The following is a 107,771-nucleotide window of genomic DNA, read 5'->3' as shown; positions in this document are numbered from 1 at the left end:
CCATAATTACTTTCATATAGATGCTCGGATAGAGTCAAAGTAACTATGGGTCAGTAGCATTGAAAAACAAGACAAAGAAGCCAGGAAAGAACGAGGTCAGATGCAGTTCTTTTTAGTGGCCTCCCAGCCAATCCACCCAAAATACAGGAAATGACCCAGATGTCATATCACAGCCTACACTTCACGTCATCATGTAGAGCACCTGCATGGCTGGCTGTTTAGCAGAGGTTCAATAATGTACGGAACATATCATGGAGGACGGAATCATCAATAATGTAGGTTTCTCAAAGTTTGCAGGTTGAATAACTCAAGTTTAACCATTAACACCATGCAAATGGTGAAAAAAAGTGAAGGGGTTACATGTTTTTACGGTAAGGGTATTTAGTCATTTTGAGTAATACTATAACAGCAGGAGCCTGCATATGCTCTTTTTGGTGATAATACAGTTTTTTACAATCACTTTGGCACTAATTTCGAAACCTTGATGTCTTTTTTCAAAACTCTAGACACAAAACTCACAACCAATGATCAAAATGCAAATTTTTCAAAACTAACATTTTTTACAATTGCTTGGATACAATACACATAAAGCTAAGATCATTTGTTCATTGAATTAAAATCACGTGTTCAAAATGACACAACTTAACATCAAAGTATTACCATTTCAAAATGCAATTCACACATTACATCTGAAATGACTGTCTATTCATTTCATTACAATGATCTAACTATCAATTGATACAACTGCTCAAAATGATAAGTAACTGTTGCATTACTCTTAATGCATAGTTTTATGGAAACTGACAAACAATATTCCATGTTTAGACCATGAAAGATTCAGGACAACGAGATGCATTGACCCCAATTACCGTGGAACATGAACCAATTGGACTTCATTTATCTATGGATGTAATATTTCATCATCATTCTTTATCAGACACTGTTTCTATGGTCCCATGTACCACTTTTCCAGACCATGTTTTCTGATTTTGACATTACTGTATGCTCACCGGCCACTTCATTAGGTACACCTATCTAATACTGGGTAGGACCCCCTTTTTCCTCCACAACAGCCTGAGTTATTCACAGTGTTGTACGTTAAGAGATGCCCTTCTGCACACCACTGTTTTAAACAGCTGTTATTTGAGCATTTGTGGCCTTTCTGTTATCTTGAATGAGTCTGGACATTCTCCTCTGACCTCTCTCATTAACAAGGTGTTTTGCCCACAGAACTGCCGCTCACTGAATGTGTTTTGTTTATCGCACCATTCTCTGTAAACTCTAGAGACTGTAGTGCGTAAAAATCCCAGGAAGGCAGCTGATGCTGGAATCACCATATGTGGCATCAACAATCATACCACGGTCAAAGTTGCTTAGATTACTCATCTTGCCTGTTCTAATGTTTGGTCGAACAACATCTAAAGCTCTCTACTCTATATACTCTATATATTTAGTTGCAGGCAGCCACATGATTCGCTGTTCGAATGTAACCTTCCTTGATGAGCTATATTAGGTCTGTAGAGCAGATGGTATGACCTGTGTCATTGTGTGGGATAATGTTAGGTTCCACCATGCTCAGAATGGTGCAAGCATGGTTTCAGGCCCAACCACAATTTACCACCCTTTACTTACCCCCATACTCTCCTTTCCTTAACCTGATTGAGGAATTTTTCTCCACATGGCGGTGGAAGGTATATGATAGGCGCCCTCACGAACAAGCCGCCCTTCTCCAGGCCATGGATGAGGCATGCAGTGACATCACGGCAGACCAGTGTCAGGCCTGGATTGCCCAAAGATTCTTCCCAAGATATTTGGCTAATGAAAACATCCCTTGTGATGTGGATGAGAACCTGTGGCCAAATCCACAAGACAGTTTTGATGGAAATATAGAAGTACAGTAATCTATCCTTTGTTTTGCTTTTTACAGTAAGCCAGGTGAGGAACACTGCAGTGATGTTTTACAGTAAGCCAGGTGAGGAACACTGCAGTGATGTTTTACAGTAAGCCAGGTGAGGAACACTGCAGTGATGTTTTACAGTAAGCCAGGTGAGGAACACTGCAGTGATGTTTTACAGTAAGCCAGATGAGGAACACTGCAGTGATGTTTTACAGTAAGCCAGGTGAGGAACACTGCAGTGATGTTTTACAGTAAGCCAGGTGAGGAACACTGCAGTGATGTTTTACAGTAAGCCAGATGAGGAACACTGCAGTGATGTTTTACAGTAACCCAGGTGAGGAACACTGCAGTGATGTTTTACAGTAAGCCAGGTGAGGAACACTGCAGTGATGTTTTACAGTAAGCCAGGTGAGGAACACTTGACATTTTACTGTAGTTTTTGTATTTTTTTTTGTAGCTAATTATTTTTGCTTTGATTCAAAGAAACCTATGTTGTGATTTTATTGCATTTCATCAATACATTTCATATTTTGTTCAATGATTCAACTGTGTCTGTAGTATTCTCTCTACTAGTCCTTTTACATTGATGTATTTACGTGTAGTAGCAAATGAAACATGTATCACATATTTTGTACTACAATATTTAATGATTGTACGAACAACTACACAGTGAAACTATCGGGATCTTGTGTGTGGGTGATCTAAATGAATGTTCCTATGGTATTTCATGATAAATGAGTTATTTGAACCAATGATTCTGCAAGTGCAAGGTTTCTTTGAAGATATGAATGCACAATGCAGTGTTTTGAACATTGGACAGCCTGTGTTACAAGTGATGACCGTTTTGAGTTTTGTGTCTAGAGTTTTGAAAAATGATCATAAGGTTCTGAAAATAGTGCCAAAGTGATTGTAAAAAAACTGTAATGCTTTCTAGGAGTATAATTGTGACAACGCTGACTTGTGGTTGGCTTTTCTTTTGAAGGCGCAGCCTAGAGGACAGGCCTACAGCCAGACACTTTTCAATGAGTGCTGCCATAGCAACGGCAACGAGAGCAACTAGACCCAATGGTAATGTACTGTGACAAACAGACAGGATGGCTGTGTGTGTGTGTGTGTGTGTGTGTGTGTGTGTGTGTGTGTGTGTGTGTGTGTGTGTGTGTGTGTGTGTGTGTGTGTGTGTGTGTGTGTGTGTGTGTGTGTGTGTGTGTGTGTGTGTGTGTGTGTGTATGCCGGCATGTGATGCTCATTAACTACTCAACACCACTCATTTGTCTTTGCTGTTCAGAAGGAGAGACTTTGGAGCAGGGATATACTATAGCTAGTCCTGAAGTAGTCCTACAGGGTGTGTGTGTGTGTGTGTGTGTGTGTGTGTGTGTGTGTGTGTGTGTGTGTGTGTGTGTGTGTGTGTGTGTGTGTGTGTGTGTGTGTGTGTGTGTGTGTGTGTGTGTGTGTGTGTGTGTGTGTGTGTGTGTGTGTGTGTGTGTGTGTGTGTGTGTGTGTGTGTGTGTGTGTGTGTGTGTGTGTGTGTGTGTGTGTGTGCACGCGTGTGCGTGCATGTGTACGTGGCGTGTGGCGCAAGAAGGCACGGCCAAGGTTCTGCCCCCACAAGCATCACATTGGGCCCCTGGGGGACTACTTAGAGTCCAAACAGAGAGAGGTCCAGGTCAGGTTCACCAGGCATTACCATGACCTACAATCACACAGCCTGCTCTATTTCCATCTCCTGCCACTTCCTTATACTCTATTGGCCTCAAAACACGCCGCAATATGATCAATCACCCCCCCTCCACCCCCCCTCCCAGCCTACTAGTCAAAACATGGTATCTGCCTTGCACAGTTGTACATAACACAAAAAGAATCACCGAAATATATACTGTAACCTCAAAACTCTCATGATGCCCAACAACCTACTGGCTAGACCATCCACATTTGGCCGACGTCCTCCCCAATGCACCAGTCGGTTCCTCTCCTATACTCTCAATCCCAACAGGAAGCTAATGCTACAGTCTAGCAGCTGTGGTGAAACACAGATAGCGTGGCATGTTAATCCAACTGCTGGCCTGACGCTCCAACAAACGTGATTAATGTGCAGCCCTCCAGATTGACGGGCTAAGTAATTGACCTTGGACATGTTGGGACCAATATTACACCCTTCAGAATGGGGGAGGGGGTGGGGGGGGGTGGTAGGGGGGTCAAAATGGCAAGCAGGTGATCAACAGCAACAAACATCATCTCAGCAAATATTAATGCAAGTAATGTAGTATGTGTGTCAAAGGTCACCGTAACATGTAAACAAATACAGTTAAGTACAACAAAAACATATGATGGCAAGAGCATTTTTGGGGAAGGTTAATGTGTTAACTTAATGAGCCATGCTGAGCATCAAGCATTATCCGAAACCCCAATAGTCCAGGTGGAAAGTCTGCATTGGCCACGACCAAACCCTCTGAGAAATCACAGATCTAAAGAGTCATATTCTAGAAGAGAGCAAAGGAAACCAAATCAGGCCAGCACTACAAGGAGTGTCCCATTTCATTCATTCAAAGAAGGAGGGCAAGAAAAAGGAGGGCAGTAAATGAACCATTTAACCACACACTAAAAGCCTCATGCAAACCACATGCACCCAGACACTGTCATAAAATCTCTCCCCAGCTTTTCTCAATTTGGTCAGAATGTGATTGGGTGATCCTCTGTGGAAACAGATGTACTGTACTGTACATAACCAAGATCAATCTAGAGTTAGCTATGTCTGACAACAACCTCAACACACACTGTATTCTGAACAGTTTATACTATATAGGACACATTTCAATACAGAGTTAAACTGTTTCAATACTGTGGATCCCCTCAAGATGACCTGTCTCCTTGTAGTTGACTCCTTGATCCCTAAAACAACATTTTACATTCATAATCTACAATTCTGTAAGTGGTGTTGTAGTTACTTGAACCACAGTACAGAACTGTTCAGCAATAGCATTTTTGATTGAAACGCCAGTGAATATTCTCTGAGATTGTTGAGAGATGGGGTTGAAAAAAAGGCCAAAATGCCCCCAGGACTCATCTGAAAACTGTATGATTGCATGTTGAGTAATCACAGTTTATTATAATTATTAGGAGGATTCAACCAAGACGACTAATATTCATGCTTCCTGAATTTCCGAGGTCTCTGCATCTTGGAGGCTTTTGACTTTGCTTGCAATTACCAATTCATGTAAACTTGTTCTAACCAATCGCAGAGGGAATGGCCATGTTAATATTTCATTGCAGTTCGATATTGATAACTTACAGAGCAATTAAAAACAAGCACATGGCAATTCAAGTGAGGATATTGCTTCAGGGAAAATGTAGGAGTTCTGCCTCGTCCCTAACGTACCATCGCTAATACCAGTTTAAGCTTGACTATTCATTTTTAACCTCGGTGCGTAGTTTATAGAATTCTAACGGCTTATGGCTGGGATTGATAACGTCCAGACCTCTTAAGGCCAATTCCAGAAATGTAAAGAGAGAAAGCATGCTTGGTTATATACATGATTCAATTCCACATCCTTATTATGTGGTTGATCATTTCAATTAACATTGGTTGCCTAATGCCACGCTACTGATTTATGATTGACAGTTGAAATTGACAGGTGCAGATGAACTTAGCAGAAAATGGACTGAAGGTTACTGCAAAAAACAACCTTTGCAATATGGATTTCATCCGCACCCTCTGCACAGACGCTGATAGTTTGCTGACACTGGAAGAGGGCGGATGTGTCTACATGGCTCTCCCTAAGGTCTTATCAGAGACACACAGGCAGCCTCAGACTGTAGCCTGTCTGGAACTGCAGTGCCAGAAGACTCTTAACTCTCCACCTAAGACTGGAACTGAAGGGTTTTCCATACCCCTTATGGTAATCCAGAGTAAATTATGTACAAATATGATTGTGTTTGTAGTGGGAGCTGAGTGCTTAGGATGCTGTAGTCGTACGGTAACAGGAAACTCAGACTGAGTAAGAGGAAGCCACCTCTCTAATAAGAGGTGGAGGAAAGTAGGGCTTGCTCCCCTTACAAAAGAAAGACAGCAGTCAGAGTGTGGTATAACTGCAGTGTGCTGCAAATACTGCATCCAAAATGGCACCGTTTTTTTAATACAGCAATTTTGCAGTGTAATTGCGGTTTGGGTGCAGTATAACTGCATTTCAACTGCAGTACACTGCAGTTATTCTGCAATTACTGCGCCCAAAATACTACAGTTGACTGCTGTTACTGCACTTTTACTGCAGTTTCAAAACGGCATTCATTTTTTGTAAGGGTCTCTCTGGGCTTGTTAAATCTGTACATGTAAATATGTTTGAGCACCTCAAGACTCCTACATTGGTCTGCATTTTAGGAATATTTTGTACATTATACTCATTAGCATCGGCTAATTTCAGGAATATGTTGTACATTATAATCATTAGCATGGGCTGATTTCGTCATGCTTGGAGCTGTCTCTGTAATTTACTTAGTGTGGGCACAATGACGAAACTAGTGGCAATACCAAGTAGGCCACGACTAAAACACTGTCAGGGCAAACTATTTTGAAATGTTTCTACTTGACAGTTGTCCTAATTCACAATTTTTTCCACATTATTTAGAATAGCTCATGGGAATAAGTACAGAGATTGGAATAAAACTATTGTTCCAATGATCTGCTGAGGAACCATCCAGTCATCTGAAATACTTAACGGTATACTGCCCTCCTGTGGTTATCAAATTCCATACTCCTCCTCCTGCCAGGCAATTCTAGAAATGTAAAAAGTGTGTATTACCTCATGTGTCTTCTTATCTGAAGGAATAGTGAGTTCTCTATATGTCTATCATCATCCTCTAGTCTAACTAATACAAATATATGCACACTGCCTAAATTACTTGAGTCTCAGTTCATTTCCATACTTCATTTTTGAAGAGCGACTGCCCCTAAAAAGCAACTTCTCGTTTTGAAAACGGCCCATGAGGCATCGGTATTAGTCCGAAACATTTATTCAAGTGTCAAAATTGGATAAAAAGTTTAAATAGGAACATTTTTGTTATAAAGTCAGTCTCGTCCAAAAGTAAGTTTTGCGAGATGATAGAAAAAAATTGTATGTCACAGAATGAAGGGTATTTCAATCCTGCCTACATGCCCACAGCTGGCCGCACCCAAGTAATCATGCATTTACTGCAATTCTACACATTTTGCCATGGGGTGGAGAGATTTTTCTTTTACATTTTAAAGCTAATCTCTTGCAATTCTACACATTTTGCCATGTTAATGATGTCTGAGTGAGAGTGACTAACAAAATCAATGGGGGCCCCCTTGAAGTCAGATCCCCTGGGCCTGGTCGGTTTTGGCCATTAGAACTAAAATTTTAGATAGCTGGCTAGACTAATTTACCAATAAACTTTTTTCACTGATATGGCTAATTGAATGACTGTTAGTGACTGACATATCAATATAAAAATTGCTGATGCACAAACATGAACCTTGTATATTCTACCTCCCAACAGTAAGTGTTTTATTATTTAACCAAGGAGTGTCGGTTAGGAACAAATTCATAGTTACAATGACGTCCTACACCAGCCAAACATGAGCCGCCTTTTGGGACTCCCAATCATGTCTGGTTGTGATAGAGCCTGGATTCGAACCAGGGTGTCTGTAGTCATATCTCAAACACTGAGATGCAGTGCCTTAGACTACTGCGCCACTCAGGAGGCCTGAAACCATGACTGAGTTCCAAAAATATAAATACAAAATGTTGCAGTTTTAAAGCATGTTTTATGCAGTTCTGCACATTTTGCCATGAGGCAGAGGGAACATTTAGCAATTTTAAATGCACATTAAATGCAATTCTACTCATTTTGCTAAGGGGTAGAAATACATTTTTTCAGTTTTAATGTTGATTTTCCCTACAATTTTACACATTTTGCCAAGACTAATGCCATGGTAATGACATCTGACTGAAAGTGACTGACAATATCAATGGGGGCCACCTGGAGGTCAGGGCTCCTGGGCAAGTCGGTATTCAGCAATGATTACTACAAGTTTAGATAGCTGGCTAGACTAACTTACCAATCAATTTGTTTTCATTGATATGGGTTATTGATAGACTGTTAGTGACTGACATAACAAGAGACAAATTGCTGACACACAATCAAATTTCAAACTTGCTCCTTGCATATTCTACTATTATAACTCTCAACAGTAAGTTTTTTATTTGATATTTAACCAGGCAAGGCAGTTAAGAACAAATTATTATTTACAATATAAGCCTACACCGGCCAAACCCGGATGACGCTGAGCCTATTGTGTGCTGCCCTATGGGACTCCCAATGACAGCCACTTGTGATACAGCCTGGATTTGAACCAGGGTGTCTGTAGTGAGGCCTCTAGCAGCGAGATGCAGTGCCTTATACCACTGTGCCCCTCAGGAGCCCTGAGACTGAGACTGAGTTCCCCAAAAATAAAAAATAAAATAAATAAATATAAATGTTACAGTTTTAAAGCAAGTTTTCTGCAGTTCTACACATTTTGTCATGGGGCAGAGAGAACATTTTGCAATTGTATAACAAATTTCATGCAATTCTACTAAATTTGCCAAAATGTTACACATTTGCCAAAACTAATGCCGTGTTAATGACATCTGAGTGAAAATGACTAACGATATCAATGGGGGCCCCCTGGAGGTCAGGGCTCCTGGGCAAGTTACCGGTCGGTATTCAGCCATGATTACTACAAGTTTAGATAGCTGGCTAAACTAATTTACCAATCTAAACATTGTTAGCTGACATGGCTAATTGAGTGACTGTCAGTGACTGACATAACAAGAGAATTTAACCATCTAACCATCAGTAGGACATGGGCTCCTTCAAGGAATACACACACAGTAACCTTATTTCACTATTGGAATCATGTGACAAACTTGTAGTCCGGTTACAATGCTGGCATTTGTAGAACACTTGGAAAGCAAAGAATTACAGTAGGTTAATCTCTCCCATCAGGCGACACAAGCTACCAGGAATCTAACAGTAGAACTAGAACCTAAAGAATGCTAGAATACTAAGTATGCTCTAAATGTCCCACTCCCATCTGAATTGCCTGTTTGTTCTAGAAACATGCAGTATACAGACTACATAATCAATATGAGACACAGCAACCAACATATTTGAAATACAAAATCGATGTAAGATTATTTACATTATCACACTAGTATTGTAAACACATTTCATGTCAAATCTAGGCCTATAATTGTCACACAATTACATAACAACAAAGTTAGTCCAATGAAGATAATGAGGGGGCATGTACGAATATCGTTCTCCTAGCAGCAGGATATTTTTCTAGCAGCACGATTGCGGAATGTTTCTTTCAAAATAAGAGTCCCGTTGCAAAACGCGTACTAAACTTTGCGAATATATATATATTTTTAAACTCTAGTGCAGTTTTTCACAGCATTGCAACCACCTTAGATTTTTTTGAAATACACTTTGAATAAAATACAAATATATTTTATTGGAATTACTCAAAAGACTCAAAACTGAAATGGTTATTTTGCTGAGCAACCTATGTAGTGCAGAGTATTCCACTCCACTCCAAAACGTTTATACCTGACTCAGCTAAAGTGGGGTGGGACATACTCAGCAGGGTCTCTACTCAGTGGTGGAAAAAGTACCCAATTGTCATTCTTAATTAAAAGTAAAATACTAGAAAATTACTAAAGTAAAATTATTCAAGTAAAAGTCACCAAGTAAAAGAATACTTGAGTAAAAGTCTAAAAGTATTTGGTTTTAAATATACTTAAGTAACAACAATAAATGTAATTGCTAAAATATACTTAAGTATCAAATGTCTAACTCTTTATATTAAGCTAACCGCAGCACCATTTTCTTCTTTTTAAAATGTACAGATAGCCGGGGGTACACCAACATTCAGTCATAATTTACAAATGAAACATGTATGATTAGTGAGTACTCCAGACCAGAGGCAGTAGGGATGACCAGGTATGTTGATAATTGTGTGAATTGGAACATTTTCCTGTCCTGCTAAAGTATTCAAAATGTAACCAGTACTTTTGTGTGTAAAATGTATGAAGCAAAAAGTACATTATTTTCATTAGGAATGTAGTGAAGTAGTTGTCAAAAATATAAATAGTGAAGTACAGTACAGATACCCCCAAAAGTAGTACTTGAATGTGTTTTTACTTAAGTACTTTACACCACTGTCTCTAGTTACTTTTGGAAGGGGTCTGTGTTGCATGGCCTGCTGCTGGATTTTCACTCCGTCCCCTCTGTGGTCCCTAATGCAATACACTGTAATAAACTGTATATGGGAAACATATTGGCTTGTAGAGATAACCTTTCCAGTTTTCTCAGCTAAAGTGAAGTGGGAAATACTCAGTAGGGTCTCTACTAACCAAGCACAGCTTTAAATCACTTGCTACTATCCATGCTCTTGAAATCAATACACACTCAACAACAACAAAAATTAAACACAAAAGATCAACTTTTTTCAAAACTAAATGTAATTTATTTACAAGTTAAATGTAATGAATATTTACCAGGCTATTAGCACACAGTTTAATCACACTTTCTGAACAGCAATGGACAAAATTATTTACAAGTTGTAGGCCGATAAGTGCTTCTTATCTATTAAGGTTTGCAGCACACAGTAAAGACCTATTACCTAGTTTAAAAGCATTATAACAAAGACAAGATTATTTACATGATTATTGATCAAGGTCAGCAAAAGCACTTTTTGTAGAGAATAAATGTAGTACAAGAGACAACAAGGTTACAAGGCTAACAGTGCACAGTCTAATCAAGCTTTCAGAACAACAATGGAGAACATAATTTACAAGTTATAGTGTAGCGGAAGAACGAGAGTAGGTGATACCCACGACTAGCAACTGGCTGGCGTGGGAGCACAGCGTGAGCACAGTGTGATGACTCAATCCCAATTTATAGCATTGTTTGCATGACAGGTTTCATGCATGTTAACATAAGAAGCTTCCTCTCTAAGTTTGTTCTATTCACTGCTTTAGCACACTCCGCCAACCCAGATGTCCTAGCCGTGTCTGAATCATGGCTTAGGAAAATCCTGAAATTTCCATCCCTAACTATAACATCTTCCGACAAGATAGAACTGCCAAAGGGGGCGGAGTTGCAATCTACTGCAGAGACAGCCTGCAGAGTTCTGTCATACTATCCAGGTCTCTGCCCAAACAATTTGAGCTTCTACTTTTAAAAATCCACCTTTCCAGAAACAACTCTCTCACCGTTGCCGCTTGTTATAGACCGATAAATCTACGATAATCGAAAGTTTCAATAAGCATTTTTCTACGGCTTGCCATGCTTTCCACATGGCTAATCCTACCCCGGCCAACATCTCACCACTCCCTGCAGCAACTTGCCCAAAGCCCCTCTCGCTTCTCCTTCACCCAAATCCAGAAAGGGAATGCTCTGAAAGAGGTGCACAATCTGTATCTCTACAAATCTCCTGGGCTAGACAATCTGGACCCTCTCTTTCTATAATTATCCACCAAAATTGTTGCAACCCCTATTACTAGCCTATTCAACCTCTCTTTCGTATCGTCTGAGATCCTCAAAGATTGGAAAGCTGCCGTGGTTAACGACCTCTTCATAGGGGGAGACACTCTAGACCAAAACTGCTATAGACCTATATCCATCCTCCCCTGCCTTTCTAAAATCTTCAAAAGCCAAGTTAACCTCTCCAGCTTGCTGATTATAAAGAATTATTCATTTAAGTTTGACTTTGAGTTCCTGGTGGTAATTTCTACAACAAGGTGAAGAAGAATAATGAAACTTGAATCAAGGAAATGAATGTTACTGTGTGAATTAAATTGTCATGTTTGGATTGTTTCAAGAGCTTATAAAGAGCTATGCATTTTGACATGTTTCATTGTGCTGTAAGTGCTATGGATTCATAGTTAGAGAGACAGTGTGTTTTTCGATTCATCGGGTGGCTGATAGTTCAAGGAGGAGAGACACAGGGGTGCCCCCCGTATCATTTAGATAAGAGTTGTGATGATTACATCAAAGAATGTGTGTGTTGTTTCCATGCCTTTGTTTGAATGTTTTGGGCCATGCAAAGTGATGTTAATTAGAGAATAAGAGATACTCAGAGTTGGCACTCTTGGAAGAATAAAAGCCCGGTTTAAATTTATATCATGGAGTCACTGGTAAACCAATCTCCCGATGCACGTTAGTATGTCACAGTGGTGAATTGTCTATGCTGTTAAGACGAAGTATATTTTGTGTTCTTTTTATTGTTAGATATCTGGTATGTCGAATAAAAAAACATAAGCTGGCGCACAACAAGAGAACATTGTTTTGTGTAGAGGCGATGACTAACGGCAAATAAACTATAAGCTATTCAAATAAAGAAAGTCTCACACTCTATATATAAACTCCCAGTAAATTATTGGGCATATCACCAATGTTTCAGCATAACTGTGCCGTCTTCAGGGTAATGTCATGAATGCTTGAACCAGGATATGTAGACAAACAGTGCAATTAGTCCAACCAATGACAATAGTAAGGGGTGTGTCATAATTATTAAGTTAATTGGAATGAATTGAATGAAACTGTTTGACAACATTTGTTTATAGCATATTGAATATATTAGGCGATTTTATCTTATGAAAACATAATTAAATATTGTACATAATATTAGCATCAACATACATTATTGTTTAATAAAATTTTACATATATATTTAATTGTTTCCTATTTAATGTTTTAGCAACATGCTCAATGCCTGTGTATTTGAGGGAGGCGATAGAATGGTTAGCTTCAACAAAGTGAGCTGCTTCTGGATAACCAATGTTCTTACACCTGATTGAGCTGCGGTGTTCAGCTATGCGTTGTTTTAATTGTCTTTTCGTTTGTTCTACGTAGGCTTTCCCACCTAAACAGGTGATGAGATTATTCCCTTGGTCTTGCATAAGATGGCCATATACCACACCCCCTCGTAGTCGTATTGTTTAAATATAGAGACATGTTGATTATCGATCAAGGTCAGCAAAGGCCTTTTCTGTAGAGATTAAAATGTATTACGTAGTAATTTTCTCTCTGACAACTGATATAAAACATACTCTCACATGCCATTGTGACAAAGCATATTCACATTGCCCTCTAATAAGACTGCATTACAGAATAAGCACACACAAACACCAAAACTACTGTAATGAATTTCCTCCTCTTCTTCCGAAGAGGAGAGGCGAAACGGATCAGAGGACCAATACGCGGCGTGGTAATTGTCCATGGTACTTTTTAATACGTTAAGGTACACATGAACAAACTAACAAAAACAAGAAATGTGAAAACTCAAAACAGTCCTATCTGGTGCAAAGACAGAGACAGGAACAATCACCCACAAACACACAGTGAAACCCAGGCTACCTAAGTATGATTCTCAATCAGAGACAACCAATGACACCTGCCTCTGATTGAGAACCATACTAGGCCGAAACATAGAAATTCCCAAAACCTAGAAAAACAAACATAGACTGCCCACCCAACTCACGCCCTGACCATACTAACTAAATACAAAACACAGGAAATAAAGGTCAGAACGTGACAACTACTACCATCTGAGTGTCTTCTAAAATCCATGCATTGCCAGATACTGTAATGCCAGGTATTTCTGAAGTGGAAGTAGTGTATCCTTTAATTCTCTATCATCCTGGCTGGAATCCATAATTTTAATATGTAATGTAATACAATTACTGCTACTAACTGTATGTTGCATATCTATGGCTATAACGGTCCAAAGTGACATTAAGTTCACAGGCGTTATCACATAATCAAATCAAATCAAAGTTTATTTGTCACGTGCTCCGAATGCAACAGGTAGACCTTACAGTAAAATGCTTACTTACCAACAGTGTGATTTTTAAGTAACAAATAGGTATTTGGTGAACAATAGATAAGTAAAGAAACAGTGAAAAATAACAGTAGCGAGGCTATATATAGGCACCGGTTAGTTGGGCTAATTGAAGTAGTATGTACATGTAGGTATGGTTAAAGTGACTGCATATATGATGAACAGAGAGTAGCAGTAGCATAAAAGAGGGGTTGGTGGGTGGCGGGACACAATGCAGATAGTCCGGGAAGCCAATGTGCGGGAGCACCGGTTAGTCGGGCTAATTGAGGTAGTATGAACATGAATGTATATTTAAAGTGACTATGCATATGTATATAATAATATATGCCATTTAGCTGACGCTTTTATCCAAAGCGACTTACAGTCATGTGTGTATACATTGGGTGGTCCCGGGAATCGAACCCACTACCCTGGCGTTACCCTGGCGTTACAAGCGCCATGCTCTACCAACTGAGCCACAGAAGGACCACATATGATGATATATGATAAACAGAGAGTAGCAGCAGCGTAAAAGAGGGGTTGGGTGGGGCGGGGGCAATGCAAATAGTCCTGGTAGCCATTTGATTACTTTTTCAGGAGTCTTAAAGCTTGGGGGTAGAAACTGTTGAGAAGCCTTTTGGTCCTAGGCTTGGTGCTCCGGTACCGCTTGCCATGCGGTAGCAGAGAGAACATTCTATGACTGGGGTGGCTTGGGTCTTTGACCATTTTTAGGGTCTTCCTCTGATACCGCCTGGTGTAGAGGTCCTGGATGGCAGGCAGCTTAGCCCCAGTAATGTACTGGGCCGTACGCATTACTCTCTGTAGTACCTTACTGTCGGAGGCCGAGCAGTTGCCGTGCAAGGCAGGGATGCAACCAGTCATGCAAATTGGAGTGGGTCTAGGGATTCTGGGATAATAGTGTTAATGTGAGCCATTACCAGCCTTTCAAAGCACTTCATAGCTATGGACGTGAGTGCTACAGGTCTGTAGTCATTAAGTCAGGTTGTCTTAGTGTTCTAGTGCACAGGGACTATGGTGGTCTGCTTGAAACATGTTGGTATTACAGACTCAATCAGGGACATGTTGAAAATGTCAGTGAAGGCACATGTCAGTTGGTCAGCACATGCCCGGAGCACACGTCCTGGTAATCCTTGTGGATTTTGACCTGTTTAAAGGTCTTACTCACGTCGGCTGTGGAGAGCGTGATCACACAGTCGTCCTGAACAGCTGATGCTCTCATGCATGCCTGTGTTGCTTGCCTTGAAGCGAGCATAGAAGTGATTTAGCTCATCTGGTAGGCTTGTGTCACTGGGCAGCTCGCGGCTGTGATTCCCTTTGTAGTCTGTAATAGTTTGCAAGCCCTGCCACATCCGACGAGCGTCGGAGCCGGTGTAGTACGATTCAATCTTAGCCCTGTATTAGCACTTTGCCTGTTTGATGGTTCGTAGGAGGGCATAGCAGGATTTCTTATAAGCTTCCGGGTTAGAGTCCCGCACCTTGAAAGTGGCAGCTCTACCCTTTAGCTCTGTGCAAATGTTGCCTGTAATCCATGGCTTCTGGTTGGGGTATGTACGTACAGTCACTGTGGTGAACATGTTCCAGTCAAGTAATATATTGACGGTAACGGGAGCTTTCCCACTCGCCTTCTGTGGATCCTTGCGATGCACCCTACTCTGTGTCCTCTGTACCTGCGTCTCTTTCTCTTGCCAATGACGGGGATGTTGGCCTTGTCGGGTGTTCGAAGTACATCCTGTGCGTACCTTGCAGTCGGAGGCCGAGCAGTTGCCTTACCAGGCAGTGATGCAACCAGTCAGGATGCTCTCGATGTTGCAGCTGTATAACCTTTTGATGATCATAATTCATAAAAATATATATTATTACATTATTTTACAAGGAAAGTCAGTTAAGAACCAAATCTTATTTACAATGACAGCCTAGGAACAGTGGGTTAACTGCCTTGTTCAGGGGCAGAATGACAGATTTTTACCTTGTCACATCAGAGATTCAATCTATCAACCTTTCGGTTACTGGGCCAACGCTCTAACCACTGGACTACCTGCCTCTCCCCTAGATAACTCCTGCTCTATAGAGATAATCTTCATCTTAAAAGAGTCAAATAGTAGATGTGCCTTGTCGTGTCCTTTTTTGGCATTTATCCCTGAATGACAGATAACTGAGCTCAATATGTAGGTCAACCTCCCATTGCGAACTGCTGAAAGATCAATAAAGCGAGATAAGGACACAAGGTTTCACATCACTGTGGATGACTTTTGACCTTACACGAGAAACATAAAGTACAAGAAGTGCTGGAGAACGAAGTGCTGTATGACACACACATATGTATGACACAGTCCCCCTCCAAAACGAATCATATTTGGATAGTAGAGATCCTACTGTGTATTTTCTACCCCACTTTAGCTGAGACAGGTGGAAACGTTTTCTCTTTACAGCCCAATATTCTCAACATATTATAGTGTCAACATTGTATTTTCATTATTGGTCTTAAAAAAATTGTTTTCATAAATTACTTATTGCAATTTCTTGTTGGCACAATACAAGTGGCCATAGATTGAAATTCAATATAATTTGAATTAGTTATACACATTGACATATATTTTTTGAAATGCCGACTTTTATTTTGAAGGTTTCGACATTACCATACGAAAGTGACGTCTCGTCGGAGCTGCTGGCAGAATACTAGTGCGTGTATTTATGTCAGTACTATATTGATAATAACAGCGGCTATTCGTGACCAAGCATATGTAAAGCAATTCTGCGTGAATATATGCAAAGGTAAGCAGATGAATCGAATATCGAATGTTGCCATTTTGATCATATCTGTAGTGCGTGTGTAATACCGCACACTGATGCTTTGACATTGTCAGGGGAACCGGGCAACATTTTGCAATATGGAAACATTTTATCCATGCTAACAATGCCCTGTGCTCTGCAAGTATTCTACGCAATCATTCACATCAATAACTTGACACCAAATAAAAGTACAACAGAATATCGGAGCAAATACGCAACAATCTATTCGTGAGTTTCGGATTAAAATGGCAGACGGCGGCGAAGGAGTTTCTCTGGAAGGAACATGGTGTACTGTGTAGCATAATGGTCGTCTGCACGTCATCACAGTACCTCGACCATTGGCGCACAATGTATAGTAGGAGTAGAAGACACGATGCGATGTGTTTGACTAGGTTACATATATTTGGTTCATATGAAACTTTGGTCAGAACAAGTGTCTTTTGTTTGACAATAATTGTTTCAAGCACGCATGAATTGCATAGATGGTGCGCACTTGATAAGAGCTTTTGGGGAGTTGGTGTAAACTGGTCTAAACAAAACCAAATTAATCTATGCAAAAATGGAATAGGAGAATGGTAGCCTGTCTACAGTATAAATTGGCTTTTAAACCCGTATATACATGGTCATGACGTAGGCAGGTACCTTGTTATAGTACAAAAGTAGTATAAAACAATTTGTGTAAAATGACCATAACTACCATGTAAATATCAAATGAATATGTGGCATGAGTTTTCACTACCAACCACACCTACTTATTAGATCTTAAATGTTTTATTAGCAGAAAGTGATGGGGAAGTCACACTCCCTCTTGTCGAAGGGGAAAGACGACCGTAGCAGCCAGAGTGGCCTGGCGACTGGTCCAGAGTACATAGACACACAGAGTGAAGAGGATGGAAAGAATGGAGATGTGTCTCAGTTCCCCTATGTGGAATTTACTGGCAGAGACAGTGTCACATGCCCCACATGCCAGGGCACTGGCAGAATACCACGAGGTAAGGGGATAAACAAATACATTCCTACACAGTAATAAACATGGACTCTCACTCACTGACACAATACACCTACATCTGTTCTAAATCTCCACCTCATGAGCTGCTATTTTTTTTCTTCTAATTTGCATTTTGATTTGATAGGCCACCTAGAAACACTGATACTTCCAACATTCACTGAAAATGAAAAAGACATACGTTTGAACCAACATCAGTTTCCTGTGTAAATGGCTTTGTCATCACATCTCTAATGCAGGCCAAGAGAACCAGCTTGTGGCTCTGATTCCATACAGTGACCAGAGGCTCCAGCCAAGGAGAACGTAAGTCTCATCTCGCTCAGCCAGACGTCTCTTTTTTTTTTTTGAAAGCTGTGCAATTGAATGATTCAACTGTGGTTGACTGTGGTCTATATCCAACTTCTGTCTTTCTTTTAATGGCGCTTCCTCCCTTTCTCTTGCAGAAAGCTGTATGTCACTGTGTCTGTGTTTCTATGCCTCCTGCTGTCTGGCCTGGCTGTGTTTTTCATGTTCCCTCGTTCTATCGACGTCTCCTATGTGGGCGTGAAGTCTGCATTCGTCTCCTATGACCAGGACAAACGGATTGTCTATCTCAATATCACGGTAAGATCCTCTTAGTTGTTTCTTGTGTTTCCATCTAAGGGTTGACATGGATTCAAATCCAATTGTATTGGTCACATGTTTCGTAAAACAACGGGTGTAGACTAGCAGTGAAATGCGTATTTACCGACCGTTCCCAACAATGCTGAGAGAAAAATAGAAAGACAACAACACAAGGACTAAATACACCATGAGTAACAATAACATGGTTATATACACGGAGTACTAACGCCGAATCAATGTGCAGAGGCATGAGGTAATTGAGGTAGATATGTACAGTTGAAGTCAGAAGTTTACATACACTTAGGTTTTCAACCACTTCACAAATTTCTTGTTAACAAACTATTCGTTTTGGCAAGTCGGTTAGGACAAGTAATTTTTCCAACGATTGTTTCACAGATAGATTATTTAACTTATCAGTCACTGTATCACAATTCCAGTGGGTCAGAAATTTACATACACTAAATTAACTGTGCCTTGAAACAGCTTGGAAAATTTCAGAAAATGATGTCATGGCTTTAGAAGCTTCTGATAGGCTAATTGACATAATTTGAGTCAATTGGAGGTGTACCTGTGGATGTATTTAAAGACCTACCTTCAAACTTAGTGCCTCTTTGCTTGACATCATGGGAAAATCCAAATAAATCAGCCAAGACCTCAGAGAAAAAATTGTAGACCTCCACAAGTCTGGTTCATCCTTGGGAGCAATTTCTAAACGCCTGAAGGTACCATGTTCACCTGTGCAAACAATAGTACGCAAGTATAAACACAATGACACCACTCAGCCGTCACACCGCTCAGGATGGAGGTGCGTTCTGTCTCCTAGAGATGAACGTACTTTGGTGCAAAAAGTGCAAATCAATCCCAGAACAACAGCAAAGGACCTTGTGAAGATGCTGGAGGAAACAGGTACCAAAGTATCTATATCCACAGTAAAACGAGTCCTATATCGACAACCTGAAAGGCCGCTCAGCAAGAAAGAAACCACTTCTCCAAAACCGCCATAAACAAGCCAGACTACAGTTTGCAACTGCACATGGGGAAAAAGATCATACTTTTTGGAGAAATGTCCTCTGGTCTGATGAAACAAAAATAGAACTGTTTGGCCATAGTGACCATCGATATGTTTGGAGGAAAAAGGGGGAGGCTTGCAAGCCGGAGAACACAATCCCAACCGTGAAGCACAGGGGTGGCAGCATCATGTTGTGGTGGTGCCTTGCTGCAGGAGGGACTGGTGCTCTTCACAAAATAGATGGCATCATGCAGAAGGAACATGATGTTGATATATTGAAGCAACATCTCAAGACATCAGTCAGGAAGTTAAAGCTTGGTCGCAAATGGGTCTTCCAAATGTACAGACCCCAAGCATACTTCCAAAGTTGTGGCAAAATGGCTTAAGGACAATGAAGTCCGAATTTTGGAGTGGCCATCACAAAGCCCTGACCTCAATCCTTTGTGGGCAGAACTGAAAAAGCGTGTGCGAGCAAGGAGGCCTACAAACCCGACTCAGTTACACCAGCTCTGTCAGGAGGAATGGGCCAAAATTCACCCAACTTATTGTGGGAAGCTTGTGGAAGGCTACCAGGAATTGTGAAAAAGGGAGTTTAAATGTATTTGGCTAAGGTGTATGTAAACGTCCGACTTCAACTGTACATATAGTTAGGGGTAAAGTGAATAGGCAAACAGGATAGATAATAAACCGTGTCAGCAGTGTATGTGATGAGTAAAAAAAGTGCAAAAAGGGGCAATGCAAATAGTCCTGGTAGTTATTTGGTTAACAATTTAGTAGTCTTGAGGTTTGGGGGTAGAAGCTGTTCAGGGTCCTGTTGGTTCCAGACTTGGTGCATCGGTACCGCCTGCCATACATTAGCAGAGAGAACAGTCTATGTCTTGGGTGGTTGGAGTATTTTACAATTTGTAGGGCCTTCTGTTACACCAACTGGTTCTGGAATAGAGGGATAAGGATAAGATTTTTCAACACCGATACGATTATTGGAGGACCAAAAAAAGACGATGTGATTAATCGGCCTATTTATTTATTTGTAATAATGACAATTACAACAATATTGAATGAACACTTATTTTAACTTAATGTAATACATCAATGAAATCAATTTAGCCTCAAATAAATAATGAAACATGTTCAATTTGGTTTATATAATGCAAAAACAAAGTATTGGAGAAGAAAGTAAAAGTGCAATATGTGCCATGTAAGAAAGCTTAACGTTTAAGTTCCTTGCTCAGAACATGAGAACATATGAAGCTGGTGGTTCCTTTTAACATGAGTTTTCAATATTCTCAGGTAAGAAGTTTTAAGGTTGTAATTATTATAGGAATTATAGGACTATTTCTCTCTATACCATTTGTATTTCATTAACCTTTGACTATTGGATGTTCTTATAGGCACTTTAGTATTGCCAGTGTAACAGTATAGCTTCCGTCCCTCTCCTAGCTCCTACCTGGGCTCGAACCAGGAACACAACGACAATAGCCACCCTCGAAGCAGCGTTACCCATGCAGAGCAAGGGGAACAACCGCTCCAAGTGTCAGAGCAAGTGACGTTTGAAACGCTATTAGCGCGCACCCCGCAACTAACTAGCCATTTCACATCGGTTACACCAGCCTAATCTCGGGAGTTGATAGGCTTGAAGTCATAAACAGCTGCTGGCAAACGCACGAAAGTGCTATTTGAATGAATGCTTACGAGCCTGCTGCTGCCTACCATTGCTCAGACTCCTCTAGCAAATCATAGACTTGGTTATAACATGATAACACACAGAAATACGAGCCTTAGGTCATTAATATGGTCGAATCCGGAAACTATCATCTCGAAAACAAGACGTTTATTCTTTCAGTGAAATACGGAACCGTTCCGTATTTTATCTAACGGGTGACATCAATAAGTCTAAATCAAATCAAATTTTATTTGTCACATACACATGGTTAGCAGATGTTAATGCGAGTGTAGTGAAATGCTTGTGCTTCTACTTCCGACAATGCAGTAATAACCAACGAGTAATCTAACCTAGCAATTCCACAACTACTACCTTATACACACAAGTGTAAAGGGATAAATAATATGTACATAAAGATATATGAATGAGTGATGGTAGTGAACGGCATAGGCAAGATGCAGTAGATGGTATCGAGTACAGTATATACATATGAGATGAGTAATGTAGGGTATGTAAACATAAAAGTGGCATAGTTTAAAGTGGCTAGTGATACATGTATTACATAAAGATGGCAAGATGCAGTAGATGATATAGAGTACATTATATACATATACATATGAGATGAGTAGGGTATGTAAACATTATATTAAGTGGCATTGTTTAAATATTCCTGTTACATTGCACAACATTCAATGTTATGTCATAATTACGTAAAATTCTGGCAAACTAGGCGGCCCAAACTGTTGCAATATACACTGACTCTGCGTGCAATGAACGCAAGAGAAGTGACACAATTTCACCTGGTTAATATTGCCTGCTAACCTGTATTTCTTTTAGCTAAATATGCAGGTTTAAAAATATATACTTCTGATTATTGATTTTAAGAAAGGCATTGATGTTCATGGTTATGCACCGCATCGATTATATGCAACCCAGGACACGCTACATTAAACTAGTAATATCATCAACCATGTGTAGTTAACTAGTGATTATGATTGATTGATTGTTTTTTATAAGATACGTTTAATGCTAGCTAGCAACTTACCTTGGCTTACTGCATTTGCGTAACAGGCAGTCTCCTCGTGGAGTGTAATGTAATCAGGTGGTTAGAGCGTTGTAAGGTTGCAAGATTGAATCCCCCGAGCTGACAAGGTAAAAATCTGTTGTTCTGCCCCTGAACGAGGCAGTTAACACACTCACTGTTCCTAGACCATCATTGAAAATAAGAATGTGTTCTTATCTGACTTGCCTAGTTAAATAAAGATTAAATAAAGGTGTAAAAAAATATTTATATATATATTTTTTAATCGGGCCAATTCGGTGTCCAAAAATACTGATTTCCGATTGTAATGAAAACTTGAAATCGGCCCTAATTAATCGGCCATTCCGATTAATTGGTCGACCTCTATTCTGGATGGCAGGGAGCTTGGCCCCAGTGATGTACTGGGCCGTACGCACTACCCTCTGTAGCGACTTGCGGTCGGATGCCAAGCAGTTGCCATACCAAATGGTGATGCAGCCAGTCAAGATGCTTTCAATTTTGCAGCTGTAGAACTCTTTGAGGATCTGAGGGTCCGTGCCAAATCTTTTCAGCCTCCATTTGGGGGAGAGGTGTTGTCTTGCTTTCTTCACAACTGTGTTGGTGTGTGTGGACAATGTTAATTCCTTAGTGATGTGGACACAGAGGAACTTGAAGCTCTCAACCCGCTCCACTACAGCCCTGTCGATGTGAATGGGAGTGTTTCCTATAGTCCACGATCAGCTCCTTTTGTCTTGCTGACGTGGAGGGAGAGGTTGTTGTCCTGGCACCACACTGACCTCCTCCCTATAGGCTGTCTCATTGTTGTCGATGATCAGGACTACCACCATTGTGTTGTTAGCAAACTTAATGATGGTGTTGGGAGTCGTGTTCGGTCATTCAGTCATGGGTGAACAGGGAATACAGGAGGGAAATGAACACGCACCCCTGACGGGCCCTGTGTTGAGGGTCATAGTGGTAGATGTGTTGTTGCTCACCTTCACTGCCTGGGATATATATATATATATATATATACATTTGTTTTTAAACCTAGGGGCAGCCCGTAAGGAAGTCCAGGATCCAGTTACATAGGGAGGTGTGTTCAGTCCCAGGGTCCTGAGCTTAGTGATGAGCCTGGAGGGTACTCTGGTGTTGAACGTTGAGTTGTAGTCGATGAAGACTATTCTCGCATAGGTGTTCTTCGTGTCCAGGTGGGAAAGGGCAGTGTGAAGTGCAACAGAGATTGCACCATCTGTGGATCTGTTGGGGCGGTATGCAAATTGGAGTGGGTCCTACGTAATGACTCTCTTTCCAACAACTGTTGTGCCGTATGTCTTTTCTTCTAGAACACTCTGAACATCACCAATAACAACTACTACGCTGTATCCCTGACCAACATCACAGCCCAAGTGCAGTTCTCTAAGACTGTGATTGGGAAGGCCCGTATTAGCAATGTGACGACCATCATACCACTGGATAAGCAGCAGGTGGGTCTTTACCATATGAATATTAGAATAATATGCCTTGGTATAATTGCTTGTTATAAACATATTACAGTTTATAAAGTGAGCATAGCTTGACAAGTGAATCAAAGTTGTACTTTCAACTGTCCTGAAGTGCTTTTCTATCGCTCAACACAGCAGCTTATTGTTCCGCCCGCTTTGCTGCAAAATCTAGCAACGAAATGAGACCTCATTGATAGTGAACCTTGTTGTTGCTGACGAATCCACTAGAGCATCTGTCCCTGTTCTGAGGGCATCAGTAGCAGCAAGGATGGAATAAGGATGTCATTTTTGGACTGTTGCCCTCAAACGTTACTCATTACTTACTCAGTCAGCACTCAACCGCCCTGTTCAATATGGGAGATGGATAACGGCTGCATTACATCATATTGTTTATTTCAGATTGACTACATGGTTCCCACAGTCATTGCTGATGAGATGAGTTATATGTTGTAAGTATTTCACAAGTAATTGCATTTTATTGTGTGGTTGACAGTACAAATGGTGACATTTCTTTAATACATGTTTTGTGTTGCAGCGACTATTGCACCCTGCAGTCCATAAAGGTTCACAACATTGTGGTCATGATGCAGTAAGTATACAATGCATTCGGAAGGTATTCAGACACCTTCCCTTTTTCCATATTTTGTTACATTACAGCCTCATTCTAAAAATGTTTGCTCATAAATCTACACACAATACCCCATAATGACGAAGAAATGTATTAAAATAAAATAAAAAACAGAAAAGTCTTATTTACATTGGTATTCAGACCCTTTGCTATGAGACTCAAAATTGAGCTCAGGTGCATCCTGTTTCCATTGATCAGCCTTGAGATGTTTCTACAACTTGATTGGAGTCCACCTGTGGTAAATACAATTGATTGGACATGATTTGGAAAGGCACACACCTGTCTATATAAGGTCCCACAGTTGACAGTGCATGTCAGAGCAAAAACCAAGCCATGAGGTCGAAGGAATTGTCTGTAGAGCTCTAAGACACGATTGTGTCGAAGCACAGATCTGGGAAGGGTACCAAAAGATTTCTGCAGATTTAAAGTTCTCCAAGAACACAGTGGCCTCCATCATTCTTAAATGGAAGAAGTTTGGAACCACAAAGACTCTTCCTAGAGCTGGCCGCCCAGCCAAACTGAACACTCAGGGGAGAAGGGCCTAGGTATGGGAGGTGATCAAGGAAGAACCAGCTCCAGAGTTCCTCTGTGTGATGGGAGAACCTTCCAGAAGGACAACCATCTCTGCAGCACTCCACCAATCAGAGCTTTATGGTAGAGTGGCCAGACAGAAGCCACTCCTCAGTAAAAGGCACATGACAGCCCACTCTGAGTTTGCCAAAAGGCACCTAAAGGACTCTCAGACAATGAGAAACAAGATTCTCTGGTCTGAGGAAACCCAGATTGTTCTCTTTGGCCTAAATGCCAAAAATCACATCTGGAGGAAACCTGGCACTATCCCTACGGTGAAGCATGGTGGTGGCAGCATCATGCTGTTGGGATGTTTTTCAGAGGCAGGGACTGGGAGACTAGTCAGGATTGAGGGAAAGAGGGAGCAAAGTACACAGAGATCCTTGATAAAAACCTGCTTCAGAGTGCTCAGGATCTCAGACTGGGGCAAAGGTTCAACGTCCAACAGGACAACGACCCTAAGCACACAGCCAAGACAACGCAGGAGTGGCTTCGGGACAAGTCTCTGAATGTCCAGCCAGAGCCCGGACTTGAACCCGACCAAACATCTCTGGCGAGACCTGAAAATAGCTGTGCAGCAACGCAGAAACTCCCCAAATACAGGTGTGCCAAACTTGTAGCGTCATACCCAAGAAGACTCAAGTCTGTATTCGCTGACAAAGGTGGTTCAGCAAAGTACTGAGTAAAGGGTCTGAATACTTAAATGTAAAAAAACAAGTATTATTATTTTTTTGCAGAAATGTCAAAAAGCCCTTTTTGCTTTGTCATTACGGGGTATTGTTTTGTAGATTGATGAGGAAAAAACACGATTTAATCCATTTTAATATAAGGCTGTAACATAACAAAATGTGGAAAAAGTCAAGGGGTCTGAATACTTTCTGAATGCAGTGTACCTTTTCAAATATCTACTAATACGTTGAGTTTACACATGTTACTGTACCTACTCTATTTATTTTGTCAAACCACACACGCCCATGTGGGCAGCCATTTTGGGGAAACTGACTACTGTCTATTGACTGGTTTTCAGGGTGACAGTGACCACCTCCTACTTCGGGCACTCGGAGCAGGTCTCCCAGGAGATATACCAGTATGTGGACTGTGGGGGCAACACTACCTCGCTGCATGGACATGTGAAGATGTATCAGTAAGGCAGTATAAACACAGACATAATGGAAGCCCGTCCATCTAAAGGCAGACGAGAGGGTTTTTTACGGAGTTCCTTTGGGCACACGTCTACTGGAGAATAGGAGGAACCATGAAGTTAGCAAGGTGCCAATGTTCAGTTTAATGAGGGTTTGAGGATGTCGCAGGTAGAAAATCTCTTGTGCAAATTCTTCCTAATCGAATGGCCCAATCCAATGTGTACAGGCATTTGAGGTAAAGATGCACTTTAGCTTTGTATGGGAAACGCAATCATCAGAAAGTATTTATATGGCTTGTTGATGTAATGTAGTCTGTACCACTAACCTTCCCAGAACACTAGGTATGGGACGTGCAATACAAATGAAGTAATAGGACAGCATCCTCATTTGGATTACCAGCACCACTAATCACCCCAAACCACTTTTTTGATGGCATTTTATGCCATTCTTTTTTTTTTATACCAGCCATTTTGTTTTCTTCAAGGGTTTATTTTGTACAAAATAGTACTTCCTGATGATGTGTGTCGTTACTCTTACATTTTCATTGTAATGATAGAATGAGACGTAAATCTAACTGAGGTGGCAGATCATGTCGGGTTGGAGTCGGCATACTTGTGATGACTACGGACCATAATTAGATTGCGTCATTTAGGGATCTAATGAGAGGGATCTTGTATTTTTTTATATAATTCAAATACTGTACCTATAACTATTAGATGTGTTGTTTTATGATGTGAATTACTCTTTAATTGTTTGTTTTAATGGGAATGTTACAGGTTTTTTCTCTAACTTGGGTAGTAGACGACTACCCATTTCGAAATATGATATTACATAAATACCCTCAATGGTGTTGTAAAATGAGGTTTTTATTTTCTCTTTGGGAATCGATTTTAAGAGGTCATTTTGTCTTTACATTTTTTATTTGATGCCCTTTTCCCCTTTTTTAATTTGTCACGATTGATCACTGAAACTCGCAAGTAAGTTGTGCTTTTTGAGTTTGTGTTTCTTTCTGAGATGATTAAATGTCAGGATACAGTACGTATCCATTTAGTTATTTTCCTTAAACATTTGTTATTGCTTTTAACGTCTGTTGTGCATGCACAGAAAATGCCCAAGATAAAATATCAGATGTGTACATTGTTTACATTATCTGATATACTCTATGGAGGAACAATCACACCAATGTATCATTGTATATGTCAATGTGCCATATTATGTACCAAATCATCCAAGAAGGAACATTTTCATCAGTTTAAAGTCAGTTCTGAATCCTCACTGAGGTGCGTTGACTGTGTACTACTGTGTAAATGTGGATACTGTCCATGTAAGCCACTGCCAATCATACAGTACATGTAACGTTGTTTTTTCCTTGCATGAAACTGGGAATAAAAGTGGTTGATTTTGAGGTTTTTGTTTGGTGCATTTATTGATAGTTTGTAGTTGGGGGAGAATTCAAAGGTTGGAGAAATGTGCAATACCAATCACTAGCACAGGGTGGCGCCTAATTTAACTAAATTAACTTAGAAACAAGTAAGTGTTGGATGAAAATATAGTTTCTGTAATGACAAATGACCATCTGCGCAAGTTTGCATGAAAAGCTTACTTTACTCACTATTGAAGTCCAAGTAATTAACAACACAATGCATGCCATTCATGTGTAAAACACACCAAGTCCAATATTTAGCATCTTAAAAATAGCACAACGTTACATTTAAAGTCACTCAGAATAGACAGGCTTAGTTATGTTTGACAGGGTGCTCTAGTGAACATGTACTTTTATTCTAAATGGACAGTATACAGCATGTGTTTGCTGTCATACAGTATTGTGTCAATGTGGTACTCTGTTCTACAAGGATCCTAAACAGGTTTGTATGCTGTATTGTAATGTATGTGAATTGTAATGCATGCTGTATTGTAATGCATGCTGTATTGTAATGTATGCTGTAATGTATGTGTTGTAATGTATGCTGTATTGTAATGCATGCTGTATTGTAATGTATGTGTATTGTAATGTATGCTGTATTGTAATGCATGCTGTATTGTAATGCATGCTGTATTGTAATGCATGCTGTATTGTAATGCATGCTGTATTGTAATGTATGCTGTATTGTAATGTATGTGTATTGTAATGCATGCTGTATTGTAATGCATGCTGTATTGTAATGCATGCTGTATTGTAATGTATGCTGTATTGTAATGCATGCTGTATTGTAATGCATGCTGTATTGTAATGCATGCTGTATTGTAATGCATGCTGTATTGTAATGCATGCTGTATTGTAATGTATGTGTATTGTAATGTATGCTGTATTGTAATGTATGCTGTATTGTAATGTATGCTGTATTGTAATGCATGCTGTATTGTAATGTATGCTGTATTGTAATGCATGCTGTATTGTAATGCATGCTGTATTGTAATGCATGCTGTATTGTAATGTATGCTGTATTGTAATGCATGCTGTATTGTAATGCATGCTGTATTGTAATGTATGCTGTATTGTAATGCATGCTGTATTGTAATGCATGCTGTATTGTAATGCATGCTGTATTGTAATGCATGCTGTATTGTAATGTATGCTGTATTGTAATGCATGCTGTATTGTAATGCATGCTGTATTGTAATGCATGCTGTATTGTAATGTATGCTGTATTGTAATGCATGCTGTATTGTAATGCATGCTGTATTGTAATGCATGCTGTATTGTAATGCATGCTGTATTGTAATGTATGCTGTATTGTAATGCATGCTGTATTGTAATGTATGTGTATTGTAATGCATGCTGTATTGTAATGTATGTGTATTGTAATGCATGCTGTATTGTAACGCATGCTGTATTGTAATGTATGTGTATTGTAATGTATGCTGTATTGTAATGTATGTGTATTGTAATGCATGCTGTATTGTAATGTATGTGTATTGTAATGCATGCTGTATTGTAATGTATGCTGTATTGTAATGTATGTGTATTGTAATGCATGCTGTATTGTAATGTATGTGTATTGTAATGTATGCTGTATTGTAATGTATGTGTATTGTAATGCATGCTGTATTGTAATGCATGCTGTATTGTAATGTATGTGTATTGTAATGCATGCTGTATTGTAATGCTGTATTGTAATGTATGCTGTATTGTAATGTATGTGTATTGTAATGTATGCTGTATTGTAATGCATGCTGTATTGTAATGTATGCTGTATTGTAATGTATGCTGTATTGTAATGTATGTGTATTGTAATGCATGCTGTATTGTAATGTATGTGTATTGTAATGTATGCTGTATTGTAATGTATGTGTATTGTAATGTATGCTGTATTGTAATGCATGCTGTATTGTAATGCATGCTGTATTGTAATGTATGCTGTATTGTAATGTATGTGTATTGTAATGCATGCTGTATTGTAATGTATGCTGTATTGTAATGTATGTGTATTGTAATGCATGCTGTATTGTAATGTATGTGTATTGTAATGCATGCTGTATTGTAATGCATGCTGTATTGTAATGCATGCTGTATTGTAATGTATGTGTATTGTAATGCATGCTGTATTGTAATGCATGCTGTATTGTAATGTATGTGTATTGTAATGCATGCTGTATTGTAATGCATGCTGTATTGTAATATGCTGTATTGTAATGTATGTGTATTGTAATGCATGCTGTATTGTAATGTATTGTAATGCATGCTGTATTGTAATGCATGCTGTATTGTAATGCATGCTGTATTGTAATGTATGCTGTATTGTAATGTATGTGTATTGTAATGCATGCTGTATTGTAATGTATGTGTATTGTAATGCATGCTGTATTGTAATGCATGCTGTATTGTAATGCATGCTGTATTGTAATGTATGTGTATTGTAATGCATGCTGTATTGTAATGTATGTGTATGGTAATGCATGCTGTATTGTAATGCATCTGCTAGTCCTGTATGACCTTTGATTTTATTTGTAGACCGTTCTGGATGTGTGTCAGTGTGTTACTTTGTTTGCTTCTAGATGCTTCAGGTCTCCAGTGTGTAACGGTATGCTTACCTCACATCTGTTCCTGTCGTTTAAACAGCAGTTGACTTCCTCCCCAGGATTCAGGTCTGGGACTTGGAGCGGTTCCTAATTAACCAGGGCCCAGTTTCCCAAAAGCATCTTAAAGCGATAGTTCTCCCAAATTACAAAATGACACATGGGTTTCCTTGCCCTGTAAGCAGTCTATGGAAAAGGTATGACAGCAATCCGTGATTTGGTTTAGTTTCCCTGGTACTGTTTCCACATGCTAACGTTCTAGCATTTGTGGCACAAATCCCATTAAAGTCATGGTACCAATATTAGCATTTTTCACACACCATGTCCAAATCATCTGAAGGTATCTCAAATTGATTGTAAAAGCTCAACCAAGTCAGTTCTAGATGTTTTGAACATGATGCGCAAAAAAATGCTAATATCGGTCCCATGACTTGAATGGGATTCGTGCCTCAATAGTTTCCCAAAACCATTGTTACTAAAGTTTCACTTGAAAACACAGCTAAGTGCGTCGTTAAATGCTTTTTTTTGCCCTTCCGCGTCACTTTATACACAGAAGATCTCCACTAAACATACAATAAGGATGTTTATACACCTCTGTGACCACAAAGTTCAATAGAAATACAAAGTTGCCAATGGCTTTGCAATTGTTACAAACAAGCAAAGGATATAAAATATGCTTCAAATGAAAACCGAGATGACTGCATTAAAATGTAAATGCAGTATAGGCTACATAGGCCTATGTATTTCAATCATATTGTGTAACACGTTAAGCTTTAAGTTCCATCTATTGGGAAACCGGGTCCAGACACAGACACAATGCAGTCACATGCTGTGCTCACTGGCATCATTTATGACCACCAACTATGAGGGAGACTGAGTTTTCCTGTATTCAGAGTGTATTGAAACTAATGGTCAAAATTCGGGAACTATTTGTAATGGTGTGCAGTCTTACTGTGCTTCCTCAGCATGATACAAGACATCTGGAACATAAAGTAGACTGAGTGAGGATGTGAATCTGGTTTCAGACTTCTGGGTTAAGCAGTTCATGCAATGTTCACAAAATGGAGTTCTTGTGGAAATAGGGTTGTTCTTCAGGGAGAAAAGCTACAAATGGTGAACGTAGCATGATGTTTTTACAGCTATTGAGGAAGTACATTAACCCAGGGATGTATGGATGCCAGTGTATGGGTTCATGTTTCAGGGATGTAGCCTAGACAAACAACAGGTGTGTGAAATAATGATCTAAATCCAATTGTGTTTCTACAAACAACACTAAATTTCATAGCACTACGAAAAAATACATTTAGATATCAGTGTAAGGTAGACTAGGAAGTTAGAAATGGGAGCAGACTAGACTAGTTTGGTTGTGTAAATGTCATTTCTTTCCCCATAGATGATATATACTTTCCCTTTTCCAGATGTAAGGAAATTACTTTTCCAGGTGCACTGTTGATGGACTTCCATTACAGAGAAAACCAACTGAACATTTATGTTCTACCACTACCCTATTCTCCCTTCCATGATGGAGAAATAGAGTTGCCTAGTACAACCTCAAATGGTTCCCGAATAACCCTTTTTGGTTCCAGGTATAACCCTATTGTGTTCCATGTAGAACCCTTTTTTCCAGAGGGTTCTAAATGCAACCCAAAATAGTTCTACCTGGAACTAAAAAGGGTTCTACCTGGAACCAAATGGGTTCTCCTATGGGGAACCAATTTTTCTAAGAGTGTACCTATCATTGTGAATTAGGTCTACTTCAAACTCAGCAGGCTATACTTTACAGGCTATAGCCCACATTAGGCCTACATTCTGACTAATAACCATAACATCGCGCATAGAACGTTAATAATGAAGCCTTGATCATTTTTAAACTTCTATTGAAGTCTATCAGGTGGACACGTTAGCCAGGTTGCCTTCTCTGTTCAGCTATTACATTCCACTCATTGCCACTTGTCATTTGCCAAAGAGACTGGCCTTTCGGCAATCTTCAAATATGAACGTTCTATCATTAATGAGCTCGAGGAGATCAGAGGATTTGATCCTGATTCGAGAACCCTCACAGCTATCCAATCACAATGTTTATGCAAATTAGATAGCATTTATAAAAAATAAAAAAAAACTTCATTCATACATTTGATTGGAAGCATTCTAACATTGAGCATTCTGACATAAAAGATTTGAGTGTCAACATAAACATTGGGTGCAGGGAGAACAGAGCATTCCTGTTCATTGCTTTCTTACCACCAGCCAATGTGATCACATCACACCAGAGTTTCCCCGCTACTGTGAACACTGTAGCATATGTTATATCCAGCAAGCAAGAGCAAGCTGCTTCTTTGTCCAATATATGTTTTAATTGCTCAAAATAGGTGACCAAACTACATTAAGTGTCCAAAACATTAGGAACACCTGCTCTTTCCATGACATAGACTGACCAGGTGAATCCAGGTGAAAGCTATGATCCCTTATTGATGTCACTTGTTAAATCCACTTCAATCAGTGTAGATGGAGGGGCAGAGACAGGTTAAAGAATGATTTTGATGCTCAAAAAGAAAGGAGGACCAAGGCACTCTCATATAATGAATTAAAATGCCTTTATTTGTATGGCATGTTCAATGTAAACAACGTTTTAAATATCCGACGCCTTTCGGCTGCGCGGCTTTTGTCAGGGAGTACAAAGAAATGATAATACAATGCCCTCTTTTGAACAGCTTTTTCCAAACAGAGGATTTTTATGCCTTGAGACAATTGAGACATGTATTGTGTATGTGTGCCATTCGGAGGGTGAATGGGCGAGACAAAAGATTGAAGTGCCTTTGAAAGGGGTATGACAATAGAAAGGGGCAACTCAATATAAGGAAGGTGTTCCTAATGTTTTGTACACTCAGTGCATTGGGATACACATTGGGCTAGACTACTGGTTCAAGAGTTATATGAGGAATAGAGAGAGGACGGATGTAAGAGAGGCCAGTAGAGATGCCACCGGAGATGCATGAATTGCACAATAATATTTTTGGTCTGACGCACGTTTTGTGCCAATGAACTGAAATTGAACATCACCAAATTCGTCGGTTTAATTAAATATGAAATAAAAAAGTATAATGCCTAGGCCTATTTGAGGACTTGTTGACTTAGAGAATTGAGATCGGCCTGAACATTTACAACAGTTTTACCGTTGCACTAATCTTTCGTGGGTGGGCAGCTGACAAATTACCTGAGACTTTAGTTCTGGGTGAACAGAAATGACCATCTGTCGAGACTTTTCCAGCTAATGTGAAAGGTCAACAAGGGACTCCCTTAATGTTAGAGAAACCCAATTATGGTCCTTTTCCAGTTCACACAAACATTTGAATACTTATAGCTACTATGTCAGGTGTTCATAGTCTGTGTACCAGTCTTTTTAGCTTACATTCCACTCCTTGACACTCCTGTCAGTTACCTACATAAGCAGCCAGGGTTTATCACTTTGAATGGCAGGCATTGCTCTCTGCAGAACCACCAGAGAGGTCCCGAGAGGAAATTGAGACCACCTTCAAACTCCCCAATCCCACCCTGTCCACACCGATGTGAAGCTAGCCACAATAACTATTAGCCACAAAAATGGAATTTGCGAGTTGCCTTCAAAATAAAAGTCCCACGTTGAAAGTGATGCAAACGGATACAAATAGTGGAACTATGCCATATTTGGACTAGATAATGCTAAGCAAGCCTGGCTTGTGGTTATATAATTCTAAATAAATACAATAATTCTAAATAAATACAATAATTCGTTCAATTTGAAAATAAATAGTACAAAACATGTTTTAATCCCACTGTGGGTGTATTTGACCGCATAATTGCATTTTGGGGCATACATACAGTATGTGCACTGTACAGCCTTACCTATGGAGTGTGCACTGTCTGTGCACCCATGGAATGGCGTTTCAGCCTATTCAGTGACACCCACAGATTACAACTCGGTACAGTTTACACAAATATTAGCGTCAGAGCTCTTATTGTCATTGGTGATCAGTCCTGCTACTGTCATGTCGTCAGAAACCTTGATGATGGTGTTGGAGTAAAACATATTAGCGTCTTATTGCAGAACTTTGACTGTGGCAAATCACCTCCTCAGTCAAACCCTTGTGCGTATTGAATATTAATTCATATTGGACTGTACAGCCTTAACTATGGAGTGTGCGCCCATGAATTTGGGTATCAGCCTACTCAGTGACATCCACAGATTACAACTGTAGAGTTTACACATATATTAAAAATCGAATCAAATGTTATTTGTCACATGCTTCGTAAACAACAGGTGTAGACTAACAGTGAAATGCAGAGTTAAAGATAAAAGATCAAATAAAAAATAGAAATAGTGAGACGAGGAATAAATACAGAGTGAATAACAATGCAGAGTAAAAAATAACATGGCTATATAGAGGGAGTACAAGTACTGAGTCAGGGGTACGAGGTAATTGCAGGGGTACGAGGTAATTGAGGTAGCTATGTATATATACAGTAAGTAGGGTCACTGTAAAGTGACTAGGCAACAGTACAGATAACAGACAGTAGCAGCAGTGGGGAGCCATTTGATTAGCGACAGTGGCAAGAATAAGTATGTGAACCTTTTGGAATTACCTGCATTTCTGCATAAATTGGTTATAAAATCTGATCTGATCTTTGTCTAAATCACAACAATAGACAAACACAGTATGATTAAACTAATACCACACAAATTATTGTATTTTTCTTGTCTATATTGAATACATCATTTAAACTTACACAGTGTTGGCTGGAAAAAATGTGTGAACCCCTAGGCTAATGACTTCTCCAAATCCTAATTGGAGTCGGGAGTCATCTAATCGTGAGTCCAATCAATGAGACAAGATTGGAGATGTTGGTTAGAGCTGCCCTGCCCTATAAAAAACACTCACAAAATTTGAGTTTGCTATTCACAAGAAGCATTGTCTGATATGAATCATGCCTTGAACAAAATAGATATCAAAAGACTAAGATTAAGATTTGTTGACTTGCATAAAGCTGGAAACAGTTACAAATGTATCTCTAAAAGCCTTGATGTCCACGGTAAGACAAATTGTCTATAAATGTAGAAAGTTGCTACTCCCTCTAGGAGTGGCCATCCTGCAAAGATGACTGCAAGAGCACCAGCGCAAAATGCTCAATGAGGTTAAGAAGAATCCTAGTGTCAGCTAAAGACTTACAGAAATGTCTGGAACGTGCTACCATCTCTGTTGACGAGTCTACGATACGTAAAACGCTAAACAAGAAGGGTGTTCATGGGAGGAGACCACGGAAGAAGCCACTGCTGTCCAAAAAAACATTGCTGCACGTCTGAGGTTCGCAAAAGAGCAGCTGGATGTTCCACAGGGCTACTGGCAAAATAGTCTGTGGACAGATTAAACTACAGTTGAGTTGTTTGGAAGGAACACACAACACTATGTGTGGAGAAAAAAAGACAGCACACCAACATCGAAACCTCATCCCAACTGTAAAGCATGGTGGAGGGAGCATCATGGTTTGGGACTGCTTTGCTGCCTCAGGGCCTGGACAGCTTGCTATCATCAACAGAAAAATTAATTCCCAATTTAATCAAGACATTTTGCAGGAGAATGTTAGGCTATCTGTCCACCAAATGAAGCTCAACAGGAGTTGGGTGATGTAACAAGACAACGACAAAAAGCACAGAAGTAAATCAACAACAGAATGGCTTCAACAGAAGAAAATACATCTTCTGTAAATGGCCCAGTCAGAGTCCTGACCTCAACTCAATTGAGATGCTGTGGTATGACCTCAAGAGAGCGGTTCACACCAGACATCCCAAGAATATTGTTAAACTGACACAGTTTTGTAAAGAGGAATAGTCCAAAATTCCTCCTGACCATTGTGCAGGTCTGATCCGCAACCACAGAAAATGTTTGGTTGAGGTTATTGCTGCAAAAAGGAGGATCAACCAGTTGTTAAATCCAAGGGTTCACATACTTTTTACACCCTGCACTGTGAATGTTTACACTGTGTGTTCAATAAAGACATAGCAACGTATAATTGTTTGTGTCTTATTAGTTTAAGCAGACTGTGTTTGTCTATTGTTGTGACTTCAAATTTTATGAGAAATGTATGCAGAAATCCAGGTAATTCTAAAGGATTCACATGCTTTTTCTTGCCACTGTATTTAGTAGTATTATGGCTTGGGGGTAGAAGCTGTTCAGGGTCCTCCTCTCCACCCTCTCAGGGCTGGGCATCTCAGGCTCTGCACACTTTTTAATTGCAGGACTCTCCATTTGACTTGGAGGGGATCTGTGACTGCACCATGTAGTCTCACTACTGGTGTCCTCCAGGGCTCGGTTCTAGGCCCTATTCTCTTCTCTCTATACACCAAGTCACTCGACTCTGTCATATCCTCACATAGTCTCTCCTATCATTTCTATGCGGATGACACGACTATCTTTCTCCGTCCCACCTTCTGACATGTCACGAATGTCATGACTTCCGCCGAAGTCGGTCCCTCCCCTTGTTGGGGCGGCGTTCGGCAGTCGACGTCACCGGCCTTCTAGCCACCGCCGATCCACTTTTCATTTTCCATTTGTTTTCTCTATGTCTTACACACCTGGTTTCACTTCCCCAATTACCTGTTTATTATTTAACCCTCTGTTCCCCATGTTTGGTTGTGAGTGATTGTTTGTTGTATTGTGGTTCGTATTGTGGACTTGGATTTATCTTGTATTTTGATGACTTTGAGTAAAGTTACTTTTATTTACTCATCTCTGCTGTCCTGCGCCTGACTCCTCTGCACCAGCTACACATAGACCCTTACAGCAAAACTCATATCTGCTGTCCTGCGCCTGACTCCTCTGCACCAGCTACACATAGACCCTTACAGCGACACTCATATCTGCTGTCCTGCGCCTGACTCCTCTGCACCAGCTACACATAGACCCTTACAGCGACACTCATATCTGCTGTCCTGCGCCTGACTCCTCTGCACCAGCTACACATAGACCCTTACAGCGACACTCATCTCTGCTGTCCTGCACCTGACTCCTCTGCACCAGCTACACATAGACCCTTACAGCGACACTCATCTCTGCTGTCCTGCGCCTGACTCCTCTGCACCAGCTACACATAGACCCTTACAGCGACACTCATCTCTGCTGTCCTGCACCTGACTCCTCTGCACCAGCTACACATAGACCCTTACAGCGACACTCATCTCTGCTGTCCTGCGCCTGACTCCTCTGCACCAGCTACACATAGACCCTTACAGCGACACTAATCTCTGCTGTCCTGCGCCTGACTCCTCTGCACCAGCTACACATAGACCCTTACAGCGACACTCATCTCTGCGTGCCTGGCAGATATCTCAGCTTGGATGTCAACCCACCACCTCGAGCTCTGTCCTCCAGGGTAAGGCCTGCCCGCTCCAAGACTTCTCCATCATGGTTGACAACTCCACAGTGTCCCCCTCCTAGAGTTCAAAGATCCTTGGCGTGACCTAGGACAACACCCTGTCCTTCTCTGCAAACATCAAAGCAGTGATACACTCCTGCAGGATCATGCTCAACAACATCCGTTGACTACGATCCTACCTCACACAGGAAGCGGCGCAGGTCCTAATCCAGGTACTTGTCATCTCCCGTCTGGACTACTGCAACTTGCTGTTGGCTGGGCTCCCTGCTTTTACCACGAAACCCCTGAAATTTATTCAGAACGCTGCAGCCCAACTCGTATTCAACCTTCTCAAGTCCACCATGACACCTTGCTCCTCTGCACACCCCACTGGCTTCCACTTGAAGCTCGTATCCACTAAAAGACCATGGTACTTGCCTACGGAGCAGCCAAGAGGAACTGCCCCTCCCTACCTTCAGGCTATGCTCAACTCCTACACCCCAACCCGAGTACTCCATTCTTGCCACCTCTAGTCTCTTGGCCCTCCCACCCATACGGGTGGGCAGCTCCCGCTCACACCAGTCCAAGCTCTTCTCTGTGCTGGCACCAGAATGGTGGAACCAGCTTCACCTTGAAGATAGGATAGCCCATCTTCCGAAACATCTGAAACCCTACCTATTCGAAAGTTTCTTAAATAGTCCCACAGCACACCCCCTCCTCACCCCCCAACACAAAACTGCCTACTTTCCTTCTGTAGCACAGTTGATAGAGCATGGCGCTTGTAACGCCAGGGTAGTGGGTTCGATTCCCGGGACCACCCATACGTAGAATGTATGCACACATGACTGTAAGTCGCTTTGGATAAAAGCGTCTGCTAAATGGCATATATTATTATTATTATTATTATTATAAAAAGCCCTTTGTGAACTAACACTTGCACTTGACTTTCTTCCCCCTTACTAGCTCTGACTTCTCTGATAGGTACTTAATTGAGGAATGTGATATGTGGTTGTCCCACCTAGCTATCTTAAGATGAATGCACTAACTGTAAGTCGCTCTGGATATGAGCGTTGGCTAAATTATTAAAATGCAAATGTAAAATGTTCCAGACTTAACTGCTTGCCGTGCGGTGGCAGAGAGAACAGTATATGACTTTAGTGGCTGGAGTCTTTGACAATTCTTTGGGCCTTCTCCTGACACCGCCTGGTATAGAGGTCCTGGATGGCAGGGAGCTCAGCCCCAGTGACACACAGGGCTGTACTCACCACCCTCTATAGTGCCTTGCGGTCGGATGCATTGCAGTTGACGTATCAAGCGGTGATGCAGCCAATCAAGATTCTCTCAATGGTGCAGCTGTATAACTTTTTGAGGATCTGAGAGCCCATACCAAATCTTTTCAGCCTCTTGTAGTGCCCTCTTCACAAATGTGTGGCTGTGTGTGGATCATGTTAATTCCTTAGTGACGTGGACGCAGAGGAACTTGAAGCTCTTGACCCGCTCCACTACAGCCCCATCGATGTGGATGGGCGAGTGTAGGTGTCAACTGTAGGTGATGTTATTGTGAAGTGGTTCTGCCCTGCTAGAGCTGCCCCGGTCAACTGTAGGTGATGTTATTATGAAGTGGAAACGTCTAGGAGCAACAATGGCTCTGTCACAAAGTTGTAGGCCACACAAACTCACAGAATGGGGCCGCTGAGTGCTGAAGCGCATAGAACGTAAAAACCGTCTGGCCTCACTACCTACCGAGTTCCAAACTGTATCTGGAAGCAACGTCAGTCAGCACAAGAACTGTTCGTCGGGGGCTTCATGAAATGGGTTTCCATAGGCTGTTGTCGGCTGGAGTGGTGTAAAGCTTGCCACCACTGGACTCTGGAGCAGTGGAAATGCGTTCCCTGGAATGATGAATCATGCTTCACTATCTGTCAGTCCGAGGACGAATCTGGGTTTGGCTGATGCCCACTTTCATCCTTTGTAATTGTCCATCTGTAGCAGCAAAAGGGGGACCAACTCCATATTAATGCCCATGATCTTGGAATTAGATGTCGCAACGGACAGGTGTCCACATACTTTTGTATGTATGTGTGTGTATGTATGCCCCCAATGCAATACTTGTATAATCCAACCTTTTATTAGCATTAGCTAGTTCAAATATGTCACGAAAACCACTATTTGTATCCGTTTGCGTCACTTTCAATGAGGGACTTTTATTTGAAAGCCGAAACGCAAATTCCACTATTGTTGTTAATCGACATTGTGGCAAGCTTCACATAGGTCCCGTCTTCTCCGTATCCTTTCTCTCGACTGACTAACATCTGCTGTCGTATCTCTGTCCATCAGTGGGGGCGACGTGGAGAGAAACATTGAGGCGTCATTGTTCGAAGAACTTCGTTTCAACCCCAGTTCCCATTGTCCACTAAGTGAAGAGGATGGCGCTTGCTCGCTGCTGCTTTCCCGCGTCGGTAAAGATGAACGTCGCGCTGCTTGCCTGCTTGGTTGCGCTTGTGGGCATCTGCTTAGCGCGCTCGGACGCTCCGCGAGGGGTGGCGGTGCCCTTTGTTTTTGACCTCAAAGCGACTTGCGACCCTCCGTGCCAACATGCTGGCATCTGCATCCGAAACGACACCTGCTTCTGTTCTCGCGGCTATGATGGAGAGACCTGCCAGTATGGTGATGTTACCACTTTATATTTACCTACAAAGGAGACGGTAAACAAAATAGCCAAACTAGAAAAGAAAAGTGATGCATTGGAGAATATGAAATATGTATATCGTATATTTATTTCATCACAACATGTGATGCAAAAGTTGCATGACTTACTGGGTGAGTGCTGATGAATATACTGTCTGTTGTTTTGAACAGCTAACTGCTATCCCAAATGTAAGAATGGAGGAGAGTGCCTTCGCCCTGGAAAATGCAGATGTCCTTCTGGATTTGGAGGAAAATATTGTCATAAAGGTACTTATCTAATTCTGTTAACCTTTTAGATATACAGTATGTTGGTTCTTGGTTAATGTTAAAAATCTGATGAAATTTTGTAATCATATGTATTGGTAACTACAGTAGGCTAGTACAGGTAACCTATTATGTTTTATTTAGAGAGACTGTGGTTTGAAAAGGGTAGGGAGTTCAGACTTGAACATGGACATGGAGAGGTAAGTGGATGATTTGATTTTATGTCTGTCTTTTCCAGTGAAATGTGATAGTGGATGCTGGAACGGTGGCGACTGCATCGCTGTGAATGGAGTGGCCAAGTGCATCTGTCCCTCCAGCTGGACTGGCTCCAAATGCCAAGAGGGTTTGTTTACCTCCTAATTAGCCTAATCCACACAGAGGTGAAACCAGCAGTGAGACTGGTTGCTCAGCTGGCCTATTAATCAACAGTCGCATATTAATCCTCTCCGGAACCCTCTGACAACTCTATTGAAATGCTAAGATACCTTCACACCTACTAAAACAATAAAGAATAGTTGTTTCAATTACGATTGAATGGGACAAAGAAAATGCTTCACATGGCCAAAGGTATAATGATGATTTATTGGTTCCCAGAATGTTGAGAATGCGATGTTTCCCCAGCGATCTGTCCCCAGGGGTGCAGGAACGGGGGCAGCTGTGTGGCCCCAGGAATCTGCAGCTGTCCAGAGGGCTGGCTGGGTGGAGCCTGCCACACTGGTGAGTGAGATCTTAAGATGAATGCACTAACTGTAAGTCGCTCTGGATACGAACGTCTGCTAAATTACTAAATGTAATGTAAAACGTGAGAATCATACACACTTCACACTCATATTTGGCACACAACCAACTATACACATTTTCAGACATGCACTTCCTTACTCTGACCCCAACAGACACACAAACACGGTAATTATGCACACACTTGCAGACACACTTACACAGATACAGGCAACAGGCCAAATAAATGTATAACCCATAACTGGAGCCTAATCACTGATCTGTTCTGGATGTGTGTTAAGAGTGTTAATTTTTAACACACTTGGGTCAAACAATAGATAGCAGAGAAGTTAATCAGGCATGCTAAATAATAAAAATATAAATCCTTTATCCTGAAAGAATCTACTGAGTGAGAAACCTGTCAATATGAGATACCTGTTGAAAATGACTGTTTTGAGATATTCTGAGAGCTGTCATTCCCCAGATGTGAAGAGGCCACCAGAAAAAATAATGAGCCCTCCTTCCTCTCTTCATGTAACATCTCTTTTTCTCATTTCCCCCTCCCTCCGTCTCTCTTCCCTCTCTCTATCTTGCAGCTGTGTGTCACCGGCCATGTCTGAATGGAGGCAAGTGTTTGTCTCCCGATTCGTGCCGCTGTCGCCCTCCTTACTCTGGACCACACTGTGAGGAAAGGAAGGTGTTTTAACCCTTTAGGGGTCAGAGGTCAAAGAGGACTAGTCAGAGGCCATGTAGAACCGTATTCATTCCAAATCTGGTGCTTTAGATATCGTCTCTCTGCCTTTTGTAAAAATGTTTTTTTTTTTAAATAAAGAACCACAGATTTTTGTGTTAACAATAACATTTAACTGTTAACTCAATATCTACTATACAATTTTGGGTTTGAGCTATATTATGAATAAAATGTGGCTAAAAGGTTTATTGTTATTTTCTTTTGAAATAATTTCTTATCATGCAGTCAGATGATTTACAGTAAAACACTTAGCGAACTGCTTTTACTAACAATATACTATAGCCAATTAATAGTATAACTAAACTGTTACAAAAGTGTTCGTCCATCCCTTACTGAATTGCATTTCAAGCATTCAACGTGTTACTTAAAGCAAATGACACTAACTTTTTTATTTTGTTTCCATATGCGTGGTTTACAACGCGGTGTAAATGTTAAAATAACAAATGTTTTGACCTATGTACAGTATAATGTACAAAATTGATCAAGTATATCTGAATTGATACTTACAACAGATCTCGTCAACAGTTACAAAACAATTGCAGACCAGTGGCCCTAAAAATCAAACAAGCTAATAACATTTCCAAGGGCAGGTGTGATGTATAAAGAAGAATAGTGTTATTTCTCAATACATATTAAGTACTGTATGAAACAGTGCACAACAGCTTAGGCAACAAAAAACAAACACTTTCTGTACCACAATAAACCCGAGCTGAAAACTTTGGCCAAATCAATAACAAGGAACAACAAATCAAAAAGAAAAGTGGGTATAAATATCTTATAAAGCCAGATTGTTCTTCAATAAACCATCAACTCGTTTTTCATCTGATCCTCTTCTCTTACTCCAACATAATACTGTGTGCAGTAACACTTTTTAAAAATAAAAGCCTTGGATACAGACTATAAAACACATTTGTATGCATTAAAATACACAACTTAATGTCTCTGTTAGATTACATAGTTTGGCTGCGTTTACATAGGCAGCACATTTCTGATCTTTTGCCCAATTGTTAAACGAGCTGATCTGATTGGTCAAAAGACCTATTAGTGGAAAAAGATCAGACTTGGGCTGCCTGTGTAAATGTAGCTTTTGAGACATCAACACGATTGGCATAAACATTTCTGAATGGATATGCAGTGTTTAAGACAGTATTATGCATTGTTTATGAATATGTTATGCATTTCTTATGCAAGGGCTTTACATCAATGTGCTACCTTGAGCATTGAGGTAGTAACAAAACAGGGACAATTAGATACGTGCAATATATCCGGCCCCTCAGTTAATGTACAGAGATACACACACACACACACACACACACACACACACACACACACACACACACACACACACACACACACACACACACACACACACACACACACACACACTAATAAGGACTCTCCACTTGCGCTCTGTATTTTGTAAAACTTCAGCATCATCAGTCATTTCCCTTATGCAAGAGCGGCCTACAAAAGAGCAGAGATTTTACAGTACATAATCTCCCAACAATAAAAATAAAACTGTTAATAAACACCCAAACTGTGGACCAATACTCACCTTTAACCCACAGGTGACGCCAGTGTACCCTTTGCGGCAGTGGCAGAAGTTGGGCAGGACACACCTTCCCCCGTTGAGGCATCTTTGCTTACAGATGGCTGTCCGTCAGGCAGGAGGAGGAAGTAGTATAGAACCCAATATAAGTACAGGATAAAAGTACATAGCTATGTATTGAAACGTGGCAACAATATATCATATTGAATGAGAGAAGGACTCACCAGACTGACACTGTAGGCCTTCCCATCCTGTGGAACAGTGGCAGGTGTTGGGTCCCACACACTCACCACCGTTCTTACACTTCTGCAGGCACACAGCTAAATACACACACACACACACACACACACACACACACACACACACACACACACACACACACACAAACTTGCTTAGCATTGTAAAGGTATCTTTACATGGTGGCAGGTTCAGGTTAACAGTGGTTGTACATTATGTTGTCACTCACGAATGTTACACCTCTTCCCCCTCCACCCAGAGGCACAGGAACAGGAGTTGGGCCCCACACACTTCCCCTTGTTCATGCACATGGGGTCGCACACACCTGAAAGACACAATGCAACATGCATTGTTGGCTCAACTAACATAACTGCATGTACATACTAGCTTGCTACAGGGTTATTACATTTAGGTCCTTTCACATGTATTTACATTGGTATAGGGCCTATAACCATTTAATACTACATGGATAGACAGTGATGTGGGGTGTTTGGTCGTGTTGGGTGGCAGTGGCTCTTACTCTTCTGACACCGCTTCCCTGTGTAGCCCCCGGGGCAGGAGCACACGTTGTTCCTCATACACTGACCTCCATTCTTACAGGGAGGGCTGCAGACAGCTGGAGGGCACGGCGCACAGTGACACAGCTACAGTTAATCCTCACTAAACTACAGTACCACCATGCAATAGACTTCTGTGCAAAATGACGGATCAATCACTAATAGGGGAACAGTAGAATGTGTCATAATCAATTGAGGTTATTGATTGTCAGTGTGACACCTATTCTTACCAATCTGACATTGGGAGCCATAGAAGCCACCGGGACAGGCGCAGATGTTGAGTTTGATACAAGTCCCACCATTCAAACACACTGGATTGCAGACAGCTGGAGGTGAAGACAATGGAATATTTAGCCCATAGCTAAACACACTGTTGTCGAAAAGAGATATATTCGTCATGGGCTTCTAAGTAGAAACATATGGTGTTGATTGGAGTTACCTGAGTTACAGGTTGGTCCGTACCAGCCAGACTTGCACTCACACACATCGGGAGAAATACACTCCCCTCCGTTTTCACAGTGCCTGTTGCACACCACTGAACAGAGACACACATAGACACAGTTACACACGACAACTCCTAACCCCTATACATACATTCCATTTTTTTAGGAAGCAGACTGGTTTAGATAATTCTAGGGAAACATGATATATGCCAGAAAGGGTCAAATGGATCGAATTATCTCTCACTGATTTCACATCTTGGTCCCACGTAACCGTAAGGACAGGTGCAGAGATTCCTGACCAGACAGGTTCCTCCATGCTGGCAAGATGGCTCACAGTTAGCTACAAACACAGCAACCAAGGGGTGTACAGAGCATCCAGTAAGAAAAGGACAATATATACAATATTTAACATGGAGAACATATAGCCTGTACCCAGATCTGTTTGTGCTATCTTACCAACTCATATTACATCATTGTCAAGCCACACAATGAGTGACAATGAGTTGGCAAGTTAGCACAAACAGATTTGGGGCCAGGATATAGAGTACATAGTTAGAGTTCAAATATGTGTGGGATGATATGTTTACCTTCCTCACATGTTGGTCCGCTGTAGCCCACGGGACAGACACACACATCTGGGCTGACACACTTCCCCTGGTTCTTGCAGTCCGGTCGGCAGACAGCTGAGAAGGTAGAAGGTTAATAGAATTTACAACTTCTATGTGTAACTGAAAACAACTTGTTCTAATTTACAGACATTTTTGCAGAAGTTACTTTGTAACTCATAAAGAGCCATAAGAATAGAAACTCAGCTGTCTCGTCCAACCCTGACTGTTGTTCCCACCTATGTGGCAGTTATATCCGGTATAGCCTTCTTTACAAGTGCAGGTATTGGGTAGAGAGCACTCCATATTCCTTCCACATGGATACCGGCACACAGCTGGAAAACACCACAATCAGTTTCATGGGAACCTACAGTATACAGTGGCTTGCGAAAGTATTCACCCCCCTTGGAATTTTCCTATTTTGTTGCCTTATAACCTGGAGTTAAAATAGATTTTGGGGGGGGTTTGTATCATTTGATTTACACAACATGCCTACCACGTTGAAGATGTAAAATATATTTTATTGTGAAACAAACAAGAAATAAGACAGAAAAACTGAAAACTTGAGCGTCCATAACTATTCACCCCCCCAAAGTCAATACTTTGTAGAGCCACCTTTGGCAGCAATTACAGCTGCAAGTCTCTTGGGGTATGTCTCTATAAGCTTGGCACATCTAGCCACTGGGATTTTTGCCCATTCTTCAAGGCAAAACTCCTCCAGCTCCTTCAAGTTGGATTTGTTCTGCTGGTGTACAGAAATCTTTAAGTCATCCCACAGATTCTCAATTGGATTGAGGTCTGGGCTTTGACTAGGCCATTCCAAGACACTTAAATGTTTCCCCTTAAACTACTTGAGTGTTGCTTTAGCAGTATGCTTAGGGCCATTGTCCTGCTGGAAGGTGAACCTCCGTCCCAGTCTCAAATCTCTGGAAGACTGAAACAGGTTTCCCTCAATAATTTTCCTGTATTTAGCGCCATCCATCATTCCTTCAATTCTGACCAGTTTTCCAGTCCCTGCCGAAGAAAAACATCCCCACATCCTGATGCTACCACCACCATGCTTCACTGTGGGAATGGTGTTCTCAGGGTAATGAGAGGTGTTGGGTTTGCGCCAGACATAGTGTTTTCCTTGATGGCCAAAAAGCTAAATGTTAGTCTCATCTGAACAGAATACCCTTTTCCATATGTTTGGGGAGTCTCCCACATGCCTTTTGGTGAACACCAAATGTGTTTGCTTATTTGTTTCTTTAAGCAATGTTTTTTTTCTGGCCACTCTTCCATAAAGCCCAGCACTGTGGAGTGTATGGCAGATACGCCAATCTCCGCTGTGGAGGTTTGCAGCTGCTTCAGGGTTATCTTTGTTGCCTCTCTGATTAAAGCCCTCCTTGCCTGGTCTGTGAGCGGCCCTCTCTTGGCAGGTTTGTTGTGGTGCCATATTCTTTACATTTTTGAATAATGGATTTAATGGTGTTCCGTGGAATGTTCAAAGTTTCTGATATTTTTTTTATAACTCAACCCTGATCTATACTTCTCCTCAACTTTGTCCCTGACGTGTTTGGAGAGCTCCTTGGTCTTGGTGCCGCTTGCTTGGTGGTGCCCCTTGCTTAGTGGTGTTGCAGACTCTGGGGCCGTTCAGAACAGGTATACACAGTTTAAGTCGGACGTTTACATACACTTAGGTTGGAGTCATTAAAACTCGTTTTTCAACTACTCCACACATTTCTTGTTAACAAACTTTAGTTTTGGCAAGTCGGTTAGGACTTAGGATCTACTTTGTGCATGACACAAGTCATTTTTCCAACAATTGTTTACAGACAGATTATTTCACATAATTCACTGTATCACAATTCCAGTGGGTCAGAAGTTTACATACACTGTGCCTTTAAACAGCTTGGAAAATTCCTGAAAATTATGCCATGGCTTTAGAAGCTTCTGATAGGCTAATTGACATAATTTGAGTCAATTGGAGGTGTACCTGTGGATGTATTTCAAGGCCTACCTTCAAACTCAGTGCCTCTTTGCTTGACATCATGGGAAAATCAAAAGAAATCAGCCAAGACCTCAGAAAACAATTTGTAGACCTCAACAAATCTGGTTCATCCTTGGGAGCAATTTCCAAACGCCTGAAGGTACCACGTTCATCTGTACAAACAATAGTACACAAGTATAAACACCATGGGACCATGCAGCTGTCATACCGCTCAGGAAGGAGACGCGTTCTGTCTCCTAGAGACAAACGTACTTTGGTGTGAAAAGTGCAAATCAATCCGAGAACAACAGCAAAGGACCTTGTGAAGATGCTGGAAGAAACAGGTACAAAAGTATATATATCCACAGTAAAACGAGTCCTATATCGACATAACCTGAATCGGCCGCTCAGCAAGGAAGAAGCCACTGCTCCAAAACCGCCATAAAAAAGCCAGACTACGGTTTGCAACTGCACATGGGGACAAAGATTGTACTTTTTGGAGAAATGTCCTCTGTTCTGATGAAACGAAATAGAACTGTTTGGTCATAATGACCATTGTAATGTTTGTAGGAAAAAGGTGGAGGCTTGCAAGCTGAAGAACACCATCCCAACCATGAAGCACGGGGATGGCAGCATCATGTTGTGGGGGTGCTTTGCTGCAGGAGGGACTGGTGCACTTCACAAAATAGATGAAATCATGAGGTAGGAAAATGATGTGGATATATTGAAGCAACATCTCAAGACATCAGTCAGGAAGTTAAAGCTTGGTCACAAATGGGTCTTCCAAATGGATAATGACCACAAGCAAACTTCCAATGTTGTGGCAAAATGGACAACAAAGTCAAGGTATTGGAGTGGTCATCACAAAGCCCTGACATCAATCCTATAGAAAATTTGTGGAGAGAACGTAAAAAGCGTGTGCGAGCATGGAGGCCTACAAACCTGACTCATTTACACCAGCTCTGTCAGGAGGAATGGGCCAAAATTCACCCAACTTATTGTGGGAAGCTTGTGGAAGGCTACCCAAAACATTTGACCCAAGTTAAACAATTTAGAGGCAATGCAACAAAATACTAATTGACTGCATGTATACTTCTGACCCACTGGGAATGTGACGAAAGAAATAAAAGCTGAAATATATCATTCTCTTTACTATTATTCTGACATTTCACATTCTTAAAATACAGTGGTGATCCTGACTGACCTAAAACAGGTTTTTTTTAAAAACTTGGATTAAATGTCAGGAATATTGAAAAACTGACTTTAAATGTGTTTGGCTTAGGTGTATGTAAACTTCCGACATCAACTGTATATACTGAGATCATGTGACATATCATGTGACACTTAGATTACACACAAGTGGACTTTATTTAACTAATTATGTGACTTCTGAAGGTAATTGGTTGCACCAGACCTTATTTATGGGCTTCATAGCAAAGGGGGTGAATACATATGCACACACCACTTTTACGTTTTTTATTTTGTATAATTTTTTGAAACATGTTATTTTCTTAATTTCACTTCACCAATTTTGACTATTTTGTGTATGTCCACTACATGAAATCCAAATAAAAATCCATTTAAATTACAGGTTGTAATGCAACAAAATAGGAAAAACGCCAAGGAGGATTAATACATTTGCAAGGCACTGTACTTCCATGTAAGGATTTGAATGTTAAAACGATATGAAAAAAGAACAAAGACCATATGAATGAAAAACAGACATCAAGAGTGCTAACCGCTAACCTTTGCAGGTGACCCCATCTCCAGTGTAACCATACGGGCAGCGGCCACACTTGAAGGAGCCTGAGACAGTGGGCTCGCAGGGCACACCGGAGAAGCAGGGAGAGTCTGCACAGGTCACTATGGGAGACGATGACCCCCACCTCACCCTGTGGCTGAGGTCAGGAGTCAGTTCCACCTTGCTGCTCTGACCTCGGTTGTGATTGGTGGGGGTGGAGACTCTGGTGATAGTTTGGTCCTGGGGGCTAATAGATGTCTTTCTGTCCACGGAGAAGACTCTCTTGCTACCCAATGAGGGCCCCTCAGTATTTCTCCTGTTCTGGGAGAAGGAGGTAGAGGAAGAAGAGGAGGAGGTGGTGCCAGTGTTTTCCCTACTGGAGTCTTCCGTCACTTGAGGACGTCCATCTTCTCTGTTGGTGGTAACTGGCCCCTGTCCTGTAAAACACTGGAAGTTAGAAATTAAATAGGATTTGTATAAGAGCTATTGTAACTCAATCACCTATATCAACTAACCCTGAAGACCTAGCTAAATAATACTGGCATAACAGCTATGATCCAGCTATAAAACTATGAAAAAAGCCCATATAAGACCAGATATTTAATAACCTTATAATAAACACCCAAACCCTGTGAATCATCAGCTAAGTGATCAGGTGACCCTTCTCACCTGTTGTGGTGCTTCTACTGCAGGTGTGTCCGTTGCCATGGAGCCCAGGTGGACAGGGTCCACAGATGTACCCTACGGACACGTGTGTGCTCTCAAAGCACTGCACCCCTGGGTAGCATGGTTGTCTGGAGCAGGGGGCCTGGTTTGATGGTTTAACCGTGCCAGAACGCTGGTGACCTCCTGTGGGTACAGCGGGTATAGGCACGGTCACTCTATGAATAGGCTTAAAGTCATCATCATTACAGAGAAGAGGAGGTAGAATATAATTATTCACAGTCAATAGAAATATATTGATCAAATAATGAGGGCTGGGGGTGAGAGGATAGGGGTAGAGAAAGAGAGATACAGAGGGAGGGATAGAAACAGAGACAGGGAGAGGGGGAGAGTGGGACCCACTGCAATTCTTCATGTCCCCAGTGTAACCCTCTGGACAGAAGCCACAGGTGAATGAGCCTAGTGTGTTTTTGCAGCCCACCCCAGGGAAGCATGGCTCTGCGGCACATTCATCCACATCCTCTCTACAGGTATGACCTGGAACACAAAAGCAACATGAATGAAAACTCAGCCTTCCACACACACAGATTGTAATCTACTAACAAAACATCAAAATCTAAATTCACTGAACCAGATAAGGAAATCTGTCAATGCTTGTATCCAAACACTAAAAGAGTGGTCATAAGGAGTATGGTTCATAGGATGTCAAAGCACAGCTTCCTAACTGAATGATTCAAAGTAAGTTCTCAGAGTCATAAAAGCATCCGAGACCCACAAACGAGCTGCAGTATTAGCATGGAAAGCATGTACAATGTACAGTGTGTGTTGTAATTCTATTTCTGTCATGTACAGTACCGGTCATTCCGGGGGGACAGATGCAAGAGAAAGAGTTGGGTCCGTCTATACACTTGACCAGACGACAGGGGTTGGGTTTACAGTCGTCTATGTCCTCCTCACACCTGTCCCCTGTGAAGCCAGCGGGACAGACACATAGGTACTCCCCGCTGCCAGAGGGGAGGTTGATGTTTGTAACACAGGAAGCTCCGTTCAGACAGCCACAGGGCCGCAGAGAGATCTGCACGCACACAAAGGAGCGGGAAGTGTTAGTAGAGCTTGAGTTTAATTCACAAATACTTTGAAATGGACATATAAGCATGAGGAAGAATGATTGACAATCCGTGAGTAATTAGTGCATTTTAGTTTGGAATGTCCTGCTAACAGACATACCAAAGCAACAGGCGCAGAAAGACTAGTGCAGCGGCAGGCTGGACAATAAGGATTGTACATCTAGAGCTCCCTCTCGCGGTAGACAGAAGAGCTGACAATCAAGAGAAATCTCTAGGAATCCCCATTCACAGAGTTAACAGAATCAAGTCAAGGAATTCACATCCCAAGTTTCTTATTGAACATCCTTATTGAACAGTGTTCTCATCTTTTGAAACCGACCTGTACAGAGGCAAGCGTCTCAGCACTGCAATCGTCTTTGATAGTGAACTGAAAGGTCTGTGTGGAGGAGGAGGCAGCAGTGTCAGTAGCCTTCCAGGTGAGCAGGCCAGCGGGGGAGAGGGAGGTGTCACTGGGGCCTGACTCCAGAGTGAACAGCACCACAGAGCCTTCTGGGTCCTGAGCCTGCAGCTGGTACACAAAGTTCTCTCCCTGGAACGTCTGCAGACGCCCCTGGGCTGACTGAAACACTGGTGGCTCATTCTCTTCCAGGAGCAGAATAGTCATATTTAGTAATAACGTTAATCATTTCATCCTTAAAGTCCATGCCATTATCTGAGGTACAAAATATACAATCATTTTCCCTTTATTTCAACTTGTTTATGGTTATGTTTATCTATCTTTGTAAATGGTTCTATTCCTAATTTGAACCATTTGTATTAATTTCTATAATTTACTCAGATTGATCTGGAGTGATTTGGCCTCATTTTGTATAAACTCTCAAATCAAAACACAGCACAAAGAACACATTGAGTCAACCACAATTACAGTACCCAGATGTTACTATAATGAGTCTGACCCCAATAACAACTTGTTCTCTATAGCATGACCAACACTGAGCTGTAGACATATTGCAGAGACCATGCAGCCATATGTGTTATCTGTGACTGTGTGCTGTCGTCAGTAGTGGGTGGCAGCAAATACCTTTCAGTTTGCGTGGCATGACTGTGTATAGAGATGCTGTTGTATAATGTAAACAGCAGTTGTAGAGTAAAAGTACGTTATAGGTAAGAGGACATTGTACTTACTCTCAGCGATGGACCATGTGTATTTGGAGGAGTCTGGTCGGCATATCAGGCAAGGGCTGCTGGGATTGAGGTCTCCTTCTCCATAACACACACTGTCAATGTTGCATGCTTTCTCCTGGGGATTGATACACAGTAACAAAATTGGCATTTATCCATTTGCCTTTTAGAAAACATAAAAACATCTGTTCTTGCCATTGAAATAGGAACCAGGAACACTTTTCGGGCCAACAAGAGAACAAGGCCTGGCAATGTCTTACTGCATATACAAGCAAGTGAACCTTGACAATCACACTGTACATGTGGACTGGGCTAAAACACCTAATTGTTTCCTGTGTTAAGAGATGCCAGAGAGGTAATCAATCAGAGCATTGGCCACTTTTCGTTTGGGTGATAAATGTTCTGTTTGAGTTCTTCAGAAGAAACTGGTTGGCACGCATAACTAGGAGGAGTGGTGCTCATACAGCACATGGGGATGTGTGAAACGTACTCGTCAGCATGAAGTGTCTCCACTTGCGCCACATAGCTAGCTTTTTGTGTGGCGCCGACTGGTAAGACGTTTCGGGTGAAGGAGTACGTTTCACACATCCCCCATGTGCTACACTCACAGTTCGTTTTAAGAGGGTACGGGGCTCATGTGCTGGTTTTTCCTGGTGGGAAAGGGGCCTGAAATTTGAGCTAGCCTGAACATCTGTGGAATGTTCCACACCATAATGTACAGTATCTGTTGAATGTTAGTGCCTAAAAAAAGAACACAAACTACGAAAAGCGGATTCATATATCGTCAGGCTGAGAACATGTTCTCAATCAACTTGGAAAACACAATGAACAAGGACATGAAACAAAGGGGAAAAGTTACCTTGTTACAAGTATGGCATCATTTAAAGTCAGATTCTAATCATTAAACAACATATTCTGATCATGCTACCAGAAACGTTGATACCATTAAAACCCTGAGAAAAAAAAAACAAGAGAAACCCACCCTGGAGGTACAGAGAACGTCAGCGTTGAGCGTGCAGATCTGACAGGCTCCATCGAACAGGGTCAGGATCTTGGCGTTGCTGTAACCGTAGCCGTCGTTGGACACCTGCCAAGACAACGTTAATGACTTATTATCAGTGACTACTGGTAATACACATCTACAGAAGCTACTACTATAAGTAAGGGTATCATCTTGAAAACATCAGGTGGCACCATCTTGAAAACATCTGGTAGGTGTGCAAACAAACCATATTACAAAACTAGGCCAGAACCCTGCCCTGCTGCAAACCGTACTATTGTTTAGGGCTCTCTTACCCAGCTGTATTTTATGAGGGATTTGCCCATTGGTGGGTTGGGACCTTTTGGGTAACAGCTTAAGACTGGCTCCTGGTTAGAAACTGTAAAAACTTTACTGCGATGTGCTGCATAGTGTTGTTTCACTGACTTTGATCTGCCAGCGTGCGAGGGGTCTGTCGGTGGCCGTATCCATGTCCAGGCCTGCAGTGGCTTGTCTGCACTCCAGGGGGAGCTGACACTCCAGACGTGACACATCCAGGAAGGTAGCCAGGGTAAACTGAGGTTCGTCCAGGGTCCACTCACCATCTATAAACTGGACGCACGCAGACAGAGACAGGTGGGGACACTCGGCTCAGAAGTACTGTGCGACAGAAATTAATATCACAAATATGGAGGTGTGTGTGTGTGTACAGTGGGGCAAAAAAGTATTTAGTCAGCCACCAATTGTACAAGTTCTCCCACTTAAGATGAGAGAGGCCTGTCATTTTCAGCAACTATGACAGACAAAATTAGAAAAAAAAACAGAAAATCACATTGTAGGATTTTTAATTAATTAATTTGCAAATTATGGTGGAAAATAAGTATTTGGTCAATAACAAAAGTTTATCTCAATACTTTGTTATATACTCTTTATTGGCAATGACAGAGGTCAACGTTTTCTGTAAGTCTTCACAAGGTTTTCCCACACTGTTGCTGGTATTTTGGCCCATTCCTCCATGCAGATCTCCTCTAGAGCAGTGATGTTTTGGGGCTGTTACTGGGCAACACAGACTTTCAACACCCTCCAAAGATTTTCTATGGGGTCGAGATCTGGAGACTGGCTAGGCCACTCCAGGACCTTGAAATGCTTCTTACGAAGCCACTCTTTCGTTGCCCGGGCGGTGTGTTTGGTATCATTGTCATGCTGAAAGACCCAGCCATGTTTCATCTTCAATGCCCTTGCTGATGGAAGGAGGTTTTCACTCAAAATCTCACGATACATGGCCCCATTCATTCTTTCCTTTACACGGATCAGTCGTCCTGGTCCCTTTGCAGAAAAACAGCCCCAAAACATGATGTTTTCACCCCCATGCTTCACAGTAGGTTTGGTGTTATTTGGATGCAACTCAGCATTCTTTGTCCTCCAAACACGACGAGTTGAGTTTTTCCCAAAAACTTATATTTTGGTTTCATCTGACCATATGACATTCTCCCAATCTTCTTCTGGATCATCCAAATGCTCTCTAGTAAACTTCAGATGGGCCTGGACATGTACTGGCTTAAGCAGGGGGACACGTCTGGCACTGCAGGATTTGAGTCCCTGGCGGCGTAGTGTGTTATCAGTGGTCTTGTAGGTCTTCCATTTCCTAATAATTGCTCCCACAGTTGATTTCTTCAAACCAAGCTGCTTACCTACTGCAGATTCAGTCTTCCCAGCCTGGTGCAGGTCTACAATTTGGTTTCTGGTGTCCTTTGACACCTCTTTGGTCTTGGCCATAGTGGAGTTTGGAGTGTGACTGTTTGAGGTTGTGGACAGGTGTCTTTTATACTGATAACAAGTTCAAACAGGTGCTATTAATACAGGTAACGAGTGGAGGACAGAGGAGCCTCTTAAAGAAGAAGTTACAGGTATGTGAGAGCCAGAAATATTGCTTGTTTGTAGGTGACCAAATACTTATTTTCCTCCATAATTTGCAAATAAATTCATTAAAAATCCTACAATGTGATTTTCTGGATTTTTTCTCTCTCATTTTGTCTGTCATAGTTGAAGTGTACCTATGATGAAAATTACAGGACTCTCTCATCTTTTTAAGTGGGAGAACTTGCACAATTGGTGGCTGACTAAATACTTTTTTGCCCCACTGTATATGTGTGTGTTTCTGTGTGTGATGTAGTATGGTACCTTTTCCTTCAAAAATTCACACTTGAGTTCATAGGAGTCTTTGAAGCCTTGTCCAAAGACCTGTACAGTGGAGCAGTCACTCTGTCTGACATCACACAGTCCCTCGTTCTCCAGCTCTGTGATCTCTGGAGTCTGGTCTTCACCATCCCAAACGACACCAGAAACAGACAGAAATGAGAAGCAAAAAAAATGTCAGCAGGTTTTTAAAAAATAATTTCACTAGGATTAGTAAATCACTGTGATATGTCTTTGATGAACTATGAGCCAAACCCTGGTCTAGTGTTGACAATATGTATGATTGACTTAGAGTATAGATGTGTATTACAGATCTAACCCTCCCCTCTTCTTACCAGAGATAATGCTGCAGTCATAGGGCCCAAACCCGGGGAAGCACACACACCCCAACTTGGAGCACTGCCCATTCCCATTACATAGATTAGGACACTTGAGGAAGGACAGTATGTCCTGGTGCTCTTCCTCTCTCCCCCTCTCCTCCACTAGCCTCCTCTCACACTCGTTCTCAAGCAGAGGCAGAGTGGCGCCCACCCAGGCCCGGTCGTCCTTTAGCTGGAGGTCGCTGACGCACATAGCCACCGCCTGGCTCACTATGGCCGGGCCTAAGAGCCGGCTGCAGCCCAGGGCCATGCTGGAGTTAGCCACCGCCCGCTGGCACTGCACCCTGGCCTGGAGCTGTGTTAGCCCAGACAGGGTGGGCCAGGCGGGGGGAGGGGAGGACTCGGGCCGGGCCGTCAGCTCGTGGTCCTCTGAGAAGAAGTAGGTGAAGCCCTCCAGGTCGGACTGGCTCAGGCTCTGGTAGGGCGTGTCGGGGAAGAACTGGTAGGACTGGCGCCTTCCACGGCTCCTCTGGTTGTTGGCTCCATGGCTGGAGCCCATTAGGGTAGAGCCTCTCTCTACAGGCTGGGCGGCGGTGTCCTCGGCCCGGCCGTTCTCTTTGGAGTTTCCTGAGGGGTGGTCGTGGTGGCCTTTGAACAGCTCTACTGAGTTGATGTATTCGGCAGTGACATCCAGAGTGGGGATGATACTGTTTAGTCTCACGTTGCCATGGTGAGAACAGGAGGAGTCGGAGCCAGGGATTGGCTGAGACCTGGTTCGCGGGGACGTGGGGTGGGACTCCTCTTCACAGTTACAGTACCTGCGAGGGTTTGGGGCGCTCTGATAGGACGGAACGGTGTCAAACAAGCTGCCACCAGGAGGGAGTCTGCCAGAAGAGAAATACATCCTTATCAGTTAGGATCTCGATGGAAACACATTCAACAAATAATGACGTAACACAACCACAGCTGAAAGTGCTCATGTAAAATGTTCAAAATTATTCATATCCATCGTTTAAAAGAACAGTCTCAGGTCCAGACATGGTTGGGACAAAAGCCCACTCCCGCTTTGCAGATCAAAAGAAACTGTATGGGCATAGGAATTACAATGAAAGCTGCAGTGCAATCACTGATAGGCTGGTTAGAACCATCACCACATATCTTCTTCAGATCTGCAAACTCCATAGCGTTAGGGGCTAGAGGTTGATTTGAGACTTGGCATCAGACTAACTTCCATTCAGAGATGAAGGCTGCTACGTCTTCGTTGTCCAGCGCTGCGCCCCCTGCTGTGTGGAGGTCATTGTGGGTCTGTCCGTCATACGTCCCACACAGGCCCTGGGTTTGGCTCCAGTCTGAGCTGGGGGCCCTCAGGGTCAGACTCATGCCCCAGTCAGACACATCGGCACGCACAAATGCCCCAGACGAGAAGGTCATCTACAGCGCAGACAGAAAGGGGATTAGATCCTATTGTATTCTGTTGTATTTCATTTTGCTCTATTCTATTACAACTAAACGATTTTCTGCTTTCCAGTGCTTCGCTATATCACCACATCTGTATCATATCATAATTAGCATAAACAATTGAAAAACGACTTTGCACTGTAAGTTTACACTGCCTTTCTCAACACCCTATTGGCTAATGACTACTATCTGTGGGCGTGGGCTTCAACTCTGTGACCTTTTCTTTTTCCTGCCACCATCAACTCATCGGAAGACAACTTGAATTGAATTGAATTTTTATACGTTAGACTTGATGTATTTATTCACTCACTGTGACTTTGCGTCCTTGGTAAGACTCAGTGATGCGAAAGCCACTCTTGCCCACGTCCCTGTTCTTCACCGACAGGTGCGGCCTGGTGTCCCCCAGCTCTCCATTGCACATGTCGAAGGCTATGACGTCACCGCCGTGTCTCGCCACGAAGCCGCACGTGCACGAGGCGCCGTGGACAACGCTCCCGCACTCCCACTGGCGCACATGAACCTCGAACGGCTGCCTCGTGCTCTTGTACAACACAAACGTCCCGATCTGATAGTTGTCATACTGCCTGAAAGGAAATGCATGAAATACATTACACTACAGTATCAGTTACGGTAATGTGTATCCTTGTGATTGTTGTCATATTTGCAGGCTAACATTGCCTTGACTGAATCTATCATTTATGTTGACTATAAAGGAGTGACTGAAGTACCTGCCATCAAACGTGATGATGTGAGGATCAGTGAAAGAGTAGCAGTATGCAGAGGGAACATCCGTCACTGTGATCTGAAAACACAGAGCAGATATCACATATCAGATATCATTTATTTCATTTTCACATTCAGCTATCTAGATGAGAAAATAAAGTGTATACAGTGCATGCTTATATGAGTGTGTTGGCAACTTACAGTTTGTGTATGGGCACTGTGGCAGTGAGCAAATGTACACTATACAGTGTATATAGCATCATAGCATATTCTGCATTGAGTGAGTTAAGTGTAACAATCTAGACTGGTCCCAGATCTGTGAACAACCTAGACTGGTCCCAGATCTGTTAACAACCTAGACTGGTCGCAGATCTGTTAACATAGGCTGGTTCGGGTGTCATGCCTACTCCTGCTTCCTCCCTCCGGTGCTCGACTTCGTCGGTCTACTAACCTCCGGTCCTGGCTTCATTATTACACACACCTGTTCCCCATCAATACGCACACCTGGTTGTCATTCCCTCCTTGATTACTCCCCCTTTATTTAGCCCTCAGTTGTCTTCAGACACTAGGTGTTATTGTTTTCTCCAATGTTCAGCCTCGTGTTTGTTCATCTGTATCGGTTCTTTATTAAACTCACCTTCTGCACCTGTTTCCTGACTCCCGGCGTATATGTTACATCCAGATCTGTTAACAACATAGACTGGTCCCAGATCTGTTTATGCTGTCTTGCAAAGTGTTATGGCAAACAGTGTGACAATGACCATAGGAGTTGGTAAGACAGCACAAACAGATCTGGGACCAGGCTAATAAAAACCGTCTCTCTCTCCTCCCAACCCATCACAAGGGTATTTTTCCCAGTTCCAGTACCTGCACACTCTGTGGTGTGTAGCCGCTCCAGAGGAAGTTGGATGTGACGATGGGTTTGACAAAGATCTGTGTTGTCCTGTTCCCGTCCCTGAGGAAGTCTGTGACCGCGCTGAGGTGAACCAGGGCCTGGCTACACACCCCGTTACGACACCCCAGGCTCTGGGAGAGATCCACCCGGCACGACGTCAACACCACGTCTGGACCCAGCAGATCGTCTCCTACGGAGGAATAGATCATTTAATGGTTATCGTCATTGGCTTTGTTTTTGTCTATTTGGTAGGGATACCAACATGTCTATATGTGTTGTCACTGGAGAATCAAGACGCTATGGAAATCAAACGTATTGCCAAAATCAGTTATTAAGAATACTACATTTAAAAGAAAAAAAAACTTTACTGTGGTGATACTGTGAGTATGCAGGATTACTTACGAAGCCTTTACCTTGATTGCTTGTACTCAGGTGTAAGGAGAGAGTACACTGCTCTGTGGTGGAGGAGAAGGAGGCACCGTCAGGGCAGGGGACAGGGATGGTACTCTCCACAGTCAACTCATAGTCCTTCCCATCCTCAGACACAGTAGTCACCTCGGGTCTCAACTGCAGAGACAAATCACAAGAGAAATTCTGATTAACCAGTGACTATTTAAAACAAAAAGGAGACACACAAACCCAGACCCAGAGAGAGACTGACAGACAGGCATGCACGCACACACAACTTACACACTTCACACACACTCAAACACCAAATCTTTGAAATAGTGTTCTCTATCTCTTTGACTTACCCTGATCCCAGCGAAGAACTCTTCGCTCTCCGCTGGGGCTCCCTGGATGTCCGGCGAGTCCACGAAAAAACTGGAGCAACTGCAGTAAATCTGACAGAGAGGGAAGGACAGCCACAGCCGTTCAGGAGGAAGAGAGAGGCTACAGTTCAGGATGTAGAAAAGCCTTTATAGTTGAAGCCAGGTAATATACATGATACCACAGGAAAACAAAACAACATGTCTGACAAGAGATTCATAAAAGGATGACACGACAATATACTGGAAAAACTTTGATGGCCGGTGGCACTCTAGGTTTTCAACACGGCCAGCCCAGCCCGATTGCTCTCACTTGTAAAAGAAATTCACTTCAGTTTTGTTAGAGAGCTCGGAAGCTAGCATTATTCTGGCCGTTTGACTGTTTTACAAGCGAAGTAGAAGCTACCCGTAACCACAAGTCTCGGATCAAATGACACCACCCCCGATCTTAACCTTAACCATGAGAGAGGAAAAATATCTGAACCTGCGTCAGTGGTTAGGGGTAACTTCTACCCACCTTGTCCCCCAGTCGGAGGTTGATCCCGTCCAGCTCGATGAAGGCAACGGTTTGGACAGTAATCTCTTGTTTCAGTTCCTCTTTGATGCCTTGGGGGGAGAGGCGAGACCAGGCAACCACATAGCCTAGGGAGCTGTTCACGCTATGGCCCTCGAAGCTGCACTTCAGGTAGACGATGCTCCCAGAGAGCTCTGCTACTATCACAGGTACCGCTGGGGAAGGAGGCTGTTTGGCTGGAAGGGATAACGGAGTTGTGTTCAGTAGGGTACACTGAAGCAAAATGTTTAGCAACATATTTTATTGGACAAAATTAGACTAAATGTCTTATTGGACAAAATGGGTAGTTTCACCCAGTTTTCTTCCTACTGAACATGTAACTGGTATTTACATGGACATAGCAGGTAATCATGTATACAGTATTTGGGTGATATGAGATGGTTGTGTTATAATAGAAGCTTGGCTGAATGTTTTTGTCCTGTGACCCATTAAGTCATCAAAATCTATATTTCAGGCAAAGATCCAGTCATCAGCCACTGCTTTCCAGTGGGTCCCAACATTTTGGTCTAATTCTGTAACTCTAATCAGGGAAAGGGGCCAACCATAACAAACCAAAAGAGTAGGTACCTAAACGGTGGGTACGTTCTCCTATTTATAGTATCCCTTCCAACTTGATAGCGTCTCTTGTGTGAATAAAAGTTCATTAAACCATCCACCTATGTCCCCAGCCCCCCTCCTCCTTCGCCCTAAAACCGGGAGGGAAAATTCACGACCTCGCCGAGAGATATCGTCATGGAGACGGGGCGAGGGAGGCAGGACACACATGCTTAGCTCATTAAGAGGACCTGTGAGGGGCCTGTTGCTGCATTCCACATCGCATGGCAATTCTGACGTGGATTGTTGTGGTGTCTGACTTTAACAAGGGCCTCCTATAGAGCCAGACAACACACAGCCAGGAGGCAGAGAGCTCCCTCACCTTTACACGCTCCATCAACCTCCACCTCGTCAGGACCACAGACCACAGCCGCAGAGTCTGACATCTCTACATGGTGAATGAGAGCAGGACAATGAACAGACAATTAACAGTGGCGGTCTTAACAGTTAACACTACAGAGGTCTGAGTCACAAGCACATAAATAACAGTTTAATGGGTTACATGTGGTTAGTGCTAATTCTTTAGCGTTTTTCCAGTTGAATCATGTCACCTTTACGCTATTACCACTATAAGAATTCGCTCTTAATAATAATAACATGAGTTATATCCCATTCTAGGAGCAGGTACAGCATTTATCTAACACTTTTAAAGAAACCTAAAGTCTCAGTCCCTCCTGTCTCAGCCTCCAGTATTTATGCTGCAGTAGTTTATGTGTCGGGGGGCTAGGGTCAGTTTGTTATATCTGGAGTACTTCTCCTGTCCTATCCGGTGTCCTGTGTGAATTTAAGTATGCTCTCTCTAATTCTCTCTTTCTTTCTCTCTCGGAGGACCATGCCTCAGGACTACCGGGCATGATGACTCTTTGCTATCCCCAGTCCACCTGGCCGTGCTGCTGCTCTAGTTTCAGCTGGTTATTTATGAACATTTGAACATCTTGGCCATGTTCTGTTATAATCTCCACCCGGCACAGCCAGAAGAGGACTGGCCACCCCACATAGCCTGGTTCCTCTCTAGGTTTCTTCCTAAGTTTTGGCCTTTCTAGGGAGTTTTTCCTAGCCACCGTGCTTCTACACATGCATTGCTTGCTGTTTGGGGTTTTTAGGCTGGGTTTCTGCACAGCACTTTGAGATATCAGCTGATGTACGAAGGGCTATATTAATACATTTGATTTGATTAAAGTAATGTCATGTTTACATTGACACATACAGTAAGAGATCACAGCATAGAGCATTGGCAATACGCTATGAAAGTGATGCAGCACTACATCGGACTGTACTTCCGAGGTCAGCCCTAATCCTTTGAGTGGGCTTGACGATTATATCATCAAATTAATGAAAACACGTTCATTTATGAAATTATATTTGTGTTTGTAGATGAATTGCCTTTTATGACATTGTGGCGCTGAAGACCATGGCGCTACGTTTTTGCTCATTGAAGAAGAAAAAAACTATGCCACTTCACTTTCATAGCATATGGATTTCTTCATTGCCTCCACCTAAACAGACTATCGTAAACAGCTGCTGTACCCTGTGCGCAGTAGCCCATGCAACCCTGGGTGGGCTGGAGCAGGTAGACGTAGAAGTCTCCACAGTTGCGCACGGTGACAGGGATGCGGAACAGGCAGCAGTCCTTACTGCTGCTGAGGAAGAACTGCCAGGTGGCACAGGCCGTCAGCTGTGTCACCTCCAGGGGCCGCGGAAGACTCTCACCCTCCCCCAAAGACAGCCAGACTGGGGCCTGGGTCCCACAGTGGTTCACCTGGTGGACACAGATAAAGACAATGGAGAACCGAATGAGATTACTTTAACCTGGTTCCAGATCTGTTTGTGCTGTCTTGCAAACTTCTAGTCACTCAATGTGATAAAAAGTAAGACAGCACAAATATGTCTGGGACCAGGCTAGTTTATACTGGGTGGTAATAATACAACCACATGGGTAATGATTGGTAGGGCGACACTTTGCAGGCAACAACTGGAATATGACAATGCCCTGGGAAGAAGAGGAAGCTGACACCTCTGATGGATCCTTCAGTCTGCAGCACAGCGGGCAGCCCAGGGAAAATGAGGAACATCTTTCTCTCTCTATCTCTCTCTCGCTGTCTAACCATGTCTCTCTCTAATGCTGTCTCTATCTCTCTAACCTTGTCGCTTTCTCTCTCTAAATCCGTCTCCCCGTCTCTCTCCTGTCTCTCTTCTGTCTCTCCTGTCTCCAATATCTCTCTCCTGTCTCTCGCTCTCTTTGGTCCTGTGCTTAATGCTGATACCATCCCAGGGTCCTCAGAACAAAGAGCCTATGTTCACTTCAAAGGGCAAGACTAGCACTCATGTTACCATTGCAATGATTTGGCTCACTGAAAAGTACTCAAGTGCAAGAAAAGCTGCTTAAGAGAATATTTACTAAATAAACTAAAGTAAAAAGTAACACAATAAAATAACAACAATGAAGCTATATACAGGGGGTACCGTTACCGAGTTAATGTGCGGGGATACAGGTTAGTTAAGGTCATTTTTACATGTAGGTAGAGTTATTAAAGTAACTAAGCATGAACAATAAACAATGAGTAGCAGCAGTGTAAAAACAAGGGGGGGGGGCATTTTATTAATTGTTCAGCAGTCTTATGGCATGGGGGTAGAAGCTGTTAAGGAGCCTTTTGTACCTAGATTTGGCACTGCGGTACCGCTTGCCGTGCGGTAGCAGAGAGAACAGTCTATGACTTGGGTGATTTTTCTTTGACAATTTTTGGGCCTTCCTTTGACACCGCCTAGTTTATAGGTCCTGGATGTCAGGAAGCTTGACCCCAGTGATGTACTGGGTGGTAGTCACTACCCTCTGTAGCGCCTTACAGTCGGATGCCGAGCAGTTGCCATACAAGGCGGTGATGCAACCGGTCAGGATACTCTCGATGGTGCAGCTGTATAACTTTTTTAGGATCTGGGACCCATGCCAAATCTTTTCGGTCTCCTGAGGGGGAAAAGTTGTTGTCATGCCCCCTTCATGACTGTCTTGGTGTGTTTGGACCATGATAGTTTGTTGGTGATGTGGACACCAAGGAACTTGAAACTCTCAACCTGCTACACTACAGCCCCATCGATGTGAATGGGGACGTGTTCGGCCCTCCTTTTCCTGTAGTCGACGATCAGCTCCTTTGTCTTGCTCAAGGTTGTTGTCCTGGCACCACACTGCCAGACCTCTGACCTCCTCCCTATAGGCTATCTCATCGTTGTCGGTGATCAGGCCTAACACTGTTGTGTTGTCAGCAAATTTAATGATGGTGTTGGAGTTGTCCTTGGCCACGCAGTCGTGAGTGAACAGGGAGTACAGGAGGGAACTAAACACGCACCCCTGAGGGGCCCCAGTGTTGAGGATCAGCGTGGCAGATGTGTTGTTGCCTACTGTTAGCACATGGGGTGGCCCGTCAGGTAGTCCAGGATCGCAGAAGGAGGTGTTTAGTCCCAGGGTCCTAAGCTTAGTGATGGGCATTATGGGCACTATGGTGTTGAACGCTGAGCTGTAGTCAATTAATCACATTCTCACATAGCTGTTCCTTTTGTCCAGGTGGAAAAGGGCAGTGTAGAGTGCGATTAAGATTGCGTCATCTGTGGGTCTGTTGGGCCTGTATGCATTTAAGTATATGCGAATTAGAGTGGGTCTAGGGTTTCCGGGATGATGCACTTCATGACAACAGACATGAGAGCTACGGAGTGGTAGTCATTTAGGCAGGTTACCTTCACTTTATTGGGCACAGGGACTATGTGGTCTGCTTGAAACATGTAGGTATTACAGTCTCGGTCAGGGAAAGGTTGAAAATGTCAGTGAAGACACTTACCAGTTGGTCTGCGCATGCTCTAAGTACATGTCCTGGTAATCCGTCTGTCCCTGCGGCCTTGTGAATGACCTGTTTAAAGGTCTTGCTCACATCGGCTATGGAGAGCATGATCACACAGTAGTTCAGAACAGCTGGTGCTCTCGTGCATGCTTCAGTGTTGCTTGCCTCAAAGTGAGCATAAAAGGCATTTAGCTCGTCTGGTAGGCTCGCGTCACTGGACAGGTCGCGGTTGGGTTTCCCTTTGTAGTCTGTAATAGTTTGCAAGCCCTGCCACATCCGACGAGCGTCAGAGCCGGTGTAGTAGGATTCAATCCAGTATTGACACGTTGCCTGTTTAATGGTTCGTCTGAGGGCATAGCGGGATTAGTATCCCGCTCCTTGAAAGCGGCAGTTCTAGCCTTTAGCTCAATGTGGATGTTGCCTGTAATCCATGGCTTCTGGTTGGGATATGTGCAGTTGAAGTCGAAAGTTTACATACCCCTTAGCCAAATTCACTTAAACTCAGTATTTCACAATTCCTGACATTTAATCTTAGTAAAAATTCCCTGTCTTAGGTCAGTTAGGATCACCAATTTATTTTAAGAATGTGAAATGTCAGAATAATAGTGGAGAGAATGATTTATTTCAGCTTTTATTTCTTTCATCACATTCCCAGTGGGTCAGATGTTTACATACACTCAATTAGTATTTGGTAGCATTTACTTTAAATTGTCAAATGTTTCGGGTAGCCTTCCACAATAAGTTGGGTGAATTTTGGTCTATTCCTCCTGACAGAGCTGGTGTAACTGAGTCAGGTTTGTAGGCCTCCTTGCTCGCACACGCTTTTTCAATTCTGCCCACAATTGTTTTTTTATGGGATTGGGGTCAGGGCTGTGTGATGGCCACTCCAATACCTTGACTTTGTTGCCCTTAAGCCATTTTGCCACAACTTTGGAAGTATGTTTGGGGTCATTGTCCATATGGAAGACCCATTTGTGACCAAGCTTTAACTGAAGGACAGGACGGACAGACAGGCGACTGACTGACGGACGGTCATGGGAACTTTCACCCATGTCTCCATGCTGTTATATGGGGTTTCACATTTCAGACCTCTGGTTTGTGTAAGTTTTTGTTTGATGATGTCTTGAGATGTTGCTTCAATATATCCACATTCTTTTCCTCCCTCATGATGCCATTTATTTTGTGAAGTTCACCAGTCCCTCCTGCAGCAAAGCAACCCCACAACATGATGCTGCCACCTCCGTGCTTCATGCTTGGGATGGTCATAATGGCCAAACAGTTCTATTTTTGTTTCATCAGAACAGAGAACATTTCTCCAAAAAGTACAATGTGCAGTTGCAAACCATAGTATTTTTTATGGTGGTTTTGGAGCAGTGGCTTCTTTCTTGCTGAGCGGCCTTTCAGGTAATGTTGATATAGGGCTCGTTTTACTGTGGATATAGATGCTTTTGTACCTGTTGCCTCCAGCATCTTCACATTGTCCTTTGCTGTTGTCCTGGGATTGATTTGCACTTTTCACACCAAAGTATATTTGTCTCTAGGAGGCAGAATGCAACTCCTTCCTGAGTGGTATGACAGCTGCGTGGTCCCATGATGTTTATACATGCATACTATTATTTGTACAGATGCACGTGGTACCTTCAGGCATTTGGAAATTGCTCCCAAGGATGAACCAGACTTGTGGAGGTCTACAATTTTTCTTGGCTGATTTATTTTTATTTTTCCATGACGTCAAGCAAAGAGGCACTGATATGTAAACTTCAGAATTCAACTGTACAGTATGTAAGGTCACTGTGGGGATGAAGTCGTCAATGCACTTATTGATGAAGCAGGTGACTGAGGTGGTATACTCAATGCCATTGGATGAATCCCGTAACATATTCTAGTCTGTGCTAGCAAAACAGTCCTGTAGCGTAGCATCCGCGTCATCTGACCACTTTAGTTTTTACTTGTAAGCAGGAATCAGGAGATAGAATTATGGTCAGATTTTTCCAAATGGAGGGCGAGGAAGAGCTTTGTATGCCTCTCTGTGTGTGGAGTAAAGGTGGTCTAGAGTTTTTTTTCCCTCTGGATGCACATGTGACATGCTGGTAGAAATGAGGTGAAATGGATTTAAGTTTGCATTAACCTGTTACTCCTACCCCCTACTTTTTCGAACATTCTGTTAAAAATCGTGCAACATTTCAGCGCCCTGCTGCTCATGCCAGGAATATAGTATATGCATATGATTAGTATATGTGGATAGAAAACACTCAGACGTTTATAAAACTGGTTAAATCACGGCTGTGACTATAACAGAACGTGCGTTTCATCGAAAAGTGCAGGAAAATCTGATCACTGAAAATGGAAAAATATATCCATGCGCGACTTCAACCCATTGATAAAGGTGAACCACGTTTAATGGGGCTAAGGTTGCAATACCTACAGCTTCCACACGATGTCTAGAGTCTTGTCATTTGCCTACTATTTGTTTCTTGGTCAAACAGACGCAAGGCAGCGCAGTTCTTCCGGTCTCCGACCGGATATTTTGGTTGAGATTTACCCGGACATTATTTCCAGACAGACAGCTAAAGAATATACATCGCCTCGTGATCAATTTGGTCGCTTATTAACGTGTATTAATACCTAAAGTTGCATTACAAAAGTATTTAGAAGTGTTTTGTGAAAGTTTATCGTCAACTTTTTTAATAAAAAAAAATGACGTTACAAGACGCTATTTTTTTCCGTTTATCACACAGTCTTCATAGATCGATATCTAGGCTATATATGGACCGATTTAATAAAAAAAAAGACCCAATAGTGATTATGGGACATCTAGGAGTGCCAACAAATAAGATGGTCAAAGGTAATGAATGTTTTATATTTTATTTGTGCGGTTTGTGTAGCGACGACTATGCTAATTATTTTGTTTACATCCCCTGCGGGTCTTTTGGGGTGTTACATGCTATCAGATAATAGCTTCTCATGCTTTCGCCGAAAAGCATTTTAAAAATCTGACTCGTTGCCTGGGTTCACAACGAGTGTAGCTTTAATTCAATACCCTGCATGTGTATTTTAATGAACGTTTGAGTTTTAGCTAGTACTATTAGCATTTAGCGTAGAGCATTTGCATTTCCAGATGGGACACCTGCGTGTCAGGTTAAAGTCCCTGGCCACTAGGAGCGCCGCTTCTGGATGAATATTTTCTTGTTTGCTGATGGCCTTACTGGTCTTAGTGCCAGCATCGGTTTGTGGTGGTAAATAGGCGGCTACGAAAAATGTATATTATTTGTGTCGTCGTTTAAACACAACTAGGTGAAACATAAGATATTACAGTTTTTAATGTCACGTTGGTAAGATAGTCTCGAACGGAGAACATCCAGTATATTTTCCAGTGATTGCACGTTGGCCAATAGAACGGATGGTAGAGACGGGTTACCCACTCGCCGAAGAATTCTCTTAAGGCACCCCGATCTCCGCCCCCTGTATTTCCGTCTTTTCTTCACGCAAATGATGGGATTTGGGCCTGGTCTCAGAGAAGCAGTATATCCTTTGCGTCTTCATCCAGTTCGAGGTGAGTAATCACTGTCCTGATTTCCAGAAGGTCTTTTCAGTCATAAGAGACGGTAGCTGCGATATTATGTACAAAATAAGTTACAAACAATGTAAACAATCACACAAAATAGCACAGTTTGGTTAGGAGCCCGTAAAACGGCAGCCATCCCCTCCAGCGCCATTATAAGATCTTATATCATGGGGACAATATTTTTCTGTACTGTTCTGACTGAGGTATGGCATTTGCTATGAAAGACCACCTAAACCAGGAGTGTAAAACAAAAACAATTCTCTGGAGGCCACATTCGGTCTTCAACAGAGGTCCGGAGGGCGGCACTGATATTTAAAAAAATATTTCCTCGGTGTCAAAATAAAATAAAAATAGTCCTCTATCCATTGTTTTGGAAATGTTTATTCCTTCTATGGGTGTTAGCTTCACGTAGGGGCATTGGGTGACCTCCATACATTGTAACATGCTTTGAGACCTAGAGAGAAAAAGTACTATAAAATAAAATGTATCATCGGTATTTACCTCCACACATTGTGTGGGCATGCTGGCGGGCTTGTCAAAGATCTGGAACTGGTACCAGCCTGGTATGAGGGAATGGTCACAGATGAAGTCTTGGAGGGCTGACTGCTGCAGGCTGCGGGAGCTGAAACTGGTGCTGCGGTATGGGTTCTGGAGCAGAGAGTGACCCCCCGGAGCACATTCTGGGGGAAGCACTGAGGATAGACACAAGCAGCCAAACATGTAGCACAAACATGAGTCAATAAGGTGCTGCTGTGTTTTCACTCAATGCACACGCACGCATATGCACACAATTTGATTTGAAGTTACCGATCCTTTGTTTACTCCCCCAACACACACAAACAAAATCAACTGAGTTAGCAATGAAACACTGTCAATACTATGTTGCAACCATGTAATAACTAGGACTAGCCTGATCATAATAATTGTAAAATAGGAGTTATGGGATTATGAGACAAATTAATGATGAAAATATGTTGATCTTGTTTGTACTTTTGTGCAAAAAAAAAAACATTTATTTGGAGAAATGAAACTCTTAACAAAACAACAATTTTCTGGAGTTGGAACGTCTAGGAGTTGTGACTAGAGGGAGTACAGCTACGACCGGAAGTTACTTTTCGCAGCAGGTTAGGAGAGCATTTTAGCTAACCCTAAACTTTTTCTAACCTTAACCTAAGTCTCCTAACCTGCCACATTAATTATCCTAACCTGCTGAGTAAATGATCCTAACCTGCTACGGAAAAGTACCTTCCGGTCGTAGCTGTACTCCCTCTAGTCAGAATGAAGTAAAAAATGATGACATCATAGAGAGACACTGACATTCTAGGTGCATCAATCAAACAATTACTTGACTAAACAACAAAGTACTTTCAAAAAATATTGTGTTAAACTAGTTAAAATAACTGTTTATAACTATGGAGGATCATAACCCTTTCCAGAGTAATGCATTCACACCTGACTCAACACAAGGTAAGCATTTTATGTTCAATTACAATTCAAACCTCTCAAAACTGTCTGTTAGCTTTTCAGCTTTCTAACTATCTATGCTTTATGCTTTATTCTAAAGTTAGCATAAAATTATCATTTTGCATGACAGAAATTAATTAAGACATATTGACTTTACAAATGCATTTATTCATAACATACTGTACAAAATATTTTGTGAATCAAAAAATTATAATTTGGTTTCCTTTCAGGAAACAGTTTACTGGCAGGACAGATAACTCTGGTCATAGATCACAGCACAAACCCTCCGGTTGTAACAGCCCATTTCCAGCAGCCTCCTAATCATCCCAATCTCCTTCATCACCATCTTCATCATCACCATCAACCCCTTCTTTCTCATCATCAAACCCATCAACATGCGATCTATGGCACATTGTTGTCTACCAAAGATCAGCCCCCTCAGCCACCACCAGTGCCACAAATCTGGGCAGTATGCCCCCCACCAGGGTACATCGGTGTGGCTGCACCAGCACCAGCAGCTGCAACCAACATTACCATGGCACCTATTGATACAACAATGAACACTGGAAATCCAGTTGTCCCATTGGAGGAGGCTGCAGGAAGCCCTGTGATGGAAGCTACTAAAAATAAAGAGGAGGATGCAGAGCAGGGAAGAGGGGAGACGACAAAGAAAACGGCCATCATTGGAGAGGTTGGTGACAGTAGTGATGGCGTGAACAGTGAAAAGATAGAAGGTGAAAATAGGGATGGAGAAAGAAGTGTAGAGGAGAGTAACCCTAGTCTTGTGAAGGAGCTGGTCCAATGTGCAACGAGCGGTGCTGCAGATGGAGGTGGGGACAGAACAGGTTCAGACATTTCCTCATCCAGGAAGCAGAAAGGTAGCGTTAAGGGGGCTAAATTAGGGGTGCAGCCTACCCCAAACGCTCTCCAACCACTCCAATTGGCAAGGAGCCGTCTGGGTCATCAGATGATGCAGTCTGTTCAGGTTTTCCACAAACTTGGGGTAAAATCCCAGACATCCAACCAGTCTATTCCCAATGAACAAATAACAGAAGAACAGGTCATTTTCATTGACCGCGACCTGCTAGACTTTGAGACGATTCATGTTACCGTAGCAAACAGTCACTCCTCAGTGGTGGAAATAAGAATGCGAGATGTTGTAGATACCATTGGGGCATCCCAAGCTGAACATCCTTTGTCTGCAAAACCAACTGTCTTTGACAACCCAATAACACTTGACAACCTTTCACAGAAGTATGCTAGCTCCACAACCAAGTCTGTCTCACCATCTTGTCAGAGTAGGCAACCAACTTCATCAGGGGGAACAATCCACAGCGACGCCACACACTCCCTACCCTTCGCACCACCCATTACCCAAAACCACCCCCTGTTCAAAGCCCCCAACCCTCAACCAAGGAGAAGGTACCGTGGTTCTCGCCATCCCAACACGTGCCATCACCCAACCCCTCCTGGGCAGTACGGGAGGTTACCCACTCCTGACTCCCTCTACTTTCCCAGCCCATGGCAGGCTTCGGTGCCCATCTCTCTGTGGCAGAGGGAGGAGAGGGAGGACATGAAGAGGAAGACCCAGCAGCAGAGAGAAAGGGTGTCCCGGATCACCAAACAAGGCTGGGACCACAACGTGTTCATCAACAGGGAACAGTACACTCTGGAGAAATACCTGAGTAGTCCCACAGTACCCATGCTGAAGGGAACCATGAGCGCCTGGAAAAAGCTAATGGAGATCTGGAATAAATGAATGGCATTTTTTTTTTGGTTTGCATGTGTTTAGTGTATCTTTTAGGAAACTATAGTGATGCACAGGGTATACTACAAAAGGTGGTAAAACGGTTCGCTTCTATGTTTTCTACATTGACTGTCACTTGACTGTCGTGTTTCACTAATTGAATGTGATTTACAGGGAAGGGTGATTGTCACAGTGAGGAGATCCACTTTGTATGTGATTGTCTTCAACTTCCCCTACATCTATGTTGTAATTTAATGTAGCCAATGACAGTCCCAGCTGGGATCAGTTAGAGTGGAAGTGTTTAGTATGAAAGGATCTGTTACCAAACATGGCATCTCTTTGGCTACGGAACGAAGACGTAGCCAAAGCTAACAGCCTTGTTATTTATAGGCTTCCAAGTCAAGTAGAGACATTTCAGCTTTGGCAGGATGTGACTGCTAATGTCCATATGGTCCATTTTAATACATGCCTTCACATGAGAGTTATCATAAAAGGGGGAAGCAATATAAGGTACATGCTATTCAAAGGTATGTGGTAAAAAACTGATGTGGTGATCAGAATGTTGCTTACGATAAGCATGCTTAAAGTAGCTTCAAAGACAGTCCGACTTCTCAGTTTAGGGAAAAATGTGAAATTGAAACAGGAGGGAAAGTATTTTATTTTATTTTAATTTGACCTTTATTTAACCAGGCAAGTCAGTTAAGAACACATTCTTATTTTCAATGACAGCCTGGGAACAGTGGGTTTAATTGCCTGTTCAGGGGCAGAACGACAGATTTGTACCTTGTCAGCTCAGGGGTTTGAACTCCGGTTACTAGTTCAACACTCTAACCACTCTAACCACTAGGCTACCCTGCCGCCCCGGGAGCATACCGAAGCAAGACCCTCGGGTGTTGGACAGAATCTAAAAGAAAGACATCCTCTTGAAACTTTGCTGAGAGGGAAAGTAGGGCCTACTGCAAGCAAATACAGCTGTTCTGAAGCAGGAATGTTTGGTTGTTGCCACAGTAACACCAGCTGTGTTCACCTGAGTAACAATTCTGACATCACAGTCAGGTAACATTCTAAAAACATTCTAAAATGTGCTACTGATGCTCTTGATTTTATGTAGGTGTGTCCTTTATAATGTATCTGGCATAAGAGCAGAGGATAAAAATGAACTTTCAGTACAATTACCAACAACACTTATTACAACAAGATCATGGTAAGTGTGTTGTTTGGACATCTTTTAATAGCATAACCACACAACCAAAAATGTTGAAACAATCAGAAATTGCTTCACAAAGAAAAAGTGTACTGAGGGTGTACTAGCATCAAATATGATTACTATTAAATTGCAAGCCTAACAAAAATAGATGGTCATGATTGATCAAATATTTAATATAAAACTCATTTGATTGTCTTCAATATACAGGACACCGTTCAAAAATGGGCCTAGATTCTGCTGTTCTTGCAAACATTTCCACAGAGGCCTACACCTCTGGAGGTATCATCCAGCCATCTACTCCATTGATTGATTATGTCTACACACCACACCCTCAGCACCTTCCGGTGATGCCTATTGGACCAGCCTGGCCCTCACAGCCATACCACTGTGTTCCAAACATGGTGGGTGCTGCTATTCCTCCTGTGTCTGTGGTTGATCCCAGCATCCCCTCTACGGTGATGAAAAGAGAGAAGGATAAAAGGCAACGAGCTGTTAGGTCGAGGGCAAAAAGAGACCCTAACAGTTTCACTCAGAAATACAGGAGACTGATGACGGTGATGGGCAAGACTGGAACCAAAATTGACGACACCTCTTATACAAACTATCAGAGATGGGACGCTACTGATATGGTGAATCTTCCAAGTCAGGCAACTGAGGCCAAAACAGAAGTGGTGGGTACCCCTGACAGAGACTTATATATGCTAATGGTTAATGAAGAGCAGAACAGCATGAGGGAACATAAAGACGAAGACAAGATGAATAGAGATAAAGATGGAGAGAAAACTCCAAAAGTGAGAGCTGTGAGACTTAAAGGCCAACATGAGATGAGCATGAGGCAGAGATTTCACAGCCAAGTGAAAAGTCATAGCCCAAATAACTATGACACAGTGACGCCAGTCGGACAAGTTGTTGCAGGTGACGACAGGATCTTTCAGAGCTACCCTATCATCGTTCACTCTCAGCAGCACCTGGTCAGTCCATCTCTCTTCCGCCAAGACGGGAACTCTCATAGTAAATGTCCTGAGATACCCTTCAGCACCATATCTCTGTCCGAGTGGGCGGCCCTCATGGACACGTGTCTCTTTCCACCTTGGCCGCAGGGGTCAAAGGCTTGTGTGGTTGGAGAAGACACAGAGACAGGCTTGGCCCTTGCTGCCTCCAAGGACAGGTCAATAGACTGCCATAGCAATGAGAGTCGTAGGTATGTGCCCTTGGATGACAGCACCTTGATTGATGAACTTTACTATCAGTATACACACCACAGATTTACACCATTCTTACCAGATGGACAGGACTAATGGAGAGAGCATATACAAAATGTTTATCTGGCTCTTAATAAATTATATATTTTCAGCATTAAAAACGGTATTGTCACCTTTTCTTCCATATCTATGCTACATTTATCCCCCAGTTCATAATAGTAGGCTTACTGTGTTCATAATATTCATCGTAAACCATGTCCGTTGAAAAAAGAAGCTTGAAACCCATTGGTAGGTTACAGGTAATTTACGCACATCATTTTTCGGTCTACATCCAATGTAGTCCCAATTTGGCATTATCAATTAATAATATTGGCATACCACTTACCTGTTTGACAAAACATTGCATTAGGGAGTAAAATTAGTAAATACAAATGTTCCAAAACTATGTTAAATTTCATCGTTCACGAGCCAATGTGAAGCCTTCCAAAATGACCACTGACAGACCACGGTTTTACAACGGTCCTTGGCTCCTCAAAAGGTATGCTCAGTTCAGCTGCCTTCGATTTTCCAGTAGCCTTAAAAAAAAGAGTAGGGATAGGCAGAAATAAACGACAATCAAAGACACAGCCGAGAGTCAAAGAAAGTCCGTTTCTAAGAGGTTCACAAGAGCTGATAAAAGCACTTCCCCCGCACACCGGACTGCGGCGCGTGACCACAAACTACCAAGAGCAAAAGCAGCAACATATTAGGAGGAGCGTCCACGAACCTTATCTCGACCGAATCAACAGCAATGACTGTTTAGACAAGGACAAGTGATAAAAGGATTAAAGTCGGGGACTATCCAGTTGCATCAACAGGAAAATGGTCGAGTCGTCATCATGATTGTGGTCATTCATTCGCTGAGAACTGATGCAGCTTTCAATTTTGAGCAAATGTAAAAATGGTAGGCCTAAATAAATTATGAAATAAATGTAGAATTTATGTTTTTTTGTTGTTGAAAATAATGGACTGTTATTACAATGTTTGTTCTTGGTACAATGTTATTAGTCATGATTGATTTTTCCTCTGGACTATAATTACCACTCAGCAAACTGAATTCTACCCAAAACACATCATAATTTTGTCACCGTTGCTGCTGCTGAGTGAATGACGTTGAATACCATCATAATTACAAATGCATAATAAACAAAAACTATGGAAATTAATATTAGCACTAAAATGTATGACATTACCATTGGGTGATTGAACCTGACCAACTTGACCGAGCTTGGCTGGTTATTTGCCTTATAATTATTCTGCAGTATACAATAATTATACATTCCATACGCCCATGTAGGACCAGAACAGTAAGGTTAAACTGAATTTACCACAGGCAAAGATGTGTACAGTCTATGATTTTTCTCTCTCTCCCTAGATTTCTCTCTAATTATCTAGCGACAATCTAGGTGATAATGATTTCCATTCACTATGCAGTCATGGGATGTTTAGTCAATACTCCAATCCACTAAACCAGATGGTCATACTGTATCTTTCAGGAAAATGACTCGGCCAAAGAGTGAGATTTTGGATAGGCCAGATATCACGTAGGCCAATATAGCTCACTCTAAACGGTATATTTCCATTCTCATTTAATTTGAAAGTGTATTGTGCAACCGTATAACTTGCTTACGGCATTCCAAGCTCTCTTTCAGTGTTTGGATTTGAACCGACAATGATCGCTCAGTTCGAATCGTTTATACACAGATGTAGGATCTTAATTTGAGCTAGTTTGCTACAGCAGGAAAATAATCCTGTAGCAACATGTTGATTGTAATATGGAAATGTTTTGTAGGGGCTGATACATTTGTTATGGCACATTTGTTATTTTAAAGTGGAAATTACTATGTGTATTATGATGTTAGACATTTTTTTTTAAACCTTCGAATACACTACGTTTGCTTTTCCTGATGTATGGGGAAATTCTCATCAACAATAGTGATCAAATTAAGATCCTACATAGGGAAAATGTGAAATGCTATTCATTGCTGAGCCGAAAGTTAACCTATGATATAAAGGCAAATATGTTCAGTGAAGTGTGTGGGACATAAAAAGCTGTTGAATTGTGTTTATAAAGATTGAAATGTTACTATAGCTGTGGACATCATTCAATAACACATTGACATCCCACACTAACATTTGTTTGAGAACTGATAGAATTACATAACACAGAATTACACTATAAAGACAGGACTGATATCTTAATGGGGAGGATTTTCAGTGGGCTCAAAGAGCTCTTGAAAAACTAACAAACCAATCAGATGGGTGATAACTTTTTCTGAAAGTCATAGAATGGGTTTCACATGATGACCTTTATATACTGCTGGATAAAGGTTCCCTAACCATCTTGTCCAAGGCTTTCTCCTTTTGACTCTCAGGCAGAGGGAGGCACAACCTCTCACTCGTAAATCTCCTGGACCATCAACCTGTTAGTGTCTGGAAAATCTATCAGGGAAAACACAGATATTCCCCTCATGCAGTTTCTTTCCCATAACAAGTAATTTGGTCAAATCTCGATCGTACATTCCTAATCACTTAGTTTTTCAACCATGTAAACACTATATACAATCATGTATAAATCTAATCTCGGGAAAGAATAAGTGATCTGACCCATTAACAAATACAGGTAATTGACAATTTGATATTTGAATCTGAACACTTGACCTCATTTTGTGCAATTTTCCCTATTTCAATTAGTTATGCATGGATGGAGTGAGGAGAAAATGCTACTTCCTATACCTCCTGTGGGAAATCTAATATCAGCAAATGGAATACTGCTGTGTAATTACTTTGACCTCCACTTACAAACCCTGAATGTACAACTTCATGTACACACAACATGGTTTTTGTATTTATACTTTTAGCCCCTAATTTGTGCAACACAAAACGCGGCCCTCTCACAAAAAATATTTACAAAACAGTGTAAAACCTACCACTAAAGCACACACAGTTTTAACTATAATCACCAACAGAACAAAACAATGGAAGCAAAATAGAAAAGATAAAGACAGAACAAGCTCCATGATTTATGTCAGTAGGAAAAGTAACGGATAGATCTAGTGACAGGCCTTATAGGACCATTACCGGACTGACCTTGTCCATGTAGCCCAGTGGCGCTGCAACAGGGAACCACTCCAGAGGCCAAAGCCACACACGCATCCAGACATGTGCTCACATTGCCCAGCCCACTTCTGCTTATTGATAGAAAGATGGCACTATGGAGAAAGTGATGTTCATTATAATCAGTTGCCAAGGAAGAGGTACTGCTGAGCAGATTGGCATATTGACATGGTCAATTGTTATACAGACAAAAGGATGGGAGGCTATTAGATAACATGGTAACATGCCGTATTAAAGCTGTCGATATACATGACCGTGCTTCTGGTGCCCTAGATGTACAGGAAATAAAGAATAACCCACACACTGCTTGTTGTGCTCCAGAAACAACCTAAAATATGAGGTCTTCATCAAGTCTCAAGTCAGTTGCTGACCTCTGACCTTTTTAGATATGCATTCAGTGATCCACCCTTTCTGACATGACATCTAAATATGACATTGACCCAGTACCCTGATTTACACTGCAATCTGTTCACTCCTTTTTTCCTAAGACCAAACATCCTGTTTCCAGACAAAGATAAAAGTAGGCCTACCTAAGGGAGGAGGGGTGAGAGGGTAGACAGTTGAAAGGATGGGGGGAATGGCTGGATCTAGGACCCACAGTCGCTTTTGTGACCGAGCTTAAACAACGGTAAAAACAGACGTTGGGTCCTGGAACGTGGTCAGAGACGGGCTGTGGCCCAGGCAGACGGGGGCGTTGAGCTGAAGGAGAATGGCTGGGGAGGAAATAGGAGACATGCAGCTTAGTAATGAACCCAAGCGGTTAATGGAAGAACCATTTCCACAGCCCACACATATACTATCGGCTGCCATTTGTTGTTTGTGTTCTACATCTGTATTTAGCTTTGTGTGTTTCTTTCTTTCAGTACACCTACAGCTACCAGAGATATCTCTCCGTTTCACAGCGTGATTTGTCTGGGCTATTCACTTGTTTGTGTTCAGACAATATAGCAATTAGCTCCGCTGACAGTTCTCTGCTTTGGCACTCTCCACTACACTTACTGTGGGGTTAAGTGGGATGTGTTTAAGTGCACTTAAACAGAGGGTCATCAGTGGCCTCTCAGGTTGACAGCTTTGACAAAACCCCACAATAATTGGTACAACTGAACCTTGAGGGCTTGGTAGCTGTAAATGATACTGGATACAATGGCAAGAACTATTCTAAGACACAGCTGAAAAGGCAAAGGTTAAACCCAGCTTTATAGGGGCATTAGGGTCAACTCCTTTACAGGGGTTGTATGGCCTGTATCAGGTTTCCTGTTGCCTTTGGCCTCTCTGTTCAGCTGCCATGATCGGCCCAAATAAAAAGGCCACCACACCGACTGCGTGGGTAAACTCTCCCACATGCAGATATGAATTTGTGTAAGGGGATACCCTCCGCTTTACGTCTGACCCCAATATATTGCAGCTGTGACCTCTGACCTCCTCTGTCTGTGTCTAGACCTGAGGTTCCATCCTCATTCGACCACAGGATATTGGGAATCTATCAGGAGAAAAATAGACAAAGGTTTCTTTCAGCATGTCCAAAAATGTTTTACTCATAGCACAATTGACCATTATAGATGGCTGACTTAGCATAGCATACAATGAATGCAGTTATGGTTTGTGCATGTTTCTCTTTGTTGCCTTGAGAACGCTGACCTGAAAGGAGGAAACAGTCTTGAGGATAACTCATCATACTATTCTATACAACGTAATGTCCAACAACTTCATTGTTGCTTGGGGATAAAGATGACATAAAACACTGAGATTTGACTAGATCCATTTCACAATGATCACAAAATATTGATGAGGGGGCTACTCATTTGACTATTGGGACAGTTGTTACAAAGACATAATTAAAGGTGGAAATGTATTGTGCAGGACAGAACTTGCTGCTGACAGTCTGATTTGTCTGGGAGGTTTAGTCTGTAAAAGTATCTCCATGTAGCTACCTGTATAGTAGACATAAAACAGCGGTCTGATTCAGAGAATGATAGCAAGTCAAGGTCTGGAAGAGGCATAATCTCTGCATGCCCTGGCCTGCCCTAGAGGGTTTCTGATGAAGTATTCATTATAAACTGTTTGCTTACCAGGTAGGCTACACTGTGTCTTACTGATGGAAATATGCCTCAGAATTGAACTGAAATGCTGAGAGAACTGCTGAAATAAACCCATCAAAAAAAGAAACATCCTCTCACTGTCAACTGTTTATTTTCAGCAAACTTAAATATTTGTAAATATTTGTATGAACATAACAAAATTCAACAACTGAGACATAAACATAAACTGAACAAGTTCCACAGACATTTGACTAACAAAAATAGAACAATGTGTCCCTGAACAAAGGGGGGGTAAAATTCAAAAGTAACAGTCAGTATCTGGTGTGGCCACCAGCTGCATTAAGTACTGCAGTGCATCTCCTCCTCATGGACTGCACCAGATTTGCCAGTTCTTGCTGTGAGATGTTACCCCTCTTCCACCAAGGCACCTGCAAATTCACAAATATTTCTGGGAGTAATGGCCCTAGCCCTCACCCTCTGATCCAATAGGTTCCAGACGTGCTCAATGGGATTGAGATCCGAGTTCTTCGCTGGCCATGGCAGAACACGGACATACATGTCTTGCAGGGAATCACGCACAGAACGAGCAGTATGGCTGGTGGCATTGTCATGCTGGAGGGTCATGTCAGGATGAGCCTGCAGGAAGGGTACCACATGAGGGAGGAGGATGTCTTTCCTGTAACGCATAGCGTTGAGATTGCCTGCAATGACAACAAGCTCAGTCCGATGGTGCTGTGACACACCGCCCCAGACCATGACGGACCCTTCACCTCCAAATCGAGTACAGGCCTCGCTTGGTGTAACGATCATTCCTTCGACGATAAACATGAATCTGACCATCACCCCTGGTGAGACAAAAACGTGACTCTTCAGAGAAGAGCACTTTTTGCCAGTCCTGTCTGGTCCAGCGACGGTGGGTTTGTGCCCATAGGCAACGTTGTTGCTGGGGATGTCTGGTGAGGACCTGCCTTACAACATGCCTACAAGCCTTCAGTCCAGCCTTTCTCAGCCTATTGCGGACAGTCTGAGCACTGAGGGATTGTTCATTCCTGGTGTAACTCGGGGAGTTGTTGTTGCCATCCTGTACCTGTCCCGCAGTACAGGATGGCAACAACAACTCCCCGAGTTACACCAGGAATGCACAATCCTCCATCAGTGTTCACAATCTACCACTGCGAGGATGATCAGCTGTCTGTCCTTTCTCCCTGTAGCGCTGTCTTAGGTGTCTCACAGTACGGACATTGTCATTTTTTGCCCTGGACTCATCTGCAGTCCTCATGCCTCCTTGCAGCATGCCTAAGGGATGTTCACGCAGATGAGCAGGGACCCTGGGCATCTTTCTTTTGGTGTTTTTCAGAGTCAGTAGAAAAGCCTCTTTAGTGTCCTAAGTTTTCATAACTGTGACCTTAATTGCCAGGCTGTAAGCTGTGTGTTGTTGTTTTTTTAACCCCCTTTCGTGGTTTCCAATTGTTAGTAATTACTATCTTATCTCATCACTACAACTCCCGTACAGACTCCAATACAGGCAACTCCCATGCGTCCTCCTAAACACAACCCAACCCAACCAAGCCGCACTGCTTCTTAACACAGCGCACATCCAACCCGGAAGCCAGCCGCACCAATGTGTCAGAGGAAACACCGTGCACCTGGCGACCTTGTTTAGCGTGCACTGCGCCCGGCCCGCCACAGGAGTCACTGGTGCGCGATTACCAAACCCTCCCTAACCCGGACGACACTAGGCCAATTGTGTGTCGCCCCACGGACCTCCCGGTCCAGAGCCTGGGCGCGAACCCAGAGTCTCTGGTGGCACAGCTAGCGCTGTGATGCAGTGCCCTAGACCACTACGCCACCCAAGAGGCCAGCTGTTAGTTTCTTAACGACCGTTCCACAGGTTCATGTTCATTAATTGTTTATGGTTCATTGAACAAGCATAGGAAACAGGGTTTAAACCCTTTACAATGAAGATCTGTTAAGTTATTTGGATTTTTACAAATTATCTTTGAAAGACTGGGTCCTGAAAAAGGGACTTTTGTTTTTGCTGAGTTTACATACATTACATATAACAAGAGACATTCCCTCTCTACACCTATGTAGACTCCTCTTTCTCTCTCACACACACATACACTGTAGAGCCTCCTCAACTGATGTTATAACACATACAACATACTTTTCACTTGGAGTATGTAGTGCCATCTAGTGGTTTCTTATTTTCCTCACCCCACCTGACAAGAGGTAAACTATTGGAGACCAAATTAATAATTAGAAATTCCCTGTCAACCTGGACTCAAGGGTAGACGTAACATAGTAAAGGTAAATCAAGGGACACTCCAATTAGTATGATATGTTAGGTTTCGTATTGGTATGTATTCATTTGTGGATGTCCATCATTAATTTTGTAAGATATGTTATGAATTCCAATTCGTGCAATATGTTACGAATTTTAAAATCGTATGATACACTATGTGGACACCCCTTCAAACTAGTGAATTAGACTATTTTAGCCACACCCGTTGCTGACAGGTGTATACAATTGAGCACACACCCATGCAATCTCCAAAGACAAACATTGGCAGTATAAACGCCTTACAGAAGAGCTCAGCGACTTTCAATGTGGCACCGTCATAGGATGCCACCTTTCCAACAAGTCAGTTCGTCAAATTTCTGCCCTGCTAGAGTTGCCCCGGTCAACTGTAGGTGCTGTTATTGTGAAGTGGAAACGTCTCGGAGCAACAACGGCTCAGCCGTGAAGTGGTAGGCCACACAAGCTCACAGAACGGGACTGCTGAGTGCTGAAGCGAGTAGCTAAAAATCGTCTGTCCTCGGTTGCAACACTCACTATCGAGGTCCAAACTTCCCCCGAAAGCAATGTCAGCACAATAACTGTTCATCGGGAGCTTCATGAAATGGGTTTCCATGGCCAAGCAGCCACACACAAGCCTAAGATCACCATGCGCAATGCCACGCATCGGCTGGAGTGGTGTAAAGCTCGCCACATCGGACTCTGGAGTAGTGGAAACGCGTTCTCTGGAGTAATGAATCATGCTTCATCATCTTGGATTCCGACGGACGAATCTGGGTTTCGCGGATGCCAGGAGAACTCTACCTGCCCGAATGCATAGTGCCAACTGTAAAGTTTGGTGGAGGAGGAATAACGGTCTGGAGCTGTTTTTCATTGTTTCGCACATGATTTGAGTACACGTCCTGGTAATCCATCTGGCCCCATGGCTTTGTGAATGTTATCCTGTATAAAGGTCTTGCTCACATCGGCAACCGGGAGCGTTATCACATAGTCGTCTGGAACAGCTGGTGCTCTCATGCATGCTTCAGTGTTGCTTGCCTCGATCGAGCATAAAAGGCATTAAGCTCATCTGGTAGACTTGCATCAATGGGCAGATCGCAGCTGGGTTTCCCTTTGTAGTCCGTACTAGTTTTCAAGCCCTGACACATCCAACGAGAGTTAGAGCCGGTGTAGTAGGATTCAATCTTAATCCTGTAAGTAATTAGCTAAAAATCAAAAGTTGTCCATGATGAGATTCAAATATGCAACCTCAGGTTTGCTAGATGTTCGTGTTATATGCCCACCCATCCACCCCAACTGAGTAGCCTTCTATGTTCTGTAACCATACCAAACATAACATATCATACTAATTTGAGTGTCCCGGATTTACATGTACTATTTTATGTCTAGTATGAGATTAGACTGCCTCTGTCTTCACATCCTGACTGTGTAAATTACCATATCATTTTCTACTCTATTACGCATAACAATTCAGTGATCAAACACATTTGTGAACAGACAAACACTGTAGATTTAATCAAATATTCTAAGCTACACTAAAGTTTACACATTCGAAAACTACCCTTCAGGATAGAAAGTCTAACAAGCAGACCGCGTAATTTCATATGCCTCCAAATTACTTAGTCAGTCTTTACTAATCTGACAGGTCCTTAAGTTTGAGGGTTGATATTGGCATTCAGAGGGCACATTGTTCCTCGGTTGCTAGGACGTTTCTCTTTTTTCTTTTAGCGGAGTCTCCTGCTGTTCTCAGACCTTTTGCATATTCTTTATGTAAAGTCTCCAGACCCTGGTCACTTAGCAACCACTTTTATTGTATTAACACTTTCTTCCTGTGTTGTCCCTTACTTCACATCAAACAGTGCAAGCTGAACTTGAAACTTGGTCATTTCTGAACATGTGTCTTCTGTAACAGATTGTGTCTTTGAAATTCAAGGTAAGAGTAAAATCTTTTATCCCTGGTCAAAGCCGTTTGATGTATTTAAAAGAGGTAGAAGCAAAGTGTGTAATGTTAGACACTTTAGAGTTTTCTACTGCTGTATGGTTGTGAAGTTCAATAGCCCTTAATTATTTTCTTTGCATCTGAACAGGTTACCTACCGTTCATACAATTTCAGGACTGTGATATCACAATGACCTCTAACAGTTATTTGGATCCTTCGACATCAGTTTATTTGAATAAAAAGACAGTCTTTTCTGCTAGCCTGAACTTAGCCACCATAAGAAGCGAAGGTTTTATCCGTCCTCATTATTCACATCAGGTTGACCCATGGAACTTGAAGCCGCCTGATTTCTCTCCTAAACTCTACACATCTCTGAGTGTCCCTCGAAGGAAGAAGACAAAAAATACACATCAACCTTTACTGACACTTGCCTCCAGTGAGACAGTCTTAAGTGTGGACACATTTACCCCAAACATTCTATTTCCTGAGATTGACCAGAATAGAAAAGCACTGCCTAAGTTCAGCACATCATACAGACCTCCTGGCTCTTTAGAATCCAAGCTGATGTTCGTTAAAACAGGGAAATATCCTCCTGTGGCCTACAAGAACCCTAAACCACATAACTTTAGACAGGTATGTTGCTGGCATATAACGTAACACCTTCCTTACATGTTGTTTGTGATTTCCATGATCTGTACAAAATACTGGTACTAAATTCTTGCCACGTATGATTCTAACACAAGATGGCGACAAATATATTGAAAAACATTTTGCTCTGAAACATTTATTTCAGCTTGCTGATGACATGCCAAATATGGTTACTGCAGCTGAAAGGGATCCTGGTCAGTTGAACTTCAAATCTCAGCACCTGAGTATAAGTAAGTCAGCTTTCCTGAATATTGGCGTGGAGACACTGCTCTATTACTGTAATTCGACAATTTCCTAAGCATCATCCATTTTGTGCTTACTCATGACATAAGCACAAAATAATTTCTCATTTGAAGGCTAAATCCATGGCCTTTTATGAAAACTATGCCTACATTACACAGCAAACTCAGCAATATCCTGCCGACTGTGACACTGGTTTCCATTCTACTCCAGTTAGGGGGACCAGATCGGAAACAGACATTTATTCAAGGGAACCTTTTGGGAAGATGGACACCTATAAGCCAACAGAGCCTAGATGGGAGGCCAGGCTCACACTCCCTAAATTGCCTTGGCCCCCAAAATCTGCCTCCTACACTGTGAGTGGGCTGGTTTATGCCCAGCCTGGCTATAGGCCCCACACCATTTTAATTCAATGCTTTTATGATACTTTAGGCCACTTCCGAAACGTGACTTAGTCAGTTACCAAGTTATTATGCTGTTTAACACAAAAGTGCTCAAACAAAACCATTTCCCCGCCCACCACTGTTTTGGTAAAAAGCTTAGGGCTGGAGAAATGTAACCACTCAAATTCATAGGGAGAGATATTGATGCAACGATTGACACTCCATGATATCAAGATTATTGTTTTAACTACATTTTTTAAGGCTATACAGTGTAGGATCATCTTTCCTCCATTAAAAAGCCTAGAGCATAAGGCAAACCCATAATAAATATAGTATATTCTGCTTCAAGTGTCTACTGATATACATTTTCTAAAACATTTTCTTCTTCTCAGAGACACAGGCACAGACGCAGAGTGTACAGTGCTTTCATGGACAGAGTAGAGGAGAAGATCTCCAGCTCTTGGAAAACTGGCTGACACTTTGACCTCTAAAGTCTTCTATGGAGTCCACAGCTGTGCAGTGATCTGTGCATCGGCTCCACTAAAATGTCCAGTGTGACAATATGTTCTAATCTGGGTGTGCATTCACAGAAAGGAGTCTTGCAGGCTGTAGCCTAATAAAAATACTTTGAGGTATCATGAAAATACAATAATTGTAGGCTAGACTAGAGAGTTCATTGCAAAACAATTGCCCATGCCATGACACTTTTTGAAAGATGTCCTTTTTTTCAATTGATCTAGGCCTAATAGGCTATTGTGTGTGTAGAAATCTATTCTCTCAAGACAATAGGCAACAAAGATAATCCCAGTAACTGGAAAATGTAAACAAAGTGTGTCATTACAATGACATTGAAACTCATTTCTAAAATTTAGACCGAAATGCAATTAAAGTTCACAATTGAAGAGCAGCTAAACCTCGCTTAATCCAGAACAAAAATATTGAGTAATTAGTCAGATGCTCGATTAAATTCTGGGTCCATACATGAGGGAGGGAGAAGGGAACAAACAGCTCCACCCGTTCTCTTCGCAAGTTAGGGGCAAATCTATGGGCCAAATGTTCCCTCCCCTTTCCGAAATTCTAAAGCACCGGAACTAATGCTGCTCATTATCTCACACTTCCCGTTGTATCGTGACAAATTAATGTACCATTTATGTTAAAGTCGTCTGTCCACAAGAGATTAGAGAGCAGCCAAACTAATTTCGTAACCCGGAACCAAATTATTGCAAATGTTTGTTCATGTAGCAATTACAAGCACATTCCTATTGCTAAACACGCCCTACATTTGTAGGCTATATAAAAGTTTGCATTCGAGAAAAAAAGTTAGGTATATTTAGAAGTTGTAGCCTACACATTGTATTCCTGACCTGGGGGGTATACTACAAAGCAGCATCAATGATTTAGCCAGCTAACTTTTATAAGCAACCAGAAATAACTTGGTTTTATGGTTAATAAAATAAAATTGTTGTTAAACCAATTAGACCATGTCCATGTCAAGCTTATCTTTCTACAAAATAAAACATTATCAGAATATTGTTATAATCCTGTTTTGTAGTATGCCCACAGAGTTTCTAAACCTTGTTATAAACTGAGTGGTTCGAAAACTGAATGCCGATTGGCTGAAAGCCATGGTATATCAGACCGCATACCATGGGTATGACAAAAACATTTTTTTACTGTTGTAATTACATTGGTAACCAGTTTGTAAAAGCATTAAGGCACCTTGTGGTATATGGCCAACATACCACAGCTAATGTCTGACTCCAGGCACTCTGCAGGTAGCCTAGCGGTCCCGCCAGTAAACGAAAGGTCGCTGGTTTGAATCCCCAAACTGACTGGGCAAAAACAAAAATCTATGTGCCCTTGGGCTAGGCACTAAACCCTAATTGCTCCTGTAGGTCACTCTGGATAAGAGTGTCTCCTAAAATTAAAAATGTAAGACGTTGTGCTTAAGAATAGCCCTTAGCTGTGGTATATTGGCCATATACCCCTCTGCAGTAGACCATGGATATACTGACAAGATACATGTCTCTCTGCCCTAACGAAACCTTTATCCACAAAGCGGCATGGAGGGCTGTCTCGCTCCCACCTATCCTTTCTTTGAATTGGTTGCTACATCACATTATTGTAATCCTTTTTTAAATATTTGATTAGTCGTTGACGTCAACCGCCTGTATTCAATCTCGAGACAACTCCAATATGAAGTGTTTTTTTTCTCCAAAGTTGCCGGGATGTCACGTACCATATTTATAACAGTACAATCGTAACAACTTCAACATTACAAAACGTATATTCGATCAAATAAACCTCGTGTTGCAAATAAGCCATTAAACGCCACCTGCTGTAGGGAGGCAGATTTTCCGCCGAATTGGACCCCTCTCTCTGTCTGTACTCGCCAATTTCGATTGTTTGTAAACTGGTTCGACTTAGATGGCGCGTTTTGGTCACGTCCACATTTTATCCAACAGGTGCTTGCGCTTAGTAATTACAATGTTCTTTGTTGATGGGTGTTTGGCTAATATCTTTCTTCGTTGAATATTTATGTGACATTATGTCCAGATGTGTTAATGTATTATGTATTTGCTAGTGATATTGAAACGAGTGAAGTATTGAGTGAGATCTTTATTTAAACTGAGGAAATACCTGTTTATGTTAATTTTGTATTATCCCAGTTTTAAGGGTTGGGTTATTATTATTACAATTTATATTACTAGCCTCAGATGGCTCATTTTCGGGTCAATTTAAACGGGAGTGGCATGTTGTCCCAGCTGGGGCTCTGCTAAACTCAACTGTGTGAGGAATTGTCGGCACTCTGCCTAAAAGGAAGCTAACCTTCTGAACCTGTAAATAAATTCCACCATTTTGTTAATTTTGCACCTGATTCCGTCTGACTCCTTCTTCGCAACCCCTGACAATACGGATAGTGCTATCCAGAATCCCTGGGACTTCCCTAAACTAAATCACACCTTCATTATTTTAAATGTAAACTTCAATGGGGCGCTATTTATAAAAACAGAGGCTAACGTATTTATTTTTAATTATATATAATTAACATGATTTAAATAGATACCGCAGGATTATAATTTCTACAATTAATCCTGTGATTATTCTCACTATAAATTCAGTATGCGTGGGATACAATTTGTACTATTGACCAATCAGTTTGAAAGTAAATAGATAAGGACGCATCATGGGGCGGCGCTGTTTAGCGTATATCAAAACCCAAGCCAAGGCACATGCGACACACGAACACAGCAACAACAACAAAAACGGTAAATTAGGCATTTTTTATAGTTCAATAAATTGTTCATTTTAATTCATTCATATCACAAACTATTTAGTGATTTTTCTTTTACTTTTTGTTTCTTTTACTTTTACGAATATAGCCTACAGAATGCTTGGCTTGCTATGTTATGTTAATAACCATTCGTAAATATTATGTTTAGACTTTGACCTAGCATACTATCAGATACATTTTTATTTTAGGCATTGTTGATGTTGCATAGTATTGCGTAATGATAGCATAATAAATCTATTGGCTTGAATAATGACGTTACAGCAACAGGTGATGGGCGTGGTCTGAATGGATACATTATTGATGGACTACCCCTTGAACCAATCGTTTGCTGGAACATGAGCAGGGTTTTCCACAAATTGCACTGCAGTATTATTCTATGGGAATGAAACCGTCTAGTAACAATAATAGGACGCTGCTGACCGCGCGACAGTCATCAGAAGCTCTGTATTGTGAACATTGGATAACATGTTACTGGACCTCGTGAACATAGTTCCGCGTATTCAGAGTGGATAGATGTAAGTGATGCCCTGCACGAAAATGTCTGGCTGGACGGAACGGTTGTAGGCTATTATAAAGAATTATGCCGCAATTTGAGAGCCTGGTATCAGGTCAAGTGGCGTTACTGGCTGTCAGCATCTGTATGCCTATCGACTTTATATTCATTTACGCGCCTATCCTTGGCAATAGGATTGTGCATTGCTGCCGCCTAAAATTCAAGTGTTTAGCATGACAAAGTCCGGTATTTCTGCATTGTATTTTCATTTGAGCCTTTATAATTGAGGGTGTCTAATGAATGTCATATGCATTTGGCAGTACTCAGGTCAAATGCTGCCTTCAATAAGTGAATAACACATGGATAACTGATTTGATCACCTTCATATAGTCTATAGGTATTCTGTGTCGACTTAAGTTTGCGGTACACTTATATTTGTGTCCTATTTTTGCTTGGCTGAAGTAAAATTTGTTTTGTTTTTAGGTCACTGTTGTCTTCTAATTGGAATATAATCAGTGCCAATCATCGTTGGAAAAGTAGACCAACCCTTTTATTCCACCTGTTGTTCCCCACATGAGAAAAGATGGGGAATAGATTATCAGAACCACAGACCTTCCTCTCAAGAATCCCCTTCTTTCAGTCATTCCATATCGCCATTTTGGGACTGGACTCTGCAGGTAAAACAACTGTTCTGTACAGGTTGCAGTTCAATGAGTTTGTCAACACAGTGCCTACCAAAGGCTTCAATGCAGAAAAGGTCAATGTGTCTTTGGGCGGCCACAGGACGGTGACCTTCCATTTCTGGGACGTGGGTGGTCAAGAGAAGTTGCGTCCATTGTGGAAGTCATACACACGCTGTACCGATGGAATTGTATTCGTGGTGGACTCTGTAGATGCCGAACGCATGGAGGAGGCTAAAACGGAGCTCCATAAGATCGCCAAGACCGGAGACAACCAGGGAGTGCCACTGCTGGTGGTGGCTAACAAGCAAGACCTGAGGCACTCTCTGAGCCTGGCGGAGATTGAAAAGGCACTAGCGTTGAAGGAACTGGGCCCTGGCACGCCTTGGCACCTGCAGCCCACCTGTGCCATCATAGGAGACGGACTGAAAGACGGCATGGAGAGACTCCATGACATGATCCTTAAACGGAGGAAGATGCTCCGCCAACAGAAGAAAAAGAGATGATCAAGGAGGGAACTGAATCTCTTGTTTTAAATGAAGGACAAAAAGGAGATGTTCTCGCACCTGGGTGGATATAGGAATTCTCCCATAGGCTCAGCACACTGAGTTTTATCAGTCAATGTTAAACTAGGTTCTCGTGTCTCAGACAGCAAAGTCTCTTTGCTTCGTCTTCGGTATTTGTTGTTTTTTAGTGGTTGAGAAAGCACTATGAAGGTAAAGGATTTGGTGTTTATGGATTTTTATAGGAATTTGTAAGTTGTCGTTACAAAGAATGGTTTTGATCCTTGATATTAGACCATTAGTAATGGCTACTTCAAAATTGAACACCAAAAATGACATGTTTGACGAAGGACAGAAAATAATTAACTTCTCTACAAAGGTTAGTGGGAGGACAACAAACGTGGTCTTCCTCAAAGGGAACTTTTGAACCTTGTAAAGAGTGCCTAAGCTACTTTTAAATGTTGTACCTTTTTTGTAAACATTTTTTGACATGTTTCTTTCCTTCTCAAAAGGAAGGTACAGTCTTGCGCTTTTTGTCTGTCTAGTGTACCTCTACTGTCTGTTTGTTAATGCACTTTAGATGACCTTTTTTGATGGAGTTTACAGCCTTGAGGTTTCCCAATATAGCTTATTACACAAAGAGTTTAGTTGCTTCAGAAGAAGCCAACTACTGGGTCCCTATTGGCCACATGGACAATAGATGGGATATGTGTTTCATGTTTTCATCTTTAATAAAAACCTCTTTGCAGCACTGCTTTTGTTTTTTATGAAGGATATTTCTATTTTGATTATTTGTCGTCATAATATTTTCAGAGAAGTTCTGCAGATCTGATAAACCTGATGAGATGTGTACAATGTATGTCCTCTGATTCTCATATTTGAAAGAAACTGAAGTAAATCAAAAATGAATCTTGGTTGCTCCTGCTCACACTTTGTACTGATGGATAATGCATCTCCTCCCTTTTTTCTCTTTCTGAAAGTAAACCAGACGGATATGATTGAGGTGATGGTGGTTGAGTGTTTACTTGCAGTGTGATTATAGGGCCTGGAGTCCTTTTTCTGTTTTCCAGAGCCGAGAGGCTCAGCAATGCAGTCAGGGCAGTCTACTCTGCATGCCAAGCCAGATGCCATACCCTCTACAACAGGCTGGGGCAGGAGGAGACTGGAGGCTTGGGAGCATTTTTGTGATTGGGAGAGGCTGTTGTCACATAGCTCAGTGAAGTGATGCCTGTTGCTCACCCATCCCTTTAGAACAATTATAACCTTGTACTGGAGAGCAACAGGGGGAGCAGCAGTTGACCTACTAAATATAGTACTATATTTGCATATGTTATTCTGTTCCTTACAATGCTCCACTTCAAGTGCAGAATTTGCTCTATGTTCTCATGATGTATTTGACAAAATTATTTGACCTGTTTGTAATGGTCCTGTGTGTTATAGATGCCATTTCACTGTCCTTTCTTTCCTGGTTCAAATGATATTAGTAATGTTAAACCTACATCACATTTTACAATGTCTGTCATTTTGATTGATATGCATCAGGTTTTAAAGACAGACAGTACAGTCTCAGGTCCAAGATTAATCTTGAGGGTGTCACTCCTTATCTGTGTTGCGCAACTCTTCCCAGCTTGTTTTCCAAGGAAGGAAACCCTATTGGATGGCAGCAACACATATTCCTGTTATTCCCATGTCCTGCTCTCCATTCTAGGAAATGGAGGTAATGGGAGTGAGTGTGAGTCTGATCATGGGACTAGTTTTGGGGTCAGATCCTGATACAGGCCTGGTGGCAGGGTCTCTTCCGTTGATCTGCTGATGTAATTAACTAGGGATTATGTTTGAACATAGCTTTGGAAATCCTGAAGCTGGTTTCCTTTCTCACACTTTGCTTTTGCTAACTCAATTATACACTAACACGGGAAAGTACATGCCCTGTAATGGCCCGTCGTCACATGATATCCCTGTGCCCAACTAGTTTCCTGGACATCTACTAGTTGGTGGGTTTTATTTGACCGCTTGGCCCTGGCTGAGGTCAACTCTGTGACGATAGTAAGTCCCTCTCCTCAGTAACAGGATCACTGTAGGAAAGGCATTGTCTCACGGCTGCACTGGCAAACTGCGTGTCGCTTTAGGAAGACAATTGTAGGAAAGGAGAGAACCACTCCTCATTGCACTATTCTACTAGCTAACCTTGAGATTAGGAATGTCGTGCTTCAACTCACTTTCTCAAAATGCAAGAACATGTACATCAAGTCTGTCTTCTGGAGGAAGTCGGAATAAAATATTTTTTTGTGGAAATATTTTCTCTACCTGTGTAGTAAAAATATATTTTCTATAACTATACATTTTCAAGCTGTGTACACTGTACTCAAGGGAAGTAGCAATAATGCATATTCCTATGCTGCTCATTATGCAGGGTTATATCAGGATGAATCTTTTTCTTGTTTTAGCGAGCGAGTGGCCTATTTACATGTGAATTCTTCCATCGTCCTAGCAGCCTCTCTGAAAGTAGGGTGAACGGGGCCACCTGCAAAGGGGAGGGAAAGAAAGAAAGACAGACAGCTCTAGAGAAGCTTGCTCTTGCTCTTCTTTGGTGTAAGGTTGCTCTCTTTACATTAATCCTCAGAAGCATGAAAAGAGAGACTGAGAAAAAGTGAACAGTATAACAGGGTTTTACCAAATTTATCCCGCGGGTGATTTTTATTTGGCCCCCCCAAGTTTTCTGAGCAAATCAACCCAGCAGCAAATCAGCTCCAAGTGATTTCAATCTGGAAATCTGTTCCAAAGTATTCCCAACCATAATAGATATCTGTGAACGTATACAAATCTAAGCAAGGTTTGAAATTGTTATGTTTTAGTCAAAAATATCAGTTTGGGCTTCAAATTGGGGCGGCAGCGTAGCCTAGTGGTTAGAGCGTTGGACTAGTAACCGGAAGGTTGCAAGTTCAAACCCCCGAGCCGACAAGGTACAAAATCTGTTGTTCTGCTCCTGAACAGGCAGTTAACCCACTGGTCCTAGGCTGTCATTGAAAATAAGAATTTGTTCTTAACTGACTTGCCTGGTTAAATAAAGGTTAAAAAAAAAATTGCAGTCTTCAAAATGATTTGTCATTGTGTTCTGGCCTCCTGACTATCCGCTCAAGGAAGAAATCGGCCTGCGGCTTAATGTAGTTTATGATCCCTGGCATATAATCTATCGTTGGTCTCATAGATTCATTCATTATCCATTCATTAGGGATTATAACTTTCTGTATCATTGTTCTTATTACGAATATGTTCCTAGAAATTATTAATTTAATATTCTGGGTCTTGGAAGTCATGGGAAGTAAGACCAATAACAATTGTGTTGTCCTTGCTGTTGTAGCTTGTGGTGATTTATTTTGATAAAATATTGCTCAGTTGGTTTGGATATCGTGCTGGCAATGCCAACTCTATGAGTTAGTTCATTAGCTACTCACTGAATGTGAATGTGATTTTATTATTCCTGTCTGGGCTGTTTTACTATGCATAGAAGTCAGTGCTGCCTGCGTGTTAATGTGATGGCATCCCCTGCCTTATCCTGTGTGGAAGGCTCTGTGATGGCATCCCCTGCCTTACCCTGTGTGGAAGGCTCTGTGATGGCATCCCTTGCCTTACCCTGTGTGGAAGGCTCTGTGATGGCATCCCCTGCCTTACCCTGTGTGGAAGGCTCTGTGATGGCATCCCCTGCCTTACCCTCTGTGGAAGGCTCTGTGATGGCATCCCCTGCCTTACCCTCTGTGGAAGGCTCTGTGATGGCATCCCCTGCCTTACCCTGTGTGGAAGGCTCTGTGATGGCATCCCTGCCTTACCATCTGTGGAAGGCTCTGTGAAAGGCTCATTGTCAAGGTGATGATTGCTTTGTCAACTTTGTCTGTGACTGTGAGGGCTTGAACATTGGCAGCTGTGATCTGTATGGGAGACTGTCTATGTGGGAGAGGGGGACAGAAAGAGAGATAATGTGTAGGTGACTTTGTCATTCTCTCTGCCATTTGGCCATACACACACACACACACACACACACACACACACACACACACACACACACGTACGTGTGTGTGTATAGAAATAAAACGCCAATCTAGTTATTGTGAAGCACGAGCCTGTGAAATCTGGCTTTCGTCTCGTTTGTGCAGGATTAGGACCGGGGCAGACTGAGGTCCCCATAGCTTTGTAGTGGCTCCATTGTCTGGTGGCAAACGTTAGGGAAAGTTGTGACCTGTAAAGCAAGGGTTCAACTCAAAGGACTGATTCTTTTGGTGAGAGGATGGGGGGGGAAAATATATTTTGATGAAGGCAGCTCAAATCTAAATAGGCTAGTTGTGAAGTATTTTGTTTACTTGTTGTCTCACCAACTTGTTTACTTTGAACTATGTTTCTGAAAAATGACACATACTGTACAGTTGAAGTCAGAAGTTTACATATACTTAGGTTGGCATCATTAAAACTTGCTTTTCAACCACTCCACACATTTCTTGTCAACAAACTATAGTTTTGGCAAGTCGGTTAGGACATCTACTTTGTGCATGACTCAAGTAATTTTTCCAACAATTGTTTACAGACGGATTATTTCACTTATCATTCACTGTATCACAATTACAGCGGGACAGAAGTTTACATACACTAAGTTGACTATGCCTTTTAAACAGTTTGGAAAATTCCAGAAAATTATGTCATGGCTTTAGAAGCTTCTGATAGGCTAATTGACATATTTTGAGTCAATTGGAGGTGTACCTGTGGTTTTATTTCAAGGCTTACCTTCAAACTCAGTGCCTCTTTGCTTGAAATCATGGGGAAATCAAAGTAACATCAGCCAAGACCTCAGAAAAAAAATTGTCGACCTCCACAAGTCTGGTTCATCCTTGGGAGCAATTTCCAAATGCCTGAAGGTACCATGTTCATCTGTACAAACATTACTACGCAAGTATAAACACCATGGGACCACGCAGCCATCATACTGCTCAGGAAGAGACATATTCTGTCTCCTAGAGATGAACGTACTTTGGTGCAAAAAGTGCAAATCAATCCCAGAACAACAGCACAGTAAAACAACCTTGTGTAGATGCTGGAGGAAACAGTTACAAAAGTATCTATATCCATAGTAAAACGAGTTCTATATCGACATAACCTGAAAGGCCACTCAGCAAGGAAGAAGCCACTGCTCCAAAACATCCATAAAAAAGCCAGACTGCAGTTTGCAACTGCACATGGGGACAAAGATTGTACTTTTTGGAGAAATGTCCTCTGGTCTGATGAAACAAAAATAGAACTGTTTGGCCATAATGACCATCGTTATGCTTGTAGGAAAAAGGGTGATGCTTGCAAGCCGAAGAACACCATCCCAACCGTGAAGCACGGGGGTGGCAGCATCATGTTGTGGGGGTGCTTTGCTGCAGGAGGGACTGGTGCATGTCACAAAATAGATGGCATCATGAGAAAAATTATGTGGATATATTGAAGCAACATCTCCAGACATCAGTCAGGAAGTTAAGGCTTGGTCGCAAATGGGTCTTCCAAATGGACAATGAACCCAAGCCTACTTCAAAAGTTGTGGCAAAATGGCATAAGGACAACAAAGTCAAGTGATTGGAGTGGCCATCACAAAAATTTGACCTCAATCCCATAGAAAATTTGTGGGCAAAACTAAAAAAGCATGTGTGAGTGAGCAAGGAGGCTTACAAACCTGACTCAGTTACACCAGCTCTGTCAGGAGGAATGGGCCAAAATGCATCCAACTTATTGTGGGAAGCTTGTGGAAGGCTACCCAAACGTTTGACCCAAGTTAAACAATTTAACGGCAATGCTACCAAATACTAATTGAGTATATATAAAGTTCTGACCCACTGGGAATGTGATAAAGGAAATAAAAGCTGAAATTCTGACATTTCACATTCTTAAAATAAAGTGGTGATCCTAACTGACCTAAAAGAGGGAATTTTTACGAAGATTAAATGTCAGGAATTGTGAAAAACTGAGTTTTTAAATGTATTTGGCTAAGGTGTATGTAAACTTCCAACTTCAACTGTACATTGCCTTCGTCTGGAAGGTCTGTCTCATTGATATTCAAGTCAGCATGTCATAAGGATGTCGAACCTAAAATGAAGTTGCAATACAAGAGAGGGTAATGTGTCAATGCAGTTGCCCCTCATGACTTTCTCTTCTTTGTCCCATTTCATTCTTGTTCTATACAGTATGTCGCTAATGTCATATCTAATGGATGTGATAGATTTATGATTGTATGTAATTCCTAACTGTTAAACATCAGTGTGCAGAAGAAAGTTTTTGACAACTTAACCCTAATTGCTAATGTAATTGACTAAAATGTAGTTCTAGTTGTAAGGGGTAGACATCTCAGAAACGTCTCTATTTCTATACACAGAAGGTTGACACTTGGCAAGCCTTTTCTATGAGACACTGTGGGGGCACCCTACTATCTGCAAGGTAATTCAACAGCCGTGCCATAAAGACTCTTTTATAGGAGTTCATTAACTACAAAGAACATTGGGATTGAATAATGGAACCAGATGCTTTTAACTGAGTCTAGGAGGTGTCGTATTGATGTTTCCCAATCATTTACGCCAACCACCGACTGGCCAGGGGTCCTCAATCTGTTTCGATTTCCATGGCACTCAGGGATGGCCCTCAGTGTAGGAGCTCATTGCTTTCAGGCCGAGGCGCTCTGCTTCGGTACTCTGGTGTATTAGAGGGGGGGCTGTACGAGTGCACCATCTGCCCCACAGTCACATTAAAGTCAAGATAAGAGAGCAAATGATTGGGTTCAGTGGAGTCTGTGTTTCATGGGTCTGCACTCAAACATTCCCCTTATCTGTCCCGTGTCTCCTCTTTTTTTTCTTTTTTTTACGGCAGTAAGAGGAGATGTCTGGTTAATCTCTCTCACTCTGTCCTCAGCTGTCGGCATGGAGAGCTTGGAACTGTTAGCGGGCTGACAGAATCTGTGGTAATTAAATTATTTATCTTCAAACCCTTATCTTACAGTGCCAGGGCTTGATTTGTAGGCTACAGCTAGCAATTTGAACATTAGGATTGTGTTCGGCTTTGAAGAATGTTTTTGGACCAAAATGTGTGTGCTAAAGTAACTTGCAAGAATGGTCCCACTGGGCACAGACGTCAATTCAACCTCGATTCAATGTTGATTCCACGTCATTCCAATGAAATTCAACCAGTGTGTGCCCAGTGGGGTACTTCGAATTAAGTACATTGATCTGTTCATATTAAGGGTTTCATGTTTGATCAGCTTAGTCAGTTTTGAAACACAGCTGTGATATGTCAGCTAGTGAACCCAAATATATACAAAATTACAAAAGACGAACTAGAATGATAGTTTAGGTTTCATATGAAGTAGACACGGGACAGAACCCCTTTCTCTACAAGTGAAACCTTGTGGGGCGGTTATTGCCCTCTGACCCCCTTGGTCATAAATCAAACTAAATTAAAGTCAGGATCCCCAGTGCGTCTGGTGCCCCACCCCTGGTAACAAAGCCTGGCCCTGCCGCTGCCCCTGCTCTCCCTCTGCATTCATCACTGCTTCTCTCTGGTGTGCTCACTCATCGGTGTCCAATGCACTGGAACACTCCTGTCTAGGAGGGCGCAACAGGGTTGCGGATAACAGAAACCCTGTTATCAGGAGGAAGCAATGGGATTGTTCTTTACTTCAACTCAGGTTTCTCTCTCTCTCTCTCTGATGGATCATATGGCAGCAATTACTGTATGTTGCAATCAGAGTTAAGCTTCGTATCACTTTCTCTCCCACTGTTTTCATGAACCCTTCACTCTCAACTCACCCCAAATTCTTCAAGCATTGTCACCTGCTTGGAGTGAAGACAGGGTAGCCTAGTGGTTAGAGCGTTGTACTAGTAACCGGAAGGTTGCAAGTTCAAACTCCCGAGCTGACAAGGTACAAATCTGTCGTTCTGCCCCTGAACAGGCAGTTAACCCACTGTTCCTAGGCCGTCATTGAAAATAAGAATTTGTTCTTAACTGACTTGCCTACTTAAATAAAGGTTACAAAAAAAGAACCAATTAGGGTTAATTGCGAAACCACCACAGTATGTATGTTAATATGCTGTTTATCAATGACTGCTATTTGATAAGTCACAATCAGGATGTTACCAAAGAATAATGGACAAGTACCGTGTGTTGTTAGAATTATTTGGCATACTATAGACCTTGAGGCTGCTCTATGGCATTGAGGGAAGTGAAGGGCCTGATAAGCTGTAGTGGACTCACTAGTAAAGCTCTGCTTTTATCTGCCTAGATATGGCTGATAATCCATTTAAAGAGGGTAATCCTCTCGTTACTGGTCATTTGCTATGTCCTTAGTGGGGACATGTGACCCATATGCAGCTCTCTGACACCACTGACCAACACTTATTTTCATATGAATTTGACATTTTCACTATGTCGTTAACTATTAGGTATTGTTCTTTTGAATTAGACCCAAGACCTTGAACACATCTTGGTTTGTCCTTGATCTAAGCATTAACCGTCCAACAAATATCTACTTTTGTTAAGGCCTACTGTAAGAATAGGTAGAACTACAAGTGCAACAATGTGCAGTGAGAGGACTGAGTGGATAGTGAAACACAGAACTCCTTGTGGTCATTATGGCCATTTGTCCCTGTTATTTTCTGTGGGAAACCAATATCACTTTCTACTCCATAAGCACAGGTGTTTCCTGTTCAATCTGTTTCCTGCTACTGCTATGGTCCCTGTCGCTTTCCTGATTCTTACCTCTCACCGCTTCCAAATAAGGCCAATGCTGTAGACCTTTTCTAACGCCTTTACACATAAGCCTTTGTATTTCTTCAATTGCTACACACAAAGAAATGCATTGGGTTTTCTTACACCACAATTGTCACATCTGAACCATAGAAATACAATAACTATTCTATTTCACGTGTTCCTCATAACCAAATAATGTCCCGTTGAATGAGAGGATGTCAAGACAACTTGATGAAAGTTTAATTAATCTGTCTCTTTGAAAGGGACTTGACTCTCCTCTGTTCCATAAGAAGCTGCTCCGCCCAGGCGCCCACCATTTGGATCAAACAAACAGATTCCTTTGAGCGGTACTTTGTTTCTGAAATGAAAGAACGGCGATAATGACTTTGTGATGGGAGTTGAAACTCTAGCCGAGCCTCCCAGTGCCAGATCTGAGGCTGTAGACTGGAAGCTCATTAGCAGTATATCTCTCTGGCTGCATTGACTGAACACAATGTAGCTTTGTCTCTATGCAGTCTGGGTCTTTGACACAGTGAGGCCCTGTGCTGAGAAAGACAATCTGACTCAGGATGGAGGCACTTCTAAAGAGGGCTGGCTCCACCTTTTAGCTCTCCCTGAAACCACGGAGGACAGTTAGGGGCTGTCCATCATCCCCCGTCATCAAGGGCAAGGCCAGTTCAGTACCTATCTCCCCTTAAACATGAGCTCAATAGAGATTTGTAATACAGATTGTCCACTAATGTAGTTGCCTTTCATCCTACATATGTGGTAACAGATTAGATAACTACAGGTGCAATACCACAATAGTGGAATCTGGAACTTCACTTGGATGATTTTGGGAAGTTTTGATACCCCGCTACTGACACTTCACTTCTTCACCGGAAGGCTGGCATGCTTGTTGACATTGATCATGAAGTGTGGCCCACTCGCTCTGGGCAACACAATAGCCTGGCAGGTAACTGGAAAAGCTTGAATGAGAGGAAAAGTGAATGGCGCAGAAACAGGAAGGCAATTAGCTAGCAGATGGCAAAAACACTATCTGTCACCGGGGGTAACATTCCATACTGCTTGAGGTGGTGTGTTGTTTATGTTGTATTCTGAGCTGTGGACCTTAAGACAATGACAACTGGCATCTTGATTCGCTGGACAGTAAGTGTGCACATGCTGTCATTTAGTGACAAAGTGATTCTTCATATGTCTGTTCTCACTAACACCGAGTAAATAATGATAATACTCAATATACAAAGTTGGAAATTTACATACACCTTAGCCAAATGCATTTAAACTGAGTTTTTCACAATTCCTGACATTTAATCCTAGTAAAAATTATCTGTCTTAGGTCAGTTAGGATCACCACTTATTTTAAGAATGTGAAATGTCAGAATAATAGTAGAGAGAATGATTTATTTCAGCTTTTATTTCTTTCATCACATTCCCAGTGGGTCAGAAGTTTACATACACTCAATTAGTATTTGGTAGGATTGCCTCTAAATTGTTTAACTTGGGTCAAACGTTTGGGTAGCCTTCCACAAGCTTCCCACAATAAGTTGGGTGAATTTTGGCCCATTCCTCCTGACAGAGCTGGTGTAATTTCAGTCAAGTTTGTAGGCCTCCTTGCTCGCACACACTTTTTCAGTGCTGCCCACACATTTTCTATAGGATTGAGGTCAAAGCTTTGTGATGGCCATTCCACTACCTTGCCTTTGTTGTCCTTAAGCCATTTTGCCACATCTTTGGAAGTATGCTTGGGGTCATTGTCCATTTGGAAGAACCATTTGCGACCAAGCTTTAACTTCCTGACTGATGTCTGGAGATGTTGCTTCAATATATCCACATAATTTTCCTTCTCATGAGGCCATCTATTTTGTGAAGTGCACCAGTCCCTCTTGCAGCAAAGCACCCCCACACCATGATGCTGTCACCCTCGTGCTTCACGGTTGGGATGGTGTTCTTCGGCTTGCAAGCCTCTCCCTTTTTCCTTCAAACATAATGATGGTCATTATGGCCAAACAGTTATATTTTTGTTTCTTCAGACCAGAGGACATTTCTCCAAAAAGTACAATCTTTGTCCCCATGTGCAGTTGCAAACTGTAGTCTGGCTTTTTAATGGCTGTTTTGGAGCATGTTATGTCGATTTATAGGACTCATTTTACTGTGGATATAGATACTTTTGCACCTGTTTCCTCCAGCATCTTCACAAGGTCCTTTGCTGTTGTTCTGTGATTGATTTGCACTTTTCACACCAAAGTACGTTCATCTCTAGAAGACAGAACGCATCTCCTTCCTGAGCGGTATGATGGCTGCAGGGTCCCATGGTGTTTATACTTGCGTACTATTGTTTGTACAGATGAACGTGGTACATTCAGGAGTTTGGAAATTGTTCCCAAGGATGAACCAGACTTGTAGAGGTCCACCATTTTTTTCTGAGGTCTTTGCTGATTTCTTTTGATTTCCCCATGATGCCAAGCAAAGAGGCACTGAGTTTGAAGGTAGGCCTTGAAATACATCCACAGGTTCACCTCCAATTGACTAAAAATATGTCAATTAGCCTATCAGAAGCATCTAAAGTCATGACATCATTTTCTGGAATTTTCCAAGCTGCTAAATGCACAGTCAACTTAGTGTATGTAAACTTCTGACACACTGTAAACAATTGTTGGAAATATTACTTGTGTCATGCACAAAGTAGATGTCCTAACCAACTTGCCAAAACTTTTGTTAACAATAAATTTGTGGAGGGGTTGAAAAACGAGTTTCAATGACTCCAACCTAAGTGTATTTAAACTTCCAACTTCAACTGTAAGTTGAAAACCTATTAGAGATGGTCTGCATGTGAATTTATGGGAGATCCCACACTGTACTGAGTTGTCGTCAGCAAATCCTAATTTTCCAAGAACTTGGATAGAAAGTTGAAGAAAAGTACAAGCCAAACCCTCCAAAACCCCATATTACTCACAAAGAACATACATGTTTGTATTTGTTGACACGTTGCTCACTCCTGAGTGTTATTTGAGTTCAACTGTCTCCTTGTCCTCACAATGGACCCCTCCGGTGGGAGAAGGCGTGGGTGGTGTTGTGATTTGGACTAGCTCTGCTCAGAACCTGTTTCACTAGAGCAGGTGCTTCCTTGTACAAAATCCTCACCAGCGGCAGAGCACACCGGTCACTGGAGGACAAACAACAGGCATGTGGAGAAAGGGAACTCTCTGGGCAGGAAAACCCATTGCACATAATCCCTCATCTGCTGTCGTCAACATCTGCATCACAGCGTTTCTTGTCATGTGAGGGCATACCACCAGAAGGCCCGGAGATGATCAATGATAGAAATACAGTACAGTTTTATTTTGGCATAGAATCTGACAGTTTTGTGGACTTGGTGTAGGTCTGGAAGACATCTTCATGGTCTGTCATGACAATAGTCAAGTCCACATGCCATCATTCCTAAACAAAGCTGCAAAACCAGTATAAAAGGAAGCAGTTTGATTTTGAACCACATTGGGAAATCCCTGTCCACATACCACTCAGGTTCCACCCCGCCTATGGTGCGTTGAGCTATTTGAATTGCTAGTGTGCCATCAATTGTCACATTGGGGCGGCAGGTAGCCTAGTGGTTAGAGTGTTTGGCCAGTAACCAAAAGGTTGTTAGATCGCATCCCCGAGCTGACAAGGTACAAATCTGCCGCTAGGCAAGGCAGTTGACCACTGTTCCTAGGCCGTCATTGTAAATAAGAACTTGTTCTTAACTGACTTGCCTAGTTGAATATAAAAATACATTAGTGGATGATATCCTATTTCTGCACTGTTGCTAATGGAGAGAAGGTTCTGTTTTGTTCCCCCATCCGCTGTCCTGTCTCACAGTAGGGGGGATACCCCCATTTCCCCCTTTTCTCCCCTTTCTCCCCATTCTCTTTCACACTCACTCTACAGGCAGAGAAACAAGCGGTGCTATAGGCTAGGGAAGTAGGCCATAATCCAGCCAATAAAAAAACATGTCCATGCAGCGCACAAGAGGTTGGTGGCACCTTAATTGGGAAGAACGGGCTCGTGGTAATGGCTGGAGCAGAATTAGTGGAACGGTATCAAATGCATCAAACAAATGGTTTCTATGTGTTTGATGCCCTTCCATTTGCTCCTTTCCGGCCATTATTATGAGCCGTCCTCCCCTAGGCAGCCTCCACTGATGCAGAGACAGAGCAAGAGGTATGTGTCCTACCTGAACTCCAATACAAAGACATTCTGAGCCTCTGGAACCTGAGGCTCTCCCATGCTAATAAGGGAGGAGTGGAGTAAGACTCTATGACGGAGTGTAATATTGTGATTCTATAAATAGATCGCCTTCACACTAAAACAGAGAGGTCACACTGAGGATTGTGTTATTGATCATTCCCCAATTTACCAACTAGCCGAACATTTGTTGAAGACCGTTTATTCGCCACAGACACGACGTGTTACAGTTCTCAGTTATCTAGCTAACCTGGGGGGGGCGGGGGGGATATCCTTTCCGATGGATCGCACAAGGTCTCCCTAAATGAACCTTTGAGTTATTCATTGCTTCATTTGTACAGGTCAGAGTACAATTTCCTGTTAACCCAATCACTGGACAGATAGATGTAGATCTGTGGGAATGAGGCTCTGTGGTTCACATTGTGGACATTGACCAACTGAGATCTGTCAGCTTAACGTGAAAGACAGGAAATAATAAACAATCACAAACTGGTTTATTGCATGTATTTTTTACATAACAAGTCTGCCCTGTAAGTTTAAACGATAGTCGATGCTCACAATGACTTGGTTTAGTCATTCAGAAGTGCCTCTGTGAAAACAGCCCTCCCTCTAAACAGTAATGACCAGCGGCACCTCGTAAGCAAACAAGACTCCATTCACTATGAGATAACCCGCCATGATGTCATTAAACAAACAACAGAACCTAATAATAATAAAACTCTTCCCGATGTTCTGTTGACGGTGTCCTTACCAGTGGGTGTTAGCTCATCCACAATGGTCAAAGTCTGACTCCGAACCCGATGTTCTGTTGACGGTGTCCTTACCAGTGGGTGTTAGCTCATCCACAATGGTCAAAGTCTGACTCGAACCCGAAGCTCATCCACAATGGTCAAAGTCTGACTCCGAACGCCATGTTCTGTTGATACCAGTGGGTGTTCGCTCATCCACAATGGTCAAAGTCTGACTCCGAACCCCATGTTCTGTTGACGGTGTCCTTACCAGTGGGTGTTAGCTCATCCACAATGGTCAAAGTCTGACTCCGAACCCCATGTTCTGTTGACGGTGTCAGTGGGTGTTAGCTTCCACAATGGTCAGTGGGTGTTCGCTCATCCACAATGGTCAAAGTCTGCTCATCCACAATGGTCAAAGTCTGACTCCGAACCCCATGTTCTGTTGACGGTGTCCTTACCAGTGGGTGTTCGCTCATCCACAATGGTCAAAGTCTGACTCCGAACCCGATGTTCTGTTGACGGTGTCCTTACCAGTGGGTGTTAGCTCATCCACAATGGTCAAAGTCTGACTCCGAACCCGATGTTCTGTTGACGGTGTCCTTACCAGTGGGTGTTAGCTCATCCACAATGGTCAAATGTTCTGACTCCACAATGGTCAAAGTCTGACTCCGAACCCCATGTTCTGTTGACGGTGTCCTTACCATCGCTCATCCACAATGGTCAAAGTGACTCCGAACCCCATGTTCTGTTGACGGTGTCCTTACCAGTGGGTGTTAGCTCATCCACAATGGTCAAAGTCTGACTCCGAACCCCATGTTCCGGTGTCCTTACCATGTCATCTCAAAGTCTTCCGAACCCGATGTTCTGTTGACGGTGTCCTTACCAGTGGGTGTTAGCTCATCCACAATGGTCAAAGTCTGACTCCGAACCCGATGTTCTGTTGACGGTGTCCTTACCAGTGGGTGTTAGCTCATCCACAATGGTCAAAGTCTGACTCCGAACCCGATGTTCTGTTGACGGTGTCCTTACCAGTGGGTGTTAGCTCATCCACAATGGTCAAAGTCTGACTCCGAACGCCATGTTCTGTGCCATGGAGTCTAACACAACAGTCATTACATAAACATTGACTGATACAGGTACCTACTATTTAAAGAGAATATTATACAGTAGGCCTCTGTCATTTTCAGCTTTGCCAAAATTACAGTTGTCAGTATGGTACTTTTGAGTGTAATGACCGAGGATTATAACATTGTGTGTGTGTGTGCGAGTGCGTGCGCACACGCGTTCTGTGTTGCATGTCCTGTTCTTCCCATTTTATTCTAAAGTTTATACATTCAGAATGTTGGCACTCCTGCCTCATTCTAGAAATCCTAATCACCATGACAACCATTTCTAAGTAATCCTTTGACAATACATGATGCTCATGTTATGTTCATCACATCTGTAGGCCACTGACTAAGCAAAACAAAGGCCACTAGACAAGACTGTAAAGGAGACCATTTTGTGTGAATCAAGTGCAAAACAAGCTATTTTGAGAGTTTGTTTGTCTTCTGTTGATCATTGGCTTGGTTATGTGTGTACACTTTCTCACTGAGTGTCATTCTTTCAACAAGCAGCTCATGACGTCTGTGGATCACATGATGGAGGGCAAGTCAAAAGAAAGTCCAGGATGGCCAGATCAAAGGAAAGAATGGAGGGAGAGATGGAGGAGAAGGTGACAAGTGACAGCGAAGAGGGAGGGGAAGATTACTACAGAACAGAGGGAGAACGGATGAAGATAGCAAAAGCTGGCATTGTGGCAAGATTATCAGCAAGAGAGAAGAAAGGTGGTGATGGACAGAAAGGAACAGGAGATGAAGGAGGTGATGACGAAGGAAAAGTGGGAGAAGTTACACGAACACAACGATATAGTCTTGGAGGGATTGGAAGTGGTCAGAGAAGAGAAAGAGAGGATTCAGAAGGAGATGGAGAACATTTTAAAACTGAGAAAAGGCAGATTGCGAGAGAACTGTGATTTGAGGAGACCGAGTGCAGGCGGTGTCATGCAGACAGCTGTTGGAGAAAGAGGAAGAGGAGCTCAGGGAGGAGAGGTTGGAGATGAAGGAAGCTGGTGAGCACATTGAGAAGGAGTTCATGGAGATGCAACTTGAAAAGGAGGTGATGCTCAAGGAGAGAGAGAAGTTTAAAGAAAAGAGGAAGATAGAGGAGAAAAAGATGAAGAAGGAAAGGAAGGTCATTGACTTGGCACATATGTTTCTGAGTGAAGTGTTAAAGGCCATCGAAAAACAGTGGAAGAAGATAGAAAAAGAAAGGGGGCCATTGAGGAGGGAGAAAGAAATGATGCTTAAAGAGAAGGAGAGGAGCAAGGAGGAAGAGGGGCAAGATGAGAAGAGTGATATGAGTTAAGTCATCATTCATTCTACTGAACCGCAACATAAAAGAACATGACTGACAGCATTAAACAAACACAGCATGAAACTCCTTAACCTTCCACTAGTTTTGTTAACATCCTTAATAGCCAGCTCTGGTTCAATGCTAAGTTAACAGTCGATTCTTATCATCAAGAAATACTACTGTATTATTGTGGACTGAAGTACAGCAGGTTAGTTGCTCTCCCTGTTTTCTGGGACTACAATGCTTCAGAGATACAGTTGCCTGGAATTTGAGGACTTCCAATGGCGGCTGTTGTTATTGGTTGAGGTGTGTAACAGTGGTGACGGGCTGTACCATAAGCTACATTCCACAGAGTTACTGAAGAGAGAGGTGTGAGGACTCTGTGGCTGGTACAGACGGTGTGGGGTCAGGTGGGGTGAGGTTAGGGAGTACATTGTATTAAATCACTGCTCTGAGTTGCCCTTAATTAAGCATGGATCTAGAATCAGTTTACGCTCCCTTAATCCAGTACATGTCAGCATGTATTACAGTGCACAAGACTGACCTTAGTTCAACATGTCTGCAGGTCCATCGCTCCAATAGGAGGTTGATGGTCAAATTTAGGAATGCTTCAAATGTATATTTTCAGGTGATGGGAGTATGTAGGCTGTACACTGAACATTTAGTTATTTAGTGTATCCAGTTGAATGGATGCAACACTTGCTTTTAACAGAAAACGTTTGAGACACAAAGCAAGCTATTTTGATCATTTGTGTCTTATGAGGCTCCGCTGTATACTGTAATATCTGCTGTAATACAGCCAGGTTCCAGTGGCATCTGGTACATATGTGTCACACCCTGATCTGTTCCACCTGTCTTAGTGATTGTTTCCACCCACCTCCAGGTGTCACCCGTTTTCCACATGATTTCCAGGGTATTTATTCCTGTTTTGTCTGTTGCCAGTTAGTCTTGTCAAATCAACCAGCGTTGTTTTTTTCCGTGCTACTGTTTTTGACCTTGAGCCTGTCTCCCTGTACCCTTTGGGACTCTGACCTGGTTAATTAACTTTTGCCTGTCCTCGACCTGCCTCTTGTCTGCCCCTTGTTGTTTTTAAGAAATATCAGAGACTCGTGTCTGCATCTGGGTCTCGCCTGTGTCGTTATACATATGACCCATTAATATGAAAAACTCCTGGGGATTTTAAAACCGGGTTAAACCATGTCATGGTTTAATTTCCCCTTTAAGATGATCTCATGGGGTTAAATTGTCGAGTAAATGTGTTCCTATATTTGCATCAATCCCCGATAGACTACGTATCCTCTGCCCACATTAACTATGGCCAAAACTCCACAACGTTCACTTTATACATTATTCATGACTTTAGAAGGCACAGAGGGGCCAGAGGACTAGCATTAACTGTGGGTTTTTAACAAAGCTTACAAATAAACGTCTTTGATGTGGATGCACTGGGGAACTGGGAGAGAGTCAAATCAATAGCAGTGCAGAGGAATTTATCATTCAGCAATTACAACCAAAGCAAACATTCCAACTCCTTTGGTTTATGCCAAGTGTCTGGAGGGAATGTTTCTACTGTCAGTAGGAGGAGAAAGAGAGAGAGAGAGAGACCTCTAGGATCTGTGGGGGGTAAACATCACTGAGTGCTATAGGGAGATATATTTGAGAAATGTGTTTTTGTTGAGTTCTCATGCAGCCCAACCTCTCTTAATGCTATTCTCTCAAGGCAGTTTAGTAAGGGGATAGAAGAAGAATATTTTGTGCCTATGTGGAATTACCCTGTGAGACTCCTAGGGAATAATGTACTACCAATATTTGTGTTTTGAAAGGGGGAAGATATTTTTGGTTTAAATGGAGGTTTCACGGTTCTTCAATTGTAATCAGAAGGATTTCAATGGCTTTCTCCTTTTGAGATGATTGTCCTCTAACAACCTATTTTCATTGGCCTTCATGATTGGCAGAGTGGGGCAAAACTGACCTGTGACCTTTAGGCATGAAATTAGACTGACAAGTTTAAGTTCTTCACAGCACTCTGCTTTATTCCTGGTACTGTATATGTTGCCATATGTAGCATGGCTTGGCTATAATTAAAAGATACATGCAAATAGTAGAGATTCACAGTTGTATTAGTTTGTGTACATTATGTTATTCTGAAAAGTAGTAAAATGTTTAGTTCACTATTTTACAACTTGATGTTAGAAAGTAGTCTATGGGCCAAGATAACTGAACCACGGATTATAGTTTTTCTTTAAACAGCCACTACAAACTTCAGCTAACCTTAGCCACCACAAGCTAACAATCAATGAAAGTGATGGGGGGCATGTGAGTGTGTTTAAAAAAATAAATAATTATCACCTCAAATCAATTCAAATTCACAGTTTGATGTTACTTAAATGTGATTTGGACATTTTTTTGTTTTACATGCTCACATGCCCCCATCATTTCCATTGATTGTTAGCTTGTGGTGGCTAAAGTTAGCAAAAGTTTGTAGTGGCTGTTTAAACCATGGATTAAAGTTTCTCCTGGCCCATATGCTACTCTAAGGTGAGTAACCATCTAACATAAAGTTGTAAAATACATATTGCGGGTTGTTGGTTTTCAGCCCAGTGGGGTTTTAACAGTAAAGGCTGTTATTTGATACTAAACTGCCCTCTAGTGTAGAAAGGTGTTGCTGCAGACATTCTGTCAGGTCCCACTTTACAGTAAGACCAGAATTCAATCAAAGGAGCGTTGGCGACAGACCTTTAAACGTCAAGTGCAGTGTGTAAGTTACAGTTGAGCCGACATCCCAATGTTTACCATGAATATGACCTCCGTGAACATCAGGGAAATGGCCTTCAAAAGGCACGTTATCGACAGTGCACTGCGCTTGTCGACAACGTGCCTTTGATTGAATCTCGTCCTAA

The 107,771-nt window shown here is 42.2% G+C and overlaps 5 protein-coding genes across 7 annotated transcripts; 4 read left to right on the top strand and 1 right to left on the bottom strand.

Moving 5' to 3' along the window:
- The first annotated feature begins 16,433 nt into the window (after positions 1-16,433).
- On the top strand, positions 16,434-27,141 carry LOC118364372 (transmembrane protein 106B-like). 2 transcript variants are annotated; one of them, XM_035745862.2, is made up of 8 exons: positions 16,434-16,574; positions 17,374-17,584; positions 17,838-17,901; positions 18,042-18,201; positions 23,238-23,378; positions 23,796-23,845; positions 23,932-23,985; positions 25,622-27,141. In XM_035745862.2, exons 2-8 carry the CDS (start codon positions 17,380-17,382, stop codon positions 25,740-25,742), a joined length of 795 nt encoding a protein of 264 aa, XP_035601755.1. In that variant the 5' UTR covers positions 16,434-16,574; positions 17,374-17,379; the 3' UTR covers positions 25,743-27,141. The 2 variants fall into 2 exon arrangements, with proteins under 2 accessions (XP_035601755.1, XP_035601754.1); XM_035745861.2 differs by having other exon boundaries at positions 17,371-17,584.
- Positions 27,142-39,398: 12,257 nt separating this feature from the next.
- Positions 39,399-41,745, top strand: LOC118364371 (von Willebrand factor D and EGF domain-containing protein-like). Its single transcript, XM_035745860.2, has 5 exons — positions 39,399-39,806; positions 39,999-40,094; positions 40,330-40,434; positions 40,713-40,808; positions 41,405-41,745. The coding sequence occupies exons 1-5, from the start codon at positions 39,566-39,568 to the stop codon at positions 41,512-41,514; spliced, it is 648 nt and encodes a 215-aa protein (XP_035601753.1). The 5' UTR covers positions 39,399-39,565; the 3' UTR covers positions 41,515-41,745.
- Positions 41,746-42,103: 358 nt separating this feature from the next.
- On the bottom strand, positions 42,104-74,247 carry LOC118364370 (von Willebrand factor D and EGF domain-containing protein-like). Its single transcript, XM_035745859.2, has 31 exons — positions 73,476-74,247; positions 67,972-68,162; positions 61,606-61,837; positions 60,401-60,466; positions 59,428-59,660; positions 58,896-58,985; positions 58,557-58,710; positions 58,116-58,333; positions 57,254-57,327; positions 56,836-57,109; positions 56,296-56,498; positions 55,083-55,951; positions 54,733-54,869; positions 52,999-53,163; positions 52,555-52,659; positions 51,576-51,690; positions 50,770-51,032; positions 50,179-50,398; positions 49,726-49,860; positions 49,330-49,509; positions 48,666-49,097; positions 45,190-45,285; positions 44,933-45,028; positions 44,590-44,685; positions 44,342-44,437; positions 44,133-44,228; positions 43,866-43,961; positions 43,575-43,670; positions 43,333-43,428; positions 43,115-43,212; positions 42,104-43,023 (listed from the first exon to the last, which is right to left on the bottom strand). The coding sequence occupies exons 1-31, from the start codon at positions 73,546-73,548 to the stop codon at positions 43,009-43,011; spliced, it is 5,310 nt and encodes a 1,769-aa protein (XP_035601752.1). The 5' UTR covers positions 73,549-74,247; the 3' UTR covers positions 42,104-43,008.
- Positions 74,248-82,385: 8,138 nt separating this feature from the next.
- On the top strand, positions 82,386-86,665 carry si:dkey-30e9.6 (uncharacterized protein LOC564083 homolog). Its single transcript, XM_035745856.2, has 5 exons — positions 82,386-82,517; positions 82,672-83,156; positions 83,317-83,401; positions 83,625-83,767; positions 84,187-86,665. Exons 2-5 carry the CDS (start codon positions 82,713-82,715, stop codon positions 84,268-84,270), a joined length of 756 nt encoding a protein of 251 aa, XP_035601749.1. The 5' UTR covers positions 82,386-82,517; positions 82,672-82,712; the 3' UTR covers positions 84,271-86,665.
- Positions 86,666-86,935: 270 nt separating this feature from the next.
- LOC118364369 (ADP-ribosylation factor-like protein 4A) lies at positions 86,936-89,516 on the top strand. Of its 2 annotated transcripts, none has more exons than XM_035745858.1 (2): positions 86,936-87,063; positions 88,066-89,516. In XM_035745858.1, exon 2 carries the CDS (start codon positions 88,166-88,168, stop codon positions 88,766-88,768), a length of 603 nt encoding a protein of 200 aa, XP_035601751.1. In that variant the 5' UTR covers positions 86,936-87,063; positions 88,066-88,165; the 3' UTR covers positions 88,769-89,516. The 2 variants fall into 2 exon arrangements, with proteins under 2 accessions (XP_035601751.1, XP_035601750.1); XM_035745857.2 differs by lacking the exon at positions 86,936-87,063 and adding an exon at positions 87,291-87,604.
- The last annotated feature ends 18,255 nt before the right edge of the window (positions 89,517-107,771 follow it).

Source organism: Oncorhynchus keta, chromosome 31, assembly GCF_023373465.1.
Source record: "Oncorhynchus keta strain PuntledgeMale-10-30-2019 chromosome 31, Oket_V2, whole genome shotgun sequence".
Classification (NCBI taxonomy): domain Eukaryota; kingdom Metazoa; phylum Chordata; class Actinopteri; order Salmoniformes; family Salmonidae; genus Oncorhynchus; species Oncorhynchus keta.
Note: the sequence above shows the minus strand (reverse complement) of the source record. Positions and strands in the feature narration are given on the sequence as shown.

Excerpts from the sequence above, each read along its gene's own strand:
- LOC118364370 (XM_035745859.2), bottom strand. The coding sequence starts at position 73,548 with ATGAAATTTAACATAGTTTTGGAACATTTGTATTTACTAATTTTACTC. Across the intron at positions 49,510-49,725 it reads TGGGGACATGAAGAATTGCA|GAGGTCACCAGCGTTCTGGC; the intron begins GTGGGTCCCACT and ends CTGTACCCACAG. Across the intron at positions 43,671-43,865 it reads AGGGAAGCGGTGTCAGAAGA|GTGTGTGCGACCCCATGTGC; the intron begins GTAAGAGCCACT and ends TGTGTCTTTCAG.
- LOC118364371 (XM_035745860.2), top strand. The coding sequence starts at position 39,566 with ATGGCGCTTGCTCGCTGCTGCTTTCCCGCGTCGGTAAAGATGAACGTC. Across the intron at positions 40,435-40,712 it reads TGGCTCCAAATGCCAAGAGG|CGATCTGTCCCCAGGGGTGC; the intron begins GTTTGTTTACCT and ends ATGTTTCCCCAG. Across the intron at positions 40,809-41,404 it reads GGGTGGAGCCTGCCACACTG|CTGTGTGTCACCGGCCATGT; the intron begins GTGAGTGAGATC and ends TCTATCTTGCAG.
- LOC118364369 (XM_035745858.1), top strand. The coding sequence starts at position 88,166 with ATGGGGAATAGATTATCAGAACCACAGACCTTCCTCTCAAGAATCCCC.
- si:dkey-30e9.6 (XM_035745856.2), top strand. The coding sequence starts at position 82,713 with ATGACCTCTAACAGTTATTTGGATCCTTCGACATCAGTTTATTTGAAT. Across the intron at positions 83,157-83,316 it reads AACCACATAACTTTAGACAG|CTTGCTGATGACATGCCAAA; the intron begins GTATGTTGCTGG and ends CATTTATTTCAG. Across the intron at positions 83,768-84,186 it reads CAAAATCTGCCTCCTACACT|AGACACAGGCACAGACGCAG; the intron begins GTGAGTGGGCTG and ends TCTTCTTCTCAG.
- LOC118364372 (XM_035745862.2), top strand. The coding sequence starts at position 17,380 with ATGGGGAAGTCACACTCCCTCTTGTCGAAGGGGAAAGACGACCGTAGC. Across the intron at positions 23,846-23,931 it reads GATGAGATGAGTTATATGTT|CGACTATTGCACCCTGCAGT; the intron begins GTAAGTATTTCA and ends TTTGTGTTGCAG. Across the intron at positions 23,986-25,621 it reads AACATTGTGGTCATGATGCA|GGTGACAGTGACCACCTCCT; the intron begins GTAAGTATACAA and ends ACTGGTTTTCAG.